General features: G+C 36.0%; 1 protein-coding gene across 15 annotated transcripts; it reads right to left on the minus strand.

Annotated features, from left to right (window-relative positions):
• Positions 1 to 7,754: 7,754 nt before the first annotated feature.
• ZBBX (zinc finger B-box domain containing) lies at positions 7,755 to 119,946 on the minus strand. Of its 15 annotated transcripts, none has more exons than XR_012022028.1 (21): positions 114,603 to 114,621; positions 113,987 to 114,122; positions 109,464 to 109,577; positions 106,879 to 106,969; positions 100,486 to 100,534; positions 99,369 to 99,478; positions 92,317 to 92,412; positions 60,875 to 61,033; positions 55,601 to 55,778; positions 50,762 to 50,882; positions 42,681 to 42,790; positions 42,183 to 42,283; positions 40,726 to 40,805; positions 38,383 to 38,522; positions 32,787 to 33,091; positions 28,846 to 28,999; positions 27,953 to 28,069; positions 21,463 to 21,720; positions 11,336 to 11,364; positions 9,805 to 9,943; positions 7,755 to 8,046 (listed from the first exon to the last, which is right to left on the minus strand). XR_012022028.1 is itself a non-coding variant. In XM_072807963.1 (20 exons), exons 2-20 carry the CDS (start codon positions 114,052 to 114,054, stop codon positions 7,929 to 7,931), a joined length of 2,508 nt encoding a protein of 835 aa, XP_072664064.1. In that variant the 5' UTR covers positions 114,055 to 114,122; positions 119,928 to 119,946; the 3' UTR covers positions 7,755 to 7,928. The 15 variants fall into 15 exon arrangements, 8 of the variants coding, with proteins under 8 accessions (XP_072664064.1, XP_072664062.1, XP_072664063.1 ...); XR_012022027.1 differs by having other exon boundaries at positions 11,336 to 11,367; XM_072807963.1 differs by lacking the exons at positions 11,336 to 11,364; positions 114,603 to 114,621 and adding an exon at positions 119,928 to 119,946.
• Positions 119,947 to 144,179: the final 24,233 nt, after the last annotated feature.

Raw genomic sequence — 144,179 nt, forward strand, 5'->3', positions numbered from 1 at the left:
TCTTCCATAAAGAAGAAAATGGGGCCGTTCCAAGAATCAATAAAGGGGTATCAGTGAGACAGGCTTGAGCTCCCATCAGAACCATCTGGCCCTGAATGCCAGACAAGCCAAGGGAAAGCACTTGCCACATTTGTAATATTGCTTTTGAAAGTCTGCTGAGACCTCCAGAGAACACTCTGCCCCACGGGGAACTCGGTGTGAAATTTCACTTCATAGTTGTCAAGTAGATCAGTCCTGGAAATGAAAAAGTGTCTATGATGAGGGCATTAGAGAACGAAATTAGAATGAAGTCCAGGTAACTCATTTCCAGCATTGGCTCTTTGAGAATAGAGCAATATTGACACTCGAGTCACAAGTGACAGGATGGCCTTGAGGAGGCCTAGTAGGAGCACCCGCACTTCAGGCCGGTGCTGTTTGAAACTGAGGGTACCACATCCATGGTTTCCATACAGTTAGAGTGATCCTGAGGTAGCATCAGCCCCTAATCCCCTTGCCTTTTCTGTCCCTGTCTTTACACCTACCCCCAATGTTCACAGCTCTGTCCTACAAACCTGCTTTGACACTCAGTTCCTCCCCCAAGCATTTCTTAGAGAAGTCCAAGGCTTTCCAGGCCCACTTCACTTTTGAAACTGGCCTGCTGAGTTGCAAAGACTCTTTTTTAAAACAATTGTTCTTTCTTCTCTCCACTCCCTCTCACCATGGCCTGGAAACACTTGTTTGCCTCTGACCCAGCCCTGAGCCCTCCTTAGGCAACCATGTCACCTGGCTGGAAAGTATAAAAACTGGACCAATCCAATGTCTCTCTCTGGATTTAGAATTGAAAAACCAATTCAAGGGACTGAAATAGTGATGTGAGAAGAGTAGAGAGGGAGGCCTTGTTCAGAACTATGGTTCAGAACTATGGGCATCACCAGAGAGTATGAGTCAGTGTAAGAAGCCAGTCAGTAGACAACATAGAGCTAATGTGCTCCCCCCTGCAAAAGCAGGAACACATGTTGTGATCGAGACCATCCAGAGAAAGAACTGTCTCATTCTAGGAACCCTAAAATCCTGCGAGGCCAACTCTTCTACAGCCCCTGTTCTTGGGTTTCCGTACAATTTCACTTTTCACTAAAACAAACCCACTTTACTTTCAGTATCCTGATTGGGTTTCTGTACATGAGGAAAAAAATATCTAACTAGAAGTCAGTTAGCAATGTAGAGAGCGGCCTAAAACTAGATAATTTCTGACGAACTTCCCAATGAATTGAGGAGAAATTATCCTCCTTCATTATTCTCTGGAGTCTAGACTTACAATAAAGAGATGTAAATCCAATAAAACATCCTAACAATATATAACATTCTGTGTCAATATAAATCCCAGAAAACTAGCCTGAGAGGGGCCCAGAGATCTAGGAGTCTAGGCCAGAGATCTCTAATTTCTATGGTAAAATCCTTTCTTCAATCTCACAAAGAATCCTTTTATATAAAAAATACCCAAGCAGAGATGCTTTTGTTGAACAACTCAGTCCTCCTTCATACTTCTCCCAAAAATCAAGAAACCCTACAGGTCCCCAGAACGTGGCTTGAAAGCATTTAATCTCTCATTTGATATGTGAACTACAAAGGATTGAAGCACTGCTCTATGCGCACATAACCAGGAGACTTCCTCTCTGAGGCCATCTGCAATCTCTGGCTCTCCTATGCTGAAATCCAATATTCCTATAAGAAGAAACTATTTTATATTTGTTCTCTGTGGATTCTTGTGAGAATTTCCATCATAGGCTTCAAAATATCCTAATATTGGAACATTCATTTGAGACAAATATTTCATATCACAGTATTTTTAACAGAGTACATTGAAAGTCCTTGCCAAAGCAGATTGGATTTGGGCAGTAGCCCAAAGACTGAACTTTAAAGAGATGTGGAATGTGTCTCAAGAAGTTCTAAGGTGAAAACCTGAGGCTGAATGATGATGAGGTCTCTGCTGGTGTAACTAAAGTGTGTCTTTGAGACCAAAAGAGAGGTATGGTTTATATATGAAAACGAGTGATCGAAGTATAGGAATGTCTCTTAAATTTGACTTATTTAAATCTCAAACGGTTGGTTTCTGTCACATAACTTCCCAAACCACATTAACTGCCAAATGCATTTATTCTGAAAGCAAGGTGTGATAGATGAGTAATGAAGGTAATATTAGAGGCTGTGACAGACGTACCAGGGGCCTTCGGTATCCACTTCCCCATCTTCCCCAGTGATACAGCTCCAGGTTTATTCTGAGCAGCACTGTGCCCACTGAAGTGACTACATTTCCAGCTTCCCTTGCATCTAGATGTGGCTAAGTTCCAGCCAAAAATATGTATGCAGAAGTGTTGTGTGAGATTTCCAGGGATACTGGTTAAAGGAAGTTACCTCAGTTAGGGGGTGTCTGCTTTACTCTCCCACTGCCCCCCTTCTTGACACCTCAAACTCAGATTCTGATGGCTGGAGATCCACCACTGTCTTGAATGACAAGGTGACCTTGAGGATAGAAACAACACAGTAAGATGCAGTTGTCTCGCCAGCTGCACACCGCTTACCCCCAGACTTCACATACAGGAGGATCTTCTATGTCGGTCCACTGTTCTTTGGTGTTTTCTGTGAGATAACATTAAACCAAATCCTGATTGCATCATTGGCCTAACTTACAAAGTATTCTAGTATTCTTTTAGGACTGTGGTGTGAGTCGGAGGAAAAAGTGAGGTGGGAATGGATTACTTTTGAGAAGTTAAATGTGCATCTGTTTGTCTCCTGCCTGCATTTAAATGCAGCTTTCATTTTTTTTAAGTGCAGAAAAAAATTCAGTTTATGAATTCTAGCATCGCTTGAATAAACAACGGAATGTCATACTATAAAAATATGACAATCACAAAAAAAAAAAACGTGAAATGACATTAAAATTTACCCTAACTTATGTTAGGGTAAACTATGCTACCTACCTTTCCCATACCTAACTTATGTTGACCATATGAGGTTTGATTGCAAAACAGGGATGAAGTACATCCCCCCCCCCTTAGAAATCTTCCTATGCATTTGTATCTAGAATAATCCATATTTGTTTTCTGGATAGAAGGTGATACACATAGTGCTTCTTTCTGGCAGAAATAAGAGCAGAAAGATGCTTAGAACTGTTTCCATAACTGTTATTGCATATTACATGTAGTTGAAAAAAAAAAAGAAACACAAGCTAACCCCATCAATCAATTAATTCTTTTCATTTTAAACATAACTGTCACCTCATGGAGAACATTAAAAATATCCTCTCCTTTTCCTTAACTATGGAAGACATTTGCATTAAAAAGGGAGGATTTTATTTCCTTAGAGTTCATCTATGCCTGCTGGTTATTCCCCAGCTAAAGTCATAATCCTGTTTGCAACATCATAATCATTTACCCAGCAAACGATCAGGGTGTCACTAACAAAGAATTATGACTTTAGGTGGGGGATAAACTACAGGCACAGATGAACTCTGAGGAAATAAAGATTGTTTTCATGAAAATGTGGCTAGTAATAAATAACCGGTGATGAAAATTATGATGAAACAAAATATCCCATAAAAACAGACTTGGGGAAATATAAATAGTATGTTTTTAAGATCTCTCCTCTCCGAAAGTATGATGCACAGAGTGTTTATAAAAGTACCAGTGCAATCTTAATATTTAAAAATTCTGAATTAACACATGATAGAAGAAAGCGAAAAATAGGAAACAATGTTTCAAAATAGTCTTGATAAATTTAGATATTTAGCTTTGAACATAACTTTATACATTGTTCAGTCTAACTGTTCAATCACTGACAGCATTCTCCACTTTAGATATTGAGTGACTTTTGTGTATCATTTATTAACTCGATCCTGAATTCACTAATTGATCCATCCATTAATTTGTCTATTCAATGACTGCAGTGTAAACTCATGAAAAGTGATGGTAATAGCATGACAGAGAGCATTTCAATTCCCAACATGTTTCCACATTCACTACTGCTTTGGGTGCCCACAACATTCCTCTGAGCTAAGTAGACTCAGTGGTTTTGTTTTTTTTTTTTTCTTTCATGATGAAAAACACATTCAAATAAGTTATATACCAACTAGCAAATAGTGTAACCTGATAACCCATGTTTCTCTCATTTTATATATCTTATTGTCTCCCCTTGGGAAAAATTACGGACTGAGATGGCTTATCATTGGATTCTGTACATTCATTCACTCATTCATTCCTGATAACCAGCAGTGTGAGCTAGGCAAATGGTAGAGGCAAAGTGTGTAGTGGTGTACAAAATGGACATAATCCATGTTCCATTGAAAATGTATAGTCTGGTTGACATACATTCAAAAATCACACTTGGGCAGCCCAGATGGCTCAGCGGCTTAACGCCACCTTCAGCCCTGGGCGTGATCCTGGAGACCCGGGATCGAGTCCCACATCGAGCTCCCTCATGGAGCCTGCTTCTCCCTCTGCCTGTGTCTCTCATGAATAAATAAAATCTTTAAAAAAAATCACACCAATAAATTAATATGCTATGAGGTACTATGAAGGGAAAAGCAGGATGCCATAAGACAGAATAAAGAAAAAGGAACATAGGAAATTAATTTAGACAGAAATTTGAAAAAGTGTCATTCAGAAGGTACATTTTGAGAACTTAGAGATGAGAAATACTATGTAGCTAAAACCAAGATGAGATAAGCATTGCTTAAGATCTTTCCAACCACTGAATCATAGGGACAAAGAGAACTGTTTTTCTGTTTTGATTTGTTTTTTTTCTGAATCAAGGCATTATTTAAAATACCTGAGTGCCCTCTTACAGAGATGGATCCATTTTGTGACATTCCTTGTTCAAGAAAGGTTTTCTGTGTGCTTCACATATCAGGCACAGCATTAAGTGGCCTGTGTTGTGTCGTACTCAGAGTGCACTGGATGTGAACGACTTCAATAAATATCAAACAACATATTCAAACTATCAAATATAATTTAACGTCAATTTGTTTCCATTATGTCTATGTCCAGAGTTGTAAGACTATAGAATTTCATATGACTATTACACCATGAGGCAAGTCTGAGTATTAACTAGTAAATACCAACGTGCATATAAAACCATGTGATCATTTGCCCAGGGCTTGCTAGAGGCACAATGTGATAACGTTAGCACTGGGAACATGGTTGTGATTCTTCTGGGATGTCTGTAACTCTCTCAATTCCACAGTCAGAACTAGGTGCATGCCTTTAACACTGATTTTAAGCCTGAGCTTCAAAATGAGAGAACACATTGAAACTGCTTCAGGCAAAGGCTCTAATCTTATTTAGTTTTTATTTCCTCATTAGACTAATGGCAAAGGAATTAAGGAACTTTTCTAAATGTGTGGTTATGGGAAGCAAATAAAGGCAGAAGGGGGTCTGCTCTGCCACAGAGGACCCTCATGTTTAATTTCAATGTCATACTGGAAGTCAAATGACAAAGTCAATGGTATACGCCTTATCCCAGGTACTGGCCAATAATAACTAATAACTAATTCTCAGATTTATTTTTATTTTAAAATTTTAAATTGTAAAAGGTAACTGCATGTTATAAAATCTCTTTCTGAGCTAATTCATAGAAGACACAAGCTATGCCCGGATACACAGAAGGAATAGTAGTGGTCCTCCGTCCTTAATGAGGATAGAACAACACCTCCTTTCACTTTGTGAAAGACACTGGACTTGTATAAATTGCAATGAGGGGGGAATTTTCTTCTGTATCAGAAAGAAAAAGGAAGAGGTTTTACAGCAAAGGACGGTAGAGAGAGTCAGGAAATTTTAAACCTGAGCAGACATGCTAAAAACAAAAATAATCCATTTTCTTCCTATTTTACCTGATGAACAGGCAATCTCCATTTTAACTATAACTGCTAAAATTCAGAAAGCTATCAGCCTCAGGACAAGATGCCAGAAGGGCCTTTAACAGACATGATGAGGATTCAAGGGTGGCTCACTGTTATCTCTCCAGGATGGTGACAGAGGAAGTGTTCAGAGGACAGTGAAAGCTTCAGAGGAGCCACACTCTTAATTTTAAGATATTTATTTCTTTAGAGAAATTTCTTTTTGATAGTATGATTGGATTTCCTATTGCTTATTCTTTATTTATGTTAATCATTTTTAATGAAGGGCATTTTTAGAGCCAATTAAAGGGCATTTTTAGACCTATTAAAAGGCATAAAAAATAGGTATTTTTTATCCTGGCAGTAGGTGACCTGTGTGAATACCAGTACAGTATATATTGATCCCATGGGAAAAAAATATCAAAGATAAATTAAACCAAACAATAATCAGTCTTATACAAGAGGTTATTTACCCAAAATCATAAGGAAGAAAAAAAAGTTTGATCCTTGAGATATGTATGGATGGCTATGCTCTGCTGATGGCATAGCCAATATGCAAGTCTGTTTTTCTGATGTCAATAAACCCCTTAAGGGGAAACTGTCCTAAAATGTCACAAAATGACAGTCATAAAACCATCCCTGTGCATGTCTTCTTCTTTTGTTAAACCCTTGAATCAAAACACCATGTAAAGCACAGAAACCCATCAACCCGAAGATCTCCTACTACTCAAGACCAGGAGAACACCTCTATATGGGTTATTTTCTTTCATTATCACAAGAATCCAGCAACAAGTATTTGTATTGGTCAGGGTTCTCCAGGCAAACAGAACCAATTGTGTCAGCTAGCAAATTCAAAATCTACAGGGCAGGACAGAAGGCTGGAGACCTAGGAAAGAGTTGATGCTGCAGTTTGAGCCCAAAGGCAATATGAAGGCAGCAGTCCCTCCTCTTTGGAGGACTTGCGTCTTTTTTCTCTTAAGATTTTCAAACTGATTTGGGACACCTGGGTGGCTCAGCGGTTGAGAGTCAGCCTTTGGCTCAGGGTGTGATCCCAGGATCCGGGATCGACCACATCAGGCTCCTTGCACGGAGCCCGCTTCTCCCTCTGCCCTAAATCTCTGCCTCTCTCTCTCTGTTTCTCTCTCTCTCCCTCTCTCTCTCTCTCTCTGTCTCTCATGAATAAATAAATAAAATCTTAAAAAAAAAAAAAGAGTTTCAAACTGATTAGATGAGACCCACATACATCATGAAGGGTGATCAGCTTTACTCAAAGTCTATTTATTTAAATGTTAAGCTCATCTAAAAAATACCTTCACAGAGACATTTAGAATATAGTTTCACCAAATATATGGGTACCATAGTCTAGCCAAGTTGACATAAAATTAACCATCACACTGACCCTCAAAGTAAGATGCTTGGGGTGGGGGTGGGTTTCTGCATTCTCAAGTATATGTTTCTATGTCATACTAGAATGACAAGTGTTACTTCTGCTTTATATTGGGTCCTCTTTTTCTCTTCTGGCAACAAAGTTTGAAGTTAGCAGAACTTTTCTAAATGTTAAAAACCCTAACAGAATAATAATAAAAAAAAAAAAAAACGAAAACAAAATAGTAATTACCAAAGTAAAATATGGATTGTAGGCTCAATTAATGGTATTGCCAAGTATGAGTTGGTGATCAAATGTATACTCTTATGAAGACACAATTATTTAAATACAATCCAACAATTAAATATTACTTTAAATGCAATCATGTTCTAACCTATAGTAGGTTCTAGAGACATAATTATAACTGCTATTTTTACAAATTCACCTAATTTTCCTAATATGATCTGCAATATAGTGTTTGACATACAATAAATCATTTGGAAGAAAAAGCCCTTAAACTTATAATTTCATTAACTTTTATTAGTCTGAAAACCTTGAAATATCAGAAACATCAATAATCAAAATCTCCAGCACCTGGACAGGTAATCACTTGGTCACTTTTTCAGCTGTTTGCTTTACTTTAGGTACAAAATGGAAAAAGTAATGAACAAATGATCATTATCATTAGGCACTCTATGACCATGGTAGTGTGATGACATGTTGCTTGTCAAGAAAATCCTCTTCCTCCTCATCTGTGCTGCTTTCAGAAAGTGTTAGCAAAGACTGAGTTTCAGTATCTCTTTCAGAAGAGCTGGAAATACATTAAAAGATCAATACACAATATACAGAACCAGGTTTCAACTCTTCATTTATCTTCTGATCAATACGACATGCATTGAAGTCATTGGAGGCAGGCAGATGTGAGGGGGCTGTCTCAGTCTGGGGCCATAATTTTCAACGTGCCCAATATACCAAGCCTCCTTTTAATGAGAAATTCTCATCATTCTCCCTCTCCCAAGAAATAAAGCCACAGTGGAACCAAGGGGAGATTTTATGGTCTCTGGTTGTGTCTTTCATTGATGATTCAAAAGGCACTTCAGGAACTTGCAGAGCCTCAGGGTCATCATTAAGAACATTCATCATTACATTGGCTGTTTAATAGAATCCCAATGAATAGACTGCCAGATAAATCACCTCTTTTGTGTACAGTAAATTAGGACGATGTGGATAGCCAGTCAAGATATGCCAAAGCCAAAATTAATCGCAGCAATTATTTAGTTATTTTGTTACATTTTATTGGGGAAAGGAACTGCTAGAAACTCTAGCCTATGGGTGTCAGCTATAGGGAGGGAAGTGGGGCAACAGAAAGGAGTTTGTATGACTCAGATTTTTTTGTCCAAGTTATCTAGAATTTCAGCCCATGTATGCCACCAAATAACATAAAATACTTCACCCTGCGATGGATATTTTTTGGGAAGCTTTTAAATGCCCAACAGAGGCTAAATCAGCTGTTCCTAAGCTCTGATCTGTGGACCAGGGCAGATCTGACTGAGATAAAAATTTTCACTAGTCTAAGAAGAGAAAATAAGGGCAAGGTAATGACTTTTTCATGACATTTTTTTAATTTTAAAGAACTGTGCTTTATTCTGTTTGCTCCTTTATATTTTTAGTAGTAAATGTCTTTTCTTTCATGAAATGATGCCAAGGGTATGCCTTAAGTTTAGTTACTTTGTTTTAAGAAAGCTTTTTAGGAAAAAAAAATAGCGATTTTATATTGATCCCTCTTTTTAAAAATGTAAGTGGTGTTAGAAATGCAAAAATCCAAGGACCACAGCTAAATGATTTTGTCCTTTAGAAAGACAGACTAATGGACTCTTGATTCCCTTTCACTGCAATATCAGACTTCAAACCAGTCAAAGGAATTTACAATTCAAGGAACTTTTATTTTACATTTATCTTGATCCTTCTGGAAAAATCCTTCATCCTTTTTTAAAGAGATTCCAGCATGTCAATAATAGATCAACACGATGAACTACTTTCTGAAGCATTTATTAGTATAACCTGTGCTCTCTATAGACTGATCATCCCTAAATGTTTTTCACACGAGGAAAAGAATGAAATTATACAATTTAAAATATGCTATCATTAACAATCTTGATTTTAAGAAAGACTCTTCTCAATATTCTAAAAACCTTATTCACATTAAGATTCTATTAGTGCAGAGTATTGAAATTTATTAAGTTAATTAATGCAAGTAAAGCAACTGTCTTTCAGTATAAGAAGAAAGGCTGAATGATTATAAAATTCCAAATATCTTTTCTTTTTGCTGACACACATTGTGGAGCAGAGAATTATCTCTTCACATTCAAGTAATCACTTCATAAGACTTTTACTAAGTCCTGGTAATATGTCAACAAAAGACCTAGACATTTTTATAAAGAATGGCCATGTAAAGTGCACACATAAGGACACTCCTTCTTTATATAGTAAAGATAACTATTTGGGGCTCGTCAAAAATTTCACTATGCACTATATTTACATATGGATATGGGCTGCAGGCTTAACCTACCTCCATTCTTCAACTGTGCAGGGGCCTCTTGCACTCGAGGTCTTACGGAAATCTAGTGTAGTCTGACTTATGTTCAACGAATGGTTGTTGAAGGCTGGTAATTCTTCTGAGGTTAGGCTGTAAAGCTTTTCTGAAGGATCTGAAACATTTTATTTCATGCACTGTCAACACATAAATTCAAGACACAAATGCACAGTATATGGTGCTGAAAGTTTACCCAGCATAAACTATAAGCAGTACAAGGAAGGTCAGCACAGATTTCTAATCATCTCAATTTTCTAGAATTTGTGGGGTGGGCAGAGTACGAAGTAATTTTGATCTGAGCTTCTGAATTAGGCTTGGGTATCAAGTTACTTTCATCATATTGATTCGGTTTTTAGCAAATTCTCCGATTCTTTTCAGCTTTATGGAGATATGATGGACATGTAACACTGCATGAGTTTAAGATGTACAATATATTGATTGGAACACTTATATATTGCCAAATGGTTACCACCATAGTGTTAGTTAACAAACACCTCCATTATGCTATATAATTAGCTTTTTTTGTTTTTGGTGAGAACATTTAAAATCTACTTTCTTAGCAACCTTCAAGTATATATGTTGTTAACTATAATCACCATGGTGTACATTACATTCCAGAATTTATTCTTCTTCTAGCGGGAAGAGTATACACTTTGATCAATATTTCCCCCATTTCCCCCATCCCCTAGCCCATGGTAAACACTATTCTAGCCTCTGTCTCTATGAGTTTGGCTTTTTTTAGATTCCACATATAAATGATATTACACAGAATTTGTCTTTCTCTGACTTATTTCACCTAACCATATCAGTTTTTAAATATATATTATAATTAAGGTGTTGATTGTCTTGAGAATTTACAAAATTGCAAAGAAAATCATGGGACCCTCTTCAAAGCTAGAATATTATGCAACTCTTCCATTTGCCTGAATGTTAAATAATTTATTGTTTACTTTTGTATTCTAAGGAATAAAAGCTTTACCCCTGAACAGTCTAAGGCAAAGGTGAGTTTTGGCAAAACTACCCTTTCTTTTTCTGCTTCCTTGCCTTGTTTGGGTAGATAATAACCATTTTTATGTGAAAGGGGAGAAGCCTTCAATCTTTTACATGAAGCTGGCCTATGATTTAGCTCAGGTAAGGACAAATAGTGCAAGTTAAATGAGCAAATGGGCAAGTAAGCATATTTTATATAAACTACCAAAAAGTCAAGTACAGAAATAAATATGATTACTATATTAGACCATAATGCCTTCTTTTCATCTTTGATAAAGTTGTAAGGGCCATCTAACTTATACCTAAGGTTATGTTAGGATGACTTTTAAAACTTATAAAACAGTTAAAATTACTGGGTGTTATTCTTCCCTTTACTCTTATGAAAATGCCAAGCAAATACCTTCTTAATCAGAAGGACCACACACCAAACTATGTGTATTATACATTTGACTGAGAGGGGAATGATAATAATAATTGTTATTATTATAATAATTATTCCTTGGTAGAAAGTACTTACTTGAAGTTTTTGAGCAAGCAGAGATTCCCCTGCTGGAAGAAACTTCAGATTATTCCTGCTGCAAGACAGACCTCAATACATTTACAACTGGAAATATCCTTAAAATTTTTTAGGCCAGTGACTTTCAAATTATGATACATGATGTATCATAGATTCAGTAGGTTTGGGGATGAGGTTTCTGCTCCCACAACTCCAAAGAAATCAAGACAGCTTTCACCTGGTCTCATATAAATTTGGGGCTCTGTATAAGACTAATTTTGAGAAAAATAAAAAATTATTCAGCTAGAATTTTTGTGGCATCCCCAGTTGTTGGAGATTGGGAAATTGTGGGTCCCCAAGGGATTGGTAACTTGGAATTCACACAACCAGAATAAAAGAACTAGGAGTAGCCCTAAACTCTTTAGCTCACCAATATCATCAATCACTATGTTCCAGTATCTAATTCTTTAGCTGAGGCTTTTATTTTCTTTTGTCTTTTTCCACAAGGTAAAAAAAAAAAAACAGGTATGCACAACACCCCAATGATAGGGAGTGTTACCCATGAGAAAGCAATCAATTCAGGATTTGGAATTGATAAAACTACAGTACTGAAACCTAACAGTGACTCTTAGATATAAAGATACCACCAGGAGAGGTGTTTAATCTCTGCCAGGCATTTGAGTCTCAACTGAATGCACACAGAGCTAATTCAGATGGTGCATAAAGAATGGGCCTATTTTTGTATAATTGTTCATTCTCAAAATTATATTTCTGAATACCCTATGAAGTTAGTAAAGGCAAAAAAAAAAAAAAAAAAAAGAAGTTAGTAAAGGCAAAGGGGACATCATTTGATTTTCAAGGCAGAGGAAAATAAAACTGCTAATGAAAACACTATTATGGGTTTGTGTTAAACCTAAAAGATCAATTGTACAAAAACCCAAGTTTCTCTAATAGAAGACCAGGGAAGACAGGATTGACATTTATATTGGAAATTCAGCTCTTATAAATTTACTTTATACTTGTCAAGAAAGTGGACTATTAGGAATGGATTGAAGTTAAACCTTTTCTACCCCTGGAGTAATAGTGTATATGTTCTCTGATCATTGAAGAATTTCTTAAAGGCAATAATAAAGAATGGCAAAGGGGGAAAATTGACTAGATACGAAGTTTTAAGGTATATTTCTTTTTTTTTAATTTTTATTTATTTATGATAGAGAGAGAGAGAGAGAGAGAGAGGCAGAGACACAGGCAGAGGGAGAAGCAGGCTCCATGCACCAGGAGCCCGACGTGGGATTCGATCCCGGGTCTCCAGGATTGCGCCCTGGGCCAAAGGCAGGCGCCAAACTGCTGCGCCACCCAGGGATCCCCTTAAGGTATATTTCTAAAATCCAAAACATTTAAAAAATATATATATATTATATATATTATATATAATATATATATGACTTTATTCTACAGGGAAATAAATATTTAGATGAGTAAAAGAAATGAGGGAAAGAAGAAAGGTAGAGCCAAAAAGACTAGTTAAAAACTTCAAAGAATGAACACAAAACAGGTTACTTTCCTATAAGGAACCCAACCACCACCAATAACAATATCTAAAGAACTATCTAAAAAAACAACAAAAAACAAAAAAACAAAAAGAAAAAAAACTAAAAAAAAAAAAAAAAAAACTAAAAAAAAAAGATCTAGCAGAGCTACAGATGACGTCACAATGTTTAGAGGGTGTGACAACAAGGACACTCGCCAGTAACCTGTGAGCCCTACCCCCAACCCTTCAGACTTTTGTTTTGTTTTCCTCTCCCACCATTCATCCCTACTGTCATTGTGTCTTGCTTTGTCTATCCCTCCATACCTTCTTTCCTTTACCTTCACTCTGTCCACAACCCTCTGTCTCTTAAGCGGTCACAATATTGATTAGAAGTAAGGGTTTCACATTATATAAGTGGCACTGTGGTAGGGTGGTGAGATAAAGGAGTGGGGCAGACTTGCCTGGGTTTGTTCCTGGGCTCTTCTGGGCACCCAGAGAAAACCCTGGTCAGTTAGTAAATCATCTAGAGACTCAGTTACTATATCTACAAAGGGGAGATAGAAAATTGTACCTGCTTCATTTACCTCATAGAGTAGTTATGAAGATCAAATGAAGCAACGTTGCATATAAAAATAAGTAGTGATTATTATTACTCATTGAATGGTTTCATATTCCTTAGAATTTTTTAAAATACACTGACTTTCACTTATACATGGCACTCTTTTTTTTTTTTTTTACCCTTAAATTGAAAGGTGATTTAAAGCAAAAAGACTGCCATTCCAGGGCAGCCCCGGTGTCCCAGTGGTTTACCACTGCCTTCAGCCCGGGGCATGATTCTGGAATTCTGGGATCAAGTCCCATGTCGGGCTCCCTGCATGGAGCCTGCTTCTTCCTCTGCACCCCGCCCTCTCTCTCTCTCTCCTGTGTGTGTGTGTGTTTCATGAATAAATAAATAAAATCTTAAAAAAAAAAAAAAAAGGACCGCCATTCCAGCACATCTTAACTTGACTGTCTTACAAGGGTTATTTACTTAATTTGCTAACTATAAATCCTGATTAGCCCTCTTAGAGTTTAATATCTTACTTGATGGTCAGCCTATGAACAGAGGCCCCAATTACTCACTGCCTTACTATTTTATTTCACCAATAATAAAGCTACATCTGCTAGTATTAGGTAATTTTTATTCATTCTTGTTTAAGAAAAAGTACTTTTCTCTCTTTAATTACTTGGCTCAGGTAACTACCAATGGACTTCTACAAACATAGATTGCCATGGGAATTTAAGTTTTAAACCACAAGTCAGAATGAATTTGAATAAATGAATCATTTTTAACTAATGAAAGTATGAATGCTTTAACATGCATTATTATTGATACTTTCTCATAATGCATATCTTCTGGTATTTCTCAAATGTCTGCAGGCTAGAACAATATTCAAAAGTTGACAAAGTGACTCGGTAAGTAAGTTATACTGCCATGTTGAGCCCATTAAGGAAGTGACTATAGCATCATTTACAAAGATATTTGTTGAGGAAATATATGGCATGAACTATAACTAACTATACCCTCAAAGTGGCCCAGAAGAAGACACGGCTTTATAACGGAGACAGCTTTTAGATGTTTTTGACCAAAAATTAGATTTATTCAGAGAACCTTACCCTATTGTATGTGGAAAGTACCATTCACTGGTTCTTTACATAACTTAACAGATTTTTTTTTCAGGGCTTACTATGTGCTAGACAATTAATTCTTGAGAGAGAGAGAGAGAGACAAAGAGACAGAGAAAAAGAGTATGTGTGTGGAGAGAAAGAAATTTTCATAAATATATTTAATATGTAATCAAATTCAATCATTGAACAATTTTATGATAGGGCCTATTATTACTCATCCTTTATACAGAGAAACTGATGAAAAATCAGATTAAGAAAGTAATTTGCCTAATGTCATGAAGCTAGTAAGTAGTGGTTTCAAATTTCAAAACCAGGCTCCTGGCCCCAGAACCGGGCTTCCAACTACCCTGCTTTGCTGCCCCCTATCTCTTGATTCAGCGGAAAGTGGTGTCTGCAACCTGCACACCCATTCCCTGCCCTGTCGGCCACCTGCGTGCCCTGCCTGCCTGCCTCTGAAAAGGCTTTAATATCTGCCACAGCGATCTGAATGAAAGGGGAAAACACTTCACTTAATGCAGTTATTTTGTCTTTTCTGCTCCCAGTTCCTTGGTACAGTTGTTTCCCATAGAACTTAGAGGAAGTGGATGTACCCTAGAGCTAATGGAAAACAAGTCGGGTTTGCTGTTCTCAAAAATTTAGCTTTCACAGGGATATGAGCACATTTACATTTGTATAAGAGTCAAATTGTGTAGCTGTGCTTCTGTGGAACCAAACCTCATGCGGAGTTTTTCCAGGCTGCACCATGAGTAGTGAAATGTGGGTGGAATTTTTCTGCCCATTGATGCTAAACAGAATACAAAAGTCTTGTACAGAAACAGTGAGTTTTCTAGAATAGCGGCTGATTACACCACAGCATCTGTCACCTCACACTGACTGTTGGGTTGATTCAGCTGATGTGCTACCCTCTTCCTTCTTCAGCTCCAGGTGAATGTCTCTAAAGCTGTGCACTCATCCAAAGCCAATCTTCCCAAATAGAAAGAGAGCTATTCATGGGTCAAGTGTGTGTAAGTGATTTCGTTCTGCTCCTGGACCATCAAAAAAACCCTGGCGGTTCATAGGCTACACAGTATGTGCTTGCTTTTGTATACGGAAAGTTACATATTCTAGTGAAAATACTGGTGTTGGCATATGAGAAGATGAGTGGCCTGGGGAAAAGTGAAGTACGTAAGTACAAAAGTGATAAAGGAAATAGGAACGCTAAGTGGTTAGAAACAACCACAAGAGACTACTGCTTATTAAGGGCTGTGTTTCATTTATAGATAATGGAATTTACCAATTTATCAAAATAAGAAACCTTTCATTTTCTGATTAAAAACTGTGTGGTTATCCTTTTTTAGATCCAGTTCAAGCCCGTCATGCTTCATTTTGGAATTGGTCTTTAAGTGAGAATTACCTCCAAGGAGAGTTACATTTGATTTTTAGTATTTTAGAGTAAGGCAAATGGACGATGGATATAGATGAATCATAGACTCTCATTCTCCAACCCATGATGAAATGAATAGAAAAAGAAGAAAATTAAAGTAAAATCAAATCACAAAAGGGATCAAACAAAGAAAGGGATACAAGTGCACACAATAAACTTTGACAAAGGGCAACCAAAGAAATAAACAGAAGATTCATTGAGGTGTAGCTGTGTGCTACCACTGCCCACTCACTTCCCTCCTCACTTAATACTCACACCAAACTAGTAACAGGAAAATGAGAGTCATCTAAATCTCACCAATACCACACCAATTTGGAGAAAAGCAGGGGAAGGGGAAGTAAGAATAAATTATTTGAAATATTTTTAAAGCCTGTAAGTACCCACTCTAAGACCTTAGCAGATGAAAGAAAATTACAAAACTGCAGGTGTCCTCATAGGGACAGACAGATTTGAATCCAGGTATAATGAAGTTTAATATAATCAGGAAGACTCGAGAGGCCAGGCCCTTCAACAAAGGAGGATGAGTTCCCCAGTCCTTCAACTATCCTCTCATGCCTCTGTGCTGGCAAGATACAGAAAACAATGCAATAACCAATCCACAAATAGTAGCTCCAAAGAGAAGATTGTCATATCACAGGTGCACAGGTGCATTTTAGGGAAAATGGAATCTCACTAACATCAGAAAAGACAAAGCATGTGAGCAAAGCTACCCACAGTGAGTATAAACGAGGAAGACACAAAGAAAAGACAACAACTATCTATGCAAACTCGAATCCAAGAACCCATAACATGCAAAGAATAATTAAATAAAAGATAAATCTAGTTAGTAGAAAACAGATCAAGATCATAAGAAAATTCCCCATGAGTCCTTTTACTACTAAAAAAATAATGAAAACGACGTTTTAAAAGAGTGTACCACTGTGAGAAGCCAGCCCAACATGGTGGTATAGAAGATTCTGAACTCACCTCCTCCCATGGACCCACTTAATCTACACCTACATACAGAGCAATTCCTTCTGAAGAAGAACTAAGGGCTGAATGAATGGCTTTTGCACAATAAATGAGAAAGCACACAAGGAAGGGTAAGAGATGGAGACACAGTAATGAAGGAAATCCCATCCCCAGAGTGGCAACCTGCAGTGGAGAGGCATATATCACTGAGGGGCCCATGCACAGACTCTTTCATCCTAGGATACAAAGAAAAAATAGTGATTTAAAGGGAAATTGGACTATAAGTAAAGGAAACCTATTAACTAACCATAGAGCGTCTGAAAAGTGGTGGGAACTACTAGAAATCACTCTGGGGGCAGCCCGGGTGGCTCAGCGGTTTAGCACCTGCCTCCAGCCCAGGGCGTGATCCTGGAGACCCAGGATTGAGTCACACGTCAGCCTCCCTGTATGGAGCCTGTTTCTCCCTCTGCCTGTGTCTCTGCCTCTCTCTCTCTCTCATAAATAAATAACATCTTAAAAAAAAAAAAAAAAGGAAAGAAATCACTCTGGGGTTGGAAACACTAACAAATGCCACTTTTTTATGTTCTTCCTCCACCTTGATAGCACAGACAAAAGCAGAAACCAGGTACTATAGTTGACCTGCTAGGGCTGACCCAACAAGCCCCGGGCCCTAGCTTAGAATAGCTCTATCCATTTCTTCAAGACAACCCCAGCATGGTACAACCTGGGCCAATCCCACTCATGGGTACAGAAGGAATGCACTTGAACATAAAAAGACCATATATGACAAATGTAAAGCTAATATTATACTCAATTATGAAAAGCTGAAAACCTTTCCTCTAAGATCAGGGATAAGACAAGGATGCTTACTTTCACCACTTTTATTGAACTTCCATGTTTTGTTCAATATATCCAATATCAGAAGTCCTAGCCACAGCAATTAGGCAAGAAAAAGGGGAAAAAATGGCACCAAAATTGGAAAGAAAGAAGTAAAATCATCAGTATTTGCAGAAGGCATAACATTGTATACAGGAAAACCAAGACTCCACCAGAAAACTGTAAGAACTAATAAATGGATTCAGTAAAGTCACAGGATACAAAATTAACATACAGAAATCAGTTGCATTTCTATACACTACTAATAAGGTATCACAAAGAGAAATCAAGAAAACAGTCCAATTTACAACTGCATCAAAAAGAATAAAATATCTAGAAATAAATTTAAGGAGGTGAAAGACCTATGCTCTAGAAACTATAAAATACTGATGTAAGAAATAGAAAACAACATAAATAAATGGAAATATACAATGCACTCCTGGATTGGAAGAATAAATATTGTTATCATGTCCATTCTTCCCAAAGCAATCCAAAGATCCATTGCAAATTCCATCTAATACCAATGGCATACTTTACAAAGCCAGACCAAAGAATCCTAAAATTTGTATGGAACCAGAAAAGATCCCAGAGAGTCTCTTCAATAAATGGTGCTGGGAAAACTGACAGCTACATACAGAAGAATGAAATTATACCACTGTCTTATACCGGAAATAAAAATGAGAGACTCCTAACTCTGGGAAATGAACTAGGGGTGGTGGAAGGGGAGGTGGGCAGGGGGTGGGGGTGACTGGGTGATGGGCACTGAGGGGGACACCTGATGGGATGAGCACTGGGTGTTATTCTATATGTTGGCAAATTGAACACCAATAAAAAATAAATTTATTAAAAAAATAAAATAAACCAGATCTTAAGAAATAAAAAAATACCAATAAATATAAAAATATTTTTTAAAAAATAAGTTCAAAATGGGTTAAAGGCCTGAGTATCCACCAATATATGAATGGATAAAGATGTGAGATATACAGACACATACAGACACACACACACACACACACACACATCAGAATATTACTGAGCTATTAAAAAAAAAAAGAATGAAATCTTGCCATTTGTAATAATATCGATGGACCTAGAGAATATTATGCTGAGTGAAATAAGTGAGCGAAAAACAATACAGTATAATTTCACTTATATGTGGAATCTTAAAAAATGAACAAATAAACACATAAAACAGAAACAGTTTCATAGATATAGGAAACAAACTGTTGGTTACCAGAGTGGGAAGGAGTGGGGTGGGGGGTGGGGGGTAATGAGCAAAACAGGTGAAGGGGATTAAGAGATACAAAGAGATACAAACTTCCAGTTATAAAATAAATAAGTCATGGGGATATAATGTAAGGGATGTAGTCAATAATATTGTGATAACTGTGTGTGGTGACACATGGTAAGTAGACTTACCATGGGGATTATTTCATAACGTATAAACATACTAATCACTCTTACATACACCTAAAATTAATAGGATATCGTATGTCAATTATACTTCAATGAAAAAATAATTAAAGAGTAAAAACTAATCTCAAAGATCAAACAATAGCATGTCAGACATGAACATTTTTTTTCAATGGTCACCTGTTCCTGGATTGGATTCTGTACCAAAAAAAATTCCCAATTATAATAACACTTTTGAGACAAATTTTAAAAATTAGATATGCACTGTGGATTAGAGAATCCCATTGTATCAATGTTAAATTCCCTGATTTCGATTACTGTACTATGATCCTTGAGAGAATGGCCTTGTACCTGGGTAATACACACTGAACTATTTTTTTGATCAAGAGTCATAATGTTTATAACTTCCTCTCAAATGGTTCACAAGAAGAACAGTATGTGTGTGTGTGTGTGTGTGTGTGTGTGTGTGTATTAATATCCCAGCAGGGAAAAGACAAACAGGTAGTGAACTGGGCAAAGAGTATACAAGAGTTCCTTGTACTTTCTTACATTCTTGTAAATTTTCTATAAATTTGAAATATAGCAAAGTAAAAATTTACCCCCCCAAATCAAAGCAATATGTTTAGAGAGCTAATGTATTAATTTAATCAATTATTTATGAAATCAATCAATAAAGAATGGACTACAACTATAACTGGAAATTAAACTTCCAACACAGAACACAAGCTTAAAATAAAGTAGCAAATGCAAAGGAAAATAAAATCTGGTCAAAATAGTTGAAGAAAATAAAAATAAATACATTGTACAAAGAAGATCCAACATAGACAAAATAGGTTTGTCAGCAGGAGAAAGCCAAATGGAACAGAAAAGCAATTCAAACATACAACAGCAGAAAATTTCTCTGAAAATAAGGAGCGATTTATTCTAGACAGAAAGAAAGCCGTGCACTTTAAGAAATGCTGAATTATTGATATTGAAACACATTCCTGGTCCCGTTATTGAATTTCAAAGATTATGAAAAAGTTCTTCAAATATCTAGTCAGGAAAGAAGCCTGTCACATGCAAGAGAGAGTGAAGTAAAAAAAAAATTAAAAAAATAAATCATCGTGACCTCAGACTACTTTATTTATATCAGACCCAAAAAAGCAAAGAATTAGTATGTACAAGGCTTACAAGTAGAATGACCCCAGGAAATTACCCTCATCTGATTTGCCTTTGAAATATAAAGGAAGCATGCATTCTCAAACATGAAAGAACTCAAGCAATAGAGGCACCCATGAGCGCTACCTGGGGAGAAAACTATTCGACAATTAAATTTAACCAAGCAAAAGTTAAAAGGAATAACTGTGCTAAAGTATTAACTAGCATCAAAACTCAGAGACAGAAGACAGTGGAGAAATCTCTACTAAGTGAAGAGGAAAAAAAAAATTGTGATCCACTAAATTAATCTAGCTAACTTGCCAATCAACTCTAAAGATGAAACAGGCATTCTCAAGAATTCCACAGTCAGCTGGCCCCTATCAAATGCATGAACAACTTTCTGATGAAAATTAAGAGGACTGGTTCCTCTGAGGTCTGTTACTGAACCAGACCCTTGTATGTTCAAGCATATGATTATGATTTGCTAGATTGCAACCACTGAGGTTTAGGAAAGTGAATGCATAAGTATAATTGTCCTTAAACTAGTCTGCCAACCAGCAGCATTGACATTAACTGGGTACTTGTCAGATGCGCAGAATCCTGGGCCCCACCCCAGAATCTGCATTTTAACAAGATTCCCAGGGCATTTGTAAACACACGTTGAAACTTGACAAATACTGCTTTAAAAGTCTAACAGCTCAATTCCCCAAAAAAGATGTTGGGCACTGGCTTACATAAAGCTACAGAGATTAGCCACTCAGCAGGTTTGTAAAAAGGAGAAAACAATTATTTTCTTGTCCATGTGACATTCCTTATGATACATTAACTGTGTATTATGTAGGCTACGGGGATCATCTCTGGTGTGGACATCCATACATTTTATTATTATTATTATTATTATTATTATTATTATTATTATTATTATTATTTTCATACATTTTATTATTATTATTATTATTATTTCATACATTTTATAACATCCTCAGGGTGATGTCAGAGGACATCCAAGGAAACAATTACAACGGTTGGTGGTTAAATAAGGGAAAGGAGAGTCTTGTTTTCTTGGAGTGTGACATGAAAAATCAAGCAGAAGGCAGAGTTAACACTGTCTATAGTAAAAAAAAAAAAAAAAAAAAATAGCATTACCTGCAAGATTTCTCAGCATATTTAATTCTTTTTCCAAACTTTCTAAAGCTTGCTGATCAGCAGTGCCATCTAAGAAAGGCTCGTTGTGGTCAGTAATATCAATATATTCAATTTCTGAAATTTCAGAAGCAGCTCTAGATAATGATCGAGCAGCTGCACTTCTTGATCGAGGATGGGAGGAGCCAAGGCAGCTGGAACTTTTTTTAACAGAGCTGGAAAGGGGTAAATTTGCTGTTGAAGGTCTCTGCGGTATCTGGCCTAAAATGAAAAATAAACAATTTTTAAATCAACTTATTTAAAAAAATTGTGAATGAATGTTTAAAGATACAAAATACTAGCCCCCTAAACCTAGAGCAGTTAATGTCGTGCAACAGAGTTTAAGAGAAAGTAGATTTCAGATTATCATGCATTCTGGTTTACTACAACGTTTTAATCTCAAATTACATTCCCTATACCATAAAGGACACTTCCAGGTTATTTTTTTCCTACATTCTACATTTCTACATTCAGAAAAAGACAAGCTAATTTTAATATTAACTAAAGTAAAACATCTATAAACCAAGTTAATTCCAGAACAATTCAATGTCTAAACTTTTTTCCCCCAATGTCCAATCTTATAATCTATTCCATAACCATCCCAAACTGTGTTGTGTTCCTTAAATTCTAGGATAACTGTATGGTACCACTTCCTAGTGAATTTTATTTGATGCTGTATAGCATTCTTCTATTAAAATAAATATAAAGACAAAATATAGTATGCACAATCTTTTAGAAAAACACAGGCTTCGAAAAAATTGAGATCATATTTATAATTTTCCCAAATATGAGTTCACTTTCTGCTGCTTTATTAGGGCACTTCAGTGGAAAAGTTCCAGAAACATAGACCTAACTCAGGTTATTACTTTGTTATATAAAGACAGCCACAACTTTGTCTTGGCCCATTTCAAGGTTGATTTAGTTGGTTTCTTCAACATGTATGTTTTTTTCATAGTAGGAAAAAAATCCCTTCAAAATCTTACACTAACACAAAATAACTATATCTATCTATCTATCTATGGATACATATATCTATCTTTTGGTACTGCTCACAAGATTCCTTAATGAAGGCCAAGGGAATATTCAAAGCACAAAATTAGAAATTCATAGTGCAGGTATATTTTATTTTATTTTTTTATTTTTTTAGTACAGGTATATTTTAATATGTACTAAATTATTCTTGTTTTAGATAAATATATTTATATTAAATATAAATAATTTATAAGATAATCTCGTATTCCCTTAACACAAATTGGCTTTGTGCAAAATATTAGATACATTAATGTGCTATTTTTGATATCATGAAAATCATATTTAAACATACGCCATTATAATATTATGCCCACCCAACTCGAAGGAAACTGTGAGATTCAGTAAAGTAACTACAGGTAGTTGTCTTGTATTAAACATTTAATGACTACTGGGTTTGTCCTTTTTTTCAACTTAAAAATCTACTTTGATTGTAACTAGTACCCTAAGAAACATCCTAATGCAGTATGTAATTATTTAAGCAATTAAAACTGACGAAGGTAAGTCCCAAAGGGCACCAGTTTTAATGAACATTTCAGAAATCAATTTTGAAAACATTTTTTGTTGGAATGAAATTATGAATAAATTAAAATAAGATTCTGACCTTTTTGTCTATGTGCACAGAGACAATTAGAAAGAAAAATTATTGACAAAAATGTGTCTATGTTTTAGGACATATAAATGTAAATATCCCTATGGATTTCTTTAATGACTCGAATTTGGAAATAATTCCCCCCTTTACCTGTAATACACAAAAGTACATCAGATATAAAATATTCAAATACATAAAAATACATAATACACAAAAAAGCAACCTTGCCATTCCTACATAGTAAGGCTGTGGTCGGAACAGCCATCGTGGAAGCACAGGTCAAGGAGTCTAATAGAAATTCAACTGTATGAATGGAAACTTCTGTATCTATGCGGAAAATGATACCCTCCCATTTCTATTGTGCTATGTCCCAGTGAAGCAAAACTCCGAGTAATGCAGAACTCTGATTAAAATAAAACAAGTGGAAGGTGTTATGAGGAAGAACTGGACGTCTGCCAACACAGGCAAATATGAGTTGAGAAAAATTTAACATAATATAGATGCCCTTCAGAAGATTCAGAAAAGCAAAAACACTTGCCAAACTCTTGTGACAACATCTGGTTGCCACAGTATTAGAGGTTAATTGATCCCAATCCCAACTGAGAAAAAAAAAAAAGTATACTTGGGGGTGGGGCAGATGTATGCTCAGCACGCAGCAAACAGATAGATCATCTTTTTTATTGAAAATATATGTAAAGTGTAATTTAAAGTACCTAAAACATAGAAAGAGACAGAAGATGCTTCAGTCTGGTCCTTCATCTTATTTATTTATTTTGTTTATTTAGGTGAATATATCATTCTCTCTATAAGCTTATTAATGTAGAAGCTCATTAATGTTATTGGTGGGGTTAAGATGTGAAACACCACTAAGACTGACACTAATGAAGAATTCCATGATCAAAGGGAGCATTTCATAATTTTTTAAAAGTCCAGTTTGTAAGATTATAAGCATAAGAAATTCCTTTTGGAGTAACTTGTGCCACTACTGGCAGTGTAATCTTAGGAAATTACAGATTAGCTTTGACCATAGTTATACTCTAAAAATAACTAAAGAAATTGTCCTTGGTATTAGCTAAAAAATATATGCCTTATGACTACTGAGACCATATCATATATTGGTAAGATAAAAGAGAAGGGCGCTTTCTGCTTTATTAGTGGGCGTAAGAATGCTGACAAGGATATGAAAGTATGAATCACTCACTGAATAGTACTTAGTACAATAATTTTTATTGCTGGTCTAAATAAAAACATTAGAACTGGACGAAACATCAGTAGAGCAACATGCTTTTTGCACAATGTTTCAATAACAAATAACATCTGAACAAAGGAGCCACTATTTTATTCCTGAATAAAGGTTGCAAAACATCATTGTCTTGAGATTCTTGTTCTACTTTGTAAATTACTAAGCATTTATACATAAAAAATAAAAATGTATTTTCTAAGTGTTCTGAAGATACATATGAACATTTTATTTAGCAGCATAGGGTTAGTAGAAAGAAGGCTAAAGTGGGAAGTACTCCACCAGATTAGAAATCACCCTGTGACCTGAGACATTCATATTCATATTTCACCTACAAAATTTAGGAGTAATTTAGTAGCTGAACAGATTGGTATCTTAAATCCCTTCCAACTCTGAGAGCTTATGAATTGAAATACCCAATACAATTAGATTATAAAATCATTTGTCAAATTCTAAAACTCCCAGGCACTGTGTCAGGATCAGGGTACTCAAAAGTGAATGGGACATGGCCCCTACCCTCAATGTACTCCAAACTAACCCACAGTCCTGCTCTCCCGCTTCACTCCTTTAGACATGCTTGCTAGGTGCTGACAAGATGCCAGGCTGTGTTCCATCACTGAGGACACAACAAAGAAGAGGACAGGCTAGGTCCTTGCTTGCTTTCCAACCAAGTGTAGGATGAGCAGAAAATAAACAAGTAAAATAATATCATCTAGTAATAGGTTATAGGAGAGGGACAAAAAAAAAAAGGTAAATGTGATTGGGGGGTCTCAAGAGGCTAGCACTAGGTAGGGTGGTTTCAGAAGGCCTCTACGGAGGTAGCAGCTGGGCTGAGATGGATAAATTGGAAAGAATCAATCATATGAAAAGGGTATGAAGAGGGAGAAAGAGGCTACAGATCATCCCAGGATAGATGGAAGAGCAAATTCTAAAGGTAACAAGCAAAAGAGAGTGTGTGGCCTGTGCAACAACAACAACAACAACAAAAAGCCAGCATAGCTGCACCCTGGGAGAGGATGCAGTTGGGCCAGGCCAGGCCAACTCAGTACTGCTGTGTGATGTCTGGTAAGAAATATTTTTTTTTCTTCCTTCTATAAGAAGCTATAAAATGCTTTTAAGCAGGAGATTGGTAAGATGCAATTTATGTTTTAAGTTTACAGAAAATATGATTAGTTCCCTGTGAACTAACTATACACGATTTTATGACTCTAGAAACAATTCACTCACTGACTATGAACAGTAGGATTTGATGGAAATTGGTTATAGAAACTTGCTTCAGAAAAGGCAAAAAGTGAAACTGAGAGACAAATGAGAGATGATGGACAAGTGGCTTGGGCTCATCTTGGGCAATAAAGGTAGAGGTGGTCAGATTTGGGATCAATATTCGAGCTGAGATCAGCAGGCTCCAGGGATGACTCGGCTGTGGTGGCTAAGAAAGAGGCAAGATGGATCCTGGTTTAAAGACTTACCGATGTTTGCATGGTTGTGCACAGATAGGAAGACAGGGTGGGGGAGCAGGAGGTTTGGGCAGGGGTTGGGGATGATCAATGGGCTTCCTGCTACACACACAGCTGCATTTCATAGCTATTGTGTTTTTACAGTCAGAAACTTAAAAATCCTCCTGAAGAATTCCTTTAGATATTAGCATCAGTTCAGAATATTAGATTTTGATAACTTGAGGCACAGTCAGAAAATTATTTTTATTTCAGGCTATGGCTTCTGTTCAGAAAGTCATTTCCCTCTGCCCCTAACTGGTAAATCGTATTAATTCTTTAAGACCCAGCTGAAATGTCACTTGGCTCTAACACCTTGGTGATCTACACTTCTCAATGGCAAAGCAATCACTTTACCATCTCCGTTTCTAAAAAAGACTGCACATGTACCTACCTCTATTATAACTGATCACATGTGCTACTATTGTCAGTCACCAAAAGTATGTTACTCACAGTCCTTTTATAGAATGTTTACTTTATTTGGGGTAATTTATGTGTTTACGTATCTATACAGCAGTTTTCCCTAGGTATGATTTTTGGATGGTCTATAGCAGCATAACATGAAATTATTGATAAAATAAATGCAAATTCCTAGACCCTATCTCAGCTTTAATAAATAGGAATCTTAAGAGTGAAGTAGAGAAATTCCCATTACAACAGGTTTCCCACGTGAATGCGGTCATACAAAGGTTTGAAAACCTTTATACCAGACTAAGCTCTTGGAATAGGTGGACAAGGGTTTATTTTGTATCACCAGTGTCTGGCGGTGCCTGGCCTACAGTAGATGTTCCTACACATGTTTTTTATAGTAAATTATTGATTTCAACTGGTCACTCCAAATTGATTCTTAAAAGCATTTGGCTACTTATTCATAAATATCTGTCTCAGTAACAAATTTCTCATAGCATGCATGGGAATTTCTTTTCAGCAATATATGGTAACTTAAAACAGTTCTCAGAAGGAAGCAACCAGGAGTTTTGAAGCTGCTTGAGACTTTGATGTAAGAATAGGTACCTAACTATAGAGCCAAAAAACACTGATCATAAAAGGATGGTTTTTACACTAAAAAGGCATTCTAAATCTGACAGATTCTCAACATAAATGCATATGAAAGGGATCTCAGCTAGCCAAGGAGTTTTAATCATAGGATTTAGAGCAAGAGAGACACATAAATTTTGCACATTTTGATAAACCATAGGTAATTAAATCTCTGGCTTACAGATAGCCCTCAGATGAAGGCAAATAACCCCTTTTGGTAAGCGTTCCTCCTAAACCTGTGAGCTTCCGGAGATCAGGGAACATGACTTAATGCAACTCTTTTCCTTCAGAACCCCAGCATCATGCCGACATACTCAACACATGTCTGTTGAACTGCCTTAATTCCTCAATCATCTACAGCAACTTCCCGTGAAATTCAGCATAAAGGAAATTTACTGTAGCAAGTGTTACTGGATAATAATAATGACCTAAAATAAAACTACTGGTTTTAATGATGTCAAAATTCTATGCATAATCTCTCTAGGAAAATACTACAGTGAGATTCAACATGTCAAAAGACTTAACCTATAGACAATCTTATAATTATTTTGGTTAGAGAATGAAGTTAATGAATTTAAATGGAGATTTTAGGGTTAACACAATTGGCACTGGATGTAGAACAGAGGTGTCTCAACCATGGCTACAAGCAGCAATCCTAACCTAAACCATTCCTTCCACAAATGGCTATGTCTGATCACAATTTGAACCAAGTGGATGACATGAAAAATCTAGTACAAATGCACTGTTTCCTGAGAGTGTAATAAAACGATCTTTTATGAGATCGTTTAAAATATATACCATACCCTGAGCTACATTAAAAAAAAAAAAACTTTCACTAATACAATGTTGTAAAAATAACTAAGACTTAACTCATGTTTTTGAGAAAAATATGACTAAACTTGGTTTTGGAGAAAAATGTCAGGTAACCTATTAAAATCTGAAAAAGTTCATATTATGAAACTGCAAAAACTAATTTTCAGGTACCTAGTAAACTGCTCAGAGACAAACTAAAAAACACAGTGAGTCATCAGTACGGCGCTGTGGCCTTTCAGCTGATCTTACCCATCTTCTGCTCTGTTCTACTCACTGATGGGTTCTGGGCACTCTGCAGAACACCCAAGGCAACTGCATTATCAGCAAATGCACTTACGCTATGGTCTGGCATCCACTCTCCATCTCCTGAAATGGAAAAATGGTAAACTAATTTAAACCTTAAAAAGGAGAGAAATCCATGTTACTGCTTTATTTATTGTCTTACTGGATAATGTTTAGCTAGATAAGGACCACTTATAATGGTGAGGTATATATTACAAAAGACAAAAATCTCATGATTATACGTAAGAAAAGCATTAGATTTGCATAGCATGATAAAAAGAAATAAGTAAACTCTGAATTGCAAAGATATTACGGCACACATCTGAATAAAAACAAATATTTTTTTCAAATATATAATATAACACAAAGTATAATAGTCTGTATGTGAATACACACATCTGAATACATAGGAGTCCTGAGAATATAGGTGACAGCATGACCTAACTTTCAGAAGGAAATTACAGCTATATCTCAAAAATCTCACAGATCCTGAGAATCTGAGATTTGCTTTTAAGATGGTATTTAAGAATCATCATGCGCTACTTACCAGTTAATTAAGTGATTCAAAGAATTTCTGCCACAATTTAGTAAAGGCTACATTTCTAAATTCTAAAAATAATCTCGCCTCAGTCTCATTACAGTTATGTTCTCTCACATTCTGAGAGTGTCCTCAAATATAAATATATGGCCACTCACACAGGGTTAAAAATTTCAGCTGAAGAAGAAGAAAATGACTTTATTCATTGAACAGAATTCCCCAGTATTTCCTAAAATGAGAGGATGAAGTATTTAAAAAAACAAAAATGCCAGAAAATTGTTAGGTTGGCTCACAGGCCATCTGACTTTGTGTCTGAATTTACCTGCAATTGTAATCCTAGTACTGGAATAGCTGCATTCTAAGCTATGAGAAGGAAGTAAGTTGAGTCTTTCATTGTTATCAAAAACAAAGAATCTTTCGAGTCCTTGATATTGTTCAGTTATAGGCTTACTTCTGAGGGCTATTTCTTGTAACAACTAGGAAACAAAATATTCAACAAAATTAAGTTTATTTTATCTCATCAAAACAAAGCAGCACATTCATTCATTGAGCACCTATTATGTTCTTGGCACTCATTCTGCCCTCATCAAATTTAGGTTCTAATGGCGAAGACATAGACGATAACCCAACACTTATATATAGTAAGATTAGAAAAACATATAAACTACAATTATAGTAACTATCCAAAAGTTGCCATTGATTCGAGGAGGATGGAAGTTCACCAAACAAGAAGTTCTCCTTTCTCCCTTCTTTTATTTTCTTCCCTTCAGTGTCTTTGCATATGAGTTACTCTGGAAAACAGAGTCTCCCTTATGTGCTGTGCTTTTGAGTTAGTACCTTTGCCGATACATAAACTAATTTCAAAGTTGAAAACAGAATACCAAGGAGAATAAATGTGGTCATAGACAAAACCCAAGTTAACAAAATACTCATCATGAAGCAAATATACATGTAATAAATTGAGGCAAGAGCAAACTATGTGATTTGAGAAGTTCATAATGATTAGAAACTAGCAGGCCTAGGTTCGGGCTGATTTCAAGGCTAGGTTTATATCCCCACCTTCTGAATTCATTTTGCCATATGCTTTCATCCTAGGAAAGAATATGAATGGGATTAAAATATAATGAGTCTAGTAAGAAAGAACCAGATTAGAGATTCAGAAGTGAGAGCTCTAGATGGGCTTAAGACACAATCAGAGTGCTCTCAGCATTTAACAGTTCCCTAATGGATTGAATTAATACCCAAATGCAGTCTGTTTCAAGGCACTAAATAAACACAAAACTTATTATAACTCAATTCAAATTTATGTCATATAAATGATAAAATGTTACAAAATAAAGCTAGTGACCGATAAAGCACCTCCTTCAAAGACAAGTCCAAGTTGGCTCTACTCAGGGCATCTTCACTGGCTGTCACAGACACGGATTATCAATTTACAGCACCTCCTCAGTTCTAGTGAAGCTCTTATGTGGATTAGACAACTGCGGATCTGGAACTTGTTTTTTTTTTTTTTTTTTTAGGTGTCAGTTGAGAGATAAGAACAAAGAAGGTGGGTTGGTTTGTTTCCCAAAGTTAACTGCTGGTGGTCTCAGATCCAAAATCAAGAGTCCCTAACTAGTCCATGGTCCTCCTGGCACCTGACCCTACCCCACTGCGGCTGCTCTACAGCTTGGTACTTAATTTCATAGTCTCCACCTTGATAAAGGACTCAGTTTCTGAAAACTGAAGTGTAAAATGAACTATTGTGCACTCAAGTGAAAGTCAAGTAATTCTACTGCTAAAAATTGCCCCTACTGCTCACTTTTAAATTTTCTACTGCAGCAAAATAGATCTTTAAGTAGCCTCTGCTCAAGGAATGACTTCCACTAGAACAGGAGGAGAATAAAGACAGTTCAGGTCTAGTCATCACGGATGAAAACAGAGTAGATTCTATAAAGCACCATTCTCTATGGCATAACCTCTTACCATTTTTTTTACAGTAGTAGTATAAGGAATCAAAATATGGTTAGTAGATTTGTAACATTTCAATTTTTATTATGAAATACTTTAGATGTGTAGATATGTATTACATATAACATGACTTGATCACACAATTGAGTATCAATAATTTAAAATATTTGCTTCAGGGGGCCTGGTTGAACATCTGACTCTCAGTTTTGGCTCAGGTCATGATGTCATGATGTAGCAGGATCAAGCCCTGTGTCGAGATCCATGCTCAGTGTGGACTGTGCTTCAGATTCTCTCTCTCTCTCTGCCCCTCCCCCCATATAAATAAAAATCTTTAAAAAAATATCTGCTTCAGATATCCATACCAAAAAAAAATTAGTCTTTAGAGCTAATTTTATTATTGTACTGAAGTGGACATAGTCTACTCCAATGCATATTTTGATTATTAATATATCTAAATGTGTCCATAAAAAGTTATAATTGGCTTGAATATTTCCAAAAATACTGACCTATCTCTATGTGTCCTTTTACGTTTAAATTTTCACGTCATATTTTTTTTTTTTGAGATGTATCCATATAAGTAAAAATAGTTCTATTTCAATCATTTTAGCTGCTAGATTGCCTTCCATTATGCAAATTACAGATTACATATCCGTGAGTTCTGGCCAAATGTTTTGTATTAGGTTACAGAAGAGAATATCTCCTCCTTGGGCACAGGTCAAGCAGGTTTGCACCCAGTATAAACGAATTGGGGCCCATATGCTCAGAATTCTCCTCCCATAATACGACACTGAATGTGTAGGTTGTCACACAGCCTTCTTCATAATGCCATATGGAAATTGGAAAATTAGAGTTCTGTTTGCAGAAATTCATTCTGTGATTGTTTTCTTCACTGAGAGGAAGAAGAGTTCATCTGCAATGAGGCTTTGTTTTTGAGATCTATTATCAGCTAAATTGTAAGAATGCCTTCTAGAAGGGATTGGATTTCTTCTGGCAGACACATTAAGGTATCAACAGATATGGATTAAAATTAATGTGAATTTGGGACACCTGAGTGGCTCATTCGGTTAAGCATCTGCCTTTGGCTCATCATGATCCCAGGGTCCCAGAATGGAGCCCCATTTCAGGGGGCTCCCTCCTCAATGGGGAGCCTGCTTCTCCCTCTGCCTCTGCCTGCAGCTTCCCCTGCTTGTTCTCTCTCATTTTCTCTCTCTGTCAAATAAATGAATAAAATCTTAATACATATATATATACATATATATATATGTATATATATATATATATAAATTTGTTTGCTTGGAGTTTCTAGGCAAGAAACGTGTATTTAAACTATAAACCTATGTTACATGAAAGCCCAAGTTTTCCATTTTTCAGGTAATATATTTTATTGAGCTGGCCCAGATCCTCTGCAGAAACCAGTTTCTCTTTATCTTGTTGTATCTGTGAATGTGTCTCCCAGGATATTCCTTTAGTGACTGAGAAGACGTCTTAGGGAACAAGTTTCTACAAAGGTCTCAGTTCCAATTTTGCACTTCAAAAAGGAAGAAGACCCATCACAAAGTGGGCACAAATCCAGTTCCCCAAGCAGAAGTAGTAGCGGCTCAAAATCCATTCTTCTATGTTTTTGGTCCCACCTTCACCTTAGGCACCAAGGAGATTCATTTTGAATGACTTTGAAGGGCTGTTAAAATATTTGCCTTGCCTAATTTCCAAAAAATGTATTAGGTAATCATGATTACCTAAGATTTTTAATATATAGAACAGAGATTCAAATATACTTTCAAAACTTGGCATTAACGCAACAATGAGCTACTTTACTTTTTCTCTAAGATGAAATGAAAACTATACCCTATCTCTTTATTAGCCATGTTTCTGAAGGAATTGCCTTTAAAACCTTATACTTACATTAAGCCACAAAGACTGGTTCTATCTACATATCTGCACTTATTTCATTTTAACCAGTGGCTATACAGTAAAAAGCTAGAAAGGATTTATTATATTAAATTATTCATAATAATAAATTTCATTTAGAAAAGTAACAGCTCTCTTACCATGGTACATGAGGTGGGCCTTAAAGTGTTATTTGTCACAGAAAACCGTTTGTTATAATGGCATTTACCATATTAGAATTTGTCCTGTAGGTCATTAACATTCTTTCCTATATGAGTCATTCTGCTACCATCTCATGATAATATAAAGTAGCACATTTTAACTTCAATAGGTAGTAATATTTAAGAATATATTATGTCAATATAAAATTTTTCTGTGACATTTCTTATAAAAATTTTAATATAATCAACATAATGAGAGATTTACCAGTGGTGACTCTGTAGTTTTAGAATCTTCAAAGTTTGGCCTCTCATGCAGATTGCTAAATTCCAAGGATTCTTTGATGTCCTCAGATAATTGCTCCTTAATGGAAGGTTTTTCTAAATCTATACTTGGCAAAGAATCCTTGCTCTCAAGTGATACACAGGAATCATCAGACTTTTGATTGCTTTTCATATCTATCGTTTTCTCCTTGAAATTTCTTTCAAAAAAGCTGCTTTCCCCTAACTTCTCAGTGGCAGGAAAATAAACATCAGGATCCACGATGGTGTCAAATTTTGCATTTGAAGCTCCTGGTGTTGAAAACAATCATTTACAAAAGTTAAATAAAGTTGATAAAACTGTCAATAAGCCAACACTTCTGTGGTGTAAACCTTTGTCAATAAGCACTATTTTATCAACATTTCTTTACTGAGATCTCAGTGTTAAAATACTTTCACTCTGCTTATGTTTTAAATGATAATCATGATTTACTGATGTATTCAGACCTTAATGAGTTAGACTAATGGAAGGAGGTAAGATTTTATTTTGTAATGAAATCTCAAAATTGATGCACATTTTTATTTCAGCCTGTGGGTCAATTCTCACTTTCCTACATTCTCTCCTGCTCAAGTTTTACAATGGCAATTTATGAAAAATAATGCAGAGAGAACCGTATTTTCACATTTTGCCTCTTTTTCTTAGCATGCCTAGTGATGAGGTGAGGGCAAGGGGAAATCTGCAGATGAAAGAACAGTACCAGTTAGGGGCACAGAAAATGTTTAAGCTGGGACACCTGCCTCTGGAAAGCTACAAAATGAGCAAGATTATATTAGTCACCACCTCATTATGTCTGCTTTAAATAAATGAGTTGCTTTAGATCATTGGTTTTCAACCTGGGTGCACAATGGAATCATCCGAAGGTACTCTTTAAAACTGTCAGTGGATGAGCCTGACCCAAACCAATTAAATCAGATGCTGGGAATGGGTTTCAAGCACTGTTTTTTTCCACCTCCCTCCACCAAGTTCTCCAGGTGATTATAATGTGCAGCCAGATTGTGAAATATTGGTCTAAATTTTGTGAAGAATAAAAATTCTTTAACAATTTTTGCACCATATTGCAATCATTTTAAATAAACATATGTATATCATTATCCAGATTGAATATAGCTTCATCTGATTATCCCTATGCTCTTTCCAATATAAATATCTTATCTCTATAAATAGATGATATAAAATGGTAAAGGCTATGACTAAAATACTCTCCAGTGATGTAAATTCTGCGTTGCTGCCCAAAGGACTTACTCGTTGCAATCAGATGTTTGTATAGCTCGGCAATTACACATAGCATTTAGAACCTCCATTTCCAACAACTATCACCTCTTAAATCACACAAGTACTATGAGAAATATGGTAACTTGTACATCAGAGAAAACTTCATAAAAGCTGTTCAATTTAAGGAAACTTCCATTATAAGCTGTATTTTCCTCCTAAACCTTAATAGAAATTAGTTGATTTTTTTGGTGCAAAGAGATGCCATTTCCTATATATAAATGTCTACAACTAACCTCTGCAATATTTTTGGAAGTTTGCAAAATTCCACTATGAGGATCAATTGCTGCTGAAGAGGTGACAAAGCAGCCTTTTAATAATCTTTAAAATGTAATGCAGAAAGTATAGGCATGATCTAATTTAGTCTATTCAGGGGCACCTGGGTGGTTCAGTGGTTGAGTGTCTACCTTCGGCTCAGGTATGATCCCAGGGTCCTTGAATCGAGTCCTACATCAGGCTCCCCACAGGGAGACTGCTTCTCCCTCTGCCTGTGTCTCTGCCTCTCTCTGTGTGTCTCTCATGAATAGATAGATAAAATCTTTAAAAAAAATAATTTAGTCTATGAGACTTCATTGAAAGTCCCATTAAGTCATAAAAACCAGATGTCTTGGTTTAAGATTTAAAAATCAATTAATCTAATCTGTCACATCAACAGGCTAAAGAAGAAAAATCATAAGATCATATCAGTAGATGCAAACCAGAAATAAAAGGGAACTTCTTCAACTTGATAAAGACAATCTATAAAAGCCTTACAGTTAATATCATACTTAATGATGATAAACCAGATGCTTTAACCCTAAAATCAGGAAAAAGTTAAGGATGTCCCCCCTTCAACTCCTTTCCAACAACATGCTAGAAGTCCTAGCTAATGCAATAAAACAAGAAAAGGAAATAAGTATACAGATCAGGAAGGAAGAAATAAATCTAATTTTGTCCACAGCTGACATAATTGTTTATGTACAAAATATGAAAGAAACAACCAAAAAACCCCTGGAATTAATAAGTTATTATAGTAAGGCTGCACAATAGGAGGTCAAGATACACAGATTAATCACTTTCTTACATGCCAACATGAATAAGTAAAACTTGAAATTAATAACACAATGCCATCATCATACAAAAAAACGAAATACATAAGAATGAACCTAGCAAAATATGTATAAGGGATATATGAGGAAAACTAGAAATCTCTGATGAAAGAAATCAAAGAACTAAATAAGAGGAGAAATAGTCCATATTCACAGATAGTTAGACTCAATATTGCCAACATGTCACTTTTTTCCAACTCGATCATAGATTCGATGCAATCCCAATTAAAATTCCAGCAAGTTATTTAGTGGATATTGATAAACTGGTTCTAAAGTTTATACAGAGAAGCAAAAGAGCCAGAAAAACTAACACAATAAGGAAGGAGAATAATGTCACTACACAACTTCAAGAATTACTATACAATTACAGCAATCAAGACAATGTGGTATTGGTAAAAGTATAGTAAAAGTGATCAATGCAACAGAACAGAGAATCCATAGTTAGTCCTACATAAATATAGTCAACTGATCTTTGCCAAACAGCAAAGGCAAAATGATGGAGAAAAGATAGCTATTTCAACAAGTGGTGCTAGAACTGCAAATCCATATGCCCCCAAATTAATCTGGACACAGACCTTCCACCATTCACAAAAATTAACCCAAAAGAATGATAGATCTAAATGTAAAATGCAAAACTGTAAAACTCTTAGAACATAAAAATCTAGATGATCTTGGGTATGGTGATGACTTTTTAAGACACACACCAAGGGCAGAATCCATGATAGAAATAATTGGTAAGCTGAACTTCATTAAAATTAAAAATCTGTTCTGTAAAAGAATTGCTAAAAGAATGAGAAGATAAACCATAGACTTAGGGAAAATAGTTCCAAAATGCATATCTGTTGAAGTACATTATCCAAAATATTAAAAAATCTAAAATCTCAACAGTAAGAAAATGGAAAACTCAATTAAGAAATGGGCCAATGACCTTCATATCTTCATTAAAGAAGATATGTATATGGCAATAAGCATATAAAATTATGTTCCAGGGATCCCTGGGTGGCGCAGCGGTTTGGCGCCTGCCTTTGGCCCAGGGCGCGATCCTGGAGACCCGGGATCGAGTCCCACATCGGGCCCCCGGTGCATGGAGCCTGCTTCTCCCTCTGCCTGTGTCTCTGCCTCTCTCTCTCTCTCTCTCTGTGACTATCATGAATAAATAAATAAAAATCTTTAAAAAAAAAAATAAATAAAATTATGTTCCATATCATATGCCATTAGGGAATTGCAAGTTAAAACAACAATGGAATCCACTCCACAATTTTTGGAATGACGAAAATCCAAAACACTGACAATATCATATGTTGGCAAGTATGTGGAGAACAAGAAGTCTCATGCATCGCTGGTGGGGATGCAAAATGGTACAGCCACTTTAGAAGACAGTTTGGTGATTTCCTACAAAATTAAACATATTTTTACCATGTGATCTAACAACTACAATCCTTGGTATTTACCCAAATGAGTTGAAAAGTTATGTTCAAATATATGTGGATGTTTATAGCACCTTTATTCAGAATTGCCAAAACTCAGAATCAACCAAATTGTTCTTCAATAAGTAAATGTCTAAATAAATTGTGATACGTCCAAACACTGAAATATGATTCAGTACAAAAAGAAAAAAAAAAGGAGCCATCAAGCCATGAAAAGACATGGAGGCACCTTTAAGTGCACATTACTAAGTGAAAAAAAAAGCCAGTATGAAAAGATTACATAGTCTATCATTCCCGCTACGTGACATTCTGGAAAAGGCTAACCTATAAAGTAAAAAGATCAGTGGTTGCCAGGAGTTAGGAGAGAGGGAGATAATTTAAAAGGCAGAGCACAGAGTATTTTTAGGGCACTATACAATTTTTTATGATTCTATAATGGTGGATACATGTCATTATAAATTTGTTCAAACCCACAGAATGTACAATACCAAGATTGAACCATAATGTGAACTATGGACCTTGGGTGATAACAGCGTGTAAGTCTGTTTGTTGATTGTAACAAATATACTACTCTGGTTTGGGATGTTGATAATGAGAGAAGCTATGAGTTTGTGAAAGCAGAGTGTGTATGGGAACGATCTGTATTTCCCGCTCAGTTTTGCCGTGAACCCAAAACTGCTCTAAAAAGTAAAGTCTATTTACATAAATCAAGTATCTTTAAAGTAACACTCAATGGGTATTTATATTCAGCATGTTTCCAAAGGCAACTGGAATATCAGGCTCCAGGTAGGTAAAAAAAATATCTTTTTGGAGCTATGTAAAGTCCTAAATACCCATATGGATATAGTTCACAGTTGGTCATAATGATTTAGAGGCTTATTAAAGATGTCAAGACAGGCAGGATTACCACAAATCATGGTTCTCTGCCATCTACTACCCAATCAGAATGTAATCATCAGTTTTATAACTAGTTATTTTTAAAAAATGCTCTCAGGTATCTCTCAATCCTTAATATAAGGTACATTTATTCATTTTTCTGAAAATCCTACATAGGTTAAAAATAATATTTGAAAGGCAGATTAAAAACAATCAAGTTCCTATGTTTTAGCTTAGGAAAATGCCATCTAAGAAAGCAAGTGACATGTTCAAGGTCACACAATGATTTAAGGCAGAAAGGGAAATGAAATTGGACTCCCAGACCAAGATAATTTATTGTGAGTGTCTTTAAATGGTGCTCTCCCCATCTGGAAATTGAAATCAGACATTTGCACACAGCATTCTAAACTATAAATTCTAAGGAATTTACTAGTAATAACAATGTAGATATATAAGCACAATGATTTGTTTTGGTTTGGTTTTATCACTTACGTGAAACTTTACATCAAATCTGAATATTTTGTGAGAAGATTTGATGCAAGGGAGGGCAATATGGTGCCAATTAGATTTTCATCATCCATGTAAGTGTTGTAAAAAGTTCACCCATGTTATCTTTTAAATGCTAGCTCGGTCCATAATAACTTTTAGAGACAACCAACAGTGGCTGCTTTCCTTCTGAATATAAACACTGTTGTCCATTGACTGAAAAGAGTATTTGCTAGAAAATTACATATTTTCAACCAAGTTTTTCTAAGTACTAAATTTTCTGGTTTTAGAATGAATGACATAGTGATAAAGCTTCTACATATTGCAATACCTCCTGGTTTTATTAACTTGCCAACATTCATTGTTAATAATATTAATCCACAAGAAAAAAATTACCTTTTGAGTTATTTTTACCATAAGAAGAGCTGTTGTTCGGATGAAGATGTAAGAGGTCTGTTTTTCCCTTGGTGAAAACATGATGTTGATAGATGTCATTTTCATACAGAAAAGTATTCTGATAATCATGAAATGTGCAACTTTCGTGTTTAGGGACAAGCAAAAGAGAAGAGTTGAAAGAAATGATATAGAAAAGAAAGTTAAAAGTCCCATTTGTTTTATTAAAACAAATAGAGCAAAACCTTGAGGGAATAGAATTATTCACATTAATTAATTTATTTTTTAACCTTATTGTGGACACATTCTAAAACCACATGTAGTAGTATTACAGCTTTTAAAGAAACAGGCAACTGGTCCAAATCTGATTCAACTGAATGATGTTAATTGATAGCTTCTTTTAAATAATATTCTGAAATGAGTTTGGTTCCTTATATTCCTTCCTCTAAAAATGGAGAGTTATCTTTCAATCTCATTGAAATCTGATGAAATCAGTGTTTTATGTATTTGATTTATTCTGTCCTATTGTAAATGGCATTATTCTTTAAATTTGATGTTATATGTGTTGCTGGCATATAGAAATAAAATTGATTTTTGTATGTTGAAAAAAAGAAATCAGTGTTTTATTACTTAAATAAACGTTTTCTTCATCAATGAACTATCAGAATAAAAAAGCCATATGTGATATTTATTTTCAATTTTAATAATGATCACTTTATACTAGCATATGTAAATTTTAAATAACATTTTCTATGAATTGAATAACATATTTAATAATTCTCAATATTTATGTAAGCTTTACATAGTACCACCAAAAAACTGGATTATGCTCCATGTCACTTATGATCCCTTCCTTTATGATTCTTCTCAGAAAAGAAGAAACACTACAGGCCCTTCCAAACTCAAGATGCAAAATCATTGCCAAACCATGATCAGTAACTCTCTCTGCCTTCTGTAACACCCTAAATGGAGGTCAAAGCAGGATTTGTGATAAGATATACAAAAGAGGGGATCCCTGGGTGGCGCAGCGGTTTAGCGCCTGCCTTTGGCCCAGGGCGCGATCCTGAAGACCCCGGATCGAATCCCACGTCGGGCTCCTGGTGCATGGAGCCTGCTTCTCCCTCTGCCTGTGTCTCTGCCTCTCTCTCTCTCTCTCTGTGTGACTATCATAAATAAATAAAAATTTTTAAAAAATTAAAAAAAGATATACAAAAGAATCAAATAGAGAGCAGAGATGTCATTCATTTCCTTAGTAATATGGTAGCCCATATAAATCTCTTATCTACTGACTGAAAGATTATCTCCTACCAAAAGCACATTTTCTGCTAAATATCTGGGTCCAAACATGGGGCTTTTCAGATCTAAGTGCTTCACTTAGGCCCACTGTTCCAAAATGCTGACAAGGCCTAAGTTGATCTGAACATATAAACAAAAACTGGTGTAGGGGCTACTTAATGGGAACTTCATTCAGCTGTTTACCTAATTTAATACTCTGTAGTCAAAACACATGAAACCCTAGCCAAAGTTTCAACAGCAAAGGAGACCTGGAGTCATTTTATCATTACGAACAGATACAGCTAGATATTATTTTTCACTTGTAAATGACAAAATTCTAAAAAAAAAAAAAGTTACAAAGTGAACCATTATACTTCATTTATTTATCACATAGGAAAATCTACCTAGTAAAAATCTATAGTTTGGGAATTTTTTATGTCTAACTAACCATTAATATGTGTTTTTATTTAAGGATCATAGCAAACCAAAATAAGACAAATCCAAAGAGTATCTTTGGTGAAAAGAAGAAACCTCATATGATATGTCACCTTGGTAAAGTCATTTCAAATAATAATGTTAAATTCAGAAGTATCTATTAAGTAATCCAGATATTAGGTAAGAATATAAACATATCATTATAGCCACTTTTCTAATTTTTGAATGTGGCAAATATTAGCAATATTGCACACAAGTTTAAAAATGACTTTAAAAAAAATAAAATAAACATGACCTTGTAAAATATATTCTAACATTGAAATCACTTAGTTTTTACATCGTGAATTTCTCATTTAAAGAGATAGTTGATTTGAGGGGGTAGGTTTTTTAATAAGCATCAAAAAATGAATTAGATGGGGCAACCCAGGCGGCTCAGCAGTTTAGCGCCACCTTCAGCCCAGGGCATGATCCTGGAGACCCAGGATCAAGTCCCATGTCAGGCTCTCTGCATGGAGCCTACTTCTCCCTCTGCCAGTGTCTCTGCCTCTCTCTCTGTCTCTCTCAGGAATAAATAAAATCTTAAAAAAAAAAAAAGTGAAACTTAACTTAAAAAAAAATGAATTAGAAAGATCTTACCTTTTTTGACTATCTGCATCTGCTAACTCAACTTTGTAGGACACTATGTCTCCTGGTTCTTCATATTCCTCTTCATAAGTCTTATTAAATGCATATAGTATAATATTAGTATGTTCAATAAGTGGACTCTACATTAACAAGCTAACTTGTATGTAATATTTAGAGAATTTTTTTCCTATAAATAACGTCATGGGCTTTCTGACTATGTGCCATAGAACATTAATTCTAGAAGAACTAAACAAATTCAGCAACTCTTTGTTGAGGCCATTTGCTATGTCAGCCATTTTATCAGTATTATAACACACCTGGAGATAACAATAATAGCTGTTTTATTATGTAACTACTGCGTGCCAAATAGGCTAGTGACTGAAATGTTTTTAGGGACAACATGTATGGGCTTACTCTATGCATCAACAAAGTGATGACAAGCACACACACACTATGTGAGCACATGTGCTTATTTGTTCAATATCTTAAACTTATCCAGAGGGGAATTAAAATGTTGCTAGGCACACATGCAGACAGAACAGGAGCTATTAACCTTGAGAAGAAAGTAGTATTTAAAGAGGTACTTCCATTCTAGTCTTTTTCTGTGACAACCACAGGGAGAAAACTATCAAGGACAAGTAGTACATTCAGCTACTAGATGATTAGAAAGTCAGAAATGTGCTGAGTTTGTCAAAATTTAACCCTTCAGCCTAAGCTCTACCTCTGATTGGCTTGAACTTCAGTTGATTGTACTTCGTGTCTCCTAGAGGTTTTCATTCAAGTTATTATTATACTAAAACCCTTATACCTTAGTACCATTTTTCCTTTAAACAGAAAATAGGGATGCCTGGGTGGCTTAGCAGTTGACCATCTGCCTTTGGCTCAGGATGTGATCCCGGGGTCCCAGGATCGATCAAGTCCCACAACAGGCTCCCTGCATGGAGCCTGCTTCTCTCTCTGCCTCTCTCTCCTCTCTCTCTCTCTCTCTCTCTCTCTCTCTCTCTCTCCCTCTCTCTCTGTCTCTCATGAATAAATAAATAAAATCTTTAAAAAAACAGAAAATAATATTAGATGACATTCAAGAAACTACATGTATACAAATAAATAGATACCATAAAAAGACTAATTTTTGTTTAAAAAGACTGATAACATAAAGAACTAAATAAAATAAGCTCTAAGCTACATTTCTATAAGTTAAAAGTAGTGCATTTCTCACAATACAAGCTTCCAAAAATGCCACAATAACAGTACAGCCCCCAGACTTACTGCCTACATTGAAAATAATATTGTTTTATTCTTTCAGCATATTTAAATTCAAATTCTTGTAAATTTTCTTCCCAACAGTATTGAATTATGAAAAAAACTCTTTTTTTTTTGAAAAAAACTCTTGTTGAAAATAATATGTAGTTGTAGCTATATGTTATGAATTTCTTGTTTGTTAAGTAATAGAGTAGTCATTATGCACTTACATCATCCAGTTCGACTATTTTTAGAGATGGTTCGGGTCTCTCTACCTTTAATTCTTCTACTGGCAGAAAAAGTGCTGGGTGTTGTACTTTGGTCTCCTCAACTAGGAAATAAGATCAGGAAATAATATCATCAAGGAATATACTTCACCTGGTAATTCCCTATCTTCAAATAACATAGTCAACAATAAAGGAATAACTTTCTCTTGTGCATCCACCCATGCTAATATGTAAATGCTATCAATTTTCCCAGCTCAGGTAAAATACACATTTTCTTAACACTCAATATTTAAATAAATAAAATTATTTAATTTAAGGCAAAGTACATGTATTAAACAGGAAGAGGAGCATGCCTGATTCTGATCTAGAGACAAAAGGTGCATAGTCCAGTTGAGGCTAATATAGTAAGAAAATAAAACACAAAACCAGATGCTGACTAAAGCTTAGCATGTAAAATTTGAAATAATAAATTAGAAGATATCTAATCAAGGGTGAACTAACCACCACTGTCTTCATCACTTTCATTCTGGGAACACTTTGCCTCACTAGCAGTTTTACACTGAGGTATGAATGTATCTGGTAGCATGTTTCGAAGCTGCTCCTGTGGAGTTCTACGAAACAAGAAAGAAGTAATTAAAAGACTGAAATACATTATCTGAAATTTTTCCAGACAAGATCTTGATTTATTACACAAACATGTGAGTATACAAAATTAATGATGAAACCAAAGTTAATACTTCTAATTCACAGAAGTATGATTGTGTAACAGAACCTTAATCTACTAAAATAATTTTGTAAACCAAATTAACATCACACAAGATTTTTCAACTGCATGTCCTACTGTTTTTCATTCAGGATGAAAATCAAAGTTATGACAGAGGTCAGTGTTCTTGCAGAAGCCGCATGTAGTCCATGAAACACACTACCTGCTTTAAAAAGCTAATTTATGGGGGCACCTGGGTGGCTCAGTCAGTTAAGCACTCGACTCTTGGTTTCAGCTCATGGTATGATATCAGGGTCCTAAGACTAAGTAAGCCCTGCATCAGCCTCTGTGCTTAGGAGGGAATCTGCTTGAGGATTCTCTCTCTCCCACTCCCTTTGCCCCTACCATTGTTTATACTCTCTCTCTGAAATAAAGAAATCTCAAAAAAAAAAAAAAGCACTGATTTATGAAAGTGCGTTGTATATCACAGCCTAGGTATTATGTTGATAGGTTCTAGGGGAACCTAAAGACATTCTTCTAAACCTCCACCAAGGCAACAGGATGATAAAATCTGTTCCCATCATATGAATGTAGTGTGTTCTGATTGTTGCATTTATTAACCAATTAATGAGGTCTAATATGGCCCATCTCTTACAGACAACAACAAAACACAGGAATTCTCAGAGGTCAAGATTATATATCTGGCTCTAGAGGATATTCCCAAATTACTGGGAAGGTGACACTTTTCAATCAAGTAAGTAGCTACAGGCCTTCCAGGCCATGCCAGCTCACAGAGTCCTCAGGTAAAAGTCAGGGCCTTCTTAATGATAATAGTATATAGCACTGATACAAAGCTTAGAATGTACCAGGCCCTATTCTAAGTAATTTGAGATGTTAAATATTACTAGGTATATTAAATAGGCACCAGTATTATCTTAATTTTACAGATGAGAAAACAGAGACATAAATAGGTAACCCAATATGTTCAAAGTCATTCAGGTAGTAAATACAGAAGAGGAATTTGAACCCAAGGAGTCGACCTTCCCAGGTCAATGTTCTTAACCATTATTTACTCTATATGGCCTCTCCCAACTCACAAAGGCAATAAAAGTTGATAATCTGGCAATCTATAGCTATGTTCATTTTCTCAATATATATGATGTATATATCAGAACATTCCAAAATATTTATATATTATTCAGCTTTGTGTCTTAACAAATTTGATGAGTATGACATCTTACATCTATAATTTAATTAAGTGATGGAAAATATTAAAGAATAAAGGTCAAAACAAACTGGCACCTGGCCACCAGAAACCTCTTTCCAGTTTGACACAGATATACTATACAAAAAAAAAAAATCAATCATAGATGCACATGAATATACTATTATCCAGAACTCCTTCTTTCTGAAGTAAAAATTGATCTAATTTTATGAGCAAAGTCCTGAACCAAAGGTTTAGAGAGTCTAGACAATAGAGTATTGGAACTATTGATTGTATATTCTTTTTTTCTAAGATTTTATTTATTTGTGCATGAGAGACATAGAGAGAGACAGAGGTGCAGAGACACAGGCAGAGGGAGAAGCAGGCTCCATGCAGGGAGCCAGACATGGGACTCGATCCCGGGTCTCCAGAATCCCACCCTGGGCCCAAGGCGGCACTAAACCACTGAGCCACCGGGGCTGCCCTTGATTGTATATTCTAAACTCCATATTTTGTAGATGAAAAAAAAATGTAGACCAACATATTTTATGGGATTTTCCCATGAACAAACAACTGATCAGTCAATGAACGAGGTCTATATTCTGGATATGGGGACCCTGGCACCAATGCTTGCTTGAAAGACCACGCCACATCAATTAAAGGTGAAATATCTTTTAGAATAAGATGACCTCACCATATTTTCCTCAAAATTTAAACAAATATTTATTGAACACTGACTAACTGACAAGTATCCACTACTGAGTTTCATATCTAAAAGACTATTATGGGCATTACACTTTACATGAGATATGGACACCCTAGATAGAGTTGCATAGGAATAAACATAAGAGTATATGAATGAACTTAAAGCCCTGCCACATAAACCACAATGGGCCAGAACTATACACCTATTAAAATAACCACCATCAAACAAACAAACAAACAAACCCTGAAAACACCAGGAACTGGCAAAGATGGAAAGGAACCAGAACTCATACGTTGTGGGAAAGGATGCAAACTGTGCATTTGCTTTGCAGAAATCGTCTGATCGTTTCTCATAAAGATAAACATTCACTTACCACACGATCTAGCCATCCCAGCCCAGGCATTTACCCAGGGAATTAAAAACTTATATTCAAAGAAAAACCTATTTGCAAATGTTTCTAACAGATTTATTCATAATTGCCACAGAAACCCAGAAATCAGCAGGAAGTTCTTCAACAGACTAATGGATAAACTGTACATGAGGATGATGAAAATCTCCTCCACAATTAAAAAAAAGGGGGATTTCAATTCACTGAAGAGCACAGATGATTCTTAAATGCATTTAGCTGAAGAAAGGACACAAAGGCTACATATCGTGTGGTCTCATTTACATGACATCCGGAAAAAGGCAAATGTGTATGGATGGAAACAGATTGATGGTTACCATGTGTTGGGGAAAAAGGATCAACTACAAAGGGGAAGCAAAAGGGAATTTGGGGGCAATAAAACCGTGCTGTTTAGTACTATGGTGAACTATGCTTGACTCCAGGCATTTGTAAAAACCCACAGAACCGTACACATATTTGTGCTATTCAAATTTTTAAAATTACTGGGGATATGGACATAATCCAGTGAATGGCAAAAATGATTCTAAAGGAGGTAGGAAAGAAATGAGGGTCATGGCCTCAGCAACTTTGGAGAAAAATATCTTCACTGGATATGGTGAGCTAAAGATAAAAAAGCACGACACACAAGCAAGGTACTGTAGTTGGTAAATTTTTTTCTCATAGTAATATTAGTTTGCAATTCTGAAACTACTATATATATGCGCATATATATGTATACACACAAACACTCTAGAGATGATAAATGAATAAATATATCATAGATAATGAAAGTCAAGATTCTCACTGAGGGTGAAAGAAACTACAAATAAGCAAAGGGAGAACGTGATGCTGGTTTGTACTCAGAGGTATGAGTGTACACTCACGTTTACTTAACAGATGCTCAAGTAGACAGATACCGAAATAAATTTGGTTGCATGTGTCTAGTGGGTAAGTATACATACATATATTTCCTAGATGTTCTCTGAGAAGACCTAGGCTCTGTGGTACCTGTGTAACCATGATCATACCTGTAATCCAGAGCTTTCTGAATTCCATTTTCCCAAAAAAAGGAATTAAGATTAGTTGGAAAATTATATCTGGGCTAGGGCACAGAAATGCATCTTGGGTGTCAGAAAAATGAAGAGATGTTTCAAACAAATGAACCAACAAACAAAAAAGGAGGAGACTACATTGAAAGCAGAGTGGAGTCAATCTGAATCAGCTCTCAGTGGCCAAGCCAGGAACCATTTGAGTCATAAAATAAATAACAGTAGTATGGAATATTAATCCAAAAAATAAAATACATATCCATGAGTCCCCACAAATAAACAAATGAATAAATTAGTGAAAGGGGGGAGGGATAGTCTCTCCCTGAAGGATTCTCATTAATAAGTATAGAAGAAATAAAGGAAACAGAAAATCCCAGTTTTTCTGCTGCTGACAAAATCCACTGATATAGTAAAATTAGTAGGGGAAAGTTTAAGGAAAAACAGGATTTTATATCACCTCAAGGCATCTCCCCTAAAACCTTTATTAATTACTATGATATGAATGTGCTTGCCCCCTCACAAAAGTCATATGTTGAGATCCTAACACCCAATGTGATGGTATTAAGAGATGGGGTCTTGGGGATCCCTGGGTGGCTCAGGGGTTTAACGCCTGCCTGTGGCCCAGGGCGTGATCCTGGAGTCCCTGGATCGAGTTCCACATCGGGCTCCCTGCATGGAGCCTGCTTCTCCTTCTGCCTGTGTCTCTGCCTCTCTCTCTCTCTCTCTCCCTCTCTCTCTCTCTCTCTCATGAATATTTTTTTTAAATTCTTAAAAAAAAAAGAGAGAGAGATGGGGTATTTGGGAGATGATGAAGTCATGAAGGTATAGCCCCATGTGGGACTGATGCCCTTACAGAAGAGGTCCAGAAGACCCACGTAAGGACACAGCAAAAAGATGGCCTCCTATGAACCGGAAAGCAGGCTATTGCTAGACTCTGAGTTTGCCAGTATCTTCATCTTGGCCTTCCAACCTCCAGAACTCTGAAAAATAACCGTTTGTTGTTTGCAAGTTACTCAGTTTATGTTGTTCTGTTACAACATCCCAAATGGACAAAGACAGAAATTGGTACCAGCAGTGGGGTGCTGGTAAAAATGTGGATGCAGCCTCAGAACTCACTGATGAGTACAGGTTGAAAGAGGTTTAAAGTTAGTATTAGTAAATATATATATTGCTATGAAAGAACCTTTAAAGACAATTCTGGTGAGAGGAGAACCGAGGAAAAGCCTCAGTCTTCTTACAGAACACCTAAGCAACCCTGAGCAGAGTATCCATAGAAATATGATTGGTAAACACTATTCTGCTGAAGCATCAAATGAAATAAGGAACACATTATTGGATACTGGAGGAAAAGCAATTTTCATTAACAAAGTGGCAATGAACTTGGCTGAATTGTGCCCGCGTCCTGGTGTTTTACATAAGTTAGACCTTATGAGCAATGTAAGGTAGAACTTAAGAGTGATATAAGGTAGAACTTACGAGCAATGAAATTAGTTCTGTGGCTAAGACAATTTCTAAGCAAAGTATGGAAAGAGAGGCTTGGTTTCTCTTGACTGCTCACAATAAAATGCAAGAAGGGAGAAATGACTTAAAAATAGAATTATTAATCAAAAGATAAGCAAAACCTTGTGTGAAATTCTCAGAACGTTCATATTGAAAGGAATGAGAAGGACTATTCAGGAGAGAACAGGAAGTATATGGCCAAAGGGTCATCTGATCCAGAGATTAGTCAGAGCCATCTAAATAGAAGTCATGACTTTTATCAGAGACAATGGAAAAATGACCTCCAAAGGCAGTTCCAAAGTCATCAGGGCTATCTCTCCCATCATGGGCACAGAAAGCTCCAGGCAGAGAACTGTTGGGGCAATGCCTGGTGAAACTATGAGAGCAAGGGTGCCCCTGTAACCCCAAGCTAAAATAGCCCCATAATTCCATTGACAGTGTGTGACCCCACACAGAGCTATCATAGAAATGGGACCCCCTCCAAAGCCATGGGAGCAGAGCTACCCAGAATCTTGGGGGCCCAGCCGCTGCCCAGTATAGCTGTGGGGACACTTGCCTTAGTGTGTCTGGAAGGCAGGACACCCACTCTGGTGTGTCTGGAAGGTGAGACTTCCATCTCAGTGGGCCTTGGAGTGCAGAGCATCAATGAAGAGGATAATTCTCAAGACTTTACGGTTTAGTAGAATTTGGCCCTGTTGCGTTTCAGACTTGCTTAGAACCAGCTACTCCTTTCTTCTTTCCTATTTCCCTCTTTGGAAGGGAAATATCTATCCCATGCCTGTCCCACCATTATATTTTAGAAGCACATAACATATTTAAGTCATCACAGAGAGTAATTTGCCTGAGAATGAATCACACACTAAATCTTACCCATACCTGACTTAGATGATAGTTAGATGAGACTTTGGACTTCAGCCTTGAGTTGACGTAGAACAAGTGAAACTTTTAGGGGCTATTAGGACAGAATAAACATATTTTACATGTGAGAGATTCATGAACCTTGCAGGGGCCAGGGCAGAAAGCTCTGTTTGGAATAGTTCATAATTTGCCATCCTAACCCCAAAGTGATAGTATTAGCAGGTGGGCCTTTGTGAGATAAGCTCATGAGGATAGAGCCCCCATGAATGGGATTAGTCCCTTATGAAAGGGTTGTGAGAGAGATGCTTTGCCCTTTCTGCCACGTGAGGATACAGTGAGAAGATGGCCATCTGTGAACCAAGAGGCTGGTTCTCTCCAAACACTGAATCTGCTGGCACCTTTATCGTGGACTTCCCATCCTTAGAAACTGAGAAATGAATGTCTGTGTTCATAAGCTACCTGGTCTACGGTACTCTGTGTAACAGCCCAAGACGTTATTTACAAAGGGAAAAGAGTGTACAGTGGAGAAGCTTAGCGAACACCACATTACCACCAGGTTAACATCTTGATGATAAGATACACTGACAATATGACCCTGTGAGAAGGGTATATCCTCTCTGTGTTGTCCTTCTTCAAAATGCACAACCTCAACTTAATTATGAGAAAAAACAAACAAACATCAGATCCACATTGAATATATCCTATAAAACACCTGGCAAGTACTCTTTAAAAATGTCAAGGTCTTGAAAGACAAGGAAAGACTGAGGAATTATAATGGGGAAGGAGATTTGATTTTTAAAAATAAATAAATAAATAAAAAACAATTTGGAATCCTGGATTGGATCCTGAAGTGGAATAAGGATGACAGTAGAGAAACTATGAAATCTCAATAAAAGTCTGTAGTTCAATTAATAATATTGTACCAATTTTAATCTCTTGGTTTTGATACATGCACTATGGTTATGTAAGATATTGCCATTGTGGAAAGCTGAATGAATATGTGGGAAATCTTAATATTCTTTTACACCTCCTCGGTATTCAAAATATGTATATATATTGAAATCTGCCACATGAGAAACAGTTAAAGGAGCATAGGAGTAGATAGTAACCTGTCAAACAGAAGTTTCAAGGAAGATATGAGGGCTGACTTAAAAAATCTGAAGGAATGCCACGGAGAGGAAGAATTCAATTTGCTCTGTATTGGCTTAATTGGTAAGAGTTGAGACCACGTTTAGAAACCAGTCAGAAACAAATTACAGCTCAGTAGGAGATATTACAGCAGTCAGAATGTTCCAAAGATGGAATGGGCCATCTCAGAAGATAGTTTTATACAACTGAAGGTGAAGCAAGGGCTTGCTGATCACTCCTCAGATGCATTCTAGACAGATCCTCCAACACATTGCTCCTCAAAATGCAGTTCAGAGACTAGAATTACCCACATCAATATCAGCTGGTAGCTGTTAGAAATTCAGAAATGCAGAGTGTCAGGCCCCACCCAGATCTACTGAAAAAGAATCTATATTTTGCCAGTCTGCAAGTGATTCATAGGCATAATAAAGTGCAAGCAGTAATGCTATAGGGCAAAGTGAGCCTTTAAAGGTATCTCCCAATATGGATCTTATTTAATCATAAAATTGTGAATGACTCTGACATGTACTCAGTCGTAATTCTGGTCCAATATTTAATGGTTTAACTTTTAAACAATTCATAAAATAATGCATCTAGTGAGATAGCCTTTGAATAAAATAATTGAATACTATTAATAAAACTATAATATTAAAGGTCTAATTAACTTAAGTAGATTCTGAGAAATAGAGTCTCAAAAGCTTATGCTAATGTAAAAAAATGAGATTAATACCTTTTCAAAGTAATCTTTCATTTATTGCATTATTTTTGCTATCATTCTTAAATTCTATACCATATTTGTGCCTTTTTCCTCACTACACATTTGCATTTCTCCTAGCAAACTCTAAATTAATGGTGCATCACACATATAAATAAAATTTAAATTCTTATTAGAACAGTAGAAGCTTCACAGGGATTTAATATTGCTTTAAAATTATTTATGCAAATATGAAGCACACATATAAAATTGCTACAAAAAAGCATGTCACACAAGCCAGGAACATAAATAGCTTTTATATTTCTTATTAATAATGCAAAGCTTCAGAAAATACCTTCTGTGTTTTTTAAGCCATAATTTTTCCATATAGGATAGACTGTCTTCCTTAAATTCAATATTGAGTGGTTCTCTCCAAATTTTCAGATTAGTTTGTACTTCACATTCTTCCAATGAGTCTATAAAAATAAACATCATGTGCAAAATTAATGTAAACTAATCTATAAATTACAGCTTTCAAGATACAGAACTCACCATTTTTGAAGCAAATATGCTTGATATTTATCCATGCAATCAATAGTTCTAGGCTTAATTAATGCAAAAGTGTTAAATGTTAGTGATTTATAAAGTGACTTTATAGACAGTTTTCTTCAATAACCTCTCAAAATGAAAGAATCTTATGATTCATAAGATTTTTAAAAGCAACCAATTCTTTCCAATGATAAAGATAAATACAAACAGATTCATTATATATTCTATAAATGCACATACACATAAAGGTATGTATCATAGCCACTGACAATAATATTTACACATTATGGGAAACAGAGAATAAATAACTCAGAATGACACCTGGAGGAGACAACTGTCCTCATGAATTTATATCTACAAGGCAATTTGCTTCCAGATGCTTAAGATGCTTCTGAAGCACTACTAAATTAAAACCACTATTCAGAGATATTTAAAACTGATGGAGCTTTCTGGGAAAGAAAGCAGTGTAAATCCACGATTATCAGTCTCTCCACTTTCCTGGATGCTATCCCTCTCTCCGAACTGACCACCACAGGAGTAGGAAAAGTGCTAAAGGAGAAGAAAGGAAAACACTGGAAGAGAAAGATAATTTTCGAAGCCTGAAATTAGAGAATAGTTCCAACTTCATACCACATAGCCTTTGGTGAATAGCTTCCAGAACAGTCAAATGCCAGCAACAGAAAGAAACCAAAAGAATAGATGTCATTCTACCCCTATTCTTAACAAAAAGTAGAGCCATGTTGAAGAAAGCAATGGGAGAAAGTTCTGAGAAACCACCAGAACGTACTACACTGAAAGAACAGGAGCTAAGGATAAGAGCAAAAGGAGATCCCTCCACTCTGGGTCCTTCTTTCCAGTGCAAAACAAAATATTTCTTGATAGGAAAGCTGAAACTATGAGGAATCACTTTTTTTCTGTGTAGTCCTAGAGAGAGACCACTCTGCTTGAAAGATGACCCTTAGGTTTGTCAGGTGATAAAGAGGAAGAAGGTAAAGCAGCTGGTCTGTGATATACCCTTCTCCCATCCCATTACCAATAGTACATCTCCAGGAAATAAAGAGGGCGGGTGACCTGGGTTAATTTGCTTATGTCAATAACCAGACCTTCTGGCAAATAGATTATTGGTATTTATGGAAGGAGAGTCTTACCTAATGCATGTAACAGGATAGCTCTTGCTTAGAATTGCTTATAGAAAACAAATCTAGGACACATGGATCTATGAAACATGTCTCCCTGAAAAGTGCCACTTAGAGTCCATAACTTAGGTTTTAGTTTGCTCCCTTGTTCCATGGTTCTCTGGCTACCTTTTGTGAAAATTTGTGTGAGATGCCCCATTCTTCATATTGGTAGAATGTAGGTGTTTTTATCAATAGTAAGTGCCAAAGTCTTAAGGTGAACATATGCTTTGATGTTTTTGAGGAGGTGTTGGAGGAACAGCCAGGCAGCTCATGTAGCTGCAACAGGGCAAGCCAGGAGGAAGATAACAGGGGCTGAGATTACAGAGATAACAGACGTCAGATTACATTGAACTTTCTAGGCCATCGTAGTACCTGCCTTTCACACTGAAGGATTGAGCCTTTGGAGTTCACTCAAAATGAAATCAAGTGAGAAATCAATAACAGAAGGGCACCTGCGTGGCTCAGTTGGTTAAGCATCTGCCTTCAGCTCAAGTCATAATACTGGAGTCCTGGGATGGAGCCCCTCGAGTGAGGCTCCCTGCTCAGTGCAGAGTCTGCTTCTCCCTCCCCCTGCTCATGCCCCCCCCATTCTCTCTGTCTTTTGCTTTCTATCAAATAAAAAATAAGTAAAATCTTTAAAAAGAAAAAAATCAATAACAGAAATAACTAGAAAACTTGGAAATTCAAAGCATATTACTAGGCTAAATGGCCAAGGAGCCTATAAAAAGATAATATAATTTGTAATGAGTTACATAAAGTAAATATACCATTTCATCTCTATTGGAGCAGCAAAAATTTTAAAATCTGACAAAGTGTTGATGATAATGGGAGGCAACCAAACCTCCTATATACTGCAAGTGGGAATATAAACTGATACAAATACTTCAGTAAATAATTCAGTTTTATCTAGTATAGTCAAAGACATAGACAGCCTATGACCCAGCTTTCCACATCTAGGAAAAGACAGCTTAGAAATGTGAGCAAATGTGTACCAGGAGGCCTATACAAAGATATTCATACCAGTATTGTTTGTAATGGCAAAATAGGAATCGACCTCAAAACCCATCAACATTTAAACAGGTAAGTGGTGGTATTTTCATATAACAGAAGACTATTAAAGCAGTAAAAATGAATAAAATACAACTATGTATATCTTCATGGGTAAATCTCAGTAAATTATAGTGAGTGAAATAAGTTGCAAAAGAATAGACACTAGCTTTCCACTCACATAATGTTCAAGTACATCTATATTTAACAATGTACTCTTTAGAGAGACACACATGCAGTAAACTACAAGGAATTTTTTTATGAAATGAAAAAATACAGAAATGAAAATGAAATGAAATGAAAAAATGAAATGAAAAAATACAGAATCTAAGTTAGTGACAATCTCTTAGGAGGAAAGACAGAGAACAGGTGCTTACTGCTTTGTTTTTCTCCGGAGGGGATACAAACTTAGTAAATATTCTTTTGTATCTATTTAATATGTTAGGGGAAGAAAAATATTTACAAACATATACATATGATACACACATAGTCCTATATATAATACTCTGGGGCAAAAAAAATCACATATTATATCAACAGAAGTCCTCATCTTAATGATTTCTCTTCAGCAACCACTGACACATCATTTCTACATTTAAAAATCTATTTTAAGGTAATTGTACAAGTACCCAAATAGTTAAGATGGTCATCATAACTTATTTTAACATAGGAAGGCTTAGAAGCAAAATATCCGTCAATAAAATTCTGATTAAGTAAATCATGGAATACAGCATATTATGCAACATTTAAGTAAATCATGGAATACCACATATTATGCAACAGTTACAAATGATGATGTATAATTCTATTTATATGGAAAATTGAGCATGATAGAATCTAAGCAAAAAAGTTACAAATAGTATGTATAATGTCACCTCATTCACCCTTGTGTTTGTGCAACTGTGTCTATTGAAAATCATGCACCAACATGTTAACATTGATTATCTCCACATGATTGAATTCAACTTGAACCTTCATTTTCTTCTTGGTTACCTTTTTGTTATAACAAAATCATGTAAAATAATCATTATATTATTCTTATAGTTATTTCCACTATGAAAATTGTTTTCTCTTCTATCTGATTTATCAAATCAGTACTTTTATTATTTTAAACACTGTATCTTTCAAAGTAGACAACCAAAAAGGTGTTTTTATAGAAGGCTTACTCCCTTTCAGGGTAGAAAAGTAAAAAAATACATTGAAATATGAAAGTTCAAATAAAAGGCACATGCAACAACATATATTAAGATACATGTTATAAAGAGAGTACAGAAATAAAATCTTGGAAATATTAATGAAATTGATGTAGCATGAACAAGGGTAGGGAAAGATATTTCAAAGAGAACATTATTTAGTAAAAGATCCAATTCTAATTGGAAGGTGGTATGTGAGACTGAGACCTTGACATTAGGAATTATACTGCTATAAAGAATGAATAATCAGGGACAGCTGAGTGGCTCAGTGGTTGAGCATCTGCCTTTGGTTTAGGGCGTGAACACAGGGTCCTGGGATCGAGTCCCACATCGGGCTCCCTGCATGGAGCCTGCTTCTCCCTCTGCCTGTGTCTCTGCCTCTCTGTGTGTGTGAGTGTGTGTGTGTGTGTGTGTCTGTCATGAATAAATAGATAAATCTTAAAAAAAAAAAAAGGATGAATAATCAGGAGAGTTCCCGTGCTGGGAAAAAAATGAAATAAAAATAATAAAATTGGATGCTGTCAAGGAAGATACATGATTGAAATTTATTACCTAATATTCTATTTTCAGTAAAAAGCAACTGGGAGTCTCTATAAGATTTTGAGTAATAAAATTAATAAATCAAATACACTTCAAAGCATGACATTCCTCAAGAGATTCTGAGAAATAGAGAGAGTATGCACCTCAGTCATCCAATCTTCAGTGTCTAGAATATGGGTGCAAAAGTCATCAAGGAAAAATAAAAACAAGAAATATCCCTTTGGGAAGAAAAAAACAAAAACAAAGAACAAATCAATTATCCCTCTTAAGTTGAACAGCGGTCCTTGAAATATATTTTTTCAAGAGACATATAAAAAAGTTCTTTACTCTCTGTCCCAGCGATCCTCTTGTTTTATGTCTACTTAAATCTATAAAAGAACAGTTGTCCTGACAAAAACTTTCTGCAAGGAGTGCGGGGAGCTGAGAACATCCAATTATTCATTCATTTAACAGTTCGAATTTACATAGGAAACAAACACACAACTCCCCAGTGCTCACGCTAGGGCTCTATAATTATTAAACCACTTACCCTTGGTTGTGCAGTGAATGCTCTTTGAGGAGTTATATCAAAATATTACCCTAATGCACACAGTTTTTGAACACTGCATTTATGTTCACAGAGAACGGAGATAAATACAATAAAAGCAGCTTTGTTTTATAACATACACTTTATAAAAATAGCTGTACCTGCTTTCGCTGTGTGTAAGTTCTGCTTCTCGTTGTCATCATGATGTCCAGTTCTCTGCTGATTTAAAGCTTCCTGAACGGGCTGGGCAGAAACTCCTTCATCACATGACCCTTCTTCACGTAGAAGCCTATCTTTTGGATTTGAACATTCTGTTCTTTTTGTGGTTGGGACTTCTACCTAATTCAATTAAAAAGTGTATCTAAGTGTGCTTTCCTAAATTTTCCATATTTTAAAACACAGGTAGCATTCATTATTAGGCATTTCGAATCATACACTACTTTTTAACTTAAAAAGAGAATGTTTTTAAGTGGTACCTACTTATATGCTTTACTGATTTCTTTAAAACCATATCAACAATTATAAATGGTCTCTTCAAAAATTATTACAACTAGAGCCTGCATGACGGAGGATTTATCATCATGTTATTCACCAGTGTTCTCCCTGGAAAGTGGCAATGGCCGTGAATCTATTCCTCCTACTTCTCCAATCTGCTCTCTGCAACCTTCCCACAGCAGAGAGAAGCAGGTTTTTAAATATGTGTATCTGATCATGTCCCCACTATGTTCAAAACCCTCCAAAGACTCTATGAAACCTCCAGTTCCTACTAGGACCTACAAGGTCCTGCATACAGACTTTCTACTCCCTTGCCATTTTACTTCACTTCTTTAATTCCCCTCTTCATTCACTGGGCTCCAGCCAAATTTATATTCTTGCAATTCTGAGCCCATGAAGCACGTTCTCACTTGAGGGCCCTGTACTAGCCATATCCAACACCTGACGTGACCCTTCTCCATATTTTCACATAGCCATTCCACTCATTTCAGTTGGTGTATATTCAACTGTCACCTACTCAAAGACTGGGTGATGACCCTACAAATATAGCCCCTTTACCCCTCCACTTTCCATTCCCTTACCTGCTATATTTTTCTCTGAATAGCATCTCTGGGTGAATTTACTCCACATGTTTATTTGTTTCTTGCCTGTATCTCCCCATTAGAATGTAATGAGATCAGGTATTTGTTTTTTTTTCCCTCAGTACCAAGAACAGTGCACCTGGCACAAAGTAGGTGCTCATTAAAAGTTAGTTGAATGAATGAACAAATTAATTAACGCATATGAAGCATCTCATGTTTCTCAGCATAATGAAAGAGGAAAGGATGAATTCGGTACAAAATATAGATTCACTGAGAACACACAGAAGAAAATAAAGGTAGGATTTGGCAGTTATCCACTGGATCAGAGAAAACAGCCAAATTAGGACAATAAAGCAAAATAAAGTCCACACCGATGCTGAATTAGCAATGTGAATTTATCTACACTGATCAAATTGCTAAATCTCCATTGTGTATCTTCTAGATACAAAAGCAGAATCCTCTATGTTCACCCCTTAATTGCAAAATAAACAAGCAGATTGTTTAAGAGTATAATTGAGAAAAGAGCGTTAAATATGTGTCCAACATTCTGAATATAAACAAAAAGCATCTGGGAACCTGAAGACACTGTGCCAGCTGCCGGCCATAGAAACACAGGTTAAAAAGTCCACAATAGAAACAGGCACAAGAAACAAGTTATTGGACTCAGATAAACAAGAACTCTATGGGCAAAATGTGGCAAAGACATACTCCAGAGACAGGGACCAGAATATATGCTAAAACATGGAATCAAAGAGCACAGTCACATAAAACTGTTAGTAGTTTGTACTGCAATAGTAAAAGGTAGGATGTGAGAAAATATAGAGTGTAAAAAATGATCTGGGCCCATCATGGAGGATCCTGCCACCATACAGAGGAAATCAAATATTAATACATAATGGAAATTCAAAGTCATTTAAAAGTCCTACATAGTAGTGTGGGAGAAAGGGAATTAAGGTATAGTGAGTTTGGTTGCAAGGAAACCAGTTAAAACATTACAGTTCATTAATAATATCTATCAACATCACATATGCATGACCCTCTTCAACTAAGAATTTCAGAATTTTATCATATTGATATATCATATATATATATATATGCAATAATATTTTTCACAATTACTCTTTATACTATAGTTTGTGCTGGCAAAAGATTGAAATAATGTAAATGTTGATCAGTGGGAATTTAAATTTTTTTCAATTTAAATTTTTATATTTTAAAGTCATTCTGTATCCATTAACTGGGGGTGTTTCATAACCACTATATAGAATGAAAAGGCTATAAAATGTACTTACATGAATATCAATACTATATCATTTTAAGTATAAAAAGCATATCTGCAGAGTAGCATTTAACATATTAACATCTGTGTAAAGAAATACATATGTACAAAGCTGGAATTATTATTGACTTCTAGAAAGGGAGAGGATGAAATCCATGTTCTGTGTTAGAAGCCTTTTGCACTTTAAGAAAAAACTAATCTCAGTATTTGGAATAGCAACAAGGATAGAAGGGACCAAATAAGCACGTTTTTAGACGGTAGACTGCATGAGACATGGTAGCCAACTGGATGTGCAGAGTAAGAAGAGAAAGGACTACAGGAAATAATGGTTCTTGGCTCATCTGGAAAGCAAGAAGATAGGCTGTTACTAATAGTGACATCCACAGGTTTTGGAGGAGAGGTGAATTTGGTTTGAAAATACTGAATTTTAGGGACACCTCGGTGGCTCAGTCGGTTAATCAGCCAACTCTCGATTTTGGCTCATAATCTCAGGGTCATGAAATCAAACTGCATGTTGGGCTCTGCACTAAGCATGGAGCCTACTTAAGATTTTTCTCTCCCTCTCCCTTTGGTCCTCAACCCTCCCTCATGTGCTCGAAGAAGAAGAAGAAGAAGAATAAGAAGAAGGAGAAGGAGAAGGAGAAGGAGAAGGAGAAGGAGAAGGAGAAGGAGAAGGAGAAGAAGAAGAAAAGAAAACACTGAATTTTAGAAGTATGTGGGAACGTATTTATAGGTATCCAGTAATCAATATGAGTGTATGTATGTGTGTGTGTTGTACTAATGAAGCACTGAAAACTCAATGCTTAATATAAAATGGTTTAAGTATGCAGTGATTCCAGCAGGTCTCCAGAGCAGCTCTTTTCCAATCAATGAATCGGAGATATAAGACATCTGCCTTTTATATCTATGCCTTTGGAATACGGCTTCCTCACAGTGGTGGGAAGATAGGAAAAGTCAGAAGGATTGGACATTGGCTTTTAAGTGCCTGAGCCCCGGATTGTGATATGCTACTTCCACTCAGAGCCCATCATTACTCTAACCAGTACTGAAGAGACTAGGAAATTTGAAAAACTACACGGAATCCAGTGCTGTATGTTTATTATCCTTCTAAGCCACATACGTAAGATATGTTTTAATATCCCCTTCTAGAAGAAAGGACCCTTTTTAATAAACTTAAACCCAGAGCTTCTGATGCTTATTACAGTTGGGGAGCCACTGCTCTTCGGCCAAAAGGAGTACTAAGTATACAAAGGGGTTATCTCTTCAGAGTGTGCACTGAGTACAGGTGCACACCTAAAGGTTGACAGCAGTGACATTCACCAGAATAATCACACCACAGTGTATGTGTGTGGTGAATACTCACACACACACACCTGAGCAGTTGTTAAAACCACACCTCTGGACCCACCCAAAGAGAGGCTTAATTTAGTCATGTGTGTTTCTTTAATGGTTTTCCAGTTTGTTCTAATGTATACTCCTGGATGAAACCACTGAAATAACAGTTTTTAAGTTAGGACAAAAAGTAGAGAGGGTCTATAGACATACAGTCACCAATGGGGACAAGAGGTAGCATTTATTGTAGGGATTAAAACCACAGGCAAAGGCATAAGCCTTCTAGTAGGTCTAGTTACTAAGTTCCTCTCTGCTTTTGTCATCTGTTAAATGGAGTAATAATGAAAAACTTATATAGTTATCGTGATTATTGGATAAGAGAAGGCAATTAAAGGATTAAGCACCATGCCTAATGAAAGTTGTTTAACAAATGTTAATTTATCACTATTTTTATTGTTAAGATAAATGAGATAAAATGGCAGGCAGTAAGGAGAAACCCTTAAAACCACAGCCTCCATGTAGTAGCTAAAAGCAAATAATTTGGAGTCCCAACGTTTGGGTTCAAATCTTAAGGCCCACTAGCAATGATACTTTGGGCAAATATAAAAACTGATCTTTGTCACTGATTTTCTCACCTGGAAAAAGAAGGGGAAAATTAAGAGAGGACAGAAAAAAATAATACATGTAAAAGATGTAGGACGGTGTTTGGCAGAGTCAGTTTTCAACACGTTACTATCACAATAACGAGGCCATAGCTCATCAGGGATCCTTCACAATCACCCTTGACAGGTCTATTAGAGAGTGAACTTCACATAAAAACACTGACTTTCCTGCACATTTCAAGCACAGTTTCTTTGTTGGAAAGAGGTCCTGTGAGCAAAAAGCATGTTTTCTTCTTTATTCTGTGAGCATGGGTTAGGAACCCAACAAAAAAACTGAAGTCCAAGTCACCCTGTCGCCAGGTAACAAGCTGTTTGACTTTGGCCAGGTTTGTTATGATTTCTGAACTACAGTGGAAAGATGAGTGGCATCTAAAAGAATGAGGATTATTACATATGTCAAAATTTGAGGAAGATTGCCTCTTGCTAAAGAACCAATTCAACAAGTCTATTACAAAATATAGGTATGAACTGATGAAAACTTATCTAGTACATCATGGGATCAGTGATCAATCTGAATAACGACCAGAATTTGGATTAAATTGGATTAAAATCCAATTTTTAATAACTGTAAAATTGCCTGTCACCTAAAATAAGCCAAAATAAAAAAACAAAACAAAAACAAAAAACAAAAAACAAAACAAAACAAAACAAAAAAAAACTTGGCAAGGTTTTGTATTTTTAGCCTCTCTGAAATCTTGACTGAAATAAAATTGCTATAGTGGGTTGTGCTATTTTTTTTTTCATATTTCTCCCAAATACTCATTCATTTCCTGACATGGTAGAAATGTCCAGAAAGCAACATGGTCAAACAACCATTCATAAAAATAAATAAAAAATAATAAAAATAAAAATAAATAAAAATAAAAATAAAAAATCAGTGTTCAATGGAATCAAAGAAGTTTCCTTACAAGGATTTTTAGTCTAGATGTTTTTAAATCACAAGACAAAACAAAAAACAAATCCAAATATTAAATACCAATGTGATAAAATAAACTGCAAAATTCTATAGCTCTAGTTAAGCCTACAAATGACAGTCTCCATGATCATGTATGACAGAAAATATCTATTCTATTTTCCATAGCTTACCTCAGGGTTGCTCCCCTGTAGAAGAAGAGGTTTAGGTTGATGCTGACTTTTCCTAATCCCTTTTGTAGAACGATTTTCCCCTTTGGATTCATCTGGATTAACTTCCTTGATAAACTGGTGGGCAACATCCAGTACATTGGACAATATTTGAGATTTTGTCTATTAAAACAAAAACAAAATATGACTGAAAAGTCCAGTATGTCAACCTAAGTAACTTAGATACATTAAATCATAGTTTTGTTATCCTATGATTACTAAAATCCAGTACATTTTATTTACCATTTCAAAATACAAATTGACTTTATATCGACCAATATAATAGTGACAGCTGCCATCTACTCAGGAGCTAGTATGGGCTCATACTATCCTAAGTATGTTAAAAACATATCATTGAATCTTCAAAAGTCAAGCATAACTATTTTTGTCTCTGTTTTAAGGATAAAGAAATGAAAGCTCAGATGGTTTAAATAACTTAGGCCTGGTCACATGGTGAGTGGGTGGCAGAGCCAGGAAATGACCCCAGGTGTGTATAATTCTAATGACTCATAGTCTTCCCACTATGTCAACCCCAAATAGAGAGATGTGTTATTTTTGAACAACACTGCTAAAAAACTAAATATAGCTAATCTAGTAGGAGCCTGAATAAGCAGTAATGAGCATCCCTTGGTGATAAAACATCTTTAGAAAATATTAACTATTCAAAAGTGCACACCAAGAAGTGCCTCTACCTGTAGGTTCCTAGTAAACTAGTTGTTCCTCATTTTGTATCTTTGCTCAGGAGTTTCACCCGCCAGGGAGACCTTCCCTTCTCTACCATCTTCTTTGCCTGGCACACTCCTACTTCTTCTAGATTTATCCTAAGTTACTCCCACAGGTCTAGGAACCTCTTTGCCCTCCTTCCTCTTGCTGTGGGAGGTGCCCATCCTCCATACTCTCTTCATACCCAAAGTAGATCTCTACTAGCCCATACAATATTGGTTTTTACAACACCTTTTGGTGTCTATCTATTCCATCATACCACAGAAATTCATGGAAGGAAAAAAAAAAAAAACAAAAAAACAAAAAAAACTTGTCTTCTTAAATCCTTCTAAGGCTACCACAGAGCATGGCACATATAACATATGGTAAAAATAAGGTGGTGGGGGAGGGAGAGGGAAAGTTGCAGAATTAAAATAAATGACTGAGAAACAGAATTTAAAAAACCTCTCCATGTGCCTTCACAGTAGCTGAAAAGAACAGTCAACTCTTGGAAATTTTCTTTCCTAGAGTATCTTATATTTAAATATTAGTTTTCTCAAAAAATTTTTTTTAATTTAAAAAGTAAATATTACTTTTCTCAGTATTAAGACTGCATATGCCATATGTCATTTTTCTTATTTTTAAAATAAGCATTCAAGGGAAGGGAAAGATTCTATGATCCCCATTATGTAGACGAGGAAATCCAAGTTCATAAAACTTAGGTCGAAGCCAAATGGATCCAAAATTTTGGAGTTTAAGTTAGAACCAAGATCTTCCTTCTTCCAGCCTAAGTCCTTTCCTTTACTGAATTATGCTAATACAGATAATGTGTTTTACTTTCAATTTCCCGGGTCTTAAAATATATTAAATTTTTATGTCCACAGATATGAACATTTTTCCTTCCTTTACAAAAAAAACTGTAATTATAATTGCTTATGCAGGGATCACATTTTTTAGTTTTTGTTTCTAACTTATTCTGCTTATTTTCATTTTTGACTAGGCATTACTAAATTGAAGGGAGAAAGAGAGATTCTTCTTTTACTTGTCTCATCCATTACCTACAATGTAGGGGTGGGAGGCACGTGAACCTTACAGAAACCAAACTTTTGAACAACAAAATTAGAAGTATTCTATAAGAGTAGAATTATAGAACACACTTAAAACATCTATCTCTTAATTAAGAGATATAAAATTTAACAAAATCATTAAGATTAGAAAGTTACCACAGTACTATAACATACTATATTACAATACCTTTAAGTTCCTAGGTATGTGAAAATGTACCATTTATATGTTAATGTTTTGCAACTTCTTGTTCTTTAGATCCAATCTCCATACTTATTCTGGAGAAGAATCTACAATCTGGGTGGAGCTTATGATAATTTAACAGAATGTGAGAAGTAATGAATTTTACTGCTACTGGCAAGGTGCTAAGAAACTACCCCCTTTACTGTTCTGCAAGCTTGCTAGATGGATGTAGGGTGACCTCGGAAGTAACATATCCAAGAGGTGGTGCTACACATTAAAGTCCCCAAATCAAGAGAGAGGGAGATGTTTAAAAGAGATGTCTTAGAGATCCATGTTGAACTCTGGGTGAGTAAAAATTAAACTTTTACTGTTTAAGCCACTGAGGTTTGGGAGTTCTTTTTATACTTCAGCAAACATTATCCTAATATATATAGCCTCATATTTGGAACTACTCCTAACTGGGTATTCTGTTCCAGGGAGAGGAAAAAAGAAAAAATAAAGATGCTTTAAAGGTATTTCCTATTAAAAACACACATAAACATAGTATTTCTATGTCTTGCCAAAGTTTTCCTCTCCACTTGGAAAGGCTAGCTTTCCTATTATAATTCTATTTATCATATTAGACCAAGATCAAATGTTATCCAGTTCCAATATATCTCAATGGCATTATAAAAAATAGCTCAGAAGGGCAAATTATTTAATCTCTCTGAAATGAGTTTTCTTCCTCAACTAACTGCAGCAAAATTTACATATTTTCTATGTGCCCTTATAACTCCTTGCTTACATCAGTACTAGAGTTTTGCTCCTCCATGTGTAATCTATAAATCAGCAGCACCACCATAAACTGGAAACTTGCTAAAAATACAGAATCTCAGGTCCCACTCAGAACCACTGAATCAGAGTCTGCAGCTTACCATGTAACTTGAATGCTCATTAAGGTTTAAGAATCATGTGTCATACCATTCAGTTGCATTACAGTTAGTTGAATACATCTGTCTTCCCCTTCATGATTATGAATTCCTTGAGAGGGAGGACCATGTCTTATTCTGCCCTATCCATGCTTTATATCACCTTCTTTCGATTCTCCTCCCCGCAGCCCTATCTTTCACACTTTGCAACTAGAACATTGCTTGACACTGGTTAAGTACTTGAGAAATGTTGGTTGCATCAAATTTCACCGACTTACTGAGATAAAAATGACTAAAAATTCTATTTGAACATTCCTTCCTTATACCTAAGCTATCTAAGTCAGTGTCAACAGAGGCAAAATCAATGACACTGTTAATAACAGCATAATAGGGAAAATTGTTTATCCTTCTGATCCTATAAAACGAAGACAATATGTACCTTGCAGAGTTGTTGTGAAAAATATACATCCTGTATGAAAATCACCTACCACAGAGATGACATAAAGTAGTGCATCCAAATGATTGCTACCATTTTATCGAAATCACAATACACTACCTTTTCTGTAAGATAAATAGTTCAAATATCCCGAAAATAGAATTCAAAGGTGGGACATCTGACTGATAATAGTGAAGACGTCAGTAAATAATTCTATCTCCATAAAACAAATGATAGCTGGATAATAAATTTTTTAAAACTATTTCAGGGCTCTGAAGTCAACCAAAAGCAAACAAGATGTTGAGAAGTATTTACTCAAGGAAAAACTACTACAGCATTACTGAAGAGCAGCAAAAATCTATGGGTTCTTTAGATGGGGTTGCTCCTTTCTTCTATCTCCCTTCCCAAGTTGGTCAATGTTACTAGGGTAAGACTGAAGAGAGAGTGTGCTTGACTCCTGGCAGAGGGAAAAATCTTACAGTTATCAATGAACTAACAAATCTGGTTAAAAATGAATGAGGAAAAACTACAGCCCTGACAACTTGAGACTTTGGTCTCAATTAGGGTGAGCAATGGACTAGCCAAACATTTAATGGGATGATTCTGAAAAAAAGAGAAGGTTATAGAAGAGCTGCTTAAAAAATGGAAATCATAAAAAAGAATCAAATGAGAATTGTTTTAAGTTTTTATTTATTGATTGATGAGAGACACAGAGAGAGGCAGAGACATAGGCAGAGGAAGAAGCAGGCTCCTTGCAGGGAGCCTGATGTGGGATCGATCCCAGGACCTCAGGATCACGACCTGAGCCAAAGGCAGATGCTCAACCACTGAACTACCCTGGCGTTCTCCAAATGAAAATTCTTGATTATGACCTAAAAAGAATTTGAACAATTTGAAATGGAAAAAAAAATCAGTGTACTTGAAGAAAGAGATAAATTATCTAATTTAAAAAGTAAAATGTAAAAGTTTAAAGAAAATGAAAACAGCCTTACAGATCTATGGGACATCATCAAGCAACCCATATACATTTAGTGAAGAGTATTAGAGAGAAATGAGAAGAAAAATATATATGAAAAAATTACGGCCAAACTTAAAAATTATTACTTTAAAAATCCAAAAAGCTCAACAAGCCTCAAGAAAGATAAATATACAGAGATCCCTACTTACCAAGACACATCATAACCAAACTACTGAAACTCAAAGATAAACAGGAAAACTTGAAAGGGATGAGAAAAATTACTCATCACATATAAGAGCACATAAATATGAATAACAAATTGATTTTGCATCTAAATAAAACGGGAACCAAAAAGCATTAGAATGATACAAAGTGATGACAGGAAAATAACTGCCAAAAATAATTCTATATTCAGGAAAACTATCCTTCAAAAATGAAAGCAAAGACATTCCCAAATAGACAAAGTAAGAGATAATTCATTACTAGCAGATGTGCCTTACAAGAAATACTAAAAAGAGGTTTTAAGGTTAAAGGTATTAAATCCACCAGAAGAGAGATAGATCCCCAGAAACACAATTATATGGATAAAAATAAAAAATATATTTAAATATTTCCTTTTTTCTGTTTTCAATTTATTTCAATAGCATAAAGTTATATATAGCAATAACACTGACACTATATTGTGAATTTATAACATTGATTTATAACATATAACCTACACAGAAAATGGGAAGAAAATAGAGCTAAAATAAAGCCAAGTTATAATATTTTACCATAGTCAGTATTAATGTGAAGTGCTATAAGATGTATATTGTAATACCTAGAACCACTAAATAAATACATGTTCATACACACACAGAGATACACAAATACCCAAAAAAGTAATTTTAATGGCACAATAAAAAAAAACTTTAACAGAAAAGAAAGTAGTAAGGAAGGAAAAAAAGACAAAGGCATAGAAAAAAAATAGCAACATGGAAGATGTAAATCCAATTACATCATTAATTACATTAAACATACCAACTGAGACAGAAACTGTCAGACTTGGCAAAAAAGAAAAAAAAAAAAGTTCCAACAATATGCCATTGATAAGAGCCTGACTTTAGATTCAAAGACAAATAGATTAAAAGCAAAAAGGTAGAAAATATATACCTTGAAATTAATAATCCTAAGAGAGCTGCAGTGGCTATATTAACAAGGCAAAAAATAGAATAGGACAAAGAGGGATATTTCATAATAATGAGTCAATAAACAGAAAGTTATATTTATGATCATTTATATCTATAACAATTATATATGTAACCAAAGAACCACAAAATACATGAAGCAACAGCACATACAATTAAAAGGAGTAAAAGCAGCTGCTTGGGTGATTCAGTTGATTAAGTGTCTGCCTTAAGCTCAGGTCATGATCTTGGAGTCCTGGGAGGAGTCTCAGAATCAAGTTCTCATTGGGCTCCCTGCTCAACAGCATCTGCTTCTCCCCTTCCCTCTGCTCTTCTCCCCACTTATGTGCTATCTCTTTCCTTCCCTCTCTCTCTAGCACTTGTGCTTGTTCACTCTCTCAAAATAAATAAATAAAATCTTGAAAAGGAGTAAAAGCCAGTTAAAAAATACAATTAGAAATTTTAATTCCCATCCTCAGAGATTAATGAAATAGGTAGGCAGAAAATCAGTAAGGATGTAAGAAACTTAAACACCACCATGAAGTAATTTAATCTAAGAGACATTTAAAGAAACCTTAACCTCACAGCAACAAAATATGAATTCTTTCAAGCTCATATGGGACATTCTTAAGATAGACCATACATGCTCCACATAAAACAAGTATTAATAAATTGTAAGTATTGAAAGCATATAAAATATGTTCTCTGAGCAACCTGGATGGCTCAGCGGTTTAGCACTACCTTCAGCCCGGGGTGTGATCCTGGAGACCCTGGATCAAGTCCCAATTCGGACTCCCTGCATGGAGCCTGCTTCTCCCTCTACTTGTGTGTCTGCCTCTCTCTTTCTCTTTCTCTGTGTCTCTCATGAATAAACAAATAAAATATTTTTTTAAAATATATGTTCTCTGACCTCAGCAACAAAAAAAAAAAAAAAATTAGAAATCGGCAACAATTTTGGGAAATCACAAAATATTTAGAAATTGAGAAATTTCCTTCCAAGTAACTGTTAACAAAAAATAAATCAGAAGGGACATTAGTAAATAATCTTGAGTTGATTATAAAGGAAGCATAACAAATCAATAAGATACAGTGAAAGCTGTGGATAGACTGAAATTTATAGCTTCAAATGGTTGTTTTAGAAAGGAAGAAGATCTAAAATCAATTATTCTAATCTAATCCTCACTCAAGAAAGTAGGGAAAAATAATGAAAGTAAAAAAGTTCAAAAGTAGGTAGGAATCAGAAAATAAGGATCAGAATCAATAAAATAATTTTTTTGAAAAAAAATCAATTAAACTAAAATGAGGTTTGTTAAAAAGACTTAAAAACCTCTAGCTAAACTGATCCCAAAAAAGAAGAGTAAAATACAAATTAGCAAAATCAATAATGAAAGGAAGAACATTAGTATAGACCTATAGATATTAGAGGATTATAAAGGAATCTAAAACCTTATGCCAATAAGTAAGACAACTTAGATTGAATGCGTAAATTCAATGAAAAACACAAATCACCAAAACTTACTTATGAACTAACAGAAAATCAGAATAGAACAGTAGGGTAAAGAAACTGAATAATTCAAAATCTTTCCCTGAAAAAAAAAAAAAATTCCCAGACTCAGATTGTTTTACTGGTAAAGTCTACCCAACAACTACAAAAAGAGGAGGAAATACTTCTAAACTCATTTATGAGGACAATACAACCCCAATACCAAAGTAGACAACCATATTCCAGGAAAAAAATTAAAAACTACAGACTAATATCCCACAGGAACTTAGATATAAAAATCTTTCACAAAATATTAGCAGATCTGTTCCACTAGTATATAAATTATGAATCACGACCAAGTAAAACTATATCCAGTAATGAATTCTTAGCAGGACATCTAAAAATCAAGCATTGTAAAAAGGCATATTAATACAAGACAAAACAACATGATCATATCAATAAAAATAGGGAAGAAACAGCAGCAAGGAATACAAAGAGACTTCCTCATGGTAAGAGCATCTATGAAAAACCTATAGCAAACATCACAATTATTGGTAAAAAGACTAAATGTTTGCCTTAAATCAGAAACACAGCTGGGATGTGTTTGTCACTCCTATTTAACATTTACCGGTAGCTATAATTAACACAATAAGACAAGAAAAAAAATTAAAAGTACCTACATTAAAAAGGAAGAGATAAAACTATTTTACTCATACAGGATATGATCCTGCATGTAGAAAATCCTAAGGTATCTAAAACAAGCAAACAGACAAAACAAAAAAATGAAAAACAAAAAAACAGCTACTATAATAAGTGAGTTTATCAAGATCAATATTCAAAAATCAATTTTATTTGTATATCCTAGCAATGAACAACCCAAAAATAAAATTAAGAAAATAATTACACATAGTAACATCAAAAAGAATACTTATGAAATTATTTAACAAAAAAAAATTATATGAGTTTAACACTAAGAAGTAAAAACACTGATGAGAAAAATTAAATAAAATTTAAATGTTATAGACAGAAAGACTCAATATTATTAAGATGGCAATTTTCCCCAAATCAATTTGTATGCCACATAAAATCTTTATGAAAATATTATCCTGTTATGTATATGGACACAATGAGATGTCATCTCACACCCGTTTGGATGGCTACTATCAAGAAAACAAAGGATAACAAGTGTCGGTGAGCAGGGGGAGAAATTAGAACCCTTGTGCACTATTAATGGGCTTGTAAAATAAAGTTCAGCTGCTATAAAAAAATGAAATTTCTTCAAAAAATTAAAAATAGACTTAACATATGATCCACTGGGCAGCCCAGGTGGCTCAGTGGTTTAGTGCCACCTTCAGCCCAGGGTGTGGTCCAGAAGACCCGGGATCAAGTCCCATGTCGGGCTCACTGCATGGAGCCTGCTTCTCCTCCTGCCTGTGTCTTTGCCTCTCTCTCTCTCTCTCTCTGTCTCTCGTGAATAAATAAATAAAATATTAAAAAAAAAACATATGATCCACCAATTCCATTTCTACATGCATATTCAAAGTAATTGAAAGTAGGGTCTCAGAGAGGTATCTACATATCCATGCTCATAGAAGAACTATTCATAATAGCCAAGAGGTAGAAATAACCTAAGCATCCATCAATGCATGAATACATAAACAAAATGTGGCATATATACATGCAATGAAATACCACTCAGCCATAAAAAAAAAAAAAACCTGACATATGCTACAATGCAAATGAACTTTGAGGAAATTATGCTAATTGAAATAAGCCAGACACCAAAGATAAATATCGTATGATTGCACTTATATTAAGTTCTAGAGTAGTCAAAGTAGCCTAATTAATACAAACTAGAATGCTGTTTCATGGGTATATTTTAGAAAACAGCTTGGTATTTCCTTAAAAAGTTAACAAATACTTACCTTAGGAGTCAACAATTCCAGTCCCAGGTATTTACGTAAGAGGAATGAAAACAGTCTACACAAAGATCTGTACATAAACACTCATAACAGCATTATTTTATAATGATGCCGGAAGCTAGTTATCAATTAATTTATCTTTTAGTCCAAATTCCTTTTATGTTGTAGCCCAAACTCCAAAACACCAAAAACCTAAACAATGCCTGGATAAACAATATGATACATCCGCACAATGGAATATTATTTAGCATTAATAAGGAATGAACTCCTGAAAAGGACTTGCAATAATATGGAAAAACCTTATGGTAAGTGAAAGAAGTCAGACACAAAAGATTGCCTAGGAATGATTCCATTTGTATGAAATTTCTAGAAAAGGTAAATCTATACCATCAGAAACCAGACCAGTAGTTGCCTGGAGCTAGAAGTGAGAGCAGGGATGATTGCAAAAAAAGTACCAGAAAGTTTTTTGTTGTGATGGAAATGTTGTAAAAACTCAATTGTGGTGATTCTTGCACAGGTTTGTAAATTTACCTTAAAAATCATTGAATTGTACACTTACAATGTGAATTTCATACTGTGTAAATTAAGCTTCAAATAAAAAGAGTTTGGACTAAAAAACAAATCAATCGACAAGGAGCTTCCTGCATCACTAGGTCTAACTGCAGCAGAGACTTGTATTAAGGTGAATATTCAGTTTCTGGAATGCCACTTTCTACTTACTTTCTCCCTGACCTATGCGTGCTCCTGCCCACCACCCCACCACGGGAGACACAATCACTCAACACATTTCTGTCCTCTGGGCTATGGGTCAGTGGACAAGAAAGTAAGCACCTCGTCTTCACTGAATTCATGAGAACTTAAATTTGGAATCAAGAAAGCAATGTTCGTTCTCTCCATCACTGATGCTCTATTATCCAATTCATAATTTGTTAATTATAAGAAAAGAATAAAGCAGATACACTGGAAAGAAATAAAGTTTGAAAGTGGAAGAAGTCTGTCTTGGCTCTCAACAGCTTTCCAATTTCCAGTCCTGGTTCTGAATATGACTCAGCAGCATCACCCCTACTCCCATGCAATGAGAGACATCTATGAGGCCTTCAGCAGCAAGAAACTATTCTTTTTATTTCCAAACTAATGCAAAAAGACTTAACTAATGTGAGGATCAGTGCTTCTTAACTGGGGCAAGGAAATTGGAAAGTGTGGGGAAGTGTTTTTTGGTTTTCACACTCATTGGAGAGCATTACTGGTATTTAGTGGGTGAGGTTTAATGAGTCTTCTGAAATCTGAAGAATGGTGTAGCTCAAGAAGAAAAGGTCCTGCCCCAAATACTCAAGAGAATCCTCACTGAGAAATAGCTAACATAGACCTAGCCCTCAATTAGCAACATTGTTAAAAATTACAGAAACTCAGTAAAAATAAATCATAATGCCACCATATTAAAAAAAATTAAGAAACAGACATTCCTTCCAGTTAACAAGTAGTAATTCACAGGGGTAACCACTGTTAATAGTTTGGTATATACCCCTGCCGTGTTCTGTCTCTGCTTAGATGGACATATCTAGATGTGTAACACAAAACACATTTTCACTTAATAGTTTGACAACTATCATCTTAATAAGTAACCCATGAATAAGAATATTATTGTTACAAAACATTTAACATAGAAAACTATGCATATTAAGTATCAAACACTGTGCCCTATCAATAAGATGTTATCAAATTTTAAAATTCAAAGATAATTATATTTCCATCTTCCAAATATGAAAACATAATATGTAACAGTACTATTAGGTATCAACAGAAAAGGGAGGGGACTGAAAATGAATAAAATTACCTGTACAACTTTTCTACATGCTAAAAATGTTTAAAAATCAAACCAAAACAGCCTTCAGGGCAGATAGTAAATCATATATCTCACTGTAGGATAGAAGCTTAAACTAAAGCCAAAGAATGTGATTTACTGCCAGCATTTCCAGATTCCCCCCATCCTTCACTATACTGCGTGATGGTAGGATTTCATCTGGTAACTGTTCTAAATTCTCACCTGAACTTTTTTCTCCCTAGAATGATATTATCTTTCAAATTACACTCTAGAAGAATTCATCACTCTGACAATGTATCATTAATCAAAAGTAAAGAGGGTTGATATTTTATAGCATTTTGAAGTAGATGGCACCTTGTAGAAGTTTAGGTCCAAGAGTAAAAGTTTTAGTTTAGTTAGAAAAACGATCTACTTTATGGTGCTGTCAATGCTTCAAAACTCTTAAGTACCATCATTATCCCAAACTCTAGCTATCCAGCAATAAATATTAATAATCATGTTGACATAGCCATGCCCCTTTATGTGATCCAGAAGTTTCAGCTCAAAGAAATTCACACTTAATTTAGATCTATGTTACTTCCTAAATTTGGGCGGGGGGGTGGGGGGGGAGGACTGGGATGTCTCTCTTTCATGGTGTTAAAGTCCATTGATTTTCTGGGTGCAAAATTTTAGAACAGATTTATGGCAACCACAGGCTTTTATTAAAACCTGTTATTTCATCTGTATTTGGTAGGCAAATACACACAAATACAGAGATACACACATATGAACACTGAGAAAAACTTGTATGCTGCAGAACTTAAGATCCATTATGAAATTCATTGGTTGCAGTGACTGCTGAATATGGGTGGACCTTGGATAGCTTTTAACTATAAAATTATTTCAGAAAGACCAAATCACGCACTAAGGGGAACTTAAAAAGTATATATGTTATATGTTACATAATTTTTTTTGGCCTGGCTTTTGAGAAAACACTTTCCTCCCATATTGGGAATATTTTCCCACGTACAGCTTGTTCTGGTTTCTTTGATGTGAATTACCTCATATGCAAATGGTAAATAAGGGAATGATGTCAGTAGAACTGTGCAGTTTTATTGATTCTTAAGTTTTTCTTTTCCAGCACATTACTGTTTTGAGACAATCATGGGCAAGCTGTCTCACAAGCAAAGCCAAAACCTTAGCAATATAGGAAGATCTTAGGTAAAAAGATGAAAATCTCTAATAAAGCCTCCTCTTTGGACAGAACTATTTTAATGGCTTTAACTACCATGCATTCCATTATGTGAAGCTATCTGGAAACCAATGTGAGTGCAGATAAAAAAGCTGATTTAAAACAATGGGTTGATAAAGGGGGCAATAGTTTAATTCAGATTTTTCATTTTGTTGAAAATGATGTCTGTTAGAAATGAATTGTTACCAGGATCTACAACGCAGAGAAGGAAGTGCAAGTCTTTAAGATGTGTGTGTGAAAGTTACTATAGAATTATTAACTATTTTTGTTAGAGCTCGTTAAAAAGTGCAATAGGATTTAAGTGGCCTTCCCCTAACTAATTTTCCCTGAGTTAGGTGGATGATTTTCCAGAATGGAAAGTTTCTCAGAAATCATATATCATGTTATGGTAGAAACACACGGACAATGAATAACTATAATTTATAGTAAAATAAAGTTTTTCATTAAAAATCAGAAAAACATTTAAGATTTATTTATCCAAAGAAACTTCTCCAGATTATTTTGTCTATATATTTCTCTTTATACATTGCATTAAATACATTCATGATGATAGTATAAGGACCTCGCTAACTAAAGTTAACAATAACAAATCAGTTTAAATCTCTCTAAATTGGGGGATGCCTGGATAGCTCAGCAGTTGAGCATCTGCCTTCAGCTCAGGGCATGATACTGGGATCCAGGATCAAGTCTCGCTTTGGGCTCCTTACAGGGAGCCTGCTTCTCCTTCTGCCTATGTTTCTGCCTGTGTGTGTGTGTGTGTGTGTGTGTGTGTGTGTCTCATGAATAAATAAATAAAACCTTTTAAAAAAAATCTCTCTGAGTTGGGAGATACATAGAAAAGAAGGACTAGTAACTACAACAAGCAGATAAACTCCTCAAATTATCATGATCTGTGATAAGATGCAATAAACCCATGGGGGCACCTGGGTGGCTCAGTAAGTTAAATAGTCGACTCTTAATTTCAGCTCAGGTCATGATCCCAGGATCCCAGGATAGAGCCCAGGATCTGGCTCCCTGCTCAGCAAAGAGTCTGCACTATGATTCTCTCTCTCACACCCCCTCATTCCTTCCCACCACTCAGCACTCTCCATGTATAAAAAATAAGTCTTAAAAAAAAAAAAAAAAGAAAAAACACGATGCAATAAGCCCATTAAATTTATACTTAGTAAAAACATTTTTTGCAAAGTAAAAATGTACTTCTAAAAACACGTTAAGGGCACCTCCGCTGGCGCAGCGGTTTAGCGCCGCCTGCAGCCCGGGGTCTGATCCTGGAGACCCAGGATCGAGTCCCGCGTCAGGCTCCCTGCATGGAGCCCGCTTCTCCCTCTGCCTGTGTCTCTGCCTCCCAGTCTCTCTCTCTCTCTGAATAAATAAATTAAAAAAAAAAAAAAAAGTTAAGTTTAAACATCCTAATCGATTAAACAAAAATGAAAAAAAAAAAAAAGCTTTCTCTCTTAATTCTCCCACATTATCAAAATATATCTTCTATTCTTGAGGCACCTGGGTGGTACAGTCAAACATCCAACTCAAGTTTTGGCTCAGGTCGTGACCTCAGTTTCCTGAGATGAAGCCCAGCATTGGGTTCTGTGCTCAACACATCTGCTTGGTACTCTCGCTCTCCCTCTGTCTCTTCCCACCTCCACCCCCTTCACTCTCAAACTCTCTAAATAAATAAATCTTAAAATATATATATGTACACACATATATATGATATATATATGATATATATATATATATATATATCTTCTATTTCTATAGAGAATTGTTATTTTACTTGTCTGATGAATGCATCTTTACAGATTGTCTTAGTTCAAATCTGTTCCCTAAAAATAGGCTTTACCATAGAGTCAACTCTGCATTCTCTATGAAAGTTGAAGAAGGAAATATCCATAAATGATTTGATCAAAGGTTTCATCTAGTGTTAGGAAACAAAAGAAAGAGAAAAAAAAGTTAACTTTAGGTCAGCTAGAAAGGCAGAGAAGCAAAGATGGGAATTTCCATATAGTATAAACTGGAAAATAAAAACAATTTGAGCAAAAGTTCCCATATAAAAACATAAAGAAACAGTAGAAAACTAAATATTTACAGGGTGAAAGAATGTTGCAATGGGGGAACTCACAACAGAATCATGTTTTAAATACAGTTCTGCTCATCATAGTTCTAAAAACAGATATGGTATTTGCATGAGTGGTACAAAAATATCAATGGTATAAAAAACTGCTTATTGCAAGCTAGATAAAAATCAAATTCTGGAAGTGTGAAATTCATGTGGCTGAAATTTATTGCTTATTCTAGCATCATTTAAGTATAACTTTAAGTAGAACTTAAAGGACCTTTGGATTTACCTTTCCTCTAAAAGTTTAATGAAAACCACAGATTTTATTAATCAAAGATTTATGTATTGGTATTCCCCCTTGACACATAAAGAGATAATAAAAATAAATCAGGACCTGGACACATGCTCCTGATTATAAATGCAGTTTACTGAAAGAGCAGTTCAAGACAGCTGTGCAGGAAGATCCTGACCTCACCTCGCCTCCATGGACACACCAAATCTACAGCTACATATAGATCAATTCCCCCTAAAAAAGATGTAAAAACTAGCTGAACAAAGGCAAAAAGGGCCACATTGAGACAGGTAGGAGAAACAGAGATGTAGTGTTGCCAAAATCCTCACCCTTGGCACATAGACCAACAACCAGGAGGGATCTCACAACTATGGGGTTTTTCCCTAAGGATTGAGGGGCTCATAACCACATCAGGCATCTCAGCCCCTGGGACTTACACCAGAGAGATGTACCCCCAGAATGTCTGGCTTCAAAAACCAATGACACTTGCATCCCTGAGATCCAAAAGATTATGGGAATAGAAAGTTCATTCTTAAAGGGCTTGTATGCAGACTCACCCTAAGACTAGCATAAAAGCAGCAGTTTGAAAAGCACCTAGGCCATTTGTGAAAAACATTCATCAGCTAATCTTCAGGTATCTCTTAAAAATACAGGAGTCTGGTAGGACTTTCTGTGGAGAAGGAAGTAATGGCAGGCATTATTTTTGTGCTCCTTCTACCTTATTAGCACTGGCAGGCTTGCTCTACCCCTCCCCCACCCCCACACTCATGGCCCTGCTGACATCAGCAGGCTTTCCTCTCCTGCACTCTGCCTTGATGAAGCTGGCAAGCTTTCCCTGCTCCCTTACACTCCTGTGGTCTTAGTATACTGAGCCCACCCATAAGCTTTCCCACCTATAGCCGGTGGGCTTGTCCTAATCCCATGCTCCCTATAGCCCCCCCCATTGGTCAGTGAGCTTACCCTGGTGCTAGATTCTCCTATGGCCCCGCTGAAGCCAGTAGGTATGCACAGTCGACACAGGAGATGCCCCTTGAACACCTGGCCCTGGTAACCTGGCTCTGTGCCACAGGGCCTCATAGGACCAAAATAATCAAAGAGGGTCTTGGCAGGCTGTCAACCCTATGGCATGGCACAGAAAACAGAGTGAAACATGGTCTTTTTGTGGGGAAAAAAAAAAAAAAAAAAGCCTATTTACTTGTCCTGGAGCTTTAGCCTGAAGGGTAGGCTTCAGTTTACCACACATATAGAAGCTATGGAGGAGCTCTCAGGGAATGTAGGCTGGGGGATGCTAGCTTTGTGCTCTCCCTTGACCTTGCTACAGCTCACTAATATCTCCCAGAAAGGAGTTTATATGCTCATCTGGATCCTTGATTTTTACAAATGCCATGGAGACAGGTCTGAATTGCCTGGTCTGGAGGCCAGCAGGGATTGCAAATGTGGTTCCAAAGGCCTGTATATATATTTGCATATCTAAAAGCTGCTGCTTGAGGGCATGGGTTCATATAGGCCTGAAACTAGGTGCTGGCTGAGACCCCTCCCTTTGGACTGGGAAGGCTGGAAACAACCTCAACAACTAGGATTGATCAGGAATAAATCAGATTGCTTAAATAATTATAATGGTTCAAAAAAACCAAGAATGAAAGCAAGATTGAACAGTAAGGTTTCTTGTCTTCACAAGGTCACTTAAGAGAGGTAAATGGGAGAGGTAGCTATTTCATCTAAAACATAGATACAAACACAGAGAAAAAAGCAAGTCGAGGAAACAGAGGAATATGTTCCAAACAAAAAGAACAAAATAAAGCCACAGTAAAACACCCAACAGAATATAAACAAGTAATTTACCTGATAAAGAGTTCAGAGTAATAGAAAGATGCTCATCAAATTCAGAAGAAGAATGGATGAATACAGTGGAAACTTCAACAAACAAATAAAGTACCAAACAGAACTTAAGAACTGAAGAATACAATAACTGAACTGAAAAACACAACTGAGGGGTTCAAGAGCAGACTAGATAAAGAAGAAGAATGGATCAGAAATCTGAAAGACAGAGCAGTGGAAATCACCCAAATAGAGAAGCAATGACAATGACTAAAACAAATTAAATATAGCTTAAGGGACATATACAACAACATCAAGCAGAATAATAACATTCTCCTTCTTCTGAAGGACAAGAGAAAGAAAAAAAAAATGCAAAAAACTTTTTTTTTTTTTTTTTTTTTTGCAAAAAACTTATTTGAAGAGAGAATATCTCAAAGTTTCCCTAACCTGAGAAGGAAACATCTATAGATCCAGGAAGCACAGAGTTCCAAAAAAGATAAATCCAAAACATTCTGTACCAGACATACTATAATTAAAATGTCAAAAGTTACAGAGAGAATCTTAAAAGCAGCAAAAGAAAAACAACTTTCTATGTATAAGAGAACCCCCAAAATACTATCAACTAATTTTTTAGCAGAAATTTTTATAGGCCAGAAGATAATGCCATGATATATTCCAAGTACTGGAAGGAAAAAAAAGTTCCATCCAAGAATACTCTAACTGGAAAGGCTCACACTCAGAATTGAAGAGGAAAAATTTTTCAAACAAGCAAAAGCCAAAGTCCATCATACTAAACTGGCCTTACAAGAATTGCTAATGAGACTTCTTTAGGCTGAAAATAAAATACACTAAAGAGTAACAAGAAAACATATGAAAGTAAAAATCTCACTGAAGAAAATATACAATAAATTTAGTAGATTTGCCACTTATAAAGCTAGCATAAAGGTTAAAAGGTAAAAGTAGTAAAATTAACTACAATAATTAGTTAAGAGATTTAGAAAATAAAAAGTTGTAAATTATAGCATCAAAAACAAAATATACTGGGAGGAGAGTAAAAATTTAGTTTTAGAATGTATTCAAACCTAAGTTGCTATCAACTTAAAACAGACTGCCATATATATGTGTGCACATTCATATAGATATATACACACATGCATACACATAGAGACTGTTACACGTGAACTTCATGGTAAGCACAAAGCAAAAACCTACAGGAGACATACAAAAGATAATGAGAAAGGAATCTAAACATAACACTAAAGAAAGTCATCAAAACACAAAGGAAGAGAGTAAGTAAAGAAGAAAAGAACAGAGAAAAACTACAAAAGCAGCCAAAGAACAGCCAAATGTCAGTAACCACATAGTTATCAATAATCTCCAATCAAAAGACAAAGAATGATTGGATGGATTAAAAAAAGATATGCTGCTGGGATGCCTGGGTGACTCAGCAGTTAAGCATCTGCCTTGAGCTCAGGGCCTGATCCTGGAGTCCCAGGATCCAGTCCCACGTCAGGCTCCCTGCATGGAGCCTACCTCTCCCTCTGCCTGTGTCTCTGTCTCTCTCATGAATAAATAAATAAAATCTTAAAAAAAAAAAGAAGCTATGTTGTCTACAAGAGACTCCCTTCAAAACGAACAACATACACAGACTGAAAGTGAAGGGATAGAAAAGATATTCCACACAAATGGAAATTAAAAAAAAAAGCTGGTGTATGTATACTTAGATAAAATAGACTTTAAAACAAAAACTGTAATAAAATACAAAGAAAGGCATTACATAATAATGAAGAGGAAAATCCAACAAGAAAGATAATATTTGTAAATATTTATAAATGCAATATTGGAGCACCTAAATATACAAAGTAGATATTAGCAGACCTAAAGGAAGAAATTGACAGTGATAAAATAATAGGGAATTTTAATGCCCCACTTACACCAGTGGATAGGTCATCCAGATAGAAAATCAATAAGGAAACATTGGCCTTAAATGAAACATTAGACTAGATATATTTAATAGGTATACACATAACACTACATCCCACAGCAACATAATAAACGTTCTTCTTAAGTGCACATGGAATATTCTCCAGGATAGATCACGTTGGGACACAAAAGAAGTCTCAATAAATTTAAGAAGACTAAAATCATAACAAGCATTTTTTTTCCAACCAAGAAGTATAAAACTAGAAATCAGTTATAAGAAAAATAACTGAAAAAATCACAAATATATGGATATTAAAAAGCATGCTATTGAACTGATGGGACAATAATAAAAATCAAAGAGAAACTCAAAAAATACCTTGAGACAAGTACAAATTGAAATAAATATTCCAAAAAACTATGAGATGCAGCAAAAGAAGTTCTAAGAGGGAAGTTCATAGTGATGCAGGGGTACCTCAAGAAAAAACAAAAGATATCAAATAAATAATCTAACTTTTACACCCAAAGGAACTAGAAAGTATATAAAGGAAGCCCAAAATTAGTAGAGTGAAGAAAAAAATAAAGATCAAACAGAAATAAATGAATAGAGAAAAAAAAAAACAGTTGAAAAGATCAATGAAACTAAAAGCTGGTTCTTTGAAAAGATAAACAAAATTAGTAAACCTTTAGCTAGAATCACCAAGAAAAAAAAAGGACACTTAAATAAGTGAAATAAAAAATTAAACAGAAGATACAACTTATCCAACAGATATGCAAAGGATCATAAGAGAATACTATGAATAATTTACACTAGCAAATTGGACAACCTAGAAGAAATGGATAAATTTCTAGAAACATACAGTCTTCCAAGATTAATCATGAAAAAAATAGAAGATCTAAATAGATTACTAGAAAAAGAAGGTTGAATCTGTAATTTAAAAACTCCCAACAAACAAAAGTCTATGACCAGAAGGCTTCATAGATAAACTACCAAACATTCAAAAAAAATTAATACCTATCCTCATTCTTCTAAATTATTGAAAAGGAAGGAATACCCTCAGACTCATTTTATGGGATATTGCCCTGATACCAAAATTACACAAGGACACTACAAAAAAAGAAAATTACAGTCTAATATCCTTGGTTAACATAAATCCAGAATTTCTCAACAAAATATTGCAAACCAAATTAAACAACACATTAAAAGGATCATATAACATGATCAAGTGGGATTTATTCCAGGGATGCAAGAATGGCTCAACATCTGCAAATCAATCAACATGATTCACTGCATTAACAAAATGAAGGATTAAAATCATGATCTTCTTAACAGATGCCAAAAAAAAGTACTTGACAAAATTCAACATCCGTGTATAATAAAAACTATTAACAAAGTGAGTATAGAAAGAAAGTATTTCAACACAATAAAGGTTGTCTATGACAAACCCACAACTAACAAAATAGTCAATGGTGAAAAGCCGAAAGCTTTTCTTCTAAGATTGGGAAAAAGACAAATATGCCCATTCTTACCACTTTTAATGCACATACCACTGGAAATCCTAGCCACAGCATTAGGCAAGAAAAAGAAGCTGAAGGCGACCAAATTGGAAACGAAGAAGTAAAATGGTCACTAGATGCAGATGACATAACACTATATATAGAAAATCCTAAAGATTCCACCAAAAAAACTAATGAATTAGTCAGAACTAATGAATTTAGTAAGATAAAAAATCAATATACATAAAGTAAGATACAAAATCAATATACATAAATCCATTGTGTTTCTATACGCTAATAACAAACTGACAGAGAAATTAAGAAAGGAATCCTTTTTAGAATTGCATGAAAATGAATAGAAAACTTAGGAATAAATTTAATCAAGGAAGTGAAAGAACTGTACACTGAAACCTAGAAAACACTGATGAAAGAAATTGAAGAGGACACAAATACATGGAGATACTCTGTGCTCATGAATTAAAATAATTAATATTGTCAAAATGTCCACGACCCAAAGAAATCTATAGATTCAATGTCATCCTCATCAAAATATCAATGAAAGTTTTTATGGAATTAGAACAAATAATTCTAAAATTCATATAGAACAACAAAAGACCCTGTATATCAAAAACTTGACATTTATCAAAGCAATCTTAAGAACAAAGTTGGATATATCATGCTTTCTAACTTCAAACTATGCTACAAAGCTAAAATACCAAAATGGCATGGTATTGGCATTAAAATAGACCTGTAGATCAGATAAAACAGAAGAGAGAGCCCAGAAATAAACCCACGCATATATGGTCAATAATTTACAACACAGAGTCAAGAATATACAAGGGGTAAGGACAATCTCTTTAATAAATGGTGTTGGAAAAACTGGATAGTCATATGGAAAAGTACGAAACTAGACCATTATCTTACACCATACACAAAAATTAACTCAAAATATATTAAAAACTTGAATGTAATACCTAAAGCCATAAAACTCCTAGAAAAAAATATAGACAGTAAAATCTTTGACATAGTCTTGGTTTTAAATTTTTTATTATGATCCCAAAAGCAATAAGAAATAAGTGGGACAACATCATACTAAAATGCTACTGCACAGCTAAGGAAGCTATCAGCGAAATGGAAAGGCAACCTTCTCAATGGGAGAAAGTATTTGCAAATAATATATCCAATAAGACACATTAATATCCAACAAGGGATAAATATATAAAGAATTCAAACAACTCAATAGCAAAAAAAAAAAAAAATACAAACAAACAAAAACAAAGAATCTGATTAAAACATGGGCAGATGATCCAAGCAGCCATTTTTCCAAAGACCTGCAGATAGCTAAAAGAGCACATGAAAAGATATTCAACATCACTAATTATCAGGAAAAATGCAAATCAAAATCACAATGACATATCCTCTCACATCTGCTACAATGGCTGTTATCAGAAAGACCAGAAACAAGTGTTGGTGAGGGTGTAAAAGAAAGGGAATCCTCACACACTGTTAGTGGAAATGTAAATTGGTACAGCCACTATGCAAAACAGTATTTAGGTTCCTTTAAAAATTACAAAGAGAACTACCATATCTTCTGGCTATTCCACTTCTTGGTATTTATCCAAAGAAAATGAAAACAGTAATTTGTAAAGATACATGCACCCCTATATTCACTGCAGCATTAAAAACAATAGCCAAGATATGGAAACATAAGTGTCTACTGATAGATGAATGGATAAAGATGATGCGGTGTATACACACATAGATGTACATGTGTATGTACGTATATATAATATTATACACACAGTGGAATACAGTCAGTCATAAAGAAGAAGGAAATCTTGCCATTTGTGAAAATATGGATGGGCCTTGAGAGTTTATGCTTTACATGGACAAATACTGTATGATTTCACTTACATCTAGAACCTAAAAAACAAAACAAAGGACAAGCAAAATAAAACTCATAAATACAAAGAACAGATTGGTGGTTAACAGAGGGAAGGGGGTTGGGTAAAATGGATGAAAGTGGTTAAATGCATGGTGACAGAACTTACTGTGGTGATCACTTTGTAGTGTATACAAAAATGGAATTATTTTGTACACCTGAAACTAGTTTGATGTTATATACCATTTTATCTCAATTTCAAAAGAATCAATACAAATGAATGTGGCTTACTATTCAGTAGATAGTAAATATTAAGTAAAACTAATCTGGACTCAGTATTTAATAGTGTCACAAAGTGATGTGAAAATCATGAAATAAAACACATTTAATGCAGGAAAAATATTTTAAGACAAGGCAATAAAGAATATATATAAAAGAAAACATGTCAGAAATTTTTAAATCATTTGGTATTCAGAAAGATAATAAAATAGGATCTTGGTCTAAACAATTGTGACTTTCAAGTTTTATTAGCAACATTAAAAAATTCTATTTAGAGAGCCAGAATAGCAACAAAAAAATAACACAGGAAATTCACACCTGCAATCTTTCTATTTGCAGTTTTGATGCCATATAATTATGCACTATATTAATTATCTTGGCAAGTACTTACTATTGTTTTCAACTAATATTACATGTATAATGCATCCAGATGAGTTAGCTGCTTTTCAGTAATTACTCATATTTGAGCTACATGAGAAAGAAATGATTTTATACACAGTGCTCTGAATAACAGATTTTTAGGCAGAGCAGAAAAACACACTAACAAATAACAATCAATAATTCGTCATATTTTGTTTTTGTATATAGTAATGCTATTATGTAACAACTGAACAATTTTTATCCTATAAAGAACAATGAACCTAAAATACCATAGAACTTGTCAGGTTCCATGAAAACACTTTAAGAACATTACTAGCACCTGCAAATTAAAAACACTTCTCAAATATCCAACAACAATGGGATTGATTAAAGGTTCAGACAATTGGGTTAGAATAATGATCTTTATGGTCCCCTCCAAAATTGGGATTCCATTATTCTCCATTTGGACAATGAGAAAGTCTGTATTTCTCTAAAATTTTACTTCACTGGTTTTTCACATGAGCCTCCTGAAATCTATATTACTATAATAATTTTGAAAATAGCCCTACAAACAAAAGTAAACTTTTAATTAATTCTTTAGATTCATTATCATTCATGTACTTTGTTTTCTAGGTTCTAAATTTAGATGGTGTAGTAACTGTGTTGAATTTCTCCAAATACTCTATCCTAATAAAAACTAATATACGGAGGGCCTGCTATAAGCAGAATACTTTTATATTTATTGTCTTTTTATCTGATCCTCACAACAATCCTGCAAGTTTCTGAGCTTGCATATATGAGTTGTTATCTTAAAGATTTCCTTAGCATAAATGTTACAGAAACACCCTTCCCTTTGAGATTGATTTGAACCATGTCTGCTTTAAACCCTTGCACTGCGTTCACCTTCCCCACTCTGTTGCTCCAACTGTCACTTAATTTTGTAACATACTCCCTAGGCCACCCATGCTCTCCCCACTCCTCCTTGATGGTAATAGAAGCCCCACTCTCCCTTCTCCATTCCCCTTTCAAATGCCATCTTTTTCTTTTCTTTAGTTTTTCTTAACACTAGCATCAAACAAGTCATCACAGACCTGGTCTACCGGTGTTGGCTAATAACTGTCAGTAAAAAAGATCAGGTAAATGTTTAACTGTTTTCAAATTTTTTAAATGATTCAAATGTAAAATAAGCCAGAATAAATTTTGTAAATAAAAATGCATACTTATATACACATGCACACACATACAGACACGCTACATGAAGATTCCTAATTAATCAAAACTATGAAGACTCATATCTAGATCTTCTCAAAACTTTTTGTAGGGGTGCCTACATGGTGCAGTTGGTTAGCCTCTGACTTGGTTTTGGCTCAGGTGTGATCTCAAAGTCATGAGATTGTCATGATCACGTGACAATCATGTCATGTCACAATCGTGAGATTGTCAGATCAATCAGACTCACATAGGGCTCTGTGATAAGCACTAAGTCCCCTTTAGACACTCTTTCCCTGTGCCACTCCTCCCCTGCACATGCTCATTCTCTCTAAAATCGATAAGTAAATTTTTTAAAAAACAAACAAAAAACTTCTTGTCAATACTTATCCAAAGAACAAAACTTAAAAATAGAACTATCTTATGATCCAGCAATTGTACTGCTGGGTATTTATCCACAGAATACAAGGACTTGATACATGTATCAAAGGGATATATGCACCCCTATGTTTATAGCAGCGCTGTTTATAATAGCCAAGAAATGGAAGGAGCCCAAGCGTCCATCAACTGATAGATGGATAAAGAGGTGGTAAATATATTATATAGACAGATAGATCAATCTTGATATATTGATATATTGATATATATAATGGAATATTATATTATTGATATATCTATATATAATATATAGATATTGATATATATCAATATTGATATATATACATATATATATAATGGAATATTACTCAGCCATAAAGAGAATGGAATCTTGCCATTTGCAACAACATGGATGGAGCTTGAGAGTATGATGCTAAGTGAAATAAATCAGTCAGAGAAAGACAAATACCACATGATTTCTCTCATATGTGGCATTTAAGAAATAAACAAACATATGGGGAAAGAAAAGGGAGGAAAGCCAAGAAACAGATTCTTAACTATAGAGAACTGATCATTACCAGAAGGGAGGTGAGTGGGAGGATGGGTTGAATAGCTGATGGGGATTAAGGAGGGCACTTGTGATGCACACTGGGTGTTATATCTAAGTGTTGAATCACTACATTCTACACCTAAACTAATATTATACTGTATATTAACTTATTGGAACTTATATAAAAATTTGAAAAGAAAAAGAACAAAATCTTGCCTTTTACAATGATATGGATGGAGCTAGAAAGTATAATGGTAAGTCAAGTAAGTCAGTCAGAGAAAGACAAATACCGTATGATTTCACTCATTTGCGGAATGTAAAAAAAAACAAACAAGCAAACAGAAAAAATATGAAAGAGAGAAAGAGAGACAAACAGACCCTTAGAACAATCTGAGAGCTATCAGAGGGAAGAGGGATGGGGGATGAGTGAAATAGGTGATGAGGACTAAGGAGTGCACTTGTCGTGATGAGCCCAGAGTGGGGTATGGAACTGCTAAATTGTACACCTGAAACAAATATAACACTGTATGTTAAAAAAAGAAAAAAAGTGAGGCAAAAACAAGTGTTGGCTAGGACACAGAGAAATCAGAACTTTCAAAATCTGTTGACCGGAGTGTCAAATGGAGCAGCCACTTTGGAAAACACTCTGGCAGTTCCTCAAACAATTAACGACAGAGTTACCATATGACTTAGCAATTTCACTACTAGAGATATAGCTAAGAGAAATAAAAACATGTCCATATAAAAACCTGTATATAAATGCTCAAAACAACATTATTCATAATAGCCAAAAGGTGCAAACAACCAAATGTCCATCAAACAATGAATAAAAAATGTGGTATATCAGTATATATACAAAGGAATGTTATTCAGCCCTAAATATAAATGTAGTACTAATACATGCTACAACATGGATGAACCCTGAAAACTTTTTACATTTACTGAAAAAGAAGCCAGTCATAAAAGACTGCATACTATATGACTCAATTTATATTAAATATAAACTAATCTACAGACACAGAAAGTAGATTAATGGTTCCCAGGAGGTTGGGGGAAGGATGGTACTAGGAGATGGGAGTAGTAGCAAAAGGGTATGGGGTTTCTTCTTGAAGTGATGGGAATGTTCTACAATTAAGTGTGCTGAGAGTTACACATTGCCTGTGAACATACAAAAATCCACTGAATCTCATCAGTGAATTCATAGTATGTAAGTTATATCTCAAGAAAGTTGTTTTTAAAATATTCTTGTCAATGATGCCTGCACGAGTGTTCTTCATTTATCTTTCGGGTATCCCACTATTTTGGTTTTTGAAACTGCAATGCCCACCGAGGAATCTGCATGGGTTAACTAAACTTTTGGCCTGTCATCTAACCAGTTTTGGCATCGGTCTACTGAGAAGGATGAGAAGCAGGATAGCAGTTTGCTAACAGGACCATCAGTTGTTCTTGGATGGGAGTCTTGCAGCAGTTCATGCACAAGTACAGCCAGAACAGATGAGGATCACACCTGCTTAGAAGTTCAATTTTCCACCAGAGTCAATTCCCATCTACGTGGCTTCCAGAGCCTCCCAGCAGAACTGACGGTACAAAGCTCACCACGCTCACGATCCTGTGGCTTACTCCACGTATTTATAGTTTTCCCATTCGGATGCAATTTGCCAATCAGGAGTCATGTTTACCATAAGTATGTTTTCTAGGAACATAGTTGACATTACTACCTTTATCTTTTTCCCCAGAAAAATTAAAGTTCAAATTCTCTGACTTAAAAGGCTTTTCCAAGCCCTTCACCAACAGAACACATTAACATACCATAAATTCCTTTAATTATCCAATCTTTGGTCTTTGATATTCAGAGGATAATGAAGCTTTGCTACTTAAAATATAGTTTCAAATTATTTCAGGAGCCTGTTCATATCATTAGGGACTCATTCATGTGCCCCATTCATTCAAAAAGTCAATTTCTGTGAGCCAGGTACAATGTTAAGCACTGAGAATACAGTGATGAACAAAATAGAAATAGTTCCTTTCCTCGCAGGATTTTTGAAATTAATCAGAAGATATAAAAGAGTGAATAGTTGATAAGAATATAATTTTTAAAAAACCCTTTGATAGAGGAAATTCAAAGTGATAATCATAGAGAAAGGCTATAAATGCAAACATGCAGCATAAGGAATTTTGTTAATTACATTATTCATGTTTAAGAAATAGAGAAAAACATGGCATGACTCAGTTGTTACGTATTTTTTAAGTATTTTGTTTTTTCTTAAGTATAATATTAACTAATATTTATAAATAGCAAATTTATATAAGATATTTACATTGCTTAGACTCTAAAATCATGAGACTTTATAATAAATCTTCTTCAACGGAACATTTACTCATCCTTACATATTTATCTTATTGCCGAGACTTTGGAGAATAAAGTGAGCATGCTCACCTCTGCCCCCTTTCTGGGTTTTTTCTCTAAGCACTTCCTGTCAAGAGAAGGATACACTGCAATCTAGATATCCATTAAGAAGTTTTACTGGGTAGGCCCTGCCCTGGCAAAGGGGAATATCTGCCATTTGGGGTAAGGGTAAAAAAAAAAAAAAAAAAAAAAAAGTTCAATTCGAGGAAGAATTGGGAAGCTGATTATGGCAATCAGTAGCTCTAATTGTAGCAATAATAAAATTGATATTTTGATTTCTATGTTTTCACTCTATTTCTCACTTGGTTCAGAATCTGAAAAATGAAGAAAGAGATGTTAAACACTAACCTTTAAAAATTGCAGCGCACTCTAAAATTAGGCCAAAAATTATCTATAATTCCACCCTGAATTAGATATTGTCATGGGTCAGGTTCCCAGGAAACAAATTCTGAGATTTGCCTGCCTGACTTCTAGTGGAAAGTGCTCTGAAAAGAACAAGCGTGACTGGAAAAAAAGAGGCAAATTTGAGCAAAGAGGAAAGCTGAATTTGATGCAGTTGCCAATTCCAAGGGAGAAGCTGTGATGGCCCATCAGTTGTTCTCAACTGAGGCAAGGGTCTCCTGGGAATTGGTACCCTCACATAGACCAGATATTAGACCACAAAATGGGCCACCTTCAAGAATGGAGTGAAAGCTTGGAAGTGGCGCTTCTCTTTGGGCAAGAGTGATTTCCAAGGTGAGACCCAAATATGATCTATCTGCAGGTAACACTCCAGGCAGCTAGGGAAGCATCTCAGCCCTGAAGAGGAGGATCTCAGTGGCATACCACGGCATCTATAATACGTGTATGTACAGCATTTAAAACAGGTCCAGTAAGATCATCCAAGTAACAATGAGATTGTCCAAATGACTGGCTATGACCTAAAACTACTGCGTTACTCTGAAAATTAACAGAATAATGATAATGTGAGCCGAAGAGCTGATATTGGTCATTGTCAAATCGAAGGAAAAAACTACCATGAAGTCAGTAAGCATGAATAGTATTCTGATGATAACTGAAAATCTGCCTGGTGATTATTTTCCTATAAGTATGTTCAAGCAAACATATATCCCTATTTATATCTATATAGACATACCTTTCTTTGGAGATTAAAAAAAAGTAAGGAGGCTGCATATAAATGCTTTATACTAGAAAACATAGAAATTCTACCTCAATTATCTCTTCTCTCATTAATAACCACTCCCCTTCCCAAGATCTCTCCTTGCCAGTTAAGAAAAATCTCCATTCCAATTAAGAAAATACACATACCAGAATCTATTAATGATTTACCTAATCCAAGCTCCCTTTGTGCATGTCATATTTCATGATGGAATACCTTTTGTTTGCTTCCCCCCCCCTTCTATTATCTCTGATTAACCTTGTCTCTTGTGTTTGATCTCATATTGTTAAAAGGAAATAGAAATGCCTGATAGATTAAGACCTTATCTTTCATCAATGTGAGGCTTCCCCACTGGAAAAAAAAAAATAAATCTTTTGTTTCAATCCTTAAAGTGTTGCAAATCATCCTAAATATAGAAATAGGATTTTCATCCTTAGTAATTCCTCTCATGCATTTACACTTTATTTTGCAGGTAATTAACTACTTAAGAGAGATTGGAGAGATATATAAAAAAAAAAAAAAGAAACAAACCTTGTGTTGGAATCACTGCCAAGTATAAATCAATCATAAATCAAAAGAAAAGCCCTTTGAAATTATAATGTCAGTCAACATGGAAATGGTAATAGTTTGCCTTCATCTTTTTCAAGGATTTATCTCTTAAGTAAAACAAGATATGCAGTACAAAATGGTCCCGGTTGACTGTGAACTTTCTAAAGACTCACTGGGCTGTAGGATGGGGACTGAAACAGTTTACAGCAATCAAATTTGGCTGTGCTTTAAAATAACCAGAAATGTCAGCATAGGTTAAAGAATATAAAGTTGAGCAGCCATTAGCCTAGAATGCTTGCTTTTTATATAGTAATGCTTAAAAATCAGATATCAAATGTCTGCTCTACCTTCTCAAATTTAGAGAGTATTCAGCAGTCTACAACAACAACAACAACAACAAAATCTCATGGCTTTGACAGTTGCCAAAATAGTGGAAAGTTAAAAATACTATATGACTGGTTAATGAGGGCTAAACAGAGGGAGATACCATTCGCTGCTGACCAGCAGTCCTCAGGCCAGACAACAACAGTATCAAGAACATTTAGTCATAGGAAAGACCAGGAAGAATGATAGAAACAAGGAAAAAAAAAATGACTGCAAAAAAAAAAAAAAAATTAAAGCACTAAACAGAGACTAGAAATAGGATGAAAATGGCAGATAGCTAATGGGACAATTGATTAAAGTCAAGATGTGATGGCACAGAATGGGTGAGACCATGATAAAGAAAATGGGGGTGCCTGGGTCTGACTCTGGTTTGGGTTTAGGTCATGACCTCACAGTAGTGGAATCAAGACCCCATTCCCCCCACCACCACCCCCCGGGCTCAATGTGGAACTGGCTTCAGATTCTCTCCCCCCTCTTCATCCTGCTCATGTGCTGTCTTGTGTGCACACACGCTCTCTCTCTAATAAATAAATAAAATCTTTAAAATAAAAGAAGAAGAAAAATGAAACCAGAAGAGCAAATCTCTTAGGAGAAAGGTGTAGTCCCACCTACTACATCAGCTAGTCTAGGCATCTTACTGTTGTAACAGCTACTGGTCAAAATAATGAGAAGGAGTCACCAAAATACAGTGAGACTGTATTCATTGTATTCTTTAGTAAGATGGGAGGGAGTATGTTATACATTTTGTAAGTTTCCTTTAAAAAAATACCTTTTTTAATTAAAATTTTTGTTCAATGAATAAATGGTCAAATTTACCTGAGTTATTTGGGAAAAAAATCTTCAAAGTACTTCACTATGCAGCACTCTGGATAAGTGAAATGATGTTATATAAAAGGAGTAATAATCCATGTTCAGCTCCCAATAGGGGCAAGCTCCCCATACGTTTTTCTAAAGTTAGCCTCCTAATTTGATTTCCCCACTAGGCAATGAATTTCCCAGGACTGTCCTCAAAATAGCATCAAGTAGTGACTTTTGCCTTCACAGACTGGAGGGCAACACAGTGGAATAACATGAATATGGAAAATACACAGTTCTCTATCGGTATCTAACTTTAAAATCTATACATAAAGGAACCCCTGTGCTTAAGGAGATCTCTCAAGGATTCACTGTCACTTGTCATGCTCTTTGATTCATACACCTATCATAAAATTCACTTCTGTTAACCTCTAGAGATGAATATGTCTTCCACAACTTGAGATTCACTAGGAACTTAAATATCATTTTACTATTTCTGGCTTACCACCTTTCCTCCCCTGCAATCAACACTAGAAAATGTGATGCTATGATACGAAGTATATATTCAGTGTATGATACGAAGTATATATTCAGTTAGTATTAATTCTCTCTTCCTCATCAATTCTACCCTTAGAATTATGTAAAAATCCCATCTACAAAGATGACATTCTTCTTTTCAAGATGCAGAAGACACTGAGTTTAATGACATTAATATGGAATAGAAATTGCTCAGTTTAGAAAGCAGACACTATGTTGTGTTGTTTTTAGAAAGCATGATTTGACCCATACCATATCTTTCTCTGGATTAACAATAAGCCATATCACAGCAAAGTTTGCGTTTTGAAATTGATTGATTGTGTGTGTTTGTGTGTGTGTGTGTGTGTGTGTGTGTGTGATGTATATGAGAGAGAGAGAGAGAGATACGAAGGAGAGGAAAAGATATGGGGAGAGAGGAGAAAAACAGACATCAATAAATCTTAAGTGGCTATTCTAAACATTGAGCAGCCACTCAAAAATAACTGACTTTGGTAAATATCGATAGGAGCAAGGTCTATTTTATGTTTTGTGGTTATTATGACTTGGATCATCAGCCTCCTTGAGATGTACCAATATTTATGTTGAGGTAACAGGTACAAATTGAATCTTTCTAAATACAGATCTGATTGGTCTCCTTTCTTTTGCCTACAAGATATTAGAATCTTTAACCCTTTACACAAGATCCTTGGTTCTCACTTTTACCCTCAGGTCCTTAAGAGCAGAATCCTAGTGTCATTCATCTGTGTAAGGTACTGGCTAGCACAGACCTTGCTCTCTAAAAGATATTCGATAAATATTTGTTGAATAAATTATTATACAATGAATGAAATCTTTGAGAAATCAGTGCACTGTTAAATGTAACTTGGTATAATATGTCATATCTATATTTAGCCATATTTATTAAGTATTAGAATTTTTAAAGCATCTGACAGAGTTTGAGTTTAAGCATTTCATAAAACAATGACTATATGAGGAAAAATAGAAGCTTTCTACTATGTAGGAGGAAAAGTAGAAACCTGAGAGATAAGCTTATTTAAATGATAATGGGTGAGGACAAATAAAAGACTAATTAAAAAAAAAACATGAAAAGAAAACATTGGAGATTCCTATTTAAAAACTATACAGAAATAATACTTAAAACAAACCATGCGTTCATTTGAAACCACAATAGATAAAAATACTGTCTAATTTTTAAATGTCAAGTTCACCGATAAAGTGCACGATCTAAAAACTCTAATCAAGCGAATGTCTCAGGAACTATATTAAAACACAGTTTAAATAGCAGATTAGCACTCAGTAAAATAATTTTAAGATATATGTAAAGACTGTACATAATAGAACTTTAGAAATTAATATAAATCATCCTAAACTCTAGATAATTAAACATGTTTTAAAATGTCTTTGTGTTGAAACATTTTATAAATACACTTACAAGTAAAGCATTTTAAAAAGTCATACCTGCAAAAGAGTTGTTCTATGGAGCTTCAGTGCCCCCTTCTGGTGAATTTTAGCAAAGCAACCTGAACAATAATCTTCTCCACATTCAAGGCATACCTTAAAAGACATTAAAATATCATACAATCTTATAATATGACTTTGCAAAAACATTTGCATAAAGTAGTCATCTTTATTTCTACAATTACATGCCCAGATTCATCAGAATTGGTAGCCCAAGGAAACTGGAGCCATTTGACCCGATTACGATGTAACTGAGAAAAACCAGCTTGTAAACTCTAATTACTTTCATATCAAAATAAATAGTTGCAAGTGGATTTTAAATATATGTGTTAGGTGCATATATGTTGCTACAATTCCAAATAGATCATAAAAAATTGCAACCTCAGACCAAACTTTTTGACCTGATAAACTAAGCAGCATCATCTCTGAAGTCAAGACTACTTCATGTTTATGAGTTCTTTAATCTTTCTCTATTGATTTACATGGCACAATGCATATAGTGTTTGTCTCCAAAAATCCCCACACACTTCTCTCAATGGCACTAATTCACTGGTGATTTTCAAGATATGGTTTGAAAAGTATTCTTAGAAGATTCCTCAAAGGAAAGAAAGTATAAGAAAAAGAACTGGATGGAACCACATCAACATGTCAGCAATTTTTATGACTCACGAAATAATTATGGACAAGTCTGTATTTATCTTTCAAATTCTGTGTGGTGTAAAAATGTAAATTTTTAAAGATTTTATTTATTTATTCATGAGAGACCCACAGAGAGAGGCAGAGTAAGAAGCAGACTCCATGCAGGAAGCCCGGTGTGGGCCTCCATCCCAGCACCCCGGCATCGTGACCTGAGCCAAAGGTAGATGCTGAACCGCTGAGCCACCCAGACATTGCATAGTTTTTTAAATTTATGGATAAATTGATGCGATATAACTGTACCTACGATGGCACTGAGCAAGACTGAAAGTAAAGAGGAAAAAAATAGAATTTTTACTGCAAGTGAAATTACTATGTCCAGTTGTAGAGCCACTTCAACACCTTTTACAACATGAGAAAAACCAGTCCAAAAGGCTAAGACCTCTAATTTTCTTGATTTTGGCCTAGGTTAATAAGGCCAGCAGCACAAATAAGAAAACGTGAGGGTCTGGAGAGATAACGTTAGAAAGTCTATGTCACAGAGCCCACATTCCCTTTGATCCTTTTTCATTTCCTCTCCCTCCACTTAGCATGCCCACCACCCTTCTTCCCCACCTTCCTCTCTCCTCCTATCAAGAAATCCTAAGGAGAAAGCAGCTGGGGCAGACTGGGGAGAGGCTGAGTGAACTGTGCAATACACAGTGATGCCTCCCAAACTGGACTGTGCTTATGAATCACCTGGGATTTTGTAACAGCAAAGACTGATTCGGGACATCTGGAATGGAACCTGAGATCCTGCATTCTAACAAGCTCCCAGGGAACATCCACGCAGCTGCTGGTATGCAGACCACACAGCAAGTAACAGGCACTGGAATATATAGGATGTAGAAAGGTAGACTAAACTCTTATTAAAAACCCAATGGGAGTCCATTAATTTTTAAAAATTGTATTACAAGTCTCCATGTGATGACAGATACCTATTATAATGTGGCCAGGTTTATTAAATATAAAATTTTTAGGACAATGCTAACAACCACCACCAAAGGTAAAAAGAGTAAGACAGTTTATGTAACTAATGAAACTAAAAAGGAAGGTTAGGATCACATAATAATAACAATATCCATAATACTTACCAAACACTTACTCACTGTGCTAAGGGCTTCATATATTTTATCACTGAAGCTCACAACAACCCTATAAGATTAACATGATCATTGTATCTCCATTGTGAAGAGGAGGTAACAAAGGAACATAATGATTGGGAGTGTGCCCAGTCACACAGCTAATGGAGCCAGGATTTTAATCCCACAGTCTGGCTCAAAGCTCAAGCTCTTGCCCATGGCCCAAATTACTAAAAATCACATTGAACATTAATTGCAGCACTAATCATTTATTGACAAACCTTGATAAAATTTGCAATAAAACAAAATCCAGTTGGTCAAATGACTGCATGGTAGGTATCTATCAAAATCCAAATGTACTTTTTTTCAAATGTGATGAGCTTGAATTTCAGATTTTTATTCAAGAAAAATAAACACTATCCCTAATATGGGAACTAGTCCTACCCTTTCAACTCATGTTTCAAGAACAACAGTCTCTTACAGAAATGATGGTTAAAACACTATCTAGATTCCTTAATATATAGGTGCAAAATCAAATATAAAGCTATAATTTCACATGCATGAATGGCGGTACTATTGCATTAATGAATATTTCAAAATGTATTCTCTGTAATTTTTAGTTAACCTATCTGCTAATGTTTTAATAAGTTTCTCATAAATAGTTGGCACTGTCTTTATGATGTAATACGGAAGATTGAAAATCAGTTTGAACATAGAATTCTAAGCCAAGTATTTGTTAACAACAGATTTTTAATGAAAGTAGCCAAACGGATGTTGTAGACGAGAAGATCAAAGCTGGAATTGCAGAGTAAGCTTATATATTTTGTTATACAAGCATATTTGGATTTAAAGTGGGTTAAAATGACCGCCAACTGGAAAATCTTTTTAGGCAGTTTGAATAACTGGCAGAAAAGCACTAAAAATGTAGATAAGGACTCCATTCCACCACAAATGCTTCTTTCAATGATGGAATACCCAAGTGCAGTTTTAGCAGATATCTTTTTAATTTGATCAAGCCTAGATCAGTTGTGCTAAGCCTCCAGAATCCCTTTGAGCTTAATTAAATTATCCATATTTGCCAAATTAATATGTAATTTTTAACTATCCATTTCAGTTTTGCCATGTACAAATAGCCTAAAGCTACTGGAATTTCTTTTAAAAATAAGAAATTTGGAAGTTTGGGGTCTTATTTTTACCATCAATGTATGTGAATGTGTCAGGAGACATAAAAACCTGCCAACAACAAAACACACACAAGTTACTGTCTCCTATCAATGTGCCAGGTACAATGCTAACTGCTTCATACGCATTAACCTTTATTCTCAATAACTCTGAGGTATAGACTACCGTTGTCTATATTATCCCACTGTTACAAATGAGAAAACAGAAATACAGAGGAAATTAAGCCATTTGCTAAAGGTCACATAGCTAATAAAAGGTAAAGTTAAGATTCAAACCACCAGATTGCAAGCTCTTAACCCCTATCTCCCATATACAACTCATCCTGATGAAGACCCGATCATAAGATATAAGATGGTTTACCCTCACTACACAACCAGCCTTACTATGTAGAATGATGGACGCTAAGAATACAAGATAACCTTAAGGTTTATCAGTACCATGGTCTACTTCATTAGATGTGCCTAACTTGAATTTTTAAATAACTTATTGTGGTGTTTGACAAGTATCATTTCATTTCAAATCAAACAACACATTTTCCGAAAATCTTAGCAAAATCCTTTAAGAATGTGTAGGCTCTAAAAGCTGGTTTCTATTTATAACAGTTTTTCAAGCAAATCAGCCTTTTAATCACTGCGCCCATCATCACTCTTGTTTGCTTTCCAGCCATGCCCCATTTATCTTGTCTAGGATGTCCCTCTTCTTGCTTTTCCTTCTCTTTGGAAAAACAGATTCTTTATTTCCAACTCAAATTTTATTTATCTACGTATGTCACATTGTTCAAATTTCCTGGCCTTTAAAAAACGTTCAACATAGGACAGCATTCACAAGAAATATTGACAGCTCTGACATAAATACTTTATTCTGATCATTAATAATGGACCCCAACAATTTGATTCAGCCAGTAAGTCCCTTTTAGCTTTCATACTTCCAACTTCAGGATTATTAACACTGTTTATATTTTTAAACATTTCTGGGTAGGTATAACTTGTGAAAATGTCTTACTTTTTGCCCGTCATTGTATCAAATAAGATAGGAAAACAACATAATGTAACAGTAAGAGCACTGTACCAAGAGCCTGGGTTTTACATTTAATACTGCAATTAATTAGCTTTTTATTAGACTTACAGCATTCTAACTCTCTTAGACCAGCTAAAACTGCCATGAAATGAGAATAGTAACGTAGTCTCAAATCAGAAATGATTGTGGCCAAATTCTCTGAAACTAAAACAACTATCAGTTATAATAATCTACAAATATTAGCTATACCCATTAAATTCTTTGGGAGAAAAATGGCTTCTTAAGTCTGTGTAATATTTTAAATTACATAAGATATTAGAGTACTTTAAATACTAACTGAAAGGAAGATGTATCAGAAGTATTACAGAAAAAAAAATTGATTCATTCAGCAAATAGTTATTGAGTGCCTACTGAATTGCAGGCATAATTCTAGATGGTGGGTATTCAACAGTGAACAAAACTAAATCCCTCCATGCCTGAAGTTGACATCGGTAGGTGGAAAATAAACACATAAATTTATATTAAGGGGTAATAAATGCAATGAGGTTACATGGAACAGCTCCAAAATACTCAGGGCAACTCAACTGTTGCTTTTACAAAGGGTTGCCATGGCAGGGAACATTTGAATTAATCCTTATTATGAGGAGAATGTAGGAGGAGAAAAATATGTTGGAAGATATACTAAAGGTTCGATTTGAACACGTTAAGTTAGTGATTACTATTAGACATCCAAGTAGAGGTGTTGAATAGGCAGTCTGAGTTTGAAAGTTCGGGGAAAAGAGATGAGTTCGAGATGTAAATTTAGGAACCATCCATGTAGAGAAGATGGTCTTTAAAGCCAAGAGAGTGGTAAAATTACCTATAAAGAGTAAGTAGGGGCCCCTGGGTGGCTCAGTCAGTTAAGCATCTGCCTTTGGCTCAGGTCATAATCCCAGGGTCCTGGGATCAAGCCCTGTATCGGACTCCCTGCTCAGTGGGGAGCTTGCTTCTCTCTCACACTCTGACCCTCCTCCCTGCTTGTGCTCTCTGTCTCAAAAAAAATAATATCTAAAAAAAAAAAAAAAAGAGTAAGTAGATAGACTAGGGAAGAGAGCTGAGGAGTAAGCCCTGTGGCACTCCAATATCCAGGGACCTAGAATACAGAAAGTAACAAAGATTGAGAAGGAACAGTTAGCAAAGTAAAATGAAACCAAGAGAAAATCATGTCCTGGAGGAAGGCAAGTGAAGAATCACAAAAGAGGAGAGAGGAATCCTTACTGATAGATTAAGATAAGAACTGAAAATTAGCCACTGTCTTTAGGAATATGGATGTCACTGGTGATCTTTATAGGAGCAGTTGCTGGACATAGACCCAATCCTGAATGGAGAGGGTTCCATGAGAATTTAGCAATTCCACTTTTAAGCATATACCCAAAAGAATTGAAAGTTGACCCCTGGACAGGTATTTATACTGATCTATGTTCACTGTAGCATTACTCACAATACTCAAAAGGTAGAAACAAGTGTCCCGAGTGTCCACTGAGGGGATGAATGGATAAACAAAACGTGGGATATACATACAATGGAATATTATTCGTCCTTAAAAAGGAAAGAAATTCTGACACATGCTACCATATGGATGAACCCTGAAGACATTAAGTCAAATAAGTGAGGCACGAAAGCACAAATACTACAATCTTCCACTTATATGAGGCACCTAGAATAGTCAAATTCATAGAAACAGAAAGTAGAATGAGAAAGTAGGATGATGATTGCCAGGGGCTGACAGGAGGGGTATATGGGAGTTACTGTTCAATTAGTACAGAGTTTCAGTTCCTTAAGATGAAAAGAATTTTGTGGATGGACGGTGGTGATGGAATCACAATAATGTGAATGTATTTCACACCACTGAACTGTACTCTTAAAATGGCTAGAATGGTAATTTTTAAATTACGGTATATTTTGCCATAATTTTTTTTAAGTTCATGAAATCAGCAACAATGAGGAGTTAGAGAACTGTCAGGACCCATTTTCAGGGGTCTTTTTTCAATTTCATTTCATAACTTTTAAGGAGAAAAAAAATAAACATCATTGGAAGGGGAAAAAAAAAGACTTGCAGAGAAAGAAATATCCACACAGCCTTAAACGTAGTAAAAAACTGGGAACAACCCAACTGTCATTCAATACGTCAATGAAAAAACAGATCTTGGTATATTATATAATCGAGTGCTACTCAGTAATTCAAATGAACAATCTACTAAGAAATGTAATAACACGGGTGAAATCTCCATGTGGAGCAAAAGAAGCCCTTACACAGAAAACTATGTGCCCTATTTATTCCATTTACATGAAGTTCAAGAATAGGTGCCACTAAATGGGTGGTGCTTAAAATCAGAACAGTAGTTGGCTTTGTGATGGGAATTAATTGGAAAAGGCACGAGGGAACCTTCAGGGGTATTCATCATACTGATGGGGGGGGGCGTGTACATATTACATTTGTCAAAAGGCATCTAATTGCACATTTAAGATCTTTCTATTTCACAGTAAGTATGTTATACCTCAGTGAGAGAGAGAGAGAGAGATGCCTGGGTGGCTCAGCGGTTGGGCATCTGCCTTGGCTCAGGGCGTAGTCCCCAGGTCCTGGGATTGAGTCCCACATGGGCCTCCCTGCATGAAGCCTGCTTCTCCTTCTGCCTATGTCTCTCCCTCTCTCTCTGTCTCTCGTGAAAAGATAAATATTTTTTTTTAAAAGAGAAAGAACAGGAAGAGAGAATATGATGAGAGCAGGTATAGGCAACTCTTTAGAAGTCTTCCTAACAAGGATACAGAGGGGGATGTGATGGTCATAGAACTTTGGTTGTGTTTTTGGCTTGGAAAGTACTGCAGCATGTTGGTGTGCGGAGAGGCAGGATCCAAGAGAGAACAAGAGTTAGGTGACATCCTTAAATGGCAATGAGAGGGTGAGATGCCGTGCACTGAATGGGGGCGGCAGGCACACTTCACCTTTAGCAACAGCGGAGAAGGTAAAGTACCTGGCTACTAGAGCAGGTCAAGTTGGGAGAGGTGAATGAGGCCATGGGAAAGTTATGTTCTAGTATCTGATTACAGTGCACATACCAGCAGAGCACTTTTGTTCTCACACTGTCCACACAGCTTCCCTTTCATCTTGGGTTTCTCACTTTCAGAAGGATTGGCCATCTTATAATTAAGTGGTTGTTTCACTGGCTCTGAAAGAAAAAAAAAAATGTTAGTCCAATCACATGAAATATGATGTTCAGTTTTCTGACTGATGAAATAATGAACTATGCACATTTCTAAATTCTCAGAGTATTTAAATATTAATTGCCCAGTAAGAATGGTGTGCAACCAAGTCTATTCTTCCCAGTAAACCGTGGAGGCCACAGCCTGCCTCCCAGCCCCCTTGGCCACAGGGCCGCACATACCGGCCCACACCCATTCTGTTTAAAACTCACTTGAATTGGACATTTGAAATTACAGAATGTTAAAAACTATGCTCTTGATAGAATCCTTACGGTTCCATCCCATCTCTAGAACAAACTAAATGAAGCTTACATGGAATAACTTCTATATTGAATGTTATGTGTATTTATTTCTAGAATTTGTTCTACCAAGTAATCTTAGCCATTCAAATTAAATGTACTTATCTGCTACAAAAATATATATATATATTTCTTTTAGAATTACTGTGAATTCAAAATTGATTTGGGGGTTTTGCTATTGTGAAATCATGTATTAAAATATAAAACCATTTTCAATATTCTTTTAGATTCCTGGAATTAAATTTCAAAATATAATTTTACATGGCTAAACTATCTTCCTGGTTAAGAGATTATGTAATAAAGTTTACAGAAAGCCCTCACTTTTGAAAATGCTATTGGACGTTTTCTGATGTTTTTTGACATAAAATGAGGTTGCCCCCGCCGAAAATAAATAAAATGAATTTGAGTATCAAAAGTCATATCAGAGTCATCATTTGGGGGGGGGTTTGACATAAAACGAGGTTGTCCCCCCCCAAAAAAATAAATAAAATGAATTTGAGTATCAAAAGTCATATCAGAGCCATCATTTGGGGGTTTAGAATCTTTATATTGCATGAACAATTCTGGCATTTTAATGTTCTTTAAAGATATAAAAGATATATATCTTTCTTTCTTTAAAAATATAATTTTAATTCTATCTTTAGCATCTAATAACACAGTGGCAAACTGGTTACCTTGAAGTTGCTCCTTCAGTAATTTTAATTTCACTTTTCCAGCAGAAAGCTATATTAATGAAATAGATATCATTTGTCAGGTATACATTCTCTTCTCCAAAGAAAGTTTAAGTTACCAACAAAAATATTAGAGAGTCACAGCATTTCAGTGCATCTTGAGTAAAACAAACATTTTGAGAGAATAATACAAAATTAATAGAAAATCATAATTAAAGCATATATAGAACTGGTAATTAAGAGAACATACCAAAAAAAAAAGAAAATAAATTTTGAAAATACATAAACCACTTTTGAAGACATGCCATAAATTATGTTTTAAACAAAAATCATTATACATCATCATAAAATTATTTTAGGAAAGCACTAGTATTCAAATACTGTAAAGGCTCAGTTAAGCCTGTTCTAGCTCTGCTCTTTCTGAAATACACAAAGTCTAATATTTGGGTAGACTAAATCTAAACTGAATTCTGACTGAGCCACTCTGCTTACATAACCATAGAAACCAATATTATCTTATTTGTCCAATTTAGAGAACCACATGCTTAAGCATCATAGATTTAACCTTCAATATATTGGCTGTGATCCCTGACTTTCTGAAGTTATAGCCCAAATATTGAGTAAATAAGCTTCACTGTTAGATGTTTCAAATAGTTACTTAAAAATCCTTGGATCTTAAGATTTTTGTTTTTGATCTTAAGATTTTAAGACAAAAAACAGACTCACCAATTGTATGTACTTGCCTTAGTCTTATTAAAATCAACATTCAAAGTACACAAATGAGCATGAAGAAATGGTGCACTTTTATACAGACCCTGTCAATTCAAGCCTAGTTTTCAATTTGCAATTTGCATGCTCAATTGCCCAATTTGTACATGAGAATATGAGAACAACGGTTGCCTCTATGTCGACGGCTGTACCAACTGCAGTCATCTTTGAAAATTTAGGCATAATTATTCTCAGTGAATCTAGTGGTTTTGCTTCAAAAGGGCATATTTTGTTCACATTCTTTAAGTAGCTGCTCAGATGCTATGTACCAAACACAGCAGAAAAGGAAATAGGATTGAAATAATCAATTTTTATGTGAATCACACTTTTATTTTTAAACCGAAAATGTTATACAAGTTACAGATAATTTAATCTCATTTTTCATAATGAAACTATCCAGTATTATTACCTTAATGATACATCTGAATTGCAACATGATCAATGTGGTTATAGGCTACCTGGGCAGAATGGCTACGCCAGAGCAAATTGAACCCATTATTAGGGAAATTTTACAAGTTGTTTTTATTATTGTGAATATTTTTCTGCTTTATAAATATGGCCATATCTACTTCAAATGATTCAAACTGCATAAAAATATTTCAGTGAACAAACTGCCAGTTGCTATTTTTAGGCAAATAGAATTTCCCCCTATGTCTGATTTTCATCTGTTTGGGAAAGAGTTGAGGGCAAGGTAGGGTTGGACCAGGGATAGACATATACCACACACACGTCCATATGTGTATACACATACATGCACGTAAGAATGTATATCCACAAACGTGTATATCCAAAACATAAGGCATTCGATATTTTGAAGCCTATGCTGCATGAACCCACTTATGTCTCCACCAGTAGATGCTGACGGGGTGCCATTGGGGACCAGGGTGGTTGAGTAGCTGTACCATACAGACACATCACCTGGGCCATTGGAACCAGGCTTGCTGTCATCATCAGCCTCCTTGGCATTGACAAATGCCTCCAAACTCCCACCAGTGCCCTAATCTGCTGTGCGAGCCCACACTCCTCCCGTGAGCCACCTTTTCAAATATTCTTATTCTTAACCCAATGAGCTACATAACCTTTGCCATTTTCTATGGTCTGTCCTTCCATCCTTGTTCCCTGCTAGTCCACAGAGTCCTTAATAAACAGTCATTTATCTTGTGCCTTAAACCTTTCCTTAAACTAACTCTTGCAAAACTTCACATTAACTGGACTCACCTTTCCTCAGATACAACCTTGTCCAGAGAACTCTCCAGAGGAACTAGCTGTATTTCTCTCCATCTCAGTTCTGGGTGATGACCATGGAGGCTTCAATGTTCATGGTCACCTGACATCCTGATGCTGAAAAACCCTCCAATATGTTGACTACTATGAAGGTCTAAGTGCCTTGTCAGTCACCTGACCATTATGACCAAACCTTAAACCTAAGCCGCAATCTGTATGATCACACCTTCAAAAGCCCAAACTCAGAGCTTCTCAGTGCTAACCTTGATCAGCTTACCTTCTTCCTCTTAGACCTCTACCTCTATCTATCTCCCATTGTGATGAAATAATCCTGACTGGGTCCCCTACAAATCCACGCTCTTATGGCTTTTCAGCAGTTTACTTATTCATTCCATGCTAAACCTCAATCATGACTCCCTCCGTGGCTACATCCAACTTTCTCTATCCCAAAAGACCCATATTCACCCCATTTCCCTTCCTTATTGTGAGATGATCCTGCCATACTATGAATGCTGAGGTCTTCCCATTAAAATCTTTCCATGGCTTCCTTCCTCATCTCCTGTCAAATGCAATCTCTAAAATGTCACCTTTGCTGCCACCTATTTTCTCTTCCATCTTTCTTACCAGATACAATGTGTCCTCCTTCCATTGGTTAAGGCCTTCTTAATGAACTCTCTCTTCAAATACTACACCCCAGGAACTGATACCTCTCTCATTTGCACTTCAATCTTTTCTCCACTAGTGACTCTATCCCTCCGCTACAAACTAGCTCACATGTCTTATAATAATGATTATAATAAACAATATACACTTGATTCTTAAACAACATGGGGGTTGGGGCACCAAGTTTTGACCCCCCCAAAACATAACTGCTTAATAGCTTTGACTGGAAGATTTATCGATAACATAACCAGTCGATTAACACATACATATTCTGCATATGTATTATATATTATATTCTTAAAGTAAACTAGAGAAAAGAAAATGGTATTAAGAAATAAGGAAGAAAAATGCATTTATAATACTGTACATACATTTGAAAAAATGTCTGCTTATTAAGTGGACCTGCACAGTTCAAACCTGTGTCGTTCAAGTGTCAACTGTAATAAAGTCTTTCCTTGGTCCTGTTAAATCCTTGAGAGGTCATCCACCATCCTCATACTCACTGCAACGTTAACTCTTTACTTACTGCCATCCACCCTTATTTCTGTAACCACGTGATATCTATTTTTCCATCTAACATCAAATCAAATTCAGTGTTTGTTAAAAACTCTCATTCTCCACAAACATTTTAATGTGATTTGCAGCCAACGTTACAACTGGTTTCACACAAAGAATCTCAACATTGTTTAAACTCTGTGAGGTAGTTAAAAAGTATGGTTATGTATGTTTACAAATATGATAACAGAAGCTCAGAGAAGTTAAGGGACTTGCCTAAAATCACAGAGCTAATAAAATCAAGATTATAATCCATACAGAGTCAAGATTATAATCCATATAAGACAAACAGAGGGTTTCTTGACCCTGATACCATTGACATTTGGGCCAAATAATCTTTGGTGTGAGTGCTGTCCAGGATATTGTAGGATGTATAGCAGCACTCTTGGCGTGTAGCCACTATCATTAACCAAACACCTGAAACCCTTGTGGTGGTGATAACTAAAAATGTCTCCTGGGAGGTAAAACTAACTGCTGTTGAGAAGCACTGGTCTCAAATCACAGTCAAAACACTCTCCTTTACTTTTGTTTTCTATGAAATTACATTACTTTGATGCTACTGCTACCATCCTTCCTCTTCTCAGGCTCCCTTTACTGGAGAGCTGGTAAATCACCTTAGAACCAGATTGAAAGCCTGCATTCCAAATCTTGGCCCTGATGCTTGACCTTGAGCAAGTGAATTTCTTTGATGTTAAATTACTTCATCTGTGGAACTGGAAAAATAACAACTGCCTCTAAGAGTGATATAAGCATTTAATGAGATAAGACAAGTAAAACAGCTCAACTGTTGACTGGTATAAAATAGATAGTGATTATCAATATTAAAGTTCTCTTTTACCTCCATATCCTTTAAGCTTTATCCTTCACACCTGCCCTTTGTGAGCTCTATCCTTTATACCTTTCTTCTCCTTTTTTATAAATTCTTAGGAAGTACATTTATTCTCTTGGCTTCAACTAACACATGAAAAGTCAAACAAAACTCTAAATCTTCAAAATTTGTTAGGTAGAACTTAAGTGTCCTCAAAGAAAGAAGGAAAGAGGTAAATAATGTGATGTGGGGATGTGTTAATTAAGCCTAGGGGGGATATCTTTTCACAATGTACACATATATCAAATCATCATGCTGTACATTTTACATTATCTTAAAAGTGTAATTATCAATTATGCCCCAATAAAGCTGAGAAAAGAAGGGAAGGAAGGAAGGAAGGAAGGAAGGAAGGAAGGAAGGAAGGAAGGAAGGAAGGAAGGAAGGAAGGAAGGAAGGAATTTCTAAATCCCCAGGGTTTTTTTCTACTTCTCTCTTCTACCTCCTTTTCAATCCAAACTGATATCAGAAGTCAAATGACTTCCTCCTTTCTTTTCTCACTGTTTTTTTTTGGTTCCATAGTTTTCTTCATATTTCTTCCACTACATTCTAATTCAGACTCTTCTTATTTGACCTCTAGATTCTTTTAGTTGTCTTCTAAATAGTCTCTCTGCCTCTATACTAGTGGCCTCCAAGGTATCATGTAGACATGTATGACAGAGCTCAGGAAAAGACCAGAAAGTAGAAACAAAGTATCTGTGTTTATGTCATCCTTAAGTAATGTCCATAATTTGTTTTACAATGCACATGATATATTAGTAAACTATCATTTATATAAATAAATTCAATTTATAAATAAATAAAAAGTTCATGTATAGAAAAGTCCATGATCAAAATACATTATTCATTGATATGGGACATGATGAAAACAGTTTCCATATCATTCTATTTTCTATTTATAAACTCCTAATGCACTGGCTATTTAGACAAGATCAGCCATCATAAATCATCACCTTAATCTTGCTTTCCTCCTGCTCAAAAGCTGTCAGGGAATTCCATTCCCACAGTAAGAGTCAAAACTCTCAACTCTGATATTTAAGGCCTTCCCTCCTCCTCAGGCTCACTTTCCACACCCACCTTCTACAGCTCCCCAGACCCCAGGCTTTCACATCTTCTGACTCAATTATGAGGCTTGTGGGGCCTCGCATCATGACTTATTCACAATTTTTCCCTTATAAAGACATCTAGTAGACTCAAATATTTCTGGAACTAAAGTATTTTTTTCCCAAACATAGATGGTTCAGATACTAAATGGTTATGAAAAAAAAATGACATACTGACTTTTCCTATTCTCGTATGTGCATCATCTTTCACATTAGATGAGGATCTTCTCAGGGACAAAGATAATGCACTATGTGACAATGGAGGCACTTAATAATTGTTATTGAATAAATAAGTCAATAATCACAGAGTCAGCATTTTTAATATTTTATATATCAATAACATCTGATACATGGAACACTCAGAAAGATCATGAAAAATGGGAAGTGGATTCTAAAACTTTTAATCCCAAAATTAAAGAAACATATTGCAGTAAGAGAATGGCACTAAAGAACAAAAGGCTTTTTTGAAGGCAAAAAGGTTAGAATCATCAAGTAAAATGTTTATAGATGCCACTGGCCCAAAGAAAGTTCAGTGATAGGTATATAAAAAAGAAAAAGCTATATAAGTTAAAATTTACAAAGTCACGGATCTCATACTAACTGAACAATCCAGAAATAAAACAGCTTTCCTTACATAGAGTCACTCATCTGGTTTTAATCTTAAATATGATGTAATGTTATATTTTATAATATACAGTAAAGATGAAGCAATTCTACAGCTGGAAGACCTGAAAGCATTTTTTCTTTGGGTATCTTCACATATGGAATCAATAGTATATAAATAATAATCATTATTCAAGCAAAACAAACAGATTAAACAGATGTGATACAATAAAAAGGCAGGAAAAAAAGTCTGTCCTTTGTTATATCAAATAACTTGGCTTTCATCGTAATATAAAACTACATAGTTGTACTGCACATACTTGAAACCAGAACTGAACCATATGAAAGAAATTCAGTTTAGAAAAATTCTACTCGAAAAAAAAAAATTCTACTCGAGGTGAATTTTTAAAAATCATCTTGCAGATGAAAAACAAAGTATATCTGAATAATGAAAGCTACAGATTAATCCATAAAATTGATCAAAATCCAATAATATGTAGTTGTTAAAATAAGAATAGTAGATTCTTAAGTATGGAAGGGAATACAAGATCTGAAAAATTAATTTATATCTCTTCACTGAGTAAATTCCCTGAGAACCAAATGGTATTTTCTTACCTTAATAACATTTCCTTTATTTTGTGACATCATGTGTGATTGATTACCCAATTTTCCCAGTTGCCCAGATTTCCAGTGATATCCACTTGACCTTCAATACATATAAACAGAAGACAAAATGTAATTACTAAATACATTTCTCCTTTCAATGAAAATAAATATATTTTCCTTGTTTCAAGAAATGAAATTCAGTCATTAACATGTAACAGACCACCACAAAATGAAAATGAAATATCAATAATGCCACAATATCCTCAGTAATTCTAAAATATAGCTGTACCGTATTTGGAACTTCTGAGAAGAAATGAACAAAAGTAAAATGTCCAAACACAGATGCAGAATTTCATTTTTTAGACATTTATGATGATTAAAGATAGTTTTATGGATTTATAGGAAATTTTACAGATTGTCATGCAGTTTTAAAAACTGGTCTACAAATGTAAAGAGGAAAAGGAAGCAAGACAATACTCAAAATAGTTGGCAGATCTACTAAGTGATGAATTCCACATTTAAGACGACAAACCAGCTCCCACATTGAAAGGTAACAGAGATGGCAAAGAAGGCAAACTGTTTAATTTCTAGTTTTCCAAGCACTTTTGAGTCTCACAAAATTTTTTGAAGTTAACAAGGCAAAAGCCCAATTTTCACTTAAAAAATAATGAGGCAAAAACTTGCCCAAGGTCACCCAGACAATAAATAATGAAGTCAAGTTTAGAACACTGGACTTCTATCTTCCTGACCAGTGAGTAGCAGGTTCTCATTCTGGCTATGACATTTACTATCTATGTGATCTTAGAAGAACATTTACCTCTTCTAAAAAGTCAAGCATTAGGACATTTTTAAAAACATCTAGAAAAGGTTTCTCAGCTAATGAAAACCCACTCTTGGGGCTGATTTCTAGACCTCTGATGCACAAATATTTCATGATCCACTAAGAAGTTCAAACTAAATTCACTGGATCACTAAGAGAAGAGCAGCAAAATATACAATATACTTTGTCACCTGAGATGACATACGACATTGAGATCCTTGATTAAATCAATGTTCTGATAATTAGAGAGGGTGTGTGTATGTGCCATGAATATGTTTTTAAGGAATCAGACTCTAAAGATAAAAACAACTGGAGTTACTGTAAACATCTGAATTTTCTTTAATGGCTCAGAAGGTATTGCATGGATATTTGATGATATCACTTGGATATTTCATAAGACTAAACAAAAGCTACTTTAATACACAAAAAGCCTGGCAATATTTAGTACCAGCCAAAGCACATGAGATGGGCACTGTCATTCTCTGTAGGAGAAAGTTACACATTTTTGAAGCCTATCTGAAAGACAATTTCTCCAGTATCTACCAAAATGCAAACTGCATATATACTTTGACTCACAATTTAACTCTTGGATATCTTTGTGTATGCAAGCACAATATATATAGAAACATATTCACAGCAGCATTTATAACTGCAAAATAGAAAAAAAATAATAAATATCTGTAAAATACACAAATATCATGTGCCATTAAAAGAAAGGCATCATGGGACGCCCGGGTGGCGCAAGCGGTTGAGCATCTGCCTTCAGCTAAGGGCATGATCCTGGAGTCCCGGGATCGAGTCCCATGTCAGGCTCCCTGCATGGAGCCTGCTTCTCCCTCTGCCTGTGTCTCTGCCTCTCTCTTTCTCTGTGTCTCTCATTAAAAAAAAAAAAAAAAATCATCAGTTGTGTGCTGATGTGGCAACAGCACTAAGACATATTAAGTAAAAAAAAAAAAATAGGGTGTGAATCATTTTATAGATCACCTCACTTGTACAAACATAAGACATGTCAGATATACACAAACACACATTCATAGAAAATGTATAAACACACAGGTTTATACAAAGATATTAGTGGGGGGAAAAGAATTTAATTGTTAAAAACAGTGCTACAAATGGGCTGGGAGTCAGCCTAGAGCTAAGAAGAAATAATTTCCATTATATAACTATCAGTTCTGTTTGGCTTTTATCATCTGTATTTATTAGTTTTATAATAAAGGAAAACTCCCAGTAAAATTAGTACAGATACAAAGCACAATATTAAAGAGTGCTCATTAATAAAATTTCAGCTAAGGCACATTTGTCTAAAAATATTTTAAACATACTTGAGGGTTTGAATGATTCCTATATATGAACATGTAAACCCCTGTCCCGGCAAAGTATTTTCATAAATAAAAATGACCTTAAACACAAACTGGCAATCTCCTACGGATGGCAATGGCAGTTTTATGAGAGCAAAGGCCAACTTCTGCATTGCTGTGCTAAACATCCCAGACTTTAATGGTTCCGAAGAGTCATATAAGAGAAATAAGAAAGTGTAAGACCAAATAAGGTTCAAAGGAAACAGAAGTCATGCTAATGTTAAAAAGGAACATGCCTTAATGTAAAGGACACAAATAGAAAAAGCAGGAGAAATTTAATATTATTTGTTCATCAAGAAAAGTTAGAAAATTCTCATTCAGGGCAGATCTTTGTTGGAATGACAATAATATCCGAAATAGTTTTCTACTCAATTCAGTTTATTTCTCTATAATCCCCTGAAAATGTCACCTACTTTCTTTCTTCCTTTTCTTTGCTCCAAGCTGATTGGAATTCCTGTAGTTTCTTTTCCATCTGTTGGTTCTCCAGTTCTAACTGTACCTTCTCCAATCTCAGTTCCCGAGCATTTCTGAGTAAAAGTCAAACACAGAACATTCATTTGTGGTAAACAAACAAACGAACAACAACAACAACAAAAAAGGTAAAATAATTTTTGTGTCATCTTTTGCCCTTACAATTATGAATAGTAAATAAGTGATAAAGTACTCCAAGGACTTCCTTTGGAAGTCTATTGGTTTCTATGGTTTCTTAAGTTAACATTATTTTCCATTAACATTCACCTTAACATATGTATATTTTCAAACTTCAGATTTTTGGTTTACCTACTACAGTGCTAGAGGTTTCAAATCATAATTCACTTTCCATATGAACCCTGTCCTTATAAATGCACAAATATCTATGCTATACAAATAGAAAGTAAAAGAAAGAAAGATTTTCCAATTTCCATACTGTCTTTCCTCTAAAGAATTCAAGTAGTTCGAAGCACACTGTTTAAAATAACTGTTTTCCGTCTTTCTAGACAGGATACACATTTTTGCTGACCTGATCATCTTAGAAACCTTCAACAAATTTCTACCTCTGTGTTGTACAAGTACAATAACAAAAAAAAAAAAAAAAAAAAAAAAAAAGGCAGAGCTTGTTTGGGGCCTATTAGGGAGAAAGCATCTACTGAGGTTCTTGGTATAGGAGCCATCAAAAGGATTGAATGGGAACTGGGCCAATACCACCTATTGTTTCCTCTGAAGGAAAACAAGAAGAAAAGAGCTTTTTGAGGACAGAGAAGAGTCCCTTTACAGATTCTTGAGCAAGAGATTTTGGTAATAATATCTGAAGCTCATCAAACTTTGACACAAGCCATCTCCTTCATTTTATGCTGCTGGTCTCTTGTCAGTTTTAGTCACTGACTCCATCTTCCATAAGCCTATGCCAACCTAGTTCTCTAGCTTTTCTCATCTATCATCAGTTTAAATCTCTTCCTTTATTATTATATTAGTGTTTGACTATATTCAAATAATCCTCGTGCATACCCAAGGATTCAAAGGCCAGGAATTAAAAAATAACGAATAATGGGGATCAGAAAGGGAACTAATTTATAGGAACAGTCACCAAAGAGCAAGTGGGCCAAAGATACGTGCCCAAGTGGACACTATCCAGGGAGACATACGGAAAGTGAAATAAGGCAAAGGCTGCCAGAAGGTTCAGAGAAGCTGGCAAAATACTGAGGGAGAGGCACTATTTTCATTATATCTGCTCCACAAGGAATATTTCAGCCCCTAGGATACTGTGGTGATAGGACATGTGAAAGTACATGATAGGATATGAGACCCAGTAGAGCTTCCAGTACAGACAGGAATATACACACACAGATATGCATGAAGGTAATCAAAATAGAGTATAATGGTGTTGTCATTGGAGAAGAGCATGGAGGTACCTGAGCACAGAGAGGGCACGTACCCAGCCGATAGGCCTGCAAGAACAGTTCCTGAAGAAAGAAAAGTCTGAGCTGATCCCTACAGGATGAAAGGACCTAGCCAGTTACAGGGAAATGGTGAGAGCTGTGTTCCAGGAAGAAAGAAAAGTGTAGGCACTAGTAGACACAGGTGATGTGTGGGACAAGGAACAAGAGGTTCCACGTGACCAGGAATTATGTACAGGATGGGAACAGTGGCAAGAAATGGGGCGGCTGAGGTGGAGAGGGGCCAGGTCATGAAGAGCCACGCAGGCCATGATGAGGATTTGTATTCTATAAGAAATAAGAATTGCCAAAGGATTGTAAGAGAATGGATCAGACTTGCATTTTAGAAAAATCACTCTGACTGCAGAATGGGAAATTAGAGGGTGTAAGGCTGAAAGGCAAGGCAAGGCAAGGCAGCCAGTTGGGAGACTATTTCAGTAATCCTAATAATAGAGAGATGATGCTGGTCTGACTAGATAGAGACAGTGGAGAGAAAAATGGGAGCATTTGAGAAATATAAGGAAATAAAATTAACTGGACTTGGAGACTGACTTGAAGTATGTGACTCACCATAGAAGGGACAAAGAAGGAATCTAAGACAATCCTAGGTTTCTTATTTGGGCAACCAGAAAGATAATGATGCCTAGGTCACTTTGGGATGGGATGGAGACACAGTTCAGGACTGTATGCTGAGGATACATGAGCTGGTCTTCCTGTCCAGAGTCTCGATGGCCAACAACAATTTTCCATGGCTTCCAGAGGAAGAGTTCAAGAGCACAATTGTGATTGTGTTACTCCCTTGCTTAGAAAACTTTTAATGTTTCTAAAGACTCCACTGGTAGAGGAAAGGGATAAGACTGGAAAAAAAAAAAAAAAGACTGCTTACTGACCAAGTGGTCAAGTTGATGGGATGCTATGGGTCTGAAACAAGACAAGGGTTCCTTCTAGAGACAGCCTCAGACACAGAGCTGGGGGGGCGGGGGGGAGCAGGGGGCAGGCAGGGCCATTGGGGAAAACTAAGGTTGATTCTGCAGCGATCAGGTCGACCCAAAAAATCCAAGGGCCAGAAACAACCTGCTCAAATTAGTTGGGGGCTGGGAAAGAGGAATACAAACACCGGAGAACACCAATGCATAAGCCAAGATTAAGATCATCATTAAGATAGTATCAAATGCAAATAGGCTTCAAATAAGAAAAGGGGGACAAAGGGAACTCCAGAGCAATTACTGTGGAGTAGGTGTTCCTGTCCTACCTTTTGTAGGATATTGATCATGACTGGATCAGGGAAACCTAATCACCTCCAAAATAAATTCAAAACTCCTTAGTGCACTGTACAAGTTAATTTACTATCTATACAGTCCTGCCCTTCTAACTTTGTTCTATAAATCTCTGTTCCATAAATCACTGCATGTGTCTGACACTTCCCAAACTATGTGGTCTCTCTACCTTTGCACAAGTTTCCCCCCAGTAACTACCCAACTAACTGCATCATTCAAGCAAAGCTTGGAGACCTCCCCACCTGTGCCCCAGCAGCTTGGGCCATGTTCTCATTGCCCCTTGGGCTTTCTCATCACACCACGCTTGCTACTATCTCATAAATGTGATTTTATCTATTCATATCCTCTACAAGCTACCTGAGAACAAAGATTGTGTCTTCTTCCTCTCATATCCACCATTCCCTAGCACACTGTGTAGAACATGCTCACTTAATAAATGTCTGTTGGCTAAATGGTCTTTATGTATCTAAACACAGACTAGAAACACAGGACCAAAATCAAATTATATATGCCCCATTTTCTTCTTTACACAAAAAAACAAAATCGGTAATAGTAGCAATTGGATAGCTCCCCTCCCACCTAAAAAGGGTAAAATTAATACAGCTGGTCTTGAACAAAAGAAGTTTGAACTGCATGTGTCCACTAATACACAAAAATTTTTTGATAAATACAGTATAGTGTTGTTTTCTTTTCCTTTCGATTTTCTTAGTAATATTTTCTTTTCTCTCGCTGAGTTTATTGAAAGAATACAGTATATAATACAATGCAACATACAAAGTATGTGTTAATTGACTACGTTCTCCAAGGCTTCTGGTCAAGACTAGGCTATTAGTAGTTAAGTTTTGGGGATGTTAAAAGTTATACAGGGATTTTTGACTGTTCTAGAGCATCAGTGCCCCTAACCTTTGTGTAGTTCAAGGGTCAGTTGTGCTGGGAATGCCATATATTTGTGTGACATTTTCCAGTTTACACGTGCTCTTACTCACAGTATCTCAAAAGTGAGGGAAGAATTAGGAAGGCTCTGAACACACTGAATAACCACAGGACTATTGATCTAATTCAGGGAACTCAAAACTAAAATTGAAAATCAACAGTCTGTCCCTAACCCAGACTGGCTGGCCCTTATTGATACTTGAGAGGCAGGCCTTGGGAATTTCCAGTGACTCTAGATGACCTCAAAAAGAAACAGTATATTGACACTGCCAGTACTCCTGCTATGTCACGAAATTCCCAGAGATGGCTTGGCTAGCTGAATGTGTCCACAAGACAATCCAGGACGTAAGGTACCCTTCCCAAGAAAGGTGATTTCAACATACTGTCCCTAGTAGATGAAGTGCTGGGATGACACCTTCTATTCTCTATTGAAAGATCTTTCAGTCCAATAATCTCCCTAAATTTCAGTGCCTTTCAGTTTCTTCAGGGTGATTCCTTTTTAACCCTGAAAAAGTATCACAAACTATCTGAAACCTTCTGTTAGACTGCTTCAGTAGTCAATAAACCCAAACCTCACTTATAACTTTTCACCTCAATTTTGTGGCATAAATAATTTTAGTCCTCAATTTAAAAATTATGATAGATTATATCAAACCTACTATCTCATAGATAAAAATACACCAATGTAAAGAAAATGGAAATAAGAGCTCACAAATTTAAGTTCAAGTCCAAATTGTCTCATATAAAAAGAATACAACATACAGAAATGTTAGCAATTATTTCTATTTTAGTAATAAATATTTATGCACTTACCTGTATCTTAGCTTTACAGAATTTCCAGGTTTTCCCCATGGAAGAACTATAAAATCTTTGGTGTCCATGATCACAGTCTTTTTTTTTTTTTCCAGTCTTATTATTATCAAAAAATTACTGTGATTTACAAAAACTTCTGAAAAAGTAACAAAGAATTATGCCAGAGTAAAGTAGTTAAATTACAAATTCAAAACTATGTGTAGTTGCAAGTTTTACAAACCGAAATCATTATGAGAAAAAAGCTTAATTAAAGGTTAAACAGTAAATATATATGTATATATGCTAAATTTAAGTTTTATATAGATCTATATACTAATAAAGTTATAAGTATAACATGTGATGGAACTAAAAATTTACGAATAATGTTATAGCAAAAAACTATGGAAATAGTCAGCTGAAAGTGAAGAATGCACTCATTAAGACAGAGCACATTCTCTGGCTCTTTCTGTGGTAAAGAGTATAAAAATATGCATCAGGTTTTGTTCCTATCCAAAAACAATATCCATGGCTAAATATAGGGAAAAGAAAAGAAACTTAGAGATACAATCCAAACTCAAAACCTTTCTTTGTACATATATGGCAATGTAAAATGAAAATTAAGGTATGTAATAATTACCCAAAGGCACTCTAATATCCTCATTCATCAAAGAAAATTTTAATGATGCTCTTTGCCTAAGATCAGAAATTAGCATATTTAGAAAGAATTTTTTAACAAGAAATGAAACAAAAAAAGATTTTCTGCCTAACTCCAAGTTAACCAGAAAATTAAATTATTCAGAACACCCTATTTCCTGAATATCCCAATTATTCATGGTTCTATAATAATTTACTCTGTAATGCTGAATTACCAAATCACGTGCACAACTATTAGATTTTTATACCAATAAAAATTTCCAAATTCTGAACACTCTTAAAGAAATATAAAAGGTATTACCATGCAGTCCATAGTTTCAAATGGCCAAACCATTTGATATTGTTGGTTTATACATGTGTTTCTACGTACTCACAACCCCCATAAATATTTACTAAGTCTCTGCTATATGCAAAGCACCATGCTGAGAGGCATGAAGGTATCAAGATCCAGGGAAATTTGTTTTCTATGCTCAAAAATGGCATAGAGTCAAAAAGGGCATATAAAACCTATATATAAAAGCCATAAAATAGGGTAGAAATTATAAAGGCCATAAAATTTATAGATGTAATAATATAAGAAGTGAGAGAAAGAACTTGAGCTGGCTAGCATTTAATGTGGGGATCTGAGGAGAAAGGAGGCTATCTAAGAAGATATGGGGGGGAGGGGGCACCTGGAGAGTACAGTTGGTTAAGCATCCAACTCTTGATTTCAGCTCAGGTCATGATCTCAGGGTTGTGAGATCAAGCCTCACTACAGGCTCAGAGCTGGGCATGAAACCTGTTTAAGATTCTCTCTTTCTCCCTCTGCCCCTTCCCACTCCACACTCACATACACACACACACACATACACATAAGAAGATATGATAAACAGTCGACACTATGAGAAAAACAGCTTTCAAATGGGGACTAATGACTGATTCTATTTGGTTGATGTGCAGGTTGCGTGGAGGGGAAAAGTAGGCATACATTTGGAAATGTAGGCTGAGGCCCCATAACGAGTGGCTTTAAATGCAAAGTTCAGGCATTTGGAATTTACTCTGTAGCTAATGAGAATCACTGAAAGTTTAAGACGGAAGAACAGAAAATAAATCTAGAAGCTTTGCTCAAAAACTTCAGGAGAGAAGGCATCAGAACGGGAGTAACCAAATGGAAGGCTTTTGTAACATCAAAGTCTATATAGTCAAATGAGTAATTCTTCAGTTTTGTTCCTCTGGGACACTATCTCATAATTCCAATGATGCAACCACTGCTCAAAATACTTTTAAAATGCCTCTTTTGAAATCGCCTGCAAAGTCCACCATACATACCCAACAAACACACAGATCTACTTCGTTGTGCCTCATTTAAAACTAAAAAGGATATTGTTCAGCAAGAGCGACTACTTTGTTCATTCAAATCCAGTTTCAAGTTATTCTCCCCACCAAAAAAAAAAAAAAATTAATTTAGTCTGAAAGAGTAGAGTTTGACTACCTTGGAGAAAATTCTGAAGGCACTTATTCTCTGAAGATAATCAAAAATGGAATTATACAAAATAATTCTATATTGCAAGCAGTGTAGTGGATGCATCGTAGGACTAAGTATATTTGTGCCTTCGATAAACAAATATTTAGCCACTCCTTTGTGACCTCTTTAAGCGTACTTTAGTCACAACGGTAAATAGGACATGGTGTCTTCCCTCAAAGAACTCAAAATGAAAGGGAAAGCCATATAGTGAGACAATACTGTGGACCATTCCAACAGAAGGAAATACTTAGGAGGGACATAGAACTTAGACTCACTTCTCAAGCACCAAGCCTTAGCTTTCAAAGCTAAAATCAGTGTCAAAGAAAACTAAAGATACCACTGGGAAACTAAGATTCGGTTTGCTCTGGGGAGGGGAGGGTGCATCTTCTCTACCCCTCCTTTGTAGGCAAAACCTTTGTCTCACTTAAAACGAAAGAGATAGAGAGAGAGAGAGAGAGAGAGAAAGGAAGGAAGGAAGGAAGGAAGGAAGGAAGGAAGGAAGGAAGGAAGGAAGGAAGGAAGGAAGAAAGAAAGAAAGAAAGAAAGAAAGAAAGAAAGAAAGAAAGAAAGAAAGAAAGAAAGAAAGAAAGAAAGAAAGAAAGAAAGAAATAGAAGAGAGGGAGGGAGGGAGGGAGGGAGGAAGAGACAAACTCTGGGAATAATCCTACTCAAAAAGAGTCTGTATCTCTTTTTTATTGTAATCTGGAAATACAATTGCTGGACCCTTGTCTACTGTGGCTAAGTTTTTCATGAAAAGTTCCACACTGTTATCATTACCAAAAAAAATTAAGCCAAAAGTTATGTGATCTTTAATTTTTAACTGTGTGGGGGATCGTGGTGTCTATTCCCCCCACATTGTTCAAGGGTCCACTTGTGCATAAAACTGAATACACGACGACTGAAATGAATTCTTATAAAAAAAAGTCTGTAAATTTCATTAGGATGAGATGATTCAGATTTATAGCTCTGCTGATAATGTGATTTAACCAATCAATGGTCTTATTCGGGGGTATTTCACCTCACTGAATGCAATTAGTAAGGCTTCTTCTCAGCTAAATGTTTTATCAAGTCACACACATAAGCCAATTTTCCTGTATGAAGAGAAAAGGAAGATTATAATTGTGAGTCATGCTGTTCTGTCTGTTTCCTCTCGTAAAACCAACAGAGAGGCGGTCACCTTTCTCGGCACAGCAAGGACATAACAATGTCAGCCGGAAGATCAGCAAAGCCCCAAACTTGAGTCACTTAACGGAATCAGGGAACTACAGATCAACTCCCTATTATGCAAACTTCGTCATTCCACCTGTCCTTTGGTGACACAATTTTTTTTTCTGATTATTAAACACCAGAAGTTTAATAGCTATTTGGAAAATTGTCTGGTTACCTGATTTATTAGGCCGCATCATTTTTCCATCCCCAACCTATTCTTCCCCATTCCTATACGCATGATATGACCCAAAGGTGTCCATGATGGTTGGATTCTCCTTCCACCTGAGATCTCATTCTGGGAATGCAACCCAAGAATCAAGGCTGGCTACCACAGAATGGAAACCAGGAAATCATGATGATTTAGAACCCTGGAAACTCAGAGCATTCATAAAGAGTTGCCCTACTCTCCTAGAATTTGCCATGATGCCACCGGCAGAATGGGAGGTTTGGGAAGCCACTGTTTTTGAGATGGGACAATTTGTATAGCTAAAAACTTTTTTTTAAAGATTTTATTTATTTATTCATGAAAGACAAAGAGAGAGGGGCAGAGACACAGGCAGAGGGAGAAGCAGCCTCCTTGCAGGTCCTTCCCAGGACCCCGGGATCATGACTTGAGCCAAAGGCAGACGCTCAACCACTGAGCCACCCAGGCGTCCCTATAACTAAAAACTTATCTAAGATGAGTTGATTATTCTAATGACCCAGATCATCTTAGACCTGAAAACTTAAATGCCAGTAAATAAGAATTTTTCTTTACTTTAACACATATTTTGAGGCCCAAAAGTAAAGATTAAAATCTTTCTAAATATGTAAGGAAAAATACATGATCCCTAGCACAATCTGATGCCTGAGCGGCCTACTGACTAAATATATGCCATTTTCTCCTGGCATAGGCCATGAAAGTAAATCAGGTATTGACTTCTCAGCTGCACTTCATCTTTCAGCCAACCAATATATCTGATTAATATTGCCTCAGGGTACTAAATAGTACCCATGTCATCCAGATTTTACCTTTTATATGCAGGTTCCCTTGAGAAAAATTAGCAAAGTTTGCTTGTGGATATCAAGGGGCAAGGAATCTTTTTAAAATATTTGCCAACTAAAAATGATAAGTAATATTAATGGATACTAGGTTAAACTTCAGAGGACCTTTGTGCCAAAGTGGTCTCTGAGCCTCAGTTTATCGCTATATTAAATGATGAGAATTCCACCCCACCGCACCCCACCCCACCCCCCACCCCCCTGCCCTCCCATCCCCACCTAATTTGCAAGATATCAAACAAAAGGACTCTAATTTGTGGCCTGTAAATCAGCGGGCTCCTTATGGGCCTCCAGAGAGCTCAGGGTTCAGGGAAGGGGCAGCCTTAGAAACTACCCTGAAAGTGGAATGAGGGAGCCATCAAGGCTTTTCTTAAACCACAGATTCTGATTTCATCCGTTTTACATAATGATCATACCTCTGAGTCAGATTGACTATAAATAAACTCCTCTATAGCTTAAAAAAAATGTTTTAAAGTCACAACAGTAAATCAATATACGATTATTAATTCTGTATCAACTGAAGACTTCATATGATCGCCAATAGCAATGAAAGCATTAAATTTATCAATCACACCTTTTGGAAATCCAACCCTTTCATGGATGAACCCTTTCATGACCTATGCCACTCATTCTCATAAAGTCCACTATTCCCCTAAGTGGTCACTTATGAATATTTTAGGAATGGGAAAAATTAAGGCATCCATCCAAGATTGGTGACAAAGCCAGAAATTACAATTTTATTCCCAGTCCCATTAGTTCCTCTTAGGACTTGAAATCTAAATATTGTTCTACAAACTTAAAATGATTAATTCCTATCATTCATATTCTTCCCCCTTTCATGATCTCAACCCGTCATAAAAAAGGAAATTTAGAGACAGAATTGTATAGCATCAGATTATCTTCTAAATTTTACAACAATGTATTTAAACATCGGTGAAAACCTTTTGGGTGTCAAAGTGCTCCCATGTAATACAAGGTCACAAAGGCAAGGTGTGACCCCGGGAGCCCGAGATCGAGTCCCGCCTCGGGATCCCCGCAGGGAGCCTGCTTCTCCCTCTGCCTGGGTCTCTGCCTCTCTCTCTGTGTGTCTCTCATGAATAAATAAAATCTTAAAAAAAAAGAAAGAAAAAGTCAAGTTGTAGAGCGGGTACGATGGAACCCCCTGGTGTCGTGTCCAGGGTTCACAGTTCCCGACTCCACTGGCACCAGGGGCTCAGAAGTTCTCTGTTTATAGGAAAAAAAGGAGCTTCCACTCCTGAGGCCAGTGGGGCTGGCAGTCGGTGGGGCTGGACACCCACTCGGGCAGCGCCCCAGGCCCCCGAATCCCAGCCCACACCCCCCCCCCCCGCCCCTCGGATCCCGGCCCGCCAGCTCGGAAGCCCACCCCCCGCCGCCCCATCTGCAGCCCCCGCCGCCCCACCTGGAGTCCCCGCCGACCCACCTGGAGCCCCCCGCCGACTCATCTGGAGACCCCGCCCCCCGCCGCCCCACCTGGAGCCCCAGCCGACTCACCTGGAGCCCCCGCCGACTCACCTGGAGCCCCCGCCGCCCCACCTGGAGCCCCCGCCGCGCCACCTGGAGCCCCCGCCGACTCACCTGGAACCCCCGCCGACTCACCTAGAGCCCCAGTCCCCCGCCGCCCTACCTGGAGCCCCCGCCGACTCACCTGGAGCCTCCGCCGCCCCACCTGGAGCCCCCGCCGACTCACCTGGAGCCCCCGCCCGCCCCCCGCCGCCCCACCTGGAGCCCCCGCCGCCCCACCTGGAGCCCCCGCCGCCCCACCTAGAGCCCCCGCCGACTCACCTGGAGCCCCCGCCGCGCCACCTGGAGCCCCCGCCGACTCACCTAGAGCCCCAGCCCCCCGCCGCCCCACCTGGAGCCCCCGCCGACTCACCTGGAGCCCCCGCCCCCCGCCGCCCCACCTGGAGCCCCCGCCGCCCTCCTCACGGCCGCCGGCCCCAGCTTCCCCGAACTTCCGCCTCGGTCTCCCTGGTTACCGCGTCAGCCCCGTACCCATGGCAACCAGGACGCTTGGCCGGGCCGCTGTTGACCAGCAGAGGGCACAAGGGAGCCCCGCCGGAGGGCGAAGGGGGCGAGGCCGGAGAGCGGAGGAAGGAGCCCGCGAAGCTCCGCAGGCGGCAGGTTTTCTGCGGGAGGCGCTCCTACCGCCTTGCAAGCGCTAGTCCAAGTTTTATCTGGAATATTTAATTCATCCTCACAACGGCTCAGTTTATATCCAAGAAAATTAAGGCACAGAAAGTTGAAATTGGGACCCCAATTTACACAGCTAGCAGATGGCAAACCCAAGAATTAACCCAAGCCGCTAAGGACTCCCACGTGTGTGCTCCGTCCAGTCGCTTATCAAAGGTCACAAGAGCCAAAATCAACCCTGGAATCCAGGTCTCAGGAACCCTCGCTTCTTTATACCGAATATATGACCCACGGGTGTATGGGTCACATGGCAGACAGAGAGAGAGAATCAACCCACGCTTCTCAGACTTCTCTGCTCGTCACCTGCTTATTTTTCACTCCCTAAACATCTGTAGTTTGGGGTGGGTGGTGGGTTGTTTTGTTTTGTTTCAGTTTATTTTATTTTTTTATTTTTTCAGTGAATTGAAAAAATTCTTCTAGATTTATTTAAACAGAGTTTTTTTTATGAAAATCTCTGTTGTAATCCATAGAAAAGAAAGTATTGGTAGCGTACACTGGTTTGGGAGGCTTTAGATGCTATTTTAAGTCTGACTTTTCCCTTTCTATTTTGTTTTTTTATTTATATTCAATTTGCCAACATGTAATATAACACCCAGTGCACCCAGTGCTTATCCCATCAAGTGCCCTTTTTATTTATTTATTTATTTATTTATTTATTTATTTATTTATTTATTTATTTATTTGTTTGTTTATTTATTTATAGCTCTGTTTTTATATGCTTCAAGTAGAATGTGTGGTTGGTTCTTTAGTCACTTGGTCTAAAAATGTCTATGCTGGGCAGCCCGGGTGGCTCAGCCGTTTAGCGCTGCCTTCGGCCCAGGGCCTCATCCTGGAGACCCAGGATCGAGTCCCACGTCGGGCTCCCTGCATGGAACCTGTTTCTCCCTCTGCCTGTGTCTCTGCCTCTCTCTCTCTGTGTGTGTCTCTCATGAATGAATAAATAAAATCTTTAAAAAATAAAAATAAAAATGTCTATGCTTATCCACATCGTTATCTATCTTGTTACTAGACTAATAATCTCGACTCTTACGGTTAAGATACTAACCTTTGAACCATTGCTTTCCACATTAGTGTACTCTGTCAGAACACATTTAGTGTTTTCTCCTGGCAGCATTAATTGTACAAAACTTAACTAGCATAGATAAGAAAAGACAATGACAGTCTTATGGTTGTGATTCTGGGCTTTGAAATGAAGGCAGACCTGAGTCGGAGTCCTGGTCCTGCCACAAATTATCTATTGTATGACCTTCAGTGAGATATAAAACCCAGTTTAATTGGTTAAATGAGATAATAATAATAATCCATACATGGTCTAACATGGAAGGGTAAATGAAACAATGTATATTAGGTCTTTAGCACTAAGCCAGGCCCATAGTTGGTGCTTAATAAATGGTTAAAAAAAAAAAAAAGCAGTGGTGCTTCTGTACAGTGATCGATATCTAACTGCTCATGATATAAATTCACCAAATCCTTCCCTCAAATCCTTCCTTTAAATCTAGTATAATGACAAGTGTCAAATGGATATTCAATACTACTAGAATTTTCTTATGCAGGACTGTTTTCCAGACATGCTCTTCAAATTACCAGGAAAGAATTTTCAGTGTGTATCCATTCATTCATTTATTCAACAAATATTTGTTGAAAGTCCCTTCTTCTATATCTTGAAAATACTGCAGTGAAGAAAACTTAGCCCTTCTGTTAGCAAACATATTTTAATAGAAGCAGAAAGAAAATAAACAAACATATAAATATATGTTGGGTGCTTTGAAAACAATGCAGCGGAATAAAAAAAATAAAAAATAAGAGTTTAAATTTAGGTTAGATGGCCAAGAAAGTCCCAGAATGCAGGGAGAGAAAAAGACATGGGGCAGTCAGGGCCAGGAACATTCCAGAGGGAAGAGCAAACAAACTTCAGTTCAGGCCCCATCAATAGCAGTATTTTGCATAAATCCTATGGATTACTTCTGTACAACACTGTTTTACTTTAAAAAGGCATGTTTGAAACACATTTACTAGTGCAAAGTAAAACCAAACTCATAAAAGTAATGTTTAAAATATTCTGGCACTTTTCAAAAGCGTTAAAAGGATATTACCTTGCTTATATTTAGAGAAACAGCTCATGCGCGGTTCTGCAAAACAAAGCAGAGCCAAAAAAATAAGCCCATGCCAAGTTACATGGTAAAATGAAAAATATGAAGAGCTTGTCTTTCAGAACCATGATTAGTGACAAAATGAAATGAAACATGTAAAAACAATGACACCTCTAGAGATAGGATTTCCTCTCTGCTGAAGCAGAGTGCATTTAAGTGACACCAGCAATTCTGCAAATAGTTTACCACATCTGTATCGGGAGCACAGTATTCCTGGGGGTTTTTGCAGATTCGTGTTTCATCATGCCAGTATGAAGACAACACTTGAACGCACGTTTTCTGAACTAGGGGTATTCAATGTGGGGATACACTTTACCCACACTGAAGAAACTGAGAGCGCAGACTTACTGAATTCAAAGGATAGCTACAAGGTCATGCTTAAAAAGACATTCTCTCTCTCTCTCTCTCTCACACACACACACACACACACACATTTGTGTTGCACAAGCTCCGCTCATTAAGTAACCTTCTTTTGTACTTGGTGCCCTCCTGCCTGGATGAAAATCGTGGCAGGCCTTGGGACTTTCTGGTCACTTATAGGTGATAAAAACTCTTAAATGAATAATAAAAATGTCCAGTTCCATATAATTGTCAGACTCTGCGTGTGATTCAGTATTGTTTCCCCTTCTCAATGGTTGGGCCTCCTGAATGGAGAGAGGCCTGAAGTCAAGAACCTCTTAAAGGAGGCTTGTGTTTTCATTCCTCACCATCATTCGCCCATCGGTCTTATCAATTGCCTACATTGAAATCACAGGAAAGGATAAGGATTGAAGCAGAGAAGCCCTAACTTGACTGGTACTGAGCCTGCCAGGTGTTTAGAGCAGGCCATTCTCCAGAGAGACCACCCCACCCCCATCCACTGAGGACATCAACCTACATGGCTCTAGATGCAGGGGATGCTTTCTCCTAACACCTTTGCTTACTGGGCCCCTAGGTATCCAGTGATTATTCTTGCTTCTCTCTGTGGGGTCTCAGTGATCCTCCTGGATGACCATTAAGTGACCCATTTTCTCTTACATTTTCTTGTGCTCCCTACCTGACCCTACAGGAAAGCCTCCTGCATGCTTTGTACTGCCACCCTGTGGGTGTGCAAGACAGCCAACGTAATCACCTCTCTTCAGTTCCTACACAGTGACCGGCCAGTTTAACAGCTGCACTTATGATTCCGCACATGGAAAGTCAAAACCAGTCTGCCACAATCCCGGTTGCAGGGACCCCCTGATATATGTCTTACCAGGCTTCAAATGACAGTCAGGGACTGTTAACAGACATTGCCCAAAACTTGGAAATAAGGTAGAGGAATCATTGCATGTCCTTTCAATGCCCAGTCTAGGAGCCCACTCGGAGGTTACCTTATTTTCTAAGAAAATGTACCTCTGTGTGATTATCATTTACTCTTCTCTGCATAGGGCTATGTAAAGTTACATGTTCATTGGTAGGATTTTTTCATCTATGACTTTGTTATCATTTGCATCTAGATATGCAGTGAAGCTCTGTCTTTTAGATAAAATAATGCCAGAGGTTGGGCATTTACTGCCCCGTAATAATACATCCACCAGTTCGGTCTCTAACCTAAAAATCTTACACCAATATTTTTGGTCAATTTTTGATATAGAGTTAGCCTCTCAAGATTTTTTGAACCAGCTTTACCATCCTGGTGGTTCCTTTCATAATGAATTAAATAAACTGTGGAACATGATGTTCTAACCTACTGAAGTTATATTTTGATAGCACCAGGCCTTCCTCTTTTGAAGGGAGATGGGACACGGCATGCCAGCAGCTCTCCAAAAGCACTCTCTCAACCTTCACTCTACTTCTTGGCTCCTCAAATCCTTTTCTAGGCAGAAGTTGGTGGTCAGTTCAGGACTGCAAAACAAGTTTTCTACTTTCTCCACTTTACAAGTCCTATAATGTAACCTTACTCTGAAATGGAGCATCTACTTCCTTCATGCCTTGGCAGACACTGAATATAACATCCTATTACATATGGATGGGATTTTTCAAATTGTCGAGGATAGCTGAGCTTTAGAGGCAACATAAAATTACAAAAAGACTGCACAAAAACCTAAATTAGTATGATATAAATATATTTAAGTGCTTCTGAAGGGCTAAACTTAAGGAAAAAGAAGAAACTTGTGGTTAGGGGGTGACATTGTCCTCTTATAATTTTTCTCAGCCTTGTAATTTCTGGCTGTCACCAATGACACAGAATTCTTCAGCAAATAAATTTCCATAACACAAGGCAATTATTACTGATGTTTCACAAGTAGAGGAAAATCATCAGGGCATATGATAAATTTCTGCTTCCTGCAGTGTGTGGTTCTTTTCCAGTTGAAAAATAAATGTATAGGCTTGTTGGATGGGCACAGTTTCATTTCATCAGCACCTACTCAACATCTGTTCTATCCCATGCACTGCCCTGACCTGGATACAGAGGAACAAAGGTTCCACCTCTGCCCTTGAGGAACCCCCTGTCTATCGAGGGATGTGCAAGTTTACAAATAACTGATATGTAATGTACCAAGTACCATATTCACAAATTACGAACACATGACATGTTTGTGGCATGGCCAGAATTTCTGGATCATTGAAACACAGTATATGTGTCACAGAGCTGCAGATAAGAAGCGGTGCTCTGGTCAAATTTAAAAGCATCTCAGACATTACCCCTTTGACAATGGAAATCCCCAAATTGGTCTTAAAACAGAAAGACAACCACCTCAATTATGCTTATAGCAGCATCTTTGAAAGGTAACTGGTGCCAATGTGAGGATGGAGCAAAAGGAGAAGACAAAGACAAAGGGACAGTTTTGAAATGCAGTTATATTAGGCGAAGACAGAAACGGTGAGTCTGGAATAAATCAATGCAGAGGTCACAGGTCAAGTGAGATAGATTCAAGGGGATTTCTTAAACTCCAACAGCACTTGTAGCCTGAAGACATGCACTTGTCAAGGAAGAAGGAACAGTTCGTAGAGTGCGGACCAAGGAGGTGCCGGATCAAGTAGTGCAGTTTTGAAGTTTTTACTTCTGAGATAGCAATAAGAAGTAATTAAAAAAAAAAAGGGCAAAATATAGGTCTAATTATTGGGAATGCGATGGGGGCTGGTCATATATGTTAGGGTGTCTCAGCATGTGGAAAATAACCAAAGATGCAGGAAGAGAGGAAGTGAAGCTAGAATTTGTGATGAGGGCCTTAGAAAGACCCTTGAGTTGAACATAACATTATTTTCTTTCATTTTTTTTTTTCACTATACCCTTTAATTTGATACGAGGTTAATATTTCTTGGTTCCATTCAGGAATTGATAAACAATTCTGGTGGACACCAACAATCCGCTACTCATTCCCCTCCATTTACCTGGAAGCGATCTGTGAGCCTTGGCGGCATGTTTTCACAACCCAACCCACTCTTATAATGGTTTATGGGACAGGAGTCCAAACTAGACCAGTCAGATTCTCTCTTGCAAGAATGTGGAATTGAGACTGAGAAAGAGACTCTTAGGGTCACAATATTTTGTCATTTGGACCACAGGAAGAAAAAAAAGAAAGAAAAAAGAGGAAAAAAAAAAGAGAAGGAAGGGGATTATCTAGCGGCTTTCCTTTTCCTGAAGACTAGCTACATCCTTGCCCTTTGGTTTTAAGACACACCCCTGTATCCTTAAGATAAATTCTCCTTTGTAACTTAAGCTAGCATGGCTCGGTTTCAGTTGCTCAGAACAAAGAAATGTGACTGAGACGACTGCCAGAAGAACTGTAATAAAACTTTCTTTAAAAAGCAAGTCCAAAGTATAGATTCCCAGAGAATTCTTTTGAACAGCAGTAGAATATTAATCTATGTCTCTCATAATTTTAAATTAATATTCCTACATATACAAAGATAGGGAAGTCATCTGGCATTCTTTTGAAACCATTGTCTCAAAAAATGCTAAAAAAAATCTCTTGTTTATTTTTTAATCAGTTTAATTTCTTAGTTTATTTGCTTTAAGTTTGGCTGTGCCAGTTTTGCTAGCAGACAATTATTTATAATTGATGTAGCTTTAGGGAAAAGCTAATCTTAAAAAGAAAAAAGCTGGCATTTCAGAGAAAAAGTCATTCATTTCTGATCCTTGCCAAGTTTTAATAAGTGTATCCTACTGTCTTCTTGAGATTTATGCACTGTTAGCTGTACTTCATTTGGAAAATTTGCATTTTTCTCTTATGCACTCAAGCTGGGAGGCACAAAACAAGAGTTACAAGGTTTGTTTGACATGAGATGTCTAACGGTAATTTTCTTTCATCGACTTTATTCCCCTACAGTTCTGATCCCCAAGGGCAGATTTTTTCATCAGATTTTGTGGAACATTTTATAACAACTTTACCTTTGCAAAAGTTCCTTCCAAAACATTCCATAGGAGCTGTCACCACTCCCTCTACTATAGAACAGACTAGATTTACTATTTTTATGCACACGTTGAGTTAACATGATCTATGTACCCATCTTCACATTAACTCAGAAAACCCTGTGCATCTAACGTAGCTAGCTTTTGTGAAGCTGTGGACAATCACCAAATACTTATAGAGGACCTGCTACACAACAGGTATTTTGATGGATAATGGCTACACATATAAACAAGACAGAAATACATTCTGTCTTTGCAGAAAGAAAATAGTCTAGATGGGAGATAGAGAAGAATTCAGAATAACAACTGCTAAAACTGTGCGAGAACATGATACTGTAGGAGCACAAAGAACAGTAACCCAACAGTTGAGGCTCAAGAAAGGCTTCTTAGCACAAGATAAGTGATGTCCTATCTAGGTTTGGCCCAGATGGTTGAGTAGGAGCTCTAGACAGGTTTTGGGGAGGGTGGGTGAAATTAGGGAATGTTCTGGGCAGAGAAAAAAAAAAAGAATATGCAAACTTCCCCACAGTGAGTTAAAATATGGTAAGTTTAAAGAATCTAAAAATTTCCAGCATTACTGAAACATGAAAAGGGCTTTGGAGAAGTGGGGAAGGGAAGAGAAAAGAAGTGGGAGTCACGCTCTGGCAAAAAGGAGACTAATTAAGAAGTTACTGCTACAGTCTATGAGATACTAGTGGCCCAGGCCTTGATCTAGGAAGCAATATTAAAGAAAGTGTAAAGATCCAGTATTTATGGTGAAAAGCTCATCATTGGGCTTGGAATCGATTAGAGGAGAGGCTGGGAAACAAAGGATGATCCCCAGGATTTATGGAACTGAAGATAAAATTTTTGCATTTAGGTTCACGAGATAGTGGTCTGTAGTTGTCTTATGCTTTTGTCTAGTTTTGGTATCAGGGCAATGCTGGCCTCAGAGTATGAATCTGCTTCTATCTCCTGAAAGAGATCATAAGGAACTGGTATAATTTTTTCTTCAGTGTTTTGTGGAATTCACCAGTGAATCCATTTGGGCCAGGTACTTTCTGGTTTTGAAGGTTATTAATTATTGATACAATGTATTTAACATATACAAGCCTATTCAGAAATCCATTTCTTCTCGTGTGTTGTTTCACCACATTGTCATTTTCAAGGGATTACTCTTTTTCCCCCAGCTTATCAAATTTGCATGCCTGGAGTCGTTCAGAGTATTCACTGATTATTCTTTTAATGTCCAATAGATCTTCAGTGATCCACCCCTCTTTCATTTCAGATATTAGTAATCTGTGTCCTCTCTCATTTTTCCTTAGGTAGCCTGAGTAGAGAATTATTGATTTTGTTGATTATTTTGAAGAACCAGCAATCGGTTTTATTGATTTTCTCTATTGATTTCCTTTCTCTATTCAATTTCATTGATTCCTGCTCTAATTCTTATTATTTCTTTTCTTCTGCTTACTTTGGATTTAATTTGATCTTATTTTTATAGTTTCCTAAGGTAGAAACTGAGAGACTTATTTTAGATCTTTGGGGGGTTTTTTCTAAGATATACATTCAACGTTATCAATTTTCCCCCAAAGCCCTGCTGCATCCCGCAACCATTGGTAAGTTGTGTCTTCTTTTTCATTTAGTTCAAAATATTTTTTTCACTTCTTTTGAGATTTCTATTTTGACCCATGTGCAATTTGGAAGATTGTTGTTTAATCTGCAAGAATTTGGGGATTTTTTTTTAGCTATCATTCTTTATTGATTTTTAGTTCCACTGTGGTCTGAAAACATTGTATGATTTCTATTCTTTCAAATTTGTTCAAGTGTGTTTTATGGCCTAGAATGTGGTCTATCTTGCTGAAAATTCCATGTGATTTTAGAAGAATGTGTATTCTGCTGCTGTTGTTGGATAAAGTAGTCGATAGATGTCCTTTATATCCAGTTGATTGATGGTGTTGATAAGTTCAGTTATGTCCTAATTGATTTTCTGCCTGCTGGATCTGTCCGTTTCTGATAGAGGGATTTGAAATCTCTAACTAATGGTGGATTCATGTATTTTGGCTTGCAGTTCTGTCAGTATTTGCCTCACATAACTGGGTCGTTGTTAGGCACATAAATGTTAAGAGTTGCATCTTCTTGGAGAATTGACCCCTTTATCATTATGTAATGCCCCTCTTCGTCCTGACTCCTTTCCTTGCTCTGAAAGTCAGCTCTGTCTGAATTTAATACTCCTGCTTTCTTTTGAGCAATGTTAGCATGTTTTGTATTTCTCCCTCCATTTACTTTTAATCTGTATGTGTCTTTACATTTAAAGTGGGTTTCTTTTAGACAACATATAGTTGGGCTTCATTTTTCTTTTTTCTTTGTTTTAAGTTTTTATTTTAATTCCAGGTAGTTAACATTCAATGTATCATTAGTTTCAGTTGTACAGTATAATGATTCAGTATTTCCATACTATACCTGGTGTTCATCAGAAATGCTCTCCTTAATCTCCATCAACTATTTAACCGATCATCCCACACACCTTACTCTGGTAACCATCAGTTTGTTCTCTACAGTTAAAGTCTGTTTCTTGGTTTGCCTTTTTTCTTTCTTCCCCCTTTATTCATTTGCTTTGTTTCTTAAATTCTGAATATGAATGAAATCATATAATACTTGTCTTCCACGGACTTATTTTGCTTAGCATAATACTCTTAGCTCCATCCATGTCATTGCAAATGGCAAGATTTCATTCTTTTTTGTGACTGAGTAATATCATATATATATATATATACATATATATATATATATATATATATATATATATATATATACACATACCACATCTTCCTTATCCATTCATTAGTTGACGTACACTTGGGCTGTTTCCATAATTTGGTTGTTGTAGATAATGTTGCTATAAACATCAGGGTGCATGTATTCTTTTGAATTAGTATTTTTGTATTCTTTGGGTAAATACTGGTGGTACAATTGCTGGCTCTTAGGGTAGTTCTATTTTTAATTTTTTGAGGAACCTCCATACTGTTTTTCAGAGTGGCTATGTCAATTTGCATTCCCACCAACAGAGTAAGAGAGGTCACAGATTTGTTTCTCTGCTTCTTCCAGCCCGCTGTCCATTGTCTTAAGCCATTTCCAAGATCGTTTATTGCATTCTTCATCTCTGATTATTTTTTCACTGTTTTATCTTTATGGTAAGAGTCTCACTGATGTCTTCTTTTCTCAAGCCCATTAAGTATCCTTATGATTCTTGCTTTAAATTCTCCATCAGTCATGTTACTTATACCTATTTCGTGTAGATCTCTGGCAATGGCTTTATCTTTTTCTTTCATTTGGGATAAATTCCTCCATCTTGACATTTTGTCTAAGTTTCTGCCTTCTTCCGTGTGTTAGACAGGCTCGTTATGTTTCTGCCCATTCCTCAATGTGGCTTCTTCTCTCCCTTTAGTTGTAGAATTTGTTCTATCAGTCTTTAAGTCTATTTCTTGGGTGTTTAGGATGATTTGATCGTTCTCTATTGAGCTCATGGGTTAAGGTAAGCTCAAGGTCCTCCTCCAAAGCTTCCATCTTCCTCTCTTGCCAGGTTTTGTTTTTTGAGCCACTCTGACATTCTGTCTTTTAATTGGTACATTTAGACCACTGAAATTCAAAGTGATTATTAATGCAGTTGGATTAATATCTATAACATTTGGTACTAATTCAAATTTCTTACTTTTGTTCTTGCTCTTATTTTTTAAGTCTTCCACTTTTTTTGCCTTTTGTAGTTTTAATCGAGCATTTTGTATGATTCCATTTTCTCCCCTCTCTTAGCATATCTGTTATACCTTTTAAAAAATATTTTTTAGTAGTTGTCCTAGTGTTTGTGGTATGCAAGTACAACTCATCCCATTCTGCTTTCAAATGACACTATACCCCTTGTTGGGTAGTGTGAATACCTCATAATTACAATATTAATTCTTATCTCACTTTCATGGTACCATTACTGTCATCCATTTCACTTATATACAAGTATATATATATGTGTGTGTGTGTATGCCATAAACAACTATACATATACAACGATGTGTATATATATATATATATATATATATACACACTATAAATAAGTTTGCAAAAGTAAATGCTTGCTTTTAACTGTATAATTTTTGCTTTTATCATTTTGAACAAACTTTTCTGTTAAATCAATTAAGAACAAGAAAAATAAAAGTTTTTCTTTTACTGTTATTTATTCCTTCTCCAGTGTTCTTTTTTTTGTTGTACGTGTAGATCTGTTTCTTGCCCATATCATTTTCCTCCTCTCTAAAGAACTGAATCTACATTTGTTTCAAGGCAAGTCTACTAGAAACAGATTTCCCAGGTTTTGTTTGTGTGAAAAATTCTTTATTTCTCCTTCCTTTTTCAAGAATAATTCTAGGTAAACTCTTTTTTTAAAAAGCATGCAGTTCTTTCCATAGGCTTTTTAAAATTAGTTTCAAGTTTTTATTTAAATTCCAGTTAGTTAATACATAGTGAAATATTAGTTCCAGGAGTAGAATTTAGTGATCTATCAGTGACATAACACCCAGTGCTAATCATAAGTAGGTAGACTCTTAAACAGAATTCTAAGTTGGTGGGATTTTTTTTCTCAACACTTTAACTAATTACTGTCCTCTGACTTACATAGCTACCAAGGAGAAATCGATAGTATTCTTGTCTTTGCTTCTCTCTAGGTAAGGTGTTTCTCCCTCTACCTTGTTTTAAGTTTCTTTATCTTTGATTTCCATGATTTGTTGATTTTCCAACAACAACCAGGTCAGTTGTTGGCCTATACTCTGCTTGGTATTCACTAAGCTTCCTAGATCTGTAGTTTGGTATCTGACCTTAATTTGCGGGAAATTCTCAGTCATTGTTTTTCCAAATATTTCTTCTGTTCCTTTCTCTCTTTCTTCTCCTTCTATTATTTCCATTACATGTATCTTGCACCTCCTGAGCACTTGGATATTCTGTTCTAGTGTTTTTCAGTCTTTTACCCATTTGTTTTCCAATTTTAGAGGTTTCTATTGAGATATTCTCATGCTCAGAGATTCTTAGCCAAATGGAGTCCATTTATAAGCCTATCAAAGTCATCCTTCACTTTTGCTACAGGATTTTTGATTCCTAGCATTTCTTTTTGGTTCTTTCTTAGAATTTCTGTTGCTCTACTTACATTGGCCATCTATTCTTGCATGGTGTCTATTTTATCCATTAAAGCCTTCAGTATATTAATAATAGTTTCAAGTTATCAATCTGATTATTCCAAAACATGCCTGCCATATCTGAGTCTGGTTCTGATACTCGCTTTGTTCTTAGAACTATGGATTTTGCCTTTTAGTATCTTGTAAATCTTTTTCTTTATCGATGGACATGATGTACTGGGTAACGGGAGCTGCTGTAAGGCCTTTAGTAATGTGGTGGAAAGTATGGGAGGGTGGCAAACATTCAAGTCCTGTAGTTAGAATTCTGTCCTTCACTAAGCCTGTGCCTCTGAACTTTGAACTTCCACATGTTTCTCAGTTGTTCTGCCTCCCCTTCAAGTGGGACAGGATGACTAAAGCCAGCTGGGGTTGGGTATTTCCTTTCCCCCAGCTCAGTTAGACTCCAATAAAATTCCCCTTGCCCTACTAGAAGCACAAGTGGATTTTCCTCCAAAATTCATTGTGAGAAACTGGTAGGATTTCAGGAGGCAAAACTCACAAAAGTGAGGCATCCTTCCAATAACTGGGTCCCCCTGGAGTTTTAACTCCGGGTTAAACTGCATCTCCAACAATTCCTCAATTACAGTTCAAATTTCCCAACCCTCACACTGGCTCCCAAGGAAGTTTCTGTTACAGTAAGTTGTGACTCTCCGTATTTGCCTATAGGCGTCTACAATTTAGAGGCAGTGGTTTGCCCTGTGAGCTTACTTGTCTTAAAGATCTAAGGAGCATTGTTGATTTTTCACTTTCTTCAACGTTTCACTTGTTAGGACTGAATGGTGACTCCCAAACTTCTTACAGGCCAGATCATAAACTGGAATCCTCCTTGCTTTTTCAATAATTGATATGCAAAAATCATACTTTAAATTTGCATTTATTATTCATAGTGAGTTTGAGTATTTTCCAACAGCCATTTGTATTTCTGTTTGTGAGAACTGTTTCTTTTCAACATGATTAATTGTTACCATTTGATTTCTACTACAAATAAGACTATCTTTTCTTTTCTTTTTTTTTTTTAATTTTTATTTATTTATGATAGTCACACAGAGATAGAGAAAGAGGCAGAGACACAGGCAGAGGGAGAAGCAGGCTCCATGCACCGGGAACCCGATGTGGGACTCAATCCAGGGTCTCCAGGATCGCTCCCTGGGCCAAAGGCAGGCGCCAAACCGCTGGGCCACCCAGGGATCCCAAGACTATCTTTTCTTTTACACAACTTTATTGGGGTTGTACCTACAATAAACTACACATTTTAAGTTTATGGTCAATGAATTTTGACACATGTATACACCTGTGTAACTACCACTAAATTCAAGATATGGAAAATATATATCATTCCAAAAATGTTCCTGTTGGGCTCTTTGCAGTGAACATTCCCAGAAAGCCACTAATCTCTTTTCTGCTACTATGGAATAATTTTTCCTGTTCTAGAATTTATTATAAATGTAAACACGCTGTTTGTAGTCTTCTGTGTAAAGCTTCTTTACGCAGCATAATGTTTCTGAAATTTTTCTATGTTGATGTGTACATCAGCAGTCTATTCCCTTTTGTTGCTAAGAACTAGTCCATTGAATTATGATATACCACAATTTGTTTATACATTCATCTTCTAATGGACATTTGTGTCTAGTTTTCAGCTGTTATGAATAAAGCTGCCATAGACATTTATGTACAAGTATGAGAGTTTCATTTGCCATCACTTCTTTTATAAGCATAACCTATAAATTTCATGAATGGCTTCAGTCTTTATTCAAGGAAACAGAGCTTAGTTACGTGACCACATTTGACTAAAAGCGAAGCTGGAAAAATAGTCTGTAACTTAACATAGATGCCAAGTGCCCATCTAAAACTCAGAGTTTTTATTACTAGTGGAAGACAGACAGAATGGAAATATCAAGGATTGACTTCATGCGGAAGGGAGAAATCAAATCTGGCTTCAGGATTTTGGGTGGCTTTTGGTGCCATTACTCGACCTGACATGTTAAATTTGAGATGTTAGGTACCCAAGAGGTTGGATGAGTTTATTATTATGGTAAAGTTTTAGTTTATTTATCCTCCAAGGATCAAAGCTGGGAATACAATTTGAAAATCATTGCGTATGGTGTAATTTAAAGCAATGGGATGGGATGATATCAGAAGGAAGTAAATGTAGGATATGGTTTCCTTCTGATGATGCAATGATTTCATAGGCTGTTTTCAGAAACCAAATTAAGTATAAATGTAATTAGCAGAATGCTACCTAGCCTAAAACAAAACAACAAAACATAAAATCTTTTTACCCCTTTTCTCTAATAATATGGTAAACCATTTAGGGATTACATTTCCAAGCTTCTTCTAAAGCTGGGTATGGCTATATGACTAAATTCTTATCATTCAATGGAATGTTAGTGATAGTGTCCTCCAGTCTGGATGCCCATTTCTAGACTCTTACATTAAAAAAAATAATTTCCAACTTATTTAAGCCATTGTTGTAATATATATATATATTAGTAGCTTAAGGCTTAACTGCTTTAGGAAGCATATCCAATTATTTCTTACACTCAACTAAACAGATCTCCATTGCCACATATTTTACTCATTTTCATTGATTTTATCAAGATCTTGTTTATTTTTTGGCATTACTTATTTAGGTTTAGTTTACAAAAAAGTTTTAGGTTGCTGGTATTTCTAAACTGCTCCAAGAAATAACGATATTATCTTGCAGAATATTAATGAATATTTTCTTCATGTACTAGCAATTCTTTCCAGTCATTGCCTCAATTAATTCTTGGTGCTAAAGTTTAAAAAAAGCTAATGTGGTTGTCCTCATTTCACTGAAGAAAACGAAGTAGAGATATTAAATTATTTGCCCATAATAGCAAACCAAGTTAATGGAAAAGGTGGAAGTAAAATGCAATTATCTCACTTCTGTTTTTATTGAACTATTGGATTACAAGTCACAACCAATTAAAAACAGGATACAAGAGCTAAGCAGCATAACCTTTTTATCATGGAGACAGCCCCCAAAAAACTGCCCATTGGTATTTTGCAAAATGTTTCTTACTTTTTAAAAATGTATTTTGCTGACTTTTTTCACGATTAAGTTTACACATATAAAGATGTATATAGACAAACATGAAAATGTGGAAAATATTTTAAATATAAAAAATATATTCACTCTAAGTTTTCCACACATTATCAAAAACTGTTTATATCTGTATTTTCTTCCAGCCCTTTCTCTATCCATATTACTAATCATTTCATCTTCACAAAACTGTGATCAAATATAAATTCAGATGGTATCTCATATATATATGAAAATACCTATATTATGTGAAAATATGTGTGTGTATACACACACACACATATACATATATACACACACACACATATACATGTATACACATAGTGTTTCTCAACACAAGTGAAATTCAACAGAATTCCATCAGGTGGAGTTGTACTATAACTTAACATTTCAAAGTGTTTCTCAACTTTTTCTTTAACTTTTCCCCTAGGCCTGATATAGATTATGGCTAAGCAACATTTGCTATCTGTAGACTTTAAAAATATTTTATTCTCGTTGGAAATTGTTTGGAGATTGTTGGCTTGGGCATTATTTTCTTTTCTGATTGTATAAATACAAGCCACATACAAATGGACACAATTTAGGATTTAATAATCCTGTCAAAGAACACAGTTAGTTGCTTATTTTCCCCAAAAATATGTAGACTATTGAAATCAAATAGAAAATAACAATTGACTTGGTAAAAAATGTTGCTCTGTCCATCTCTCAAACTCAAGTTTTTTTTTCCTGCCATCAAAAAGAGAGGTAAGCATCTGATATCCCAATTCCTCTGAGACAAAATGCTATGTGCCCTAAATAAATAATTCTTCATCAATGTTGATCTGTTCTAATAGTGCTACTGAAACCTGCCAAAAGTTTGACATATACTTAGAGAACTAGCTCTTCAAAAAAAGATTTATATCTATATACACAGTTAGGTTAAGCTTTCTCTGGCAGTCTGATGCAAGTATCATAAATATCTCACAAAGGACTCAATCCTAGAAATTCTGGTTTCTGTCATTCTGAGGTGGACCTCAAGGTACAGTTGAGAAGCACCCGCAATGGTAGTTTGATTATCCCTCTAATTTTAATTCATCTTCTGAAGGGTTCTTGCTCACTCATCAGAACTTATTCCCCAACCCTCTCAAAAGTACACCATTTATTTGTGTCATTTAGAAGAATGAAGGCCAATATTGTGTGGGAAAATTATGAGATATGAGGATTTATAGATTGGACTAGGTGAGTATTTTCTTGAGCTCACTAGAAATTACTAAAATTGGAGTGCCTGGTGGCTCGGTGTTTAATGGGCTGCTTTTGGCTCAGGTCATGATCCTGGAGTCCTGGGATTGAGTCCTGCATCAGGCTTCCTGCTCAGCAGGGAGTCTCCTTCTCCCTCTCCCTTTGCCCCTCCTCCCTGATGGTCTTCTCTCTCTCTCTCCCTCTCTCTCTCTCTCTCTCTCAAATAAATAAATAAAATCTTTCAAAAAAAAGAAATTATGCAAATCCTTTCTTAAGAAGAGATAATATTATTGAAAATTCCACTTTTGGTCTCATGTTTTGCATAAGATAGTTAACAATTTTGGTACTAGCTGGTTTCACTTGCAATACTGCTCTCTTTATGCAGGATTAAAATGGTGAATTCTCTTCTGCTGGGTTTACAACAAGAACAGGAAGGTAGAAAAGTAGCCAACTACTATGGAAAAATCATAAAGAACCCTGGGATCATAATTTGAATCTTAATTCCACATGCAGTAGCTGAGGAAAGGGGGAGCAGGTTGTAAACATCCATGACTTTTACATTTGTTAAATATCAATAAAAGCGCTTTAACAACTTCAAATTGTGATGAGATTCAAAATAGAGCACATAACAAAAACCTTTATAAACTGTGAAATGTTTTGAAAATCACAATAACCTTTTTTCTTTCTTTTTGTATTAGTTTCAGAGGTAGAATTTAGTGATTTGTCAGTTGCATATAACACCCAATGTTCATTACATCAAGTGCCCTCTTTAATGACCATCACTCAATTATCCCTTCTCTTCACCCACATCCAGCAACTATTTCCTAAAGTTCAACATCTATTATGGCTTGCCTTCCTCTCAGTTTTCATCTTATTTTTTTCCTTCCCTTCCCCTACGTTCATCTGTTTTGTTTCTTAAATTCCACATATGAATGAAATCATATGATAGCTTTATTTTTTAATGATTCATTTTCACCTCCAAGTTACCATCCAAACACCACTGGCTATAACTGCACTTAGGAATTGAAGCCTAAGAATCTGTCAAATGCTTACCAATGATCAGTTACATCAATGCTGAACACCCTCTCTGTTATCAGTGCAATACTAATTCTTAATACAGCCATTAATTACATGTTTCTTGTGGCCCAGGGGATTACAATAGAATTATAGAACCTTAGAATTCAAAGACACCTTACAATTGTGTTTCTTCATCATAAGATTCATGTGGGGTACTTGTTAAAAACTCTAATTTCCGGTCCCAGCATCAGAACTACTGACTCACTGTCTCCAAGAGACCTGAGAATCTATATTCTATATAAGAAATCCAAAGATACTGTTATGATCAGAAGAAACCTAGAAAACTGTTTCTAGGCAACTTTTTTTTTCCCCAAACTCCTACATGATGAAAGTATTGCTCAGACAATACCCTTTAACACAGGTTAAGTTCACATTTTCAAAGGGTAATATATTCTGTTACTGGTATTTCAATCAATAAAGAGTTGGGAAGACAAGATAGCATACAAGAAATAGCAGCAAGTACTATAACTGTGAGTTTTGTGATGACATATACTGACACTTGGTGCTCAACACCGTTGCTCAAAGTACTGTTGACAATGATATACCTAAAATATTAAAGTATCTAATTTCAGGTTAATACTTGATAGTATTATCTGGATAGCATGACACATCGATTTGTCTGGATAGCATGACACATCGATTTGTTTCCATAATAATAAATATCAAAAAGTAGGAAGATTTCTACTTTCTTATTTTTATGACAACGTCAGCTAACCTATGTGTGGAATTTTTAAAGCACAAGTCATGCTTGTGCCAGACAATGTAGAAAGGAACAGGAACAGGTTAGCTTCCTTCATTCACATGTGTCCCTGAGCTTCCTCGGAGCAGGTACCATGACTCTTTTTCCTTGTGCGCCCCCCCCCCCCTTTGCTCTGGCACAGAGAAAGATCTGTGTTTCTTTCCCCATCTCTAGAGTGTAAAAGACTGATGAGTCATGTTTTAAGAGGTTTCAAAAGAGCTGAGAGTCAACACATTGCTTTCAATGGTCTCCCTTCTTCCTTCTCTTCCACTCAGCACAGGCTGGGCTGAGGAGAGCATCACAGTTTGTTCCCTTGTGGTGACTCTATCGTCCTCTCAACTTTCCTTGATTGCTAAGTCTAGGTACATGACCTGGCCCAAGTCTCACTCAAGAGGCAGCATTAGCCAGCTATCTCATATTAGGGCACACACTTCCTCTTTTTAAGATTTATTTATTTATGAGAGAGAGAGAGAGAGAGAGAGAGAGAGAGAACTAGGAAGAGGAAGAAGATAATCTTTAAGCAGACTCCTGAGCATGGAGCCTAAGCACCAGGCTGATCCCAGGACCCATGAGATCATGACCTGAGCCAAAAGAGAAAATCCTATGCTCAACCTATTGAGCCACCCAGGTGCCCTAGGGCACACAGTTTCTTCACTCTTCTTTATATCTCTCTCTGAGTCTGGTTCATTTTGCCTTTTTGTCCATATATATCATAAGTTACACATTGGGAAGAACTAATACCAAAGTATAGAATTAAGAGAGAAACCACATGGCCCACTTTGGTTTGAGAGTTTGGTTTACTTGGTAGAAAAGGAGCCTTCTGCATGGCTCACCCTCACTTAGTGGAGGTCTACTTTAAGGCTTGTGTCCAAACTCCAGTTCAAATAAGGTATTCCTTTGTTTTGCTTTACACTTTTATATCTTACTCAGGGATTACTTACAGAGGAAGATAGCTGCCATGGCATGATTTCAGAATTCCTTGCTTTTGTGACAAAACTTAGGCTTAATAGAGCCCAATATAATCCATTCAAAAATACAGTTCTTGAATATATGTAAACTGCTATGATAATCCTGGGTCTGTTTGCCCTCTGATTCATGTTTTATTCTACACAGTCATGCAGTAGAGCTGACTGCTGCAGGATGCATTTCCCTGGCTCTATGTCCCTGCTCCCAACTGTGTTCTATTGTTGAATGTATAAATGAATGACAATGTAAACCATGTAAACTAAGTCAGTCTGCATGGTTATAAGCCAGGGTGACTGAGAGAATCAGGACTACTATGGTGCATAACTCCAGGGGACAGCATTCTCTTTGAAGTATACCTGAATGGCATGTAGCAAAATTGTGCAGAATGGAGCTTATGTGGCCATTTTAGAGGCATGAGCCAGAAGGCTGTTAGCACTGGCAGAGATAGAAATGAAAGGAATAAAAGAGTTCTAAGTATGATAATCTTATAGGCAGAGTGGAATAATAGGCAAAAAAAACACTGGATTAAAATCACAAACTGGAATTGTTAATACATAAGTGATAGAGGGAAGTCACCACAATGGGTAAAATCACTGAGGAAGAAAGTACGTATCAAAATTTAGCAATGATAAGATTGAATTTGGAGCAAGGCTAATGGCCAGAATAAGCAGGAAACAGTAAGTAAAAGAAATGCAGAAGTAGGAGAGATGAATCATCTGATGTAATACTTTGAAAGCCAAGGAAGAGGAAAAGACCAAATGTGTCTAATGGACAGAAAATAGGGATGTTCAGGTGATGAAAAATGAATGCAGGGTCTGGGCAGTAACTATTAAAGAGACTGTGGGAAGACCACGTGCTTGGCTCTGGTGCAAATTTCCTGTTATAATTTTTTTTTGCTCTATAAAGTATTATAATTGACTTTAGGTTGTGTGGGCTTGTGATTGGGAGCAAGGACGATATTTGGATGTATCTAACAGCAATAGTTCTTAGACCTTAGGGTACCTAAATATCACCTAGGGACTTGTTAGACATGCCAATCCCTAAGATCCACCTCACAAGATTCTGATTAAGACTTTCATGAGCCTGCTAACTCAGTGCCATTTGAAGTGTGCTTTGAGGATGAGAGAGTTCACAAACTATTTGTTACTCTCCTGGAGGAAAGATGTACAGATAATGAGAGTAAGGGACTAGAAACTTTCTGAACAATCTTTCATTGGTACAACACCTAAGCCCCATAATTAGTGGACTTTCCTCACTGCACAGAGCATAGAACAAAATTTCAGCCCTCTAGAGATTAAGAAAATATTAAATAAAAAGACCTTTCTCCCGTATAGTTTAAGAAGCCCTGAGCTAGATAATTCTGATGCAGATAGTCCAAAAACCAAAATTCAAAGAAATGTGCTTTTAAGTTCCAAGAATATCTTCATTTGATCACATTTGAAATATATTTTATGTGTATAACAAAGGAATATTATTTATATATGTATTTATCTTTATATTATAATGATATCCAAGTGGACTCTTATATAATTTCAAATAAGTAGGTAAAATTGGGGTTCCTGAACCCAGAGACTTTTGTTGTATTTTTATATTCAGATTTGACTTATTATTAAGAAGTAGCAACTCATTTTGTTTTGCTTTGCTTTGTTGAAATTAGTCATAAATGCCTGGGTGTGTTATAAATATTTATGATTTATGAATAAGAGTATGCAAGTGATGAAGTCCTTTCAAAATAAACACAATGATGGTGATAGACAAGTCTTCAAGATTTTGTCAATGAATGTGTTAGAAAATAATGACATTAACAATTTTTCTTGCTTTTTCTTCCTAAGAGCAAAGGGTAATGAAAATTGAGATATAACAAAATTATTTTAGGAAATTTAAACTATCACCATTTGTTCCTGAATTTCAAAGGACTAAAATAAAATATAATAATATCAGATCTGGTTGTTGTTATTGTAGAGAAAAGACCAGCGAGAAAGACACTAGACTCATGGTAAGAATAACACTGTTTACCATTTTTCTTCCTAATCATTAAATCCTTGAGTATCTCATTTATAAACATGAAAAACTCAGCTACTGGCTTGCAGAACTGATGAGATATTAGTTAAGCACAGAGATTTCTCATTGGTAGAAATCTGGCTCCCTTCCATAACCGCCTTCTACTGCTCACTCATGTTCCCAGGTTCCAATTCCTTTGCATTTTTCAGCTTTTTTTTTTCAGCCACCAATTAAATTGCTAAATTTCATTTGCATCAGGAAGAGTGCTGCCTTAGGTTTGCAAAGATGCACAAGCTACCTCATATGAACTATATGGGTGGCCCCTGATGTTCTTTTAAAAACAAATAAATTTGTTAAATTTGTTTAAATCCCTATTCCATTACAACATATGTACACACACACACACACCTTTCCACATTATAGGAAAATTATCAAATTATGTGTTATTTCCACACTTTATCTTCCTTGAAGCACAGCCTAGCCTCATATATTAATATTTTATTCCCAAACATAACATGTCAAAGTGGAGAGTTGTGTTGACTAGTAAGAAGTCAGAAGGAAAGAAATGTCCCTGCTTCCAAGAAAACTATTGTTAGTACAGCAGCCAATAAATAAAAAGGAAAGGCAGGAGGGAGCCTTTTATGCTGAGAGAAATGCACACGATGACAAAACTTATAAGGCTAAGAAAAAACAAATCATCTTTAGGAGAACTTTCACTAGAAATGGCTTTGCCTTGCAAGAGGAAAAATGCCTTGCTGAATCAGCAGTGTTTGGTGGTAGGGTGTGTGTGTGTGTGTGTGTGTGTGTGTGTGTGTGTTGGGGGGTAGATCTTACGTGGTTTTCAAAATACTAAACTCAAACTCACAGGCAAAAAAAAAAAAAAGATTGTGTTGCATGTAAAATGAGAATGAGATTAGGCTCAGCAAACTGCAAATTGCAGATGAGGAAAATCAGGCACAGGGGTTGGAGAGAGAAGTTGGTAGTGTGCCCATTTCATCCTGGTACTTCGTTTCATGAATGTGCTACAAGAAGGGGGAAAAAATGAATGAGCTCTAATTCTTGTTCAGTCATTGAGCTGTTCAGTCAAGCAAGATAGCAGATAATGAATATCTACAGTGAAAAATTGATTTGTGCACTCTCAAATTTTTCATTTTATGTTTTAGAAATGTATAGATGTGTCAGGATATCTTGCTAGTTTGCTTTTTTTCCAATATTTTATCAGCGAGAAGAAATAACTTGACGATAACTGAGAAATACAAATTAATTTTATCTTGAAATGCCAAATACACTATTGTCTATCTACAACAAACATAAAAAAATAAGGTTCTCTGAAGAACTAAATAACACAGTCAATAATATGCTTTTGCTATGGAAAATAAAAAATACCCAATCCTTCAGAAAAATATTCGGTCTGGATTTTTATGAACTTTAAAATTATAAGCCATAAACTGTGATGTATATATTGGATTAGCCAGAATATTTTTTCACCTAGTGAATTTATTGGGAAATATGCACATATAAATTATATAAAGATTTAATGAGCATTTATTATCATGACTGTTTGGTATTTACTGTAAACCCTTCTTTATGTTGTCTAAAGAATTATGATGGATGAAAAACAGTTTAATTTTAGATATCAGATATTTGCAAACTTAGCAAAATTTGAGGATGTGACATTATAAATAAATTTTCCTTAAATAGGTCTTCAGAAAAAATTTTCTTAAATTTTTTTCACAGGTCAACTTCACTTCATTCAAAAACTATCTAGGGACAGTTAACTGAGAGCCATTACTAAACTGATGAAAATGAGCAAATCTCAGATACAAGAAAGAAATAGTTTATAGAGATAATCCAAGAAAAACCTAAAGCTGCTGAAAGTAAGTGAAATAACTTTAGCTATTATTCATTCACTCACTCATTCAGTATTTTGTGAATACTTTGCAACAAATATTTCATTAATACCACACAGTGATAATAACTGCCATTTATAGAATGCTGATAATGTGTCAGGCATTGTACATGGGCAGTTTCAGAAAACTTAAGAAACTAGCCAAAGATTTCCAAACTATTAAGTACAAACCCAGTCCATGTAAACCCCAGTCCATCTGAAATCAAAGCCAATGTTCTTTCAACCACACTAATTTACATCTTTCTACTATCCTCTATAGCTTGCGCTCTGGGGCTGGAGATGAGAACATAATAAAAATTACCATATACTGTGGTAAGTGTTCTTAACGAGGTTCAGGAAAGTCTGACTAAAAAGATACTGACTGAGCTGGATGTTGAAGCATAAGCTGGAGTTTCCTAGGTGAAAGAAAGAAAAAGAATTTCATGTGATGGGAAAAGTAACGACAAAAAGACCAACAACAAAACCCCAGCATATTTGAAGTCAGGGAGACTATAAGAAAATATGGTATATTTGACAAATATGTATTATGTATCTACTGTGGGCAAAATCTACTATTTATTGGCATTAAGCAGACAAATAAAATGTGGCTATGGACTCGAATATTTTATGATCTTAGAGTAGGATAAGTAGGATAGAGTAGGATAAATCCTATAAACAACCAGGTACTCTAAAGAGTATCACAGCTGATACTATAGGATTAAATACAGAAGCCACAATAGAAGAATTAGTTTCAAATGAGAAGTTCTATAAAGACATCTAAGAGGTAACCCTTGAATAGAGTCTCAAAAACTACTTAAAAGTTCTCTAAGTACTTTCTGCTTCCAAGTAGGACAGAGAAGACCTTAGTTCCCATGGGAACGCCAAAAAAACATGGACAATGTAAAAATCACACTTATGTGGGACT

This window comes from Canis lupus, chromosome 31, assembly GCF_048164855.1.
Source record: "Canis lupus baileyi chromosome 31, mCanLup2.hap1, whole genome shotgun sequence".
Classification (NCBI taxonomy): domain Eukaryota; kingdom Metazoa; phylum Chordata; class Mammalia; order Carnivora; family Canidae; genus Canis; species Canis lupus.

Coding starts and splice junctions, on each gene's coding strand:
- ZBBX (XM_072807963.1), bottom strand. CDS start 114,054: ATGGACACCAAAGATTTTATAGTTCTTCCATGGGGAAAACCTGGAAAT. Junction 50,883..55,600: donor CTTACACACAGCGAAAGCAG/GTACAGCTATTT, acceptor TTATTTTTATAG/ACTCATTGGAAGAATGTGAA. Junction 9,944..21,462: donor TATGCTGAGAAATCTTGCAG/GTAATGCTATTT, acceptor AAAATGTTTCAG/ATCCTTCAGAAAAGCTTTAC.